Genomic DNA, 125922 nt, shown 5'->3' with positions numbered 1-125922 from the left:
TCTTGAAGTTTGGACCAAAGCGAAGCATGTCAGCATGTCTGAAAGGAGCCCATGTGCTCAGAATAAGGACTGTGGTGGTTGAGCTGGTCTGTGAAGGTCTTCGGAAGATTTCAACAAGCAAAACCCTGAAAAACACTCGAGACTGAATCCTTGAACTTTCTTAACCGCCTCGACAAGGCTCTGGATATGTACGTGTAAATGCATCTATTTATTTGTTCCAAAGGAATGCTGCAAATACCAATGTTGTATTAAGTTATTTCACGATGTATGTATTTATTTAAATAAATTTGCATAAAACCGAGCCTGTATTTGGACTTCATTTATAATGAATGAATTCATTATTTTTTTGTATAGAGTTATATTTGCACTGTAAAAATTATATGATCAATACGTTATGGCAACATGTGTTTTTACATTGCTTTATATTGCAATATTCAACTTATAAGTTATACAAAATTCAATTCTATGTCATTTTTAAGTTGTAATGACTTAAACATCCGAGTTGATTGAAGGCAGCATTTTTTTATAGTGATGGTATTAGTGTTAGTATTTATTAATCTTAGTTCATATTAATTTCAACATTTACTACATTGCTAAAATCAAAAGTTATATCTGTTAATATTATTTAATGGACCTTAACTAGTTGTATAAACTAACTAACTAACTAACTAACTAAACGAATTACACTGTAACAAAAATGATATGATCAATAAGTTATGAAAACATGTTTTTACATTGTTTTAACGCATCAATTTTGTAGCAAAAGCAATTTTCAACTTGTTGTATAAGTTGTACCAGATTCAACGCATTTTTAATGTCATTTAAGTTGAAATGACTTAAACATTCAAGTTAATTGTACTTTAAAAATTAAGCCAGAAATTTTTACAGTAGTATTTATTAATCTTATATTAATTTCAACATTTACTACATTGCTAAAATCAAAAGTTATATCTGTTAATATTTAATGGACCTTAACTAGTTGTATTTTTTACTAACTAATGAACTAACTAACTAATGAACTAACTAAACAAATTACACTGTAACAAAAATTATATGATCAATAAGTTATGAAAACATGTTTTTACATTGTTTTAACGCATCAATTTTGAAGCAAAAGCAATTTTCAACTTTTTTATAAGTTATTCCAGATTCAACGCATTTTTATGTAATTTAAGTTGTAATGACTTAAACATTCAAGTAATTGTACTTTAAAAATTAAACCAGCAATTTCTACAGTAGTATTTATTAATCTTATATTAATTTCAACATTTACTACATTACTAAAATCAAAAGTTATATCTTTTAATATTTAATGGACCTTAACTAGTTGTATTTTAACTAACTAATTAACTAACTAACTAACTAACACCATTGTAGCAAAAATTATAATATCGATAAGTTATGAAAGCATGCGTTTTTACATTGCTTTAAGCAATTTTCAACTTTTTTTCTAAGTTATACAAGATTCAACTAATTTAAGTAATTTTAACGTAATTTAAGTTGAAATGACTTAAACATCCAAGTTGATTGTACTTAAAAATTTAAGACAGCAATTTTTTATAGTTTGGTATTAATGTTAGTAATTATTAATCTTAGTCCATATTAATTTCAACATTTACTACTACTTTCATGTCAGTTTAAAGTAATTTAAGTTGTAATGACTTAAACATCCGCTAATTGCACTTAAAAAACTTAAGTTCAGTTATCACTTCACTAACACATTGACCTCATTGTAAAGTGTTACCAAAAATCACATTGTTTCATATCATAATGTGGTTGATGTAGTCATTACATCATCCTAATATGGCTTCCAGAAGATATTGTGTGGCGGCGTCTGAAAGAAAACCAGGCGTTTCTTGAGGGAGTGGAAAGTCCCTTATAGTGGAAGTGACTTGTTCATTCAAAAATGTGGCGTCACTGATTGTGCGTCAGATAAACAGCTCAATAGACCTGTTGTATAGCATAGCAATACGCTTGTGTTGTGCACCACACCCTCTGGAAACACTGAAAACGTTTATTTTACTGGAATCTTTGACTTTAAAAAATGATTCGAAACAAATAAGACAAGAGTCAGTCCCTTTGATGCTTTATTGTGGCTATAATCTTCACATTTGCCCTTCTGAACAGGTGTAGGCGTATAGATAAGATTATAAAATGTGTGATCCACCCAAAGTACAATAAACGCCGCCTTATCAAGCCAAGACTCGTCATGTGAGGACAGGAAACTGCTCATCACTGCATGTTATAAATGTGTCATTTCTTCAATCGGCATTAAAACTCCTATACAATACAGCCAAGATGATGTTTTCATGGTTTCCTGTTTGATATCACGCATTCAGGTGTCAACATGGGTTTGGTTAAACCGACTGGAGAGTCTCTGGCCCTTTGTTGAAGTCAGTGCATGTCAATATCGAGTGTGTGAGAAAAGCCGAGCTCTCGGTGGCATTACGCAGCTTTACAGATTATTGGCCGCTCGGCTTTGAAGTTGGATATGGATCAAAGGGACACACTGATCTAAGGAGCAGCGTCCAGTCAAGAAGTATGTCTCGCTCATTTGGCCCCTCAGCTATGGGCTCCGGACAGACTTGGCGGCTCAGTTTCACTTTGTATTCTCTTCTGGGGCCTGGAGGCCTGGATGTGTCCGGATATCAGGATGAAGACATTTATAACTCGCTACCATAAACCCAGCATATGCCATAACTATTTAAAGTGTCCTATCATCTCATTGACTTTTATGGTTTATGAGTCATTTTTGAAAACAGAGAATGAAAACTGTTTTTTTAATGACAGGTTTTTGAAGAAAACATTTACATTTTTGGCATTGATATCACATTTTCTTTATTGTAATATATGTTTTATGCTACTTTTTATACATTTAGATGAGGCTAAATCACTCATAAACTAGGCCTAAGCCACACTAACATTCACAGAGCTTGGCCTCAAGTCCATTATTGCTTTTATTATTATTTAGGGCACACATTTTCGTTTAGGCATTTCATTAAGTATATTTCATAAAACACATTTTTTTATACTAAGCATTTCATTCAGCATAAGATCCAATTTGTATGAGGTATTTCATTCATTACGAAAATTACTTTTCATTGATATGATTTTTTAAATTAATTTATTATAAGCATTTAGTTTAATAAAGCAAAATTGGAAACATTTTCAGTTAAAATGTTTTTATTAAACATTTAATTTAGCACATTTTTGGCAAATTAGGACACATTTTTGTGAAGTATTATTTTTTTAAATTTTATATTTTCTAAAACATATTTAGGACACAAATTTTCCTTTAAATGTTTTTATTGTTTATTAACCATTTTAGAGTATTTATTAAAAATACCCCTTTAAAAAAAATTGTATTCATATTTTTATAGATCGTTTTATTAAAAATTTGAGATTAAAAATCACATCTTTTTTTTAGAAAATAATTTATTAAGCATTTAGTTAATAAAACTTAAAATATTTAGTTAATATTTTAATTTAGATTTTAGGAAAAATTAGGACAGTATTTAATTATATTTTATATTCACTAAAACATATTTAGGACACACATTTTCCTTTTAATGTTTTAATTGTTTATTAAGCATTTTATAGTGTTTATTAAAAATACCCCTTTTTTGAAAATGTTTCATATTAATGTTTTTTTAGATTAATTTATCAAGAATTTTAGATAGAAAATTACATATTTTTTTATAAAATAATTTATTAAGCATTTAGTTTAATAAAACAAAATTGGACAGTGTATCTGTAAAAAAGTTCATGCTTTTAATTTATTTTAATTTAATTTATATTTTAGGAAAAATTAGGACACAAATTTTCATCAATGTTTTTATTATTTATTAAGCATTTTTTCAGCTTTTTTCATATTAATGTTTGTATTAAGAATTCTATTAAGGTTTTTGAAATTAAAAATATTCAGGACACAATTTTTCATTTACATGTGTTTTTCAATCATTTATTAAACATTTAGTTTAATAAAGCAAAATTAGAATTTTTTTCTGTTAAATATTTATATATATATATATATATATATATATATATATATATATATATATATATATATATATATATATATATATATATATATATATATATATATATATATATATATATATATATATATATATATATATATGCTATTATATATTTCATTTTGTATATTTTAGGATATTAAGGACACACATTTTTATAAAGTATGTAATTGTTTATTAAAACATATTTAGGACACACATTTTCATTTCATTTTTAAAGTTTTATTTATTAAGCTTTTTATGATGTGTATTTAATTTAAAATAAAATTTTACCAAAAATACCAATTTTATATAATTTTATTTATAATTTTTTGTATTAATAAATTTAGATAATTTAAATAAAATACAAATGATTTATTTATTATAAGAATATAAAAAACAGGACATAATTCATTAAAATATTTTTGAAGGATTTCATGAAGTGTAATCTTTCCGGTAAGACGTTATGGTCGTTATGGTTTACACAGAGACACAATGGAATCAACAGTATTTACTTTCTGTGTCTCAAACAAACACTAGAAGTAGAGAGAGCCCATCAAACTTCACAGTCATGGTGAAACCGGAGAGTGTTGTATACTTAGGGTTGGGTTTACAGCGGAAAGGTGTCTTTCGTCCCATATCTAAAAGATAAGCTGCACCCACCAAGTCACTTGTTTGATCTTAAAACTGACATACCCTTATGAATCATTACTGCTTATGAATCAATACTGTTCTAAGCAAAAAGATCAGCAGGCATTTTATAGCGCTCAATCATATGACAACCTTGAGATAACTTTACCTGCCATTAGTCTTGATAATATCATCATTTTCACTTTCAACATTTTAACACAAATGCACCATTTCATTTGAACTTCCATTCATTTTTACAAAACCTTACAACAGTCCTCACAGCATTAGTATAGACTTATACTCACTATTGAATTACACAATCAAATAACCAAATTACTCGCTAAAAGACATAGTTTTTCCTTGACGAATCCACTTTTTTTTGGAACTTTCCTTCACAGTCAGGTCAGGCCTCACCTGAGTCATACCTCACATTTTTTGCCTGTGACCGCACAAAGTAAAAAAAGAGCCAATCAGAGACCCCGTGAAAGAATGTGACTCCTAACGTGACATTCAAATGTGCTGACAAATGGAGTCAGACCTCTATTGTAGTTGTGAAATGTTTGTGTATAGAGGTAGCCTATTGTTTCCTTCAGTTATAATGCGCTATGTCCGGTTTTTTTTTTTAGCAGGGCTTCAATTCTTTGTGGGCCATGTCTGAGTGCGAATAACCTGAATGTTTGGCTTCAGGCATTTGAAACATTTAAAGACACTCAGAAGCCGCCTAATAATTTCATTCGGTTTGACAAAGAAGTGACAAGTTCCTTCCTGTGAGATCAAATTTCAAAGAAATCAGGATTTTTCAAGATCCTTAAACTCTGTGGACCCAGTACCGGGTCTGGAATGACATCATCAAGTATATACTTTACATTTTAAATGTCTGTGGAGGAGCTCTGACTTCATATGTGGTTCCACTTGAAAGCTTAGAGTCTCTACTTTCTGGAGACATGCATCACTTCGGCATTTGTTTTACACAAAGTAACTTATTTACACTAAATTACTCTGGGACCATTTCCGCCGGGATTTGGCCTACCCAAATTGAAAAGCTTCCCATACCCACATACAGTGGTCTAAATACAAAATTGTGGTGTAATTTTACAGGAAACCCTTTGAAGTTACATAAAACACTGGTAAACGTGATAAACATGTAAGTATATGTTGTCGCCCCCCCCCCCCCCATTATACGTTATACATTCCTATTTGAAAGTGTATATCTCAGGGCTTGTGTGCTCTAGCACCCTGCAGACAGTTTGGGCTGTTTCCACTAAATACCAGTAAATATGACCTTTTTTATGTACCCCCCCCCCCCCCCCCCATACCCATACCCATATACAGGGGTATAAATGCAATATCACAGTCTTTTTTTACAGAAAACCCTGAAATTACCCTGGTTGGCAACTATTAAAGTTTGGACAACATAAACTTACAATTTAGACCACTGAATGTGGGTATGGGAAGCTTTTCAATTTGGGTAGGCCAAATCCAGGCGGAAATCCCAAAAATGGTCCTTAACAAAACTTAATTATATATATATTAATATATTTGTGTGTGTGTGTATGTGTGTGTACACACCAATCAGGCATAACATTATGACAGGTAAAGTGAATAACACTGACTATCTCTTCATCACAGCACCTGTTAGTGGGTGGGATACATTAGGCAGCAAGGGAACATTTTGTCCTCAAAGTTGATTTGTTAAAGGGTTAGTTCACCCAAAAATGAAAATTCTGTCATTAATTACTTACCCTCATGTTGTTCGACACCTGTAAGACCTCCGTTCATCTTCGGAACACAAACAAAGACATTTTAGCTGAAATCCGATGGCTCGGAAAGGCCTCCATTGGCACAATGCAATTTACACTCTCAAGACCTATAAAAGGTACTAAAGACGTCATTACAATCCATCTCACTACAGTGCAGGTTCTACAATAACTTTATAAAGCGGCAAGAATAGTTTTTGTGCGCAAAAAAAACCTAAATAACGACTTATATAGTGATGACCGATTTCAAAACAATGCATCATGAAGCTTCGAAGCGTTATGAATCAGCGAGTCGATTCAGCGGTTTGGATCGCCAAAGTCATGTATTTCAGCAGTTTGGCGGTTTGACACGCGATCCGAATCATGATTCGACTCGCTGATTCATAACGCTTCGAAGCTTCATGAAATCGGTCATCAATATATAAGTCGTTATTTAGGTTTTTTTTGCGCACAAAAACTATTCTTGCTGCTTTATAAAGTTATTGTAGAACCACTGTAGTGAGATGGACTTTGTAATGACGTCTTTAGTACCTTTTAAGGGTCTTGAGAGTGAACCGTGCATTGAGCCAATGGAGGCCTTTCCAAGCCATTGGATTTCAGCTAAAATATCTTCATTTGTGTTCTGAAGATGAACGGAGGTCTTACAGGTGTCGAACAACATGAGGGTAAGTAATTAATGACAGAATTTTCATTTTTGGGTGAACTAACCCTTTAAGGTCCTTTCACACTGGACAAGATGTTAACGCGCAAATAATTTGCGTTGGTTTTATTTTTTGATCAGCTGTTTGTGTAATGAATGCTTCCACACCGAACGCGAATGTGCTGTGGCGAAAAAACAATGTTTATTTTTTTCGCTTCGATGTCGATTTTTCTCTCGCAGCAACAGAAAAGGCTTCAACCAATCACACACAAGGAAACAAAGGTGACGAAATGTCCAGTTGAGGTCATTAGCTATTCAATCAACATGAACCTTTGCCTGGTATCGCATTTTCATGAGACTACAGCTTTAGTTGTAGTTACAGGTGTACATCTGCAGCTGTGTTTGCCCACTGTAGGCTACAGACAACGATAACATAACTTTTGGAGTTAAAACTCGTTGATTATTTTTCTAAACCTAATTGTGTCCGCGACTATTGGAAAGTGACTGTGTTTCCGTGAGTATGTCTGTGGCACTTAAATGTTTACATTGTGACTCAACTGAAAACATAGCTGCTCCGGATCGATTGCTTTACTTTATTTTAACTTGGTTCCTGAAGTGTGTAGTTTGTCCCATCAGATGCGGTGCTACTGTCTCTGGAGGAGCTCCTCAAATTGTCCCACGAAAAGTAAGTGTGGAACCGGCCATGATAAAGTTTTAGCTCTTGTACAAGATTAGCATACTCTCCTTCAGACTCTCTGTTCTTTAAGACTGGGTGCACCCAAAACCTTCTTTTCGGTCTTTTAAATAAAATGAAAAGCTCGTCTTCACTGGATGAGGAAGTGTCCGTGTTTTCTCAGCTGTCGCCACGAATGTTTTGGAATGTTGGAGCTCTGAAACATCACAGGCGTCGCAAAGTCGTGTCGCAGCTGATGTGAATGGTTTTGCCGCAAACTATTCGCACACAAAATATTAGCTTTTTCGTTACGCGTCCGGTGTGAAAGGGCCTTTAGAAGCAGGAAAAATGGGCAAGCGTAAGGATTTGACCGAGTTTCAAAAGGGCCAAATTGTGATGGCTAGATGACTGGGTCAAAGCATCTCCAAAACTGCAGCTCTTGTGGGGTGTTCCCGGTCTGCAGTGGTCAGTGTCTATCAAAAGTGCTCCATGGAAGGAACAGTGGTGAACCGGCAACAGGGTCATGGGCGGCCAAGGCTCATTGATGCACATATATATATACAGTATATACTTAATAGAGCCAATCAGAGACCCAATGAAAGTATGTGACTCTACTATATGTTATGAAATATCTAGATAAAGATTATGTTATATGACATTAGAAATACATAAGACCCTGATGACAAAAATAAATCTGGTCTGACCATTCAAACTGAAATCAATTTTCACAAACCTGATTTTATATTGAATTCCAAACCCCAATTGTTCAAACTAAGTGTCCAGATCTTTGTGGGTGACGTCTGAAAATGTGGTAATTTTTAAAGACATCTGTTAGAAAACTACAGCATAAATGTATGATATTCTGCAGCTGCCTAGAAAGCCACAGAGAGAGAATGAGAACAAGTGAAAGTAAAGCGAAATCTCTCTGAGGTAAAGTTAAATACATTTACACTTTCACAGCCTAGCTCAAGTTCTTTGAGAAACGCATTACAGCTCTGGGTGGAAAGTCCCTGACACAAGCTTTTTTCAATATGTTTGACCTCTCATTACTCATTCACATCTCTCCACCACAGGTTCGGTGTCCTACTTTCTGTAAATTAAGCAAAGCAAACCTTCAACGGGGCTGTTACCTACTCACGGAAAACCTCTGATCAATTGCTTGGGACAGAATGACACAAATAATCATGGTTTTGATGACGGATGACTCTACTCTCGTTCCCCCCAGAGAAAAATGTAATGACATTGCGGAAAATGAGTCGGCTGTGCACAGATTTTAGTTTATGTATTATTACCTGGGGCAGTAATTGTCTATTTCGCACTCTAATGCACGTGGACTCACCCACACACGCAATCAGTAAGCAAGCCACTACCTCATTTCCTTTTCCGACACTTTGTCCTGTTCTGAGGTCGGGAATTTCATGCACCTGTGCTAGGAGCAGCTGTGCCTTTTCTTTTGAATCCATGATTTATGTTGCCAATGTTTAACTTGGGCTCGGCTGGGCTGTAACAGTGAAAGCGTAGGAGGAATTTGCACATTAGGGGTCCAGCCGCAGAGGATGTGCTCCATTGTGTCTGTGATACAATAGCCCGTCTATTTATCCCTATTCTTTGGCAGGATGGATCGAAAATGAATGAAGGTCTGGGCAGCTTGTTGAATTGAAATGTCAAGTGATCCTGGATCTGTAAATCAATCTATATGATCTCAAGATCTATTAAATACAGCTCAGATGGACGTATAGGATTATACGAGTATTTTCCACATGGCGATCTGTGAAACTCCCCAAAGAGGCTATAATGGGATTTTTGGCGCAGGTCGGTTGCTACAATCACTGGAGTTTGCAGACAATGAAATTCCTCCTATGGGAGAGTTTTCAAGAACAGACTGTTATTTGATATAAGAGTCTGCATGGGAAACAGAAACGGTATCCTTCCCATGGTCAATAGTAAAATCAAACCCGGAAAAAATCAAGCATTTAAAAGTTCAAATTCCACCCAGATTTAATGGAAACCAGGATGTACACCAACACAATTGGAAGGCCTTGCTGCACCTGAAGGTGACTGAAAGGAATGGAGGAAAAGCGAAAAAGAGTAGACCACTGTGAGGTCTGTATGGGCATTAAAACCAAATGACCTGACCAACTGTGGACAGTCATATTTTAAGGTTGAAGACAAAATCACTCTCTTATTTGCTCTCCATGCCTGTCAGACAGACGTGTTCTCACAACTCAAACTGAAAGACTATAACTGTTATAAATGTAATGCATATAATTATAATACTTGCACTCCAAATAATGTAAAATACTAAGTACACTTACCTCAAACCCTATGTACTATGTCTAGTGCAAAACTGGCCCTCAAAATAGTTTAACTTCAACCCTAATCAAGCTCACCTCACTGTAACTTCCCTGAAGACATTGGCTGAATCCGAAATCGTCAACTAAACCATCACTATTCCCTACGTTAGTCCACTAATATAGTTAACTTGAAGGAGTGAATGAAAACGAGTGAGTGAATTCGGACAGCCGTTGAGCGTACATCAGTTGTATGAGTGCACTCAACAACGTCCACTATGGTTTCAGACACCACTACAAATGGCTGTCCCCTCAAATTATGCCCTATTTGAGGGGTATAGGGGGCGATTTTGGATTCAGCCCTCGATTAGCTCGTTCAGGTGTGTTTGATTAGGGTTGGAGCTAAACTCTGCAGGACTGTGGACTTCGGGGCTCAAAGTAACCCAGAGAGACACTGGCCCAGTGGATTAATTTTAGAGAGGTAGTGTTGTATTAAATTGAACAACTAACATTATTTATCCAGTTGAAGGAAAGGATGTTCCAAACACAAGTGGTGTGTTGACATTAGGAAAAGCTATTTTTATACCCAAAGAAGAGCTGGTGGTTAGAGAGAGATGTAGGTTTGATTACCAGGTCTTATTCCCTTGATTTTTCGGCCTTTTTTTCTACTCCCCTTTCAACAACCAAAATGCCATGCATCTTGAAGGAACTTTGAGGGTTAAGGCCCCAATATATTTCAAGCGAAATCGAAGAACGAAATGACGTCATTTAAAAAAAAAAAAAACAGGCCAAAATGTTTGTCCTGTCCACACGAACACAGGTATTTTCAAAACTGCATCTTTTTCTATTCGGTTTGGCCGTTCATCCAAACGCGAACGCAGTATCCGGACACTGAAACCGAACTATTTGGAAAACTCCTGCCGGGGTGAACATTTTTAGAAACTCCGGTTGCAGTGGTGGAGATTTTGGCTTGTTGCGTCAGCACTGGAACCGGCAATAACCTTTTTTCCAGGCTTCTGATTGGCCAACATGGCTTTACGGTTAGGGTTATACTGCCACTTATTGGTTTGACGGGCTCTTGATGGCGCTTCATAGCGTGTTTTGCGTTTTCATGTGGACACGATTTGTTTTTAGGGACAAAATACCTGTGTACGTGTGGACTAGCCCTCAGTTTCGGGAGTTTGAAAATGTAAAAAATTTCACTCTGTTGGTAAACACCTTCGAACTACCATTGATCCATGGTGATGATGTAATAGGTAGGTGTGGCTCTGAGGCTCCGCCCTTTTTGAAGTGGCAATCTTCTCTGGTTCATTTCTTTTGTTGAGTCGAGCTCAGACAACCGTGAGTAACAACATGAACACTGGAGAGCTGCTTTATAGTAGAAAATGAAGTTGTAATTCTACTTGAAAGAGACACAATCCTTTTTTTTGTTTAATACTGTAAATCTGTTTGATTTTAAGCAGTTATTGTATCAAGTGCTATTTAAATAAACGTGACTTTACTGAAGTGCCGAATTGCAGAGCTTGTGCAAACATTCACATGGCTAAGATGCATTCTTAACTGCTGTTTTCTCACCGCTGTCATTTTTGTTGTGTGTTAATTTTGCATTGAGAGGGAAGTGCACAGCATATGTTTACATATTCATCTAAACAGTTCTCAGCAGTGTGGGCGGCGTTGGGATGTTTGCTAACAGTATACCGTTGTTTCAATCTTCTTTTTACACCTAAGCGAAGAACGAAAAAGATCTTCGCCGTGAGAAAATCAGTGTCTTTAGGTATATGTAACTGCTCCCACTCAAAGTGGGATCGAAGCCAGCTTCAATCCGCATGGGATATGGATGCGCTAACAAGGACGCTAAAAACTGCAGCTTTTAGTGTCAGTCACTAGTGCACCTCTTGAGGCCAGGGGAATGAGGATTTATCTCCACAGATCTTACAAGCTGGCATCCATTACATTCACCCCAATCTGGGTCATGGCACCAATTCAGCAGGTTCCACTCAAACCAGCGACAGCCGCTAAAATGGATGCAAAAGACTGCAGCCTTTAGTGTCAGTTGCTACTCTCTCAGAAAAAAGGTACAAAAGCTGGCACTAGGGTGGTACCCCTTCAAAAGGTATACCTTTGTACCTAAAGAGTGCACATTAGTACCTCAAAGGTATTGGTGATATTAGTACCGAAATGGTACAATTAGAACCTTTTTAAAGGGTACCGTCCCATTGACAGCTTTTGTACCAATTTTCTGAGAGTGTAGCGCACCTCTTGAGGCCATTGGAGAGAGGTTTCAACTGCACAGCTCTTTTAAGCTGGCCTCCTTTGCTTTCACACCCATCTGTGTCACAGAATCAGGGCAACAGTTTCTGCTCCAAATAGCGATAGCCAGCATGGGAAGCAGGCACTACCAAGGACGGTAAAGATCACAGTCTCTCGCATCAGTCACTAGTACACCTCTTTAGGCCAGGGGAGTATAATGTTTTACCTGCACAGCTCTTACCAGCGGCCTCCATTACATATACTTCAAGAATAACATCAAGGCGCACTTTCATCCTCAGATATGTTGATGGCCAATAGCAGTTCTAGATGAGTCTACCGTCTGGGGCCTACATTGGATATTTCACCAGTGGCATTTGCTGGCATGTTGACTCAAGTTGATCAAGTCAAATCCTCAACCTCATTCGAAAGACAGTGTTAATAAGCCAAGAGAAGCTCTGTGAGGATCCAGGAGAGGGTCGGGGATCAACTTCAACAGGCTGGGCAATGTCAGGGTCAGTCTTGCCTTTCTAACACCTCTCTGCTGCCATCCGCTCATGTCTCAGGTCTTGGAAAAAGCATAAGATTGTATTACAAACACATACAAGCTCAGTCCACCATCCCTGCCCCCAGCACATACATTTTTGTACATACTACACCCCCACAGCTGTGCCCGAGGCGGCAGGGTCTTGTTTATCGTACCCAATGCAGCTGTCCATGACGACAACTGCCAGCGGAGGATTAAACAGAAGACAAGAAGTATCAGGGAGGAAGAAATGTGACGGAAGCAAGATTAAAGGGTGAAATCTAGTTCCTTTATTCTCGCTAATGGATGCAAGCAATGTTCTCAGCTAAATGTTCATATTATTTCCATATAACATAACAGAACTAAGACAAAGTTTTTCCCCTGGTTATTCATACAGGAAATTACAGAGAGTGGAAAGGATCAGAAAGTACCACCAGGCAGGACTTGAACTTAGGTTGTTCAAAGTAGAGGTCTTCACAGGTCCAAAAATTCGTACCTGAACCCGAAGAGACCCGTAAATGTAAGTTGGACCTCAACCCAGCCAGGAAGACACAGACAAGACCGGACCCGATCGCCACATATTCCACAGCAAATTGCTATTTACAAGTCAATAAACAAAATGCAAAATAAAACTTTTTGTCTTACCTAATGTTAGTAGCCTTCTCCCTTGTACCTGACTGTGATGCATACAATCCTCCTTGTCAAGAAAGCTCCATCCAAAGTTTCATCCATCTTCAAAAGTCCACTTTCCATCGCGGTAATGAATGACAAATGCCACTTTTGCATCTCGATTCAACTCACATAATAACATAATTTTGACTGTTTGCCCTTTTGAACTATAATAACGATTGCCCATTCTGTGCCATGGCTGCTGACATTAGCATTACTTATTTGCTATCATCTCAGTGCTCTCTGAGCCGAGTCTGACCAAAATTTTTACATATAACAAAACGGTTCATTCATAATACCATTATAAAAACGGGAGAAAGAAAGTGCAATTCAGGGTAATAAATCCTGCCTAAAAGAGCCAATTGTCAATTGGTAAAGTAATTGTGTCAAAACACATGCACATCGCTGACTCACTCTGATCATGGTTAAGTGTTTTCCGATTGACTATTATCGATATATACACACAATGCCAGACCCGGGACCTGAAGTAATAGATTGGGACCATACGGGTCCCGGGTCCTTGGGTCCTCTGTGAAGACCTATAGTTCAAAGCACATTCACAGTATTACTCTGACAGAAGAAAAGTCTGAGATGGTGAACAAAGACCAAAGGTTAGCATATTTATTGATCTCAGGGGCAGCATTCAAAAGACAGTAGATGAAAAATACCCGGAAAACCAACTACATCCACCAAGATTCTGAAGTGCACATCCAGAGACGTTTCCCATGAAGCCATGGTAGAGGAGTCATCATATAATATTCATAAATGGCAGGGAACAGTGATGGCTAATTTTGTAGGTCACATGACAATGTCAACATGGCGGATGTAGTATGTCCACAAAGCAAGTTCATCGAAAGCAGCTCAATACGTGATTTTGTATGCTGAGTAGGGCCTATGTCACTGGAAATCTGCAATTTTTGCTTATGGAACCAAATCACTTTTTGAGTCAATCATATGAGCCATAAATGTCATGCGAGTAATCACTTGTAATCACGCCCCACAAAAACACATAAAAACTACTATCCTGAGCTGGACCAACTATAATGCCATTTCTTGATTTGGCCACCATGTTATTATATTCCTGTCTTATGTTGTATAACCTAATTTCACTTGACTGTTGAGTTCACAGGCCTGTCCTGACATGCTGAATCTTTGGATACACCCAGGAAATCATACCCACAGTCCCACAACATTATACTTTTGGGTGCAGTAGGTTCAGTTCTGGTCTGTCAACAAAGGGTTGAAGGTCCTCGCAAGATGCAATCCTTGAGCTATCACCACTGTGCCCTTGAGTAAGGCGCTCGGGTTACTCCAGTCGGATTGTCCCTAAAATAAGTGTGCTGTAAGTAGCTTTGAGGAAAGGTGTCTAGATGATAACTTCCTCTATTATCTCGTGGTAAAAATATGTGAAATTCCTCCACTGTACGATGGGATGTGTTTTTTCAGTTGGTATGCAAAGTGAAGTTTTTGCATCTAGCGGACATTTTTATCCAAACACAACTTAATTTGCATTAAATGTATACATTTTACTATCTCATGCTTTCCCTGGGAATCGAACCCGCAAACTTAGTGTTTCTAGCACCACATGCTACTGTTTGAGAAACAGGAACATGCTGAATAGGTTCCAGCCAAGATCCTTTTAACAGGCCTGACCTAGGCAGCAGAATACTTACAGAAGCTTGTGGTAAACTTATTTTTGAGGTAAATTCAAGAATCTGAACATTATCAAGTGAAAGAGATGCCAGCAGACCTTTAGATGCCCCCCAGGGCTCTGTCAACGGGCACTTCTTTGAAGACTCTGTGGCATGTTCTTGCATTGCTCTATGTAGAATACCTACGAGAGTAGTAACAGTATTGAATTTCGTCCATTTGTAAATCATACTGTCAACTTATCAAGGACCAAGTGCTAAGAAACTCTTTCAAGTCCTCCACGGCTTCTTCTGAGGTCCTTTGATATCTCTTTCAGTATGGCACATTGCACCTGAATAGGCATCTATTTTGAAAATAGGTAATGAAATTGCATGCTTTTTTCTATATATGACAGATATGTCGATAGACCACTGTTTTGGCATATTTGAGATAGTATAATAGACTTTCTAATTCGTTTTTATGTAAATTTTCGCAAAAGTTTGATTAATTTTCTCTCTATGTCTATGAAGTTTTTATTAATTCTAATTTCACTTTTGGGGGGAGTTTTTGCGCTTTTGACGTTAAAAAAACGTTTTACTAAATTTACTAAAGACGCGCAGTGAAAAATTAGCGCTGAAAGGCGTGGACATTGTTATTTTTGCAGATGAACTTATTGCATATGCATTTGTAGAAGTTTCCCTTTCAGATGCAAAATTTATGGGAGGATAGTAATTAAATGAATCACGCAAGGTGATTTGCTAAGGTTTGCCCTTGTCAATTCACTGGTGTTTGCGTAATTATTTATATATTAAGTCTATAAAGTTTTAAATATGGATATTTTTCTTACACAGATGCATCACTTCGCCCACGAAGGCCTTTATTAACTCCCCGGAGCCGTGTGGAGCGGTTATATAATGGATAGATGTACTTTTATGGACAAAAACAACATTACCATTCACTGCCGTTTTAAAGCTTTGAAGAGCCAGGACATTTGTAATATAATTCAGATTTTATTCGTCTGAAAGAAGAATGTCATATACACCTAGGATGGCTTGAGGGTGAGTAAATCATGGGCTAATTTTTCTTTTTGGGTGAACTATCCCTTTAAGTGCAACATGCGCAGCTGACTCAAAATTATTATTTTTTTTAAAAATGTGGATTTCGATGTACCTGTCAATATATTGGTTATCAGCTTTCAAATATAAAGAAACGGATATCGGCCAAAATGTTCATAGCGGTGCATCCCTAATTTTGGCCGTTCATTTACACAACAACAGAGGTTATTTGAAAGCGCAAACTTTTGAAAACGGGTTTCAAAGTGCACGTTTTTGAAAATGATACCGTTATCGTCTCCATGTAAACTGCAAAAACGCACATTTGCGAAAACGGTCACGTCATGTGCATCCGTATTACGTGTTCAGTCTATAGACGCGTAGTGTTTCTTCACAAAAGTGACATCGCCATCTACTGGCCCGGCATCATAAAACAGCGTCCTCTTTGCAGATCTGTGTGAACGAAGATCGTTTTGACAATGGTGTCATCTGTACACAAAAAAAAATGAAAATGTAAAACTTTTCCGTTGTCGTGAAAATAATAAATATTATAAATCTGCAACAGATTTTAAATGGATTACAACACTCCAAGGTATCCTTTATCTTCTTACATAAGATGTCATATTATAGAATCTTTATGAGCCATGCATTCACAAATCCTTCAAAAACACCACAAATGTTTTCTCAGGACTCTGTCAAATTGTCATTCATAACAGTTTTTGAAGTACTCTTTATCCTTACTCATCTAAGTACTCATCAAAACAATGAAGCACTGTCCTTTTTCGTTGTGGGTGTGTTAGCATGATTGTGTATCTTAGCACAAGCATGTATTTTCCCTTGCATGCACAGCAGGTCGCTTTACATTTGTTCTGCAACAAGACTTGACAAGCTCAATTCAGTCAGTCATGACCCACCCTGCTAATGGAAGCTCAATTTTTCTTTCGAAACAGGTCACAGGAGTCTGTCGAAAAAAGACAGGTAGGGCGTCATGGCAGAAGAACACAAATGGGGCTCTGTTTATCATGACTGCTTCTCATCTTCCGGTACTTTGAAATATGAGCAGCAGACAAATCGGTTTCCAACATGTTGCAATGAATTTGATCCGGAGGAACATTGAAAACATGTTTTGGGCATAAATAAATTTAACAAGACTAAGTCCCGTCCTCAGTTCGAATATTCCTTTTCTGATGACTAGTTTCATAAGACAATTCGATTTTAAAAATATGCTGTGAAAATCTTATGCAAATTAGCTTCTTAAGTAAATATGTGTTTTAAGAGTGTTTAGATATTTGTACAAGAAAGACCAAAACATTTTAACTGATAAATACTGATTAAGAAAACGCACTGACATCTTCATCATGTTTGCCAAAATATATTTAGAGTTTACAAGAAAAATCCCTGCTGTTTTATAAGTTTCAGGAACTATGTGACAGGTAGTTTTTATGGTAACACTTTACAATAAAATTCATTAGTTAACATTATTTAAGTGCATTAGTTAACATGAACTAATAATGAACTAGACTTATAAAGCATTTATTTATCTTTTTTGTTAAACTTTGCTGTTTGTGCTACCTCACACAGGCATTATATTTCTTTATTATCTGTGCTTTTACACTTAGGAAAACACTGAATCAACATTAAACCAACACTATACAAATCAAAGCTGAATCAATCAAAGTCAACAGTGAAACCAAACTGATTCACCGAATCACGCATAAAACACTGAATCAATGCAAATCAACACTCAATCAACATTAAACCAACACTATAGATACTAAATCAAAGCTAAATCAATGATTTGAATACATCCAATGCTGAATTAATACTAAATCAACACTGTGATAATAAACAACTAACACTAGGAATTTCAATTTGTATGTAAAAAGCAGAAGTTTGTCAAAATGACCTTGAAATTCTGGAATTTAACTGCTAACTATTATATCAGCAGTCTTGGGACGTTTCTTGACCGATCAAATTCAAGGACCAGAACTAACTGTTGTATAATTAAGAATTAGAGTGCAGTGTTCATAATTGACATTAGATTATACATTCTGATTTATTTTACCCTGAATGAAATATAGATTTTAGTATATTTATCTGAGGTAGTGTTATAAATTAATATGGTAACACTTATACAACAAGGTTGCATTAGTTAACATTATGCATTATTTAACAAGCACTAACCATGAACAACACATCTGTTCGGCATTAGTTAATCTTTGTTAAAGCTAGTTAATAAAAATACTGCTGTTCATGGTTTGTTCATGTAAGTTCACAGTGCATTAACTAATGTTAACAATATTTTAATAATGCATTAGTAAATGTTGAAATTAATATTAAAGGTCCCATAGCATGAAATTTTCATTTTATGAGGTTTTTCAACATTAATATGAGTTCCCCTAGCCTGAATATTGTCCCCAAGTGGATAGAAATGTTGATCGGTGTAAACCCGAGTTCTGGCTGTCTTTCTCTGCCTTTGAGAAAATGACAGGCCAGACGAGCCAATCCTGAAGTCTCCTGGTTTGACATCCAAGCAGGAACGGTTACCTCCCTTTCCTCCACCCAGAGCATCTGGCACACCCATGCAAACGCTCGAGAGATCATGGGTTGTGAACGAGTGAATGCTGGCAGTTTCTCAGTGTTTGGATGTACAAATGAAAACAGAAGTCTTTTTTCAGTTCCTTCTGATCTGTGATCAGTGATTTCTGATGTGTAGCTAATTATTTATTATTCGTGCACACGCTGCGGCTTCTCTCTCTCCAGACAGAACGGTGTTTTCGTGTTTTCTATCTTGTGAGTCAGTGTTTTTGTACGTCATCGGTTCTAAAATGTGCATACAGTCATGAGTTTCTGCTCAACATCAGCAGAGTAACATCTTTAGAGATAAACCTCACACACGCCGAAGCTCGGCCTTCAACATCCCCGACCCCCAGTAATGCATCTGGCCCACAGCGGAGGCACCAAACGCGGCGCGAGATTAAGCAGAAGGGGGGTAAGCGTGAGCTATCCGGGCTAGCCAGCCTAGCCCCACAATAAACTGAATTACATTCGATTAGTGCTGTTGTGTCTTTGTTTGCGCTGTGTACTCAACGCTGTACACTGACGCTTTTATTTATTTTTAAAAATAATGCTATTATCAACACTTACTTTTAACTCGTTCATCTCGACAGCTGTAATGGTACTTTGCATGTGTTACAAAGTTGGTAATAATGATGAAGACGGACTCGGTGTGACTGGGACTCGTGTTTATTCAGAACTCTCAAATACAAACACAATAAACTAGCGCTGACTGACAGCGCTCTCATAACTCAGTAGTTACTATAAATAACTTTGTTAGCAATCGCTGAGCTCCGTCTCTGGTACGTTAGTGATGTCCGGTTCGCGAACGATCTTTCTTTTGAACCGGTTCTTTTTAGTGAACCGAATCAGTTCACCAAATCGGACTGAATCGTTCTAAACGGTTCGCGTCTCCAGTCAGCGCTGATCCATAATTTACTAAAGTTACTAACTTTCTGACATGAGTGACAGTCCCTCCGACTAGAAATAGACTAATAACCTGAAGTATATGCTGTAACTACAACAGTTCAGACATGCTGAGAACTGATGTGAAGTGAACTCAGGTCCGTCCGTCTCTCTGGCAGCAGCTCGTGCCTGCTCGTGCCTCGTAGACCTTGTTAAACCACGCCCCCTCCGCTCATTTAAAATGCAAAGATGTCAGCCAATCACAACAGTGGCCGTTTTTACTGAAGTCTCACAGCAGACACGCCTCTTGAAGCAGGGCATTCAGCCACAGGGCAAACAGCAGTATAAAAAAAATGCCTTTTATTTCTAAATTATGACATTTTATGATGTAAAAGTCATACTAACAATATAAGTACACCTCAGGAAACATTATAAAATAATAGAAAAATGCCATGCCATGGGACCTTTAAGACTTAGGGTTAGGGATGTAGCAACCCTACTGGACATATGAGCAATAGTAATAATAATGTTTTTCTTATGCCTAATCATACTGCACAGAAACTTAAGTATTGCTTATTTTACACTGTGGTTAAATGCACCCCCCTCAAAACAATCGTTTTTGCTTCTAGACTGCAATATAATGAATGTGTCTGAAATTGGGATTCATAGGAGCTGAGCATGTCTGTATGAAAACGATCCTTGACCTAGTGAGCATGTCAAGGCATGACTCTGACGCCTCCCTGTGCTCTGTAATCTGAGATGGCTCAGGGGAAACACAGGAGAGTTAATTACTGGGCAAACATCCGCAAGAACAACCCAAACTAGTCAACACCTTGTCCTCCCAACACACCTAAGTCTACCAATAGTAGCCTGTCCTCTCACCTTAGTCATGGTGTGTCACACAATAGAATAGTTTTAAAGTTTTTATGACACTTTCTATTAAACGAAAGACTGGTGAGGGGGAAAAAGGAGGGGGGAAGGGTGTAATTTGGAAATTACAAAATCAGTTTCAAACTCACATAACTTGCATAAGCACCATGGCTCAACGTGTCAAAACGTGCACTAACTGCTACCGTAGGTCACTGCTCCAACAATGTAGAGGATGCTTTTATCCAGAGCAACGAACAGTGTGATTATTAAAAGTTCAGTCTAGTGATTCAGTAGTCAGTTGTCCAACAATCAGATAGGACCATCTATCTATCTTCCAAACTGCTTGTCCTGGGTCTTGGGTCACTTGGGCAGGAATACACCACTGACAGGTGACCAATCCATCACACATGAAACATACTCACCTATGGACAATTTACAGTCTCCGATTCACCCATCCTGCATGTCTTTGGGTTGAGAGCAAACCAGAGAATCCAGAGGAAAACCACAGCAACATGGGGAGAACATACAAACTCCACTCAGAAAGGCCTGCTGAATCAGCCAGGACTCAAACTGGGAATATCCTTGCTGTAAGGCAGCAGTGCTACCCAACCACTGAGTTGGACTAAGAGATCTAGACAATTGTAACTTTATCTCGCATATATGCACGCTAATTGGACTACAAGGCCTTGGCTTTGTGAGTTTCTTAAGACTAGTTGTCCAGAAAACTGAAAAGTTATTTTTGAAATTATGTTTCATGTTTGGAAATACTTGTGAAATACACAAATGGCTCACACAATGTGTAAAGTCAGCCAGATCTAGTTACCAGACTCATCAGATACTATGCAACAGTTCTTTTTCATAGCATTTACCAAAGCTAGCAACACTAAATATTGTCTTACTGACTGTCACGAGTAAGTCCCTTTACCAAAAATCTTTGAATGGGACACTGTGTACCTAATGTGTACATGGATAGCAACATGAAGGAGACAACACAGACCACCTTGTGGAAATTCACATTCCAAAGAAGCAAATCTCCAAATGTATGACTACACTGGGCATATTACAGCTAAACAAAGACTCTTTGCAGGCCTTGGAGGCACACCAAGAGCATCCAGAAACCGCTAACAAAGAAAGGTGTTACAGTTAGAACCCAAGAGGACCGTCATCCCTCAGAGGGTCTTGACTTACATACTGTAAGTACTGTCAGAACACCCACGCCCTCTCTACTGTCAATCATGTAGGGGTTGCTAGCTTCCACATTAAATGATCTATTGAGGTTTCACCATTTGATAGACGTATTGTCCTCTGGGCATCAAATCTTATGTTCATGTTTTATAGTCCCAGAAAGCACATTACACAGCTGTAGGAGGACGGAATTCTTTTGTGCAGAGTCCAGCACACATGTGACCTAATTAGGCCCTGCCCTTACGGAGCGCTTCCGTCTTCCCCCGCATGTATCCAAGCACAAAGGTCTAGTGTATGCGCCCACTCGCAGATATGTAGCCTGTAGGCCTTGGCATTGTTGCAACTACTGTTGTCCCCCATGAACTTGTCCATCAGTGCGATGGGTTGACATATGGCTTGATGAACTGAATGATCACCGTGAAGAAGTTAAACAAAGAGTTACCAAGTAAACATTTATCTCAATTGACTCAATGCAAAAAAAAAAAAAAAAGGCTAACAGTGACTTATCTATGTGTTTCTGTACTGGATACAGCTTAAACTTGAAAATAGGTGGGAAACAGTAAACATCCAACGTAAAGTTTTAGTCATAAAATAAACAAACATCAAAACAATAGTAAAGGTGACACTCAATAGCACTCACGGCACCAACCTCACTCCATTCCCACGGCTCTCGGCTTGACCCTGCTTGCCACATACACCCATCACCCCTCGCAGGCTGGGGGTACCCTCAAGACTGCGCTGTACTCAAGACGGCGTCATGGCGGCTGTAGCACCTGGGGGTAAGGACAGACGAGGCGAGAGAAAAAGAGACGGAAGGATGAGGATAATAATCTTGGTCTGGTTCCCAAATTGCACTGCTGCTCGGTCCTCAACCAGCTGGGAGAACTTCTTTGCGATGCCTAGCAGTAGCAAGAGATGTCCCAGGTGGACAGCTCTTCTTCATGGGCAGCGAGGCCCTGTTCCCGTGGCACCTGCTCCTCAACAAGCTGGCAACTGAATGCAGTCCCAGACGTCTGCAAATGGCGACATCTCCTCTGACCCGACGGATCAATAATATTGTTGAATTTTAAGTGTCCCCAACTAAGCAAGCCAGAGGTGGCAGTGGCAAGGAACCCAAATTCCATCAGGTGACAGAATGGGGAAAAAACCTTGGGAGAAACCAGGCTCAGTCAGGCGGGCAGTTCTCTTCTGGCCAACGAATGAACACTGTCATTATGTTTCAGGCTGCATCACAATTCAGAATTCAAGGTGGAGGCGAGTATATCTGTCCCCTTGCCAAACCCTCCAGCTACACTGCCTCAAAGTGCTTTAGGCAGCAGATTCTGCTCAATCCAGCTCGATGGCACCACGACTTCCCTACAGCAGCGAGGGCTCTATGACAGCCCATACCTCCTTCCTCCGGGGTTTTCGGCACCAATGTAACAATGTGTAGAGTTCAGGGAAGAAGGAGGCAGGAAACCGGTGAAGGTTCAAGAAACTTGAATCCAAAAATTTAAGAAACAGCCAAATGAAAGCAAAGCCCCTCACAGATGACTGCTGCATATAAACACAACATAAATAGTCCAGGCCTGGTCCCCTCTCATCTTGCACCGTTGTCACTCCTCCTTATGGAGCATCTCTGTGAGACTTGAGACTGGTGTGGCGCACAGGTGACTATCATTAGCACTTGCGCCACCGGCCTCGCTCCGTTCCCACCAGGGCCATGCACAGACCTTTTGAGGGGCATGTGCTTAAACTGAAAAACCCCAAGGGCAACTGCATGTCTGTTCACCTACCCCTCAATACACATTCCACTTGTTCCACTTTTTGAATATTTTCGTAATTTTTATTGAAAAGAAATGCTTTTCTGATCTTCTGTAATGGGAAAAGGGAGTAGAGCGATTTCTGCAAAAGGCGTATTCGAACCTCTGGTTGATTTGCGTCAAAACTTTGAACCATATGCTACTTTACCCCTACGCTATTATAGCTGTAAATAATCTGGTGTCTTCCATAAATTTGGCTGGCCCAACCTGACCTTTGGTGGAAAAAAAGCGGCCTATTTGCACTTAATGTAAACAACAACATTACTATGTGAAGACGAACAGAGAGTTTAGAATACAAGAATTAGCTAGCTAGCGAATACGTGAATATTTACAATGTAAACATGAATTAAACATGCAACCATAATATCATTAAAGGTGAACTATGTAAGATTTTTGCAGGATTTTTTTTAAAAACCACTAGGCCAGTGTTATATATTTTGTTCAGTTGAGTACTTAGAATATCCCAAATGTTTCCAACTATTTGTAAATCGTGAGAAATTGCTATTTTAAGCAAGGAACCGGGACGTGTGAGCTATGCATTTGAGGGAGTCGCCTGTCGATTGCGTCATATCTGCGTTACCCTCGGTTTCTGGTTTTATTCAGTGAAACACTTTACTCTTACTGCAGTGTGAACAAGTGTCATAGCAGCCGCTGAGCGAACATCATAACTTCCTTTTAAACACACTCAGATATATCTAATACGATAAACAGAGTTGCGTTACCTCATACTCATGACTGGAAAAGAGGAAGTGGCACCGGCGACCGTGTCATAATAAAAGTCCCGCCGCCGACTATGCCATAATAACAGTCCCACTCTTCAATCGTTCCTGCGGCCTTGCTCAGCTCCACAACACTCGGTCCTGCTCTGCTTCATACTACAGTAATGTTAATAATCGCATCCATGAACATGATTTCTGCCCGAGTCCTATCCTGAGGTGAGGTGAAGACCACATGTCCCAAGATTCTGCGCTCAAACGTGGCGTCATCAAACTATGCCTTTGTTTTGAACAGGCGACCTCTAGTGGATGGAAAAGTTACATAGTGTAGCTTTAAATGTTAATTAGGTAAGTGTATCGGCAATCATAAATCAAAGAACAAATTTCTTAGAAATATATTTTACCTAGGTTTTACCATTTATCTGTCATTAAGACGGTATCACATTAACGTTACATATTCATCAACAGTTACAAAGTTTGTTGTAGCTATATGGGCGCTCAGTTTTTCTTGTTGTAAAATACATTTGGCCAAAATCTCATTTTATAAAAGATGAAATGCTACTGTATGCATAGGCTATTTAAGTCTTAGCTCTTAGTTGGCTAGATGGCAAGTGCTAGCCCTCTCTCTCCGGTCCCACGAGTCTCAGACCTCGAATACATAAAATATGAGTTTTTCTTGCGTACAGAAAATGCTGTATTTTTTCAAACAACAATCTTTATTTACCCATGTAAGACTGCTGTAGACCTTCAGTTCATTCAGTCACGATAGAGGGGGTGGAGTTATAAGGGTTACTAACAGTTTAAGGATCCAACCAGATTTAGTCACAAGCTCTTTTTAATATCTTTCATTGGCTAAATATTTGTAAAACACACAGACAGACGTAAAGGGTGACCGATAGCATTGATTTATTGAAGAAGAAGAAAAAACACCACCACCAAAAAAGGCCACTTTGGAGTGTAAGGGCAAAAAGGGCATGTGCTCTGCACAGGTTGAGCCCTACCTGTGCACGTGCCTGGTTCCCACAGCTCTCGGCCTCGCCCTGCTTGCCACATTGATGTGCAATAACCTAAAACTAAGCAATCGTTATGAGATGTTGTACTAAAATAGAACGTTTCTCCTTACCTACAGCTTTATTTGATGGTGTATTGCTTAAAAGTAGATCACTGACTCATATGCTCCCAAAAAACCACACCCAACTTCTGCCTGGAGGCTTTTCCTCCTTCAGTTTCCATTAAAATTTTACCTACATACCCGCAGGTAGGTTGAGTCAGGTTGTCTCTTTTCTTTGACCAGATAAAACAGCAGACCGCAAATAATGCACTTGTATGCCACAGGCCTGCATTTACTCAGGGAAGTGGAGGAAGAAAGGGTTTTTTTCAGACATTAGCCTACACACTTTTACCTTGTCCCAACAAGCCCTGGCACTGCCTGCTGTGACAACAAAACGAAAACTCCAACTGCGAAGGCGTTTGAACCAGAAAATTAACTCTTATGCAAAAAACTCACCATCACAAAGCAAGAGTTTGTGGTTAATTGACATGTGATTGCTAGGGTGCTTTGGTGGGTGCCAGGGCATTGCAAAGCAGCTGCTAATGTGTGTTATTAGCATGTTGCTAAGATGTTCTGAGTGTTGTTAACATGTTTTTAAGGCCTTTGAATATGCCTACTTCCCTACTATGTTGTAGGTGAAAATGATGACGAGTAGCATGTACAAATTTATGTTCTACATAAAACAGTGGTGAAACCTACCTGGATGACTTACTACTTCCGGCGAGATTCTAACATACACTTTACTATGTGTATATAATCCAGATTTCATCATTAAATACACACATACACATACAATACACAAGTTTATTCCTCATCAAATGTAGTAAATAATAAAAAAAAAAAGCTGTTTCCACCGCAGGAACTTTCCTCAGGAACTAGGGACTTAGTGTGTTTCGACCGCAGGGACCAGGGTCTAAATGAAGTTCTGGGCAAAAAATACCCCTTCAGAAAGTCCCTGCTCGCGAAGTAGTACTTTTTTAAAGTTCAGGAACATTCGGTGGTGGGACTTGGGCGCTGAACATGCTGATTGGTTGAGTTCACCAGCATATTGATTGGTTGACTCCACGCAGCATTATATTTTAACCACCGTTTTAAAAGCCTGTTGTGTTGCGTGCAGTAAGAGTTGTTTGCCATTCAAATCAACAATGGAGTTTAAAAAAACATATGACAGATGGATCGACTATGAGGTTCAGGCTATATTAAGCTCATAAAATCCAGCAGGAACAGGAAAGGCACGTGCAGTCCTGTCACTGGACCAATTTGCCTAATTCTCACGGTAATTTAGACTGCGATGGAATTAGACTTCGGTGGATATTTGGCTAAAGAGTGTATGATTTTGGATGTACTTCAAGTGATCGCTACTGCTGTGTTGCAAATGTTTTTTGATTGTTTGTTAGCATGTTGCTAACGTGTTTTGAGTGGTTGTTAGCATGTTGCTAATGTGTTTTGAGTGATTGTTAGCATGTTGCTAAGGTGTTCTAAGTGGTTGCTACCATAGTTGCTTACACTGTGAAGCTGCTTTGAAACAATCTGCATTGTTAAAAGCGCTATATAAATAAAGTTGACTTGACTTGACATAGATAGCCTATAGGTGTTTCTCAATGTCAAGGATACTTCCTCTGCAGGACTGGTCCTTCCAAGTCACTTCCTTCAGAGGCTAGGCGAGGCTCCTCTTTAGCATTCGGAGAACACGTAAATGGAACAGGCTAGCAAGTGCACGTCATTGCGTCATTAAGTCAGTGAAAAGGTCCGTTAGCCATCAATAACGTAATTTGTTTAATATCAATACGGTAGTAATTTGTACTGGTATTTAAACGTTAAACTTTACTTATATTTACTTCGGTTATAACAAATGTTTGGTAACGTAAATACTTACACTTGAAAGCATATTGCCCCGTTAACGCTCCGACTCCACCAACGTCCGATATTTTGTATTTTTTTAACAAGATAGCAAAGCTGCGCGCTTAGGATTGTGGGTGATTTGAGAGCGCGAAGTCTACTCGTATGCATCCTTTCCTGTATATGACATATTTTTCGAACGAAGGACTCAGACCTTGGTTGAAATTCCGAGGATCCTCGACATTGGAACAGTCCTTCGACGGATGTCGATGACGTAGCATCCTCGGAATTCTGGCTTCCGAGGATCCTTCCTTGACATTGAGAAACGCCTTATGTATATGTAGTGTCACATTCGACTGCTCCAGACACGTCAACGCATCCGCCACTCAGTAAAAATCAATACGTTTTCCAAGATGCCGCATTATTAAGCAGCTTCTGGTTGTAAAAACCCCAGAGATTTCAGAAGAAGTGGGACCTTTCACAGGGGAGAAGTCTATTGCCGATATAGGTATTCATACTTGCTTTGTAGACGCACAGTCAACTTGCCCTGGGGTGTTCATGGACCGGCTTTGCCAATGATTCCAATGTGGCGGATGGCTTACACTTAACAGCCCACATGGTCGCAACTGCTAGCATGTTGCTTGGGTGTTGTTTCCATAGTATCGCAAAGCAGTTGTGGTTGTTGGACTGATCTGGCTGGTTGCCATGGCATTGCATAACAGATGCTAAGATGTTCCAAGAGTAACAGGGCAGGATTCAAGAAACATTCTTAAAGGGATTGTTCACCCAAAAATGAAAATTCTGTCATTTAAGTTGTTCCAAACCTGTATGAATTTCTTTCTTCGGCTGAACACAAAAGAAGATATTTTAAAGAATGTTGGTAACCAGACAGTTGATGGTAGCCATTGACTTCCATAGTATACTATAAGTCCTTTGCTACTGTCAACGGTTTGATTACCCACATTCTTTAAAATATCTTCTTTTGTGTTCAGCAGAAGAAAGTAACTCATACAGGTTTGGAACAACTTAAATGATGACAGACTTTTCATTTTTTGGGTGAACAATCCCTAAAAATGACAAAAGAGCAAAAACTCCTATTTTCTTAACCCTTAAACAGGCACGATTGGAAAATGATCAGCAAAAAATAATTTAATGTCACTTTTTATTTCATCTGGACTTAAGTAAAACATATCAAAAGGATTTTTTTTTAAATATTTGATGTAGTTTGGATTTTATGAGTTGTAACTGTTTAGAGTTTAAAAAAGGATTAGCCACAGTATTGACAATGAATGGTGTTTCAAGGTAAACTGCGCTCCCTGTACTGGTCATTGCATTATTGCGAATTCCGGTGTGATGGGGTCGGTTGTGGGTGGTGGGAGGGCCAGTAGAAACCTCGTTCCAGGACCGGGGCCCCTAGGGAAGACCCCTATACAAAACTGATATTATTACTTTTTGTTGACTGAATTTTTTTTGTTTTTTTACTGCTTGTTCAAATTGCTTAATTTAAATGAGCTAAAACAACACCATTGCTATACATTTTGTCCTAACTTAATTTGATTGTGTTCAATCCACTTAAATATAAGTCAAATTGAAGTTTACTTAATCTTTTTGTGTTGAGATTACATGAATGATTTGTGTTGCATTAACTGAAACTGGGCAGGGCTTGTTAGTTCCCAGCATGCTTTGCATATGGCTAAATCAAGAGAGAGTAAATGTGGTTATTTTATATGTAAAGTGTAATTTTATGTATTTTTGAGCTAGATGAGAAAGGGGGAGATTTGATTGTCTTGAATAGTGTTTAATATTCAATCATGTTGGAATTATTAGAATAATTTAAATTACAGTGGAGCATTTGCTTAGGCTGTGGACTAAAATAACAAATGTCATAATGGCTTTGCTGAAGGAGCTTTTAATGCTCAGCATTTAAGATGCTAATGTGTGCCATTACTAGCTAAAAGTTTGACAGCTAATGCAGCATTATAATTCAGTTGTGTAAAATAAAAATATATGAAATTGAAGTGGATGAATGAATATATGAAATTGAAGTGGATGAATGAATATATGAAATTGAATGCCTGAATCAAGTCAGGGAGCCAATTCTATGATGTTGAAGTTACGTGAACACATTATGTTTGTTTAACTTAATTGATTCTTGTACGACCAATCCAATGTACACAATTAAATCATGTAAATCCAACAGACTTTTTTTTTCAGTGTGCATCTTTGCATTTTTAACTACTTGCAGAGAATGTTTTTTCTTTCTTTTTTTCCCAGAGTTCTTTGCAACTCTAAAGGAAAGTAGCCCTCCAGGAGCAGGGTTGGACAGCCATGTTCAACCATAAAATGAGCTGTGTAAACTCTGCAAGAAAATATCTAGTTAAAAATGCAAAGATGTAGTGAACAAAAAGTAATAATATCAGTTTTACATGTGAATTTTAACATGTGCACTTTTTAAAAAATTTTTTTACTCAAACTACATAGATTGAGAAGGGGAACTGTGTACAGTGGGCCCAGAGGCCTGGAGGGCCTATAAGGGTCTTCCCTAAGGGCCCCGATCCTGGAACAAGGTTTCTCCATCTTTGCACCACCCACAACCGACCCCTCACTCGTCACCCCGGAATTCGCAAATTCTGCAATGACCAGTACAGGGAGCCCAGTTTACCTTGAAACACCATTCATTGTCAATAGTGTGTATAATCCTTTTTTTATACCCTAAACAGGCAATGTAACCTGGGAGTTACATACCTTTCAAAATGCGGTAAATAACAGCATAAGCACCATATAACTTAATTTTCTTTTTCAACATCTTAATGCTCACAATTAAAGGAACACGCTGACTTTTTGGGACTTTAGCTTATTCACCGTATCCCCCAGAGTTAGATAAGTCCATACATACCCTTCTCAACTCTGTGTGTGCCATAACTCTGTCTGACGCACCCACCGCTAGCCTAGCTTAGCACAAAGACTGGAAGTAAACGGCTCCAGCTAGCCTACTGCTCAATAAGTGACAAAATAACGCCAACATGTTCCTATTTACATGTTGTGATGTGTATTGTGTACTAAGACCGACGGAAAATTAAAAGTTGTGATTTTCTAGACTGATATGACTAGGAACTATACTCTCATTCCTGCGTAATGATCAAGGAATTTTACTACCGTACCATGAGTGCAGGCACAATGATATTACGCAGCGCCTGAAAATAGGCTAACTTCAGTCAACATAAACAAGGTGTAACAGACTTCATTGTGATTTATCTTCTAATTTGTATACACTTTTGACATTTCTGTGTGTTTAAATAGGTTTAGGGTCTGCATTATCTGTCTTAATAAGTAGGGACTTTTATTTTGACGGATGTTGAAGTCTACGGAAAGATCGGGGGCAGATTTAAAGTTTTCAGTTAGTTAAGCACCCCCCCGAAAAGTCATAAGGTGTGTATGTTCTTGTTTACTGTCATCTGTAATGAGTATTTTTTGTGTATTTTGCTGTATGTTAATGATAATGCTATGAAGAGAGAGAGTTTGTGTACGAGGTGTTAATGCGCACTTCTTTGCTTTATTTGTTCAGCTCTTATGGTGATTTTTTGGACATCAAACGGTTTCAATAAACTCCATGAAACATCAGTAAAGTCTGGCCATCACTTGGACAGGGTCCGCTACACAACGTGACAACCTGCTTGCAAAGAGAGCGCTGGGGACTATTTTTAGGCGCTGTGTAATATCATTGCGCCGCTGCACCCATGGTATGGCAGCAAAGTTCCTTGATTATTACGCAGGAATGAGAGAATAGTTCCTAGCAATATCGGTCTAGAAAAGCGCACCTTTTCATTTTCCGTCTGTCTTAGTAGTACACGATGTAACTATAAAAATCACAACATGTAAATAGGAAAATGTTGGCGTTATTTTGTCACTTATTGAGCAGTAGGCTAGCTGGAGCCATTCACCTCCAGTCTTTGTGCTAAGCTAGGCTAGCGGTGGGTGCGTCAGACAGAGTTATGGCACGCATGGAGATGAGAATGATATGTATGGACTTAACTAACTCTGGGGGATACGGTGAATAAGCTAAAGTCCCAAAAAGTCTGTGTGTTCCTTTAATATTAGCAGGTGTTTTGCATTTTTTTCTGCAAAAAATTAAGATTCATATATATTTATTTATCACAAAATCTGAATGTCCTGCACCAATGGCGCCCATGTTGGGTTTAGGACAGGCTGATTAATTGATCACAGAAAACTTGAAACAAATCATGTGACCAGCATACAAAAAAATCTTTCTTATGCCCCAAACCAGACACTTAAGAGTATGTAACTTGTGGGGTACGTTGCTTGTTTTAGGGTTGAAGTTAAAAATGTTTTGTATTCCCAAAAAATGTTTTGTAAAGGTTGAGGCAAAACTGAAAAAGAAATGATTGAAAACATGAATAATGTCCAACTTATCTTACATTCCCAAAGGTATTCGCTCATTTTTAGGGGGTTGTTTCAAATTGTTGAGCATTACAACATAACACAGCTATACATAAAATACATATTAATACTAGGGAGTGTTTGGCTTTCAAATAGTGGCAAAAAAATGTAACAATCTTTGTAAAACTACTCTAAATGTTTTCCTTGGTGTGTGAAATGTTTCAAAGACGACAAAGCAACATGTCGAAATGTAAAACTTTACTGTGGTGCTGTAATTGCAACAATCATTAACAAACAGTGAGCCATTCATTTCATTCAGGCAAGATAACATTGTACTGAGTGCTCTGTAAAAAAGGAAAACGTAAATGAAAAACTATTTTCAAATTTCGATGGGTTGAAAGAGCACAAGCATCATTCAAGCACAAATTTCCTATATGAATCCTGCATCGGAAGCTTTGTACTTTGACCTTAACGGTTCCCTACTAAGGGGTCACTCAAACTTTACAACACGAACCTTGAGTAGACAAAGCAGTTGGATGCTCGACCGGACTTGCTCCCAGAAAACCTGAATGAACGTGTTCTTAAAAACAGTACGAAACAAATCAAGTGAAATGATCAAATAAATACATTCTCAATTTCAAATGTTCCAAACAAATATATACACTTTTGATTAGCCTTCGCTATGGAGCGTGTCGCACTTCATCGGAGCAAACATCAATGAGCTGGAACTTCCCAGAAGGCCTCACGTGTCCCTATTGTGACTGAGCCGCCCAACGCCTAACAAACAGACATGAATATGAATGTCTCGGTCTTACGGCTGATTGTTTTCGTTGTGTTCTCATAGTGCCAATTCTGCTAACGTCATCTAAATCTACACTACGCATTTGGTGTCAGAGCATTGTTTTCCTTTGTGTCGTGTACAATCAAGTTTGTAAACATATACTCTTCTTTGTGTTGTTCTATACAGAAACACTGTTTTGGTAAAATAATAAATCGAGTGTGGTTGAAAGCATAAGAATCGCACTGGCGGACTTCACTGACTTTTCTGCGTTTTGTTTAGTTTTTTTTTCTACCCTTTTTGGCATCAGTATTAAGGCCCGGTGTATAAATGGAAGAGTATTTTGACGGCGACGCACACGCAAACCCATTCAACTGCATTCAAATATGACACAAATAGATGAGCAATATTGCAGAGAAACGGAAGTACGTAGGGAAGAGGGAACACATCGATTAACAAGAGTGGCAGTACAGCAGTTTGCATCCACTCGGAAATGATTATCTGTCGTATGAATTAAAACAAGAGTCTCTTTCTCTCTAGTTGAAGTGCTTAGTGCTTGATGGTGGGCTACGGTCGGTAGCAACATCACGGTGGGGCATTCAAGGGGCTGTGTGACGGTGATGGTTTGGCTGTGTTTATTGCTAGGCAACGATTGCTAGGCGATGGTCGCTAGGTGACGGCATCTCAAGTGAAGACGTAGTTGATGAGTAGCTGAAAGAGCAACAGCATGCAGAGGATGAGACAGTGGCGACCGCTCAAGGACTTGCTCTCCTCCGTCGCCGTCTTGTGTCGCGCTATCTGGCGACCCAGTGCACTCAGGTTCCTGAAGACGTGATTGAGAGACAGGGATCAGTGTGATCAATATACAGTGTAGCAGAACTGACACTGAGTAGAGTATTTTAAAGGGTGTACTTGCCTCTGTATGTCCTGCTGTGTTTTCTGTATAGCTGCTACCGAGGCCTCTATGAGGGCGATGTCCTTCACTTCTTTAGTGCATCTTGCACACTGACTCATAAAGCCTGATGAAGACAAAACGAGACAAGTCTTGAATTCATTTTTCAAGCATTTCATTTAATTTATAATAAATATTTTTAGTAAATATTTATTTTTGTTTAATTAGAAACATTTTCTTTGTTTTACGATAAATATTTTAGTTTAGTTTTCTATAAATATTTTTTGTTTTAGAATATTTATTTGTGTTTAATATAATAATTATATATTCATAATTAAATATTTGTATTTCAATATAGATTTGTATAATAAATATTTTTTGTTTTAAAATATTTTTGTTTAATATAATGATTATATATTCATAATTAAATATTTTTATTTCAATATAGATTTGTATAATTATTTATTTTTTATTTTATAATATTTATTTTTGTTTAATATAATAATTATATATTCATAAGTAAGTATCTGTATTTCTATATAGATTTGTATAATCATTTATTTTTGTTTTATTGGAAATATTTTCTTAGTTTTATAATAAATTATTTGTTTCATATATTTTTTGTTTTATACTATTTATTTTTGTTTGATAATAAATATGTTTTTTGTTTTAAAATAAATTATTTGTTTCATATATATATGTTTAATATATGTATACTGTATATATATATATATATATTTAATTTATTTATATAGCATTTATTTATTTATTTTATAATTTATTGTTATTTTTATTTGATTTTTTTCCATATATATTTTTTTATCTAATAATAAATATGTCTATTTTAATAAATATTTTAGTATTTTAAGAAATATTTAGTTTTGTTTTACAATAAATATTTATTTTAGATTTTAAATAAATATTTCTTGTTTTATTTTTGTCTAATACAAATATATAATTAAGTATTTTTTAATTTCATATATACTTGTATTTTATAATAAATGTTTGTTTTTGATTTAAAAAATGCTTTACAATAATAATTGATATGTTTCGTTAGTTGTTAATTATCTTTTTGTTTTGTAATATTTACTTTTGTTCATAATTATACAGTACAGTATATATATATATAATTAATTTAATAAAAACAATTTTTTTAATGCATTCTTTTTATATATTTTATTTCATAATACTTTTGCATTTCATAAACAATTTTCATAAAATTATTTTTATAATAAATATTTAATTGAATAATAATTTTGTTAACTTTATTTCTTTTTTAATAAAAATACATATTTATATTTAAATAGAATCTTATTTTTTATTTTCATTTTATTTTAAAACAGATTTTGACCTTCTGTAATCAGTCAACGATTACTTAATTCTTATAAAAGCTTTCCGAAGCTGTTTGGATTTAATCAGTTTGTTTTAACTTGTTCTTTTTATCTTTTTTTGTTTTATTCTTAAATGGTCACCAATGGTTATACAGGTATTTAAAAGTTGTGTCCAAATTATATTTGTAAAAACCCCCAAAATTTTTTTTTGTCTTTTATAGCCCAGTGGATCTGAGAAACGATATATAATCTGACTGGATTAGTTTTGTTTGAGTAATGGTCAATAGTCACGCTCACAAACTATTTTAATTGCTGGAAGAAGTGTTTATTCACCTCTTAACTATCAGAACACATACACTTCTATTTGCTTCTGGAGTGTGTAAGCGTAACGGGACGATGACTTGCCTTCATTGTCGGATGACTCATGGTTGGGCTCTGGTGTGGTGCTGCTGCTCTCCGTGTTCTGACTGCAGCTGGACGGCTGGCTGCTCGACTTCCTGTGTTTGCCATTCACCCGCAGCTGAGAAACACACATCTGTCAAGTCAAAAACACCCTAAAGGAGCCCGAGAAGAATACTTCTTTAGAAAATACTAGGAAGCTTTCATGTGTGACTCACCTTCTGCTGTCCAGCCCAGTTCTGGCTGTAGGAGAAACTGTTGTGTTGGCGCTGGGATTTCTCTTTTGTCTGGACGATGCCGTCTTTCTCAAACTGTACCAGACAACGGTCCGGATCCCACGGCTTAGTGCTGAGAAAGAGGAGATTATTAGTTATTGAGATGCTGCCAAATTTTGGGATTTGTATCCAATGGAAATTAGGGTATCAGTTCATTTAGCTTTAAATCACATTATTGGTCTGTAGCGTTCCTTTAATAAGTGTCTCATTGTGGCATTGTGCACATACTCGGCATATTTGTAGTGCCACTCATTAGTGTCGGCATTGAGGGTGAAGAGACGTGGGTTCCAGGGACGCTCGCCTCTCTCTCTGGCTTCCTGCCGCTGAGCCTCTTCCAGCACAAATTTCTCCTGCGTGGCACTGTTCTGGTCTTTATCGGTAATCGCTCTGGTCACATGTTGCCACAGCCTGCAGGAGAATACACCAACGGTTCTCCACTATGAGCTTAACATCTTATAAAAGTCTTATGTTTAGTCACAACACAGTTTCCACATGTTGTATAATTTAACCGGGAAGGTTAGATTATTTTAAATGACACATTCTTTGGTGATTTAGAGGTCAAGATTCAAGAGATCTAGAAGTGATTTGTAGTTTTCAATAACGGGTCAAGCCACGGTTTGGCTGGTCAGCAATAACTGTATGCCCCTGCTGGCAGATGCAGTAACTGCACCATCTGGGCCAAAAAAGCCAAAAAATGAAATATTAGCTATATATATAAATATAAATATAGCTAATATTTCATTTCATTATTGTACATGTTTTACCTGAGTTTGAGTTTGTGACATAGATTTATTGCCTTTATTTATTAACAAAAATCACTTAGAAAAAAAGTAATGCTTATATATATTTTAATATAGATTTTAATATTAAAATGTATGTCATCATGTGTATATATAATATCTATAAATTCTATAAAATTTATAAAATTTGTGTTTTATTGTTTTTATTTATTGTTGTGCATATGACATATGCACAACAATTTATATACACCGATCAGGCATTACATATGAAGGTGAAGTGAATATAACTGATTATCTCTTCATCACGGCACCTGTTAGTGGGTGGGGTATATTAGGCAGCAAGTGAACATTTTGTCCTCAAAGTTGATGTGTTAGAAGCAGGAAAAATGGGCAAGTGTAAGGATTTGAGCGAGTTTGACAAGGGACAAATTGTGATGGCTAGACGACTGGGTCAGAGCATCTCCAAAACTGCAGCTCTTGTGGGGTGTTCCCGGTCTGCAGTGGTCAGTGTCTATCAAAAGTGGCCCAAGGAAGGAACAGTGGTGAACCGGCGACAGGGTCATGGGCGGCCAAGGCTCATTGATGCACGTGGGGAGCGAAGGCTGGCCCGTGTGGTCTGATCAAACAGACGAGCTTCTGTAGGTCAAATTGCTCAAGAAGTTAATGCTGGTTCTGATAAAAATGTATCAGAATACACAGTGCATCACAGTTTGTTGTGTATGGGGCTGCATAGCCACAGTCCAGTCAGGGTGCCCATGCAGACCCCTGTCCACCGCTGAAAGCACCAGTGGATACATGAGCATCAGAACTGGACCACGGAGCAATGGAAAAATCAGGCCTGGTCTGATGGATCACGTTTTCTTTTACATGGATGGCCGGGTGCTTACCTGGGGAACACATGACACCTGGATGCACTATGGGAAGAAGGCAAGCCGGCGGAGGCAGTGTGATGTTTTGGGCAATGTTCTGCTGGGAAACCTTGGGTCCTGCCATCCATGTGGATGTTACTTTGACACGTACCACCTACCTAAGCATTGTTGCAGACCATGTACAGCCTTTCATGGAAACAGTATTCCCTGGTGGCTGTGGCCTCTTTAAGCAGGATAATGTGTCCTGCCACAAAGCAAACTGCTTCAGGAATGGTTTGAGAGGCGCAACAACGAGTTTGAGGTGTTGACTTCGCCTCCAAATTCCCCAGATCTCAATCCAATCGAGCATCTGTGGGATGTGCTGAACAAACAAGTCTAATCCTTAGAGGCCCCACCTCGCAACTTACAGGACTTAAAGGATCTGCTGCTAACATTTTGCTGATACCACAGCACACCTTCAGGGGTCTAGTGGAGTCCATGCCTCAATGGGTCAGGGCAGTTTTGGCAGCAAGGGGGACCAACACAATATTAGGAATGTGTTATGTTATTAGGTCATTATGTTATGCCTGATCAGTGTGTATATATATATATATATATATATATATATATATATATATGAATTAAAATAAAATAAATAATAATATATCATGTTATATAATAATTATTTACAATAATAATAATAATAATAGATTTATATACAAAGGATAATTATTAATATAAACTAATATACATTAAACATAAAATCAAATAAAACAGTTAAAATACATTTAAAAAGAAAATCACAATTAAAACTGCATATAGACAATCCATTTTGCAAAACTCTCTTTCCCTGTTGTCTAGACCAGTGGTTCTGAAAGTGTGGTACTCAGGCTGCCTCTAGTGGTACGCAGAGGAATCCCTAAATAAAGTCATGTTAAAACCTACAGTCTATGGTTAAAACGAAATACATTTTTTTTTACATTTAAGTACAGTACAGTTTTAATTGAATAATGATTTAATTATTTTATTTACCTGTATGTAAGCACAGTGCAGTGTTAATATACACACTGTGTATTTACAATGTTAAAGTGTTTAACAACCAAAAATATTCTTATTAGGAATAAACTGCCTCGTTTTTGAACTGTGCAAAGATATAACTGAATAGTTAGGCCTACTAAGCTACTGTATTTTAATGTTGGTCATTATGGTGGTTCTTGGAGAGCAAAATATTTTCTGAGGTGGTACTTGGTATAAAAAGTTTGAGAACCACTGGTCTAGACTTTTTGTTTCTGAATTTGCATTTCTGTACCTCTGAGACTCGAACGCCTCCTGCTGGTCCATCTGCACCACCTGTCTCTTCAGCCTCTGTCTGCGTATGTCTGGACCGGGGTCCCACAGCACCTCCTGGTGGCCCGTCTTCTTCTCAATCAGGTGCACTTTACTATCCTGGGGAAAGATTTGGGTTTTAAATACGCCTGTAAGCCACTGATGAAACAAGCCAAAAATATTTAATATTTAAAGGGGTCATGTTATTATAAATCAAATTTGCCAAATCTTTTGACATAAGCTCTTTGTAGCATTAAAACATGGAAGATTCATAGCTTTTAACAGTGGTTCCAAACCTGGGGTCCGCTTCACAGGGGTTCTCGAGGGGCGCGGGAGCTTATAGGCTTTGAGGACAAATATGGATCCGAAAAACGTTTTCATAGGTATAGTCTCTAGGAATGCTCCAGATAATCAGCCACTGATCGGAACCAGTTGATAATTACTTCCTTTTATTCTATACGTGGTCTCTCAGCTTGCGGATCATATATTAAACCCATTACATATTTACGACGCAAAAGACGCAAGCTTGCTCACACCAGCCATGAGAGGTGAGGCAAATATCTCTCTTCCGGACTTGCACACGAAATGCATTGCAATCATTTCCTAAAATGTCATTTGTGTGGAAAGATTAGGAAGTCTGTAGACAGGAAGTTAACAGAGGCCAGTGACGGGACACGCTGAAGACGGAGGAGGGCAGAGAGAATACTATAGCAAGCAGAGCAAGCCCACTTGCAATACTCAGAATATTGGTTCCCAACCTTTTGTCAATGAAGCCCCCCCTTTGTCTGGCTATCACCAGACCAAGCTCAATTTAAGATTGAACACTGGTCTGGGGAGTCTGCTATGTATTTTCTACTGCACAAGAGGCATGATCAACGTGCATAATTCAAATGTACGCAATTGGATAGTCCTTCAACCAATCAGACCACAAGAGGTGAAATTAATCAAAACAAAACAAAACATGCAACTTCACTCTTTGCCAGAAGGTGGCACTAATGGAACAACAGCAATATAATTTCCTCAGTAAACATACATTTTCTTCCGGTATTTTGAGCCAGTGGTCCCCGACCTGAGTCGGTTCTTCGTACCTCGCTTAATACATCTGAGATGATTTGACAGATGCCAGATCTTATAATCGTTATAACTTGGTTCTTCAAACAAATGTATGGATTGGATTAAAACATCTGGATTAAATTGTCTGAGATTACTGTGCGTTCTTGTGTTCCTTGAAAAGGGCAGACGTATCGATACTCGAAACCACGGTCAAAATGCAGCGATTGGCTGGCGGCAAGCCAGCAACGTGATGACATCATATAATTAAAAAAGATACCTGGCGAAAAACTTAGACACATTTCTGGACTTTTATAAGAAAACAGCCAAGCAACCAAAATTACAAGTTTTTTTTTTTAACATGATTCCCAATCATTTTTATTCACGATTTCTAGTATTTTACCTTTGACGCAGATTTGTTACGTGAAAGCATTAATATATTAAAAACACATCTATCTACTAAAGTTTCTTAAGGGTCAGGATCACGTTATCTGCATCTCATGCGCTGCATGAAGTCTGTCACCACTCAAATTGATGCACGACTCAGATTAACTGCACAGCATTGAAACACATGCGTGTAAATTAAATTATTAAATTATTAATTTTAAAGGGGTGGTAAAACACGATTTCACTTTTCTAACTTTAGCTAGTGTGTAATGTTGCTGTTTGAGCATAAACAACATCTGCAAAGTTACAACGTTCAAAGTTTAAAGCAAAGGGAGATATTTGCTTTTAAAGCAATCAATTTCTAAGAACTACAGCAAACGGCCGGTAGGGACTACAGACATTCTGCTGACATTACCAGTCCCAATATTTACATAAACCCCTCCTCCGAGAATAAGGGGGGTGAGGCCATTTTTTATTGCTGCGGAGAAGAGTTGTTGTGGTATCTTCTGTGAACAGCAAATCTGGTTAGTAGGCTGGAGTGTTGTTGCCGCAATGCCGTCGAAAACGTCTCGGTTACGTATGTAACCCTCGTTCCCTGAAGGAGGGAACGGAGACGTACGTCGGAACTGACCGACGAATTGGGATCTGTTTCAGAGACCAATCTACTTCGAGTGTATTAAAAACGAGCCAATGGACATTGGCATGCGGTGCACGCATTCCACGCGCCGCCCCGCATTGCGGGTATAAATACGGAAGTGGAAGTACCGCATATTGTTTTCAACTGAGGAGCCGAGAAGAGTGGCTCGGGCCTTCAGCTGAAGCACAGCACCTGGCGACGGGACGTACGTCTCCGTTCCCTCCTTCAGGGAACGAGGGTTACATACGTAACCGAGACGTTCCCTTTCAGTCGGTCACGTTCGACGTACGTCGGAACTGACCGACGAATTGGGATCCCTACCAAAACGCCAGGGATGCTGGCCCTTCCAGCGCCCTGCCTGAGCTCGCTGGACCACTCCTAAGTTGGAGTGGGAGTCAGGGCTCCCGGCAGGGAAGGACAGTCACTGCTGTTCCTGCAAGACCCACTCAGCGTGACTATAGGATAACGCTGGGAAAGCGTGCCCGTCTCGGGAGATGGCACGCTGCGGAGCCACATCCTTCAATGGAAGGAGAGGTGGAAATACGCATCAGGACTAACCTAACCTAGGGTAGTGCAACTATGGAAAATCTCTGGGGTGGACCCAACCTGATCCCAGGGGGGGAAGAACACATCCCAGAGATGACAGAGCGGGCTCTGTCGAGGGAAGACACGGGGCTAACCGAGCAGGGTAGCAGATACCGTGGAGAATACACATATGGGGTAGCCGTGAGGGGACCGCAACATATGGAACCCAGCCTACACACACGTTCCACAAGCATACGGGTGCAGGCCTGGCGCCAGACGGCCGCGACGTCTGGCACTGCAGGGGTGACGGAGGAGCTCGACAGGGTTAGCCGTTTCCGGGGAACACAACTGGAGAAGATAGACGCACGTATCCGGCCCAGAGGGCGGGAGTGGCGTTGCAAGCCGACACTTAGAACGGGCACTTAGCGCTACTGGCCACTGGGGGCGAGGATGCGGGAAGATACCGGCTCTACACGGAGGCTATAGAATCTAGCGAACGTGTTAGGTGTCGCCCAGCCCGCAGCTCTACAAATGTCTGTCAGCGAGGCACCTTGAGCCAGCGGCCAGGATGAAGCAACACTCCTTGTTGAGTGTGCTCGCACCCCGAACGGGCAAGGTACGTCTTGGGACTGGTAAGCCAAGACAATGGCATCCACTATCCAGTGGGCCAACCTCTGCTTGGAGACAGCCTTTCCCTTCTGCTGACCTCCGTAACAGACGAAGAGCTGCTGTGAGGATCTGAAGCTTTGAGTCCGGTCAACGTAAGCGCGAAGAGCGCGGACGGGACATAAAGCTAGGGCTGGGTCTGCCTCCTCCGAAGGCAGCGCTTGCAGGTTCACTACCTGGTCCCGGAAGGGAGTGGTAGGAACCTTGGGCACATATCCAGGCCGGGGTCTCAGGACAACGTGAGAGTTGGCCGGCCCGAATTCTAGGCACGATTCGTCGACCGAGAGTGCATGCAGGTCCCCTACCCTCTTGAAGCCAATGCAATCAGGAGAACTGTCTTCATGGACAGGATTTTTATCTCAACAGACTGCAAAGGCTCAAATGGGGGACCCTGAAGTGCTCTGAGCACCAGGGCTAAGTCCCAAGAGGGTATCGAGGTAGAACGAGGAGGATTTAGTCTCCTCGCACCTCTGAGGAACCTGACGATTAAGTCGTGCTTACCTAAGGATTTACCGTCTACTGCATCATGATACGCCGCTATTGCTGCGACGTACACTTTGAGGGTGGAGGGAGACAGCCTTCGATCCAACCCATCCTGCAGGAAGGAAAGCACAACGTTAATCGAACACTTTCGGGGGTCTTCCCGGCGGGAAGAGCACCACTCGACGAACAGGTTCCACTTCAGAGAGTAGAGGCGCCTCGTAGAGGGGGCTCTAGCTGAAGCGATGGTGTCTACCACTGCTTGTGGTAGGCCACCTAGAACCTCCGCGTCCCGTCCAGGGACCAGACATGGAGATTCCAGAGGTCTGGACGCGGGTGCCATAGAGTGCCCCGCCCCTGAGAAAGCAGGTCCTTCCTCAGGGGGATCGGCCAGGGAGGGGCTGTCGTGAGGAGTGTGAGTTCTGGGAAACAGGTCCGGTTGGGCCAGTAGGGCGCAACTAACAAGACCTGCTCCTCGTCCTCCCTGACCTTGCACAGTGTCTGTGCGAGAAGGCTCACTGGGGGGAACGCATACTTGCGTAGGTCCCGGGGCCAGCTGTGCGCCAGTGCATCTATGCCTAAGGTACCTCCGGTCAGGGAGTAGTACCACTGGCAATGGGTCGAGTCCGGAGAAGCGAACAGGTCTACCTGTGCAACTCCGAAGTGGTCCCATATCAGCTGGACGCTCCGGGGGTGGAGTCGCCATTCGCCCGGAGGTGTCGACTGGCGAGAGAGCTCGTCGGCTGTCTGGTTCAGCGCACCTGGGATGTGAATGGCACGAAGTGACCTCACAAACTTCTGACTCCACAGGAGGAGATGGCGGGCGAGCCGGAGCATGCAACGGGAGCGTAGACCACCCTGACGGTTGATGTACGCAACGGCCGCAGTGCTGTCCGAACGGACCAGTACGTGCTTGCCCCGAAGCGGTTTCTTGAACCGGGCCAGGGCAAGACGTACCGCCAGTAACTCTAGGCAATTGATATGCCAACGCAGTTGGGGCCCCGTCCACAGACCCGAAACTGCGTGCCCGTTGTACGTGGCCCCCCAGCCCGTGGATGAGGCATCCGTGAAGGCCACAGCATGCCTCGACACCTGTTCTAGGGACACTCCGGCCCGGAGAAACGAGGGGTCTGACCACGGACTGAAGGTTTGGCGACAGTAAGGAGTAACTAGGACCCGGTACTGACCGCTCTGCCACGCCCATCTCGGGACTCGGTCGTGCAACCAGCGTTGAAGCGGTCTCATATGAAGCAATCCGAGCGGCGTTACCGCGGCTGCAGATGCCATATGCCCCAGGAGCCTCTGAAATAATTTCAGTGGGACCGCTGTCCTGCCTTTGAACGTATTCAAGCAGTTCAACACTGACCGGACGCGCTCCGGAGTGAGGCGCGCCGTCCGGCTGACCGAATCCAGCTCCATACCGAGACAAGAGATCCTCTGCGTGGGACAGAGTTTGCTCTTCTCTCGGTTGACCCGAAGTCCCAACAGGCTGAGGTGACTGAGCACCATGTCCCTGTGTTCGCACAACTGCTCCCGAGACTGGGCGAGAATAAGCCAGTCGTCAAGATAGTTGAGTAAGCGAACTCCGCGTTCTCTGAGCGGAACAATGGCTGCCTCTACGCCTTTCGTGGAGACGCGAGGCGACAGGGACAGCCCGAAGGGCTTCAGGTCGATCGCTGCGAACCAATCTTGGGGACGGATGCACTGAAAATTGCGTTTCTGCATTAACATCTTGAACGGGAGCTTGTGCAGGGCCCGATTCAAAATGCGCAGGTCCAAGATTGGCCTTAACCCACCCCCTTTCTTGGGTACAATGAAGTAGGGGCTGTAGAACCCCGACCTCATATCGGCAGGAGGAACCGGCTCGACCGCGCCCTTCGCCAGCAGGACATCGATCTCGGACCGCAAGACATGGGCATCGCTGCTCCGCACGGAGGTGAAGAGGATGCCCCTGTACTTGGGAGGCCGGCGTGCGAATTGAATCGCATAGCCGAGTCTGATGGTACGGATGAGCCAGCGAGACGGCCTGGGGAGACCTAGCCAGGCCCCCAGAGACCGAACTAGCGGGATCAACGGCACCACAGACGTACCCGGGGTGAGGCAGCGAGGTGGAGTATTCAGACCCGACTCGGGAGGCCCGGAGGCGGCCCGGAGTGTTGCCTGAATACTCCAGGTGGGGCAGAGAGTGGGTGAGAAGGCCCGGGGGCGTCCTCGGTGCCCAATCTGCTGCCCCCTGGCGAGGGGTGAGAGGGGAGGAAAGGAGTGGCAAGGCCCGGGGGCGTCGCACACTGCCAACCTGTCCCTCTCTGGGCTCAGGGAGGGAAGAACTGCTCTGAGAATGTGGGTACCGCTGGACTCCGGGGAGCCAGCGGCAGGACCGAAACCAAAAAAAAAATATTCTCCCCCCCGGTCCTCCTCCGGGGGAGGGAGGGGTGCGGACACCGTCTCCCCGAGCAATTCCTCTCTCGCTGGGCTGCCCGTTTCAGGGTCGCTTGCCCTTGTGCTTGCTAGCAGGCTCGCGGGACCCTGGACGGGTTGGGCACCTCCCTTGCGCCCGGCCACCTGCTGCCTGGGTGGAGGCGGACGCAGGGTGGCGCCCTCGGCGACAAGCAGATGGAGGTGCTGCGGCCGACGACTGGGTGTAGGCAGCAGCTGGTCGTCGGGGCAGATTTTTTTTTTTTTTATTATTATTATTATTATTATTATTTTTTTTTTTTAGCCACCTCTGTCTGCTTCTGGGCCACCAAGAACTGCTGGGCGAAGTTCTCGTTGGCGTCGCCGAAGAGGCCAGCCTGACAGACAGGGGCAATGAGGAACCGAACTTCGTCGGGCTCACGCATATCTGCCAGGTTTAGCCCCAGCTTCCTGGACCACTGGTGTGGACATCGCCTGACCCAGGGAGCGTGCAGTGACTTTCGTCACTCCGGAGAGCGAGGTCCATCACCGCACGCAGTTCCTGCATAACCCCTGGGTCGGGACTACCCTCATGCATGCAGGACAGAGGGCAGTGAGAGAGGGAAAAACTTATACAGGTTATGGCCCTTTTGGTGTTCCATATTTTGACACCAAATAGTTCCATGCTGTTAAATTTTTCCAATGCACATCCGGGCAGCCACCCCGGAAAGCATTGCTGTCAACTCTGAATCTGATTCAGCATGAGCACACACCATTATAGTGGGAAACTCAGCATTATCATTTCCAGCGCATAACAGCCCTCTCTCCGATGCAGCAATTGACATCTGTCCTCCGCCAGAGCGCCAAATGAAACGCTAGATCCCCTTTTTTTTTTTTTTTTTTTTTGTCTTTTTTTTTTTTTTTTAAAGGACCAGCAATCCCATCTGTAAGCTACCAGCAGGCATGCGAGACAATGAGCGTGGCCGTCAGACTTGACGGCACACGGCGCGCTGAACAATCCAGCCCATATGAAAGAGCAAGGTGAACAACGCGCCGACGTGGTCATGTTCTCGTGAGAGAACATGAACCACCCACAAACAAAGTCTCAGCACGCTCGTGATGCGATAGAGGAGTGGGGGCCCGAAGAGATGTACTCGGCGGGGAAGCCCCACTGTAATCCTCAGGTCACCAGCGCTTATTAGCCAAAGTAATCCTTTTCTGGAGCCCCAGAAAAGAAACTAGATCGGGGAATAAGTGAAGGGACTCAACCCCGTTTGAGGTTTCATAGTCTCGACCGCGCATCAGAGCGCCGAGTGACGCGCTGGGTTGCCGTGACAACCCCCGCTATCAGCCGGCGCGAGACGGCACACGGCGCGCTGAACGCTCAACCCTTACGAGAAAGGTGAGACGAACAACGCGCCGACGTGACCATGCTCTCCTGAGAGAGCATGGATCACCCACGAACGCAATCACACATGTTTATATGTGAGAGAGATCGTGGCCGTCAAATGAGGACAGGAAACAACCGCATCCAGAAACACACGGTTTGAATGAAATCTTGAAAAAGACGCAGGGTCAAACCGCGTTGCTCTTTTAGTGACAGAGAGAAGAGAAAACCGCTCCGAACGTGCCGAGGCACACAGGGGAATAGCCGCGGCTTACAGCGGTTTAAAGGTGCAAGCCCGCTGTAAGCACTCAGAGGGAAACGCCCAGCGAACCAACAGTTTCACTTCTGGTCGCGACCACCGCTGTACAGCACCGTCACACCGACACAGGAACAGGTAAGCTGATCTTCTCTCGTAATGTCTTGAAACTCGTTCGTAGAACACACTCTTCGCAGGAAGCATGAAAGCTCGGCTCCGAAGTTGAAAGCAATATGCGGTACTTCCACTTCCGTATTTATACCCGCAATGCGGGGCGGCGCGTGGAATGCGTGCACCGCATGCCAATGTCCATTGGCTCGTTTTTAATACACTCGAAGTAGATTGGTCTCTGAAACAGATCCCAATTCGTCGGTCAGTTCCGACGTACGTCGAACGTGACCGACTGAAAGGGAACGCTGTTATTTTCATCCGGATTGCACGTCCACTTTGTTCAGCCTTCCTAGGGACGGGGGAGTTAGGGATCAATGGTTATCTCGCTCTCTGTGCTGCACATTTTACGTAGGAAAGCTTCCACAACCTTCACGAGTTCAATGCAGGATTCGCACAATGGCTTGTCCTGAAAGATGGAGCAGTTCCAACTTTAAAAACAGAAGCTGTTTACGGGCCACAACCTGTAAGTGTAATTTATTTTTGATCGATGTGTTTTCCTGTAATAGTTCGTATTGTTAATTGTACGTTGTAGCAAGGAAGTAAACAAATGACAACGCTGTTTGGCTCTGGAAACCAGTTTGTTAAATTCTAATTCATACTTAACGTTATCCGACAAACACCTAACGTTACAAACTTTTTTAAAATCTCAACAGCGAACTTGGAATTAGTGTAAATTATTCTTTGATTAGAGCTTTTATGTATTGTTTATCTACATGCTTGTTTATCTACAGGCATGCTAAACATGGTTCTGTGTGTGATTTGGCTACTAGTAAAGCCAGTGTTTAGTGTTCGTTTTGGGTTAATAGTTCTTGCGACAGATATTTGGCTATAATTGTTCTAAAAATACAAAAGTAGCGGTGACATTCAGTAGCGATCACTGTAGATCCGCAGTCTTTACTCAAAAAAATCCCTTTGAGGACTGTAGTAGGCTATACAACAACAACTAAAAACTAACCATTCTGAAACGTCGTTTAACAGCCGTTCTTGAACAGGTTCTGCTCGATCATCTTCACTAAAATGTTCTGGGTCTGATTCGGGCTCAAATTGGTATGGTTTTATTGACGCCATTGTTTCTAATACTACCAAAGCACAGTCTACCCGTAAAGGTAAGGGGCGTGACGTTTCCGAAAAACGTGCACTAGGCGGTTAGCGAATCACAACACACTGGGCCAGAGTTTTTACAAGGAGGGACAGAGCAGTGTAGAATAAAGGTCAAATATATGAAAAATAAGGCAATTTTTTTTTAAATGAAGCATGAACACATGTTACAGTGCACCCCACAAACACAATCAAGCCTTCAAAACAATGTGTTTTACCACCCCTTTAACAATAAAATTATAATTTAATTATTCCATCATAAATAAATCTCTCAATCAAGATTGGCTGTGTCTATAGTATTATAGACTACACAACATTATAATATTATTTTCAAATATTTAAAATTATTATTGCCCCTGGTTGAGTAAGGAACACTTCTAATAAAGTAGCAGTGGTTGGGACAGATTTTACAATCCAAACAATCCAAGATCATGCCATATCATCAACAATCAAATCCCTGAGTTAGTGACTTACGAAAACGGACCCCGGGGTGGTTCCCAACCTGGGGTTCCCAACTATATTGCTGCTGTTCCATAAGCGCCACCTTCTGGCAGAGAGTGAAAATGGGGCTCAGGTTCTCTTATATGCAAGGAGGGGGGGCTTCATGGACAAAATGTTGGGAACCACTGGCTTAAAAGGTCCTCATTATTATAAACAAAGCATTTATTTAAATCAAGCTCAAAAAACATCTCCAAAAACATCTTGTTTTGATATCGCAGGATCTGTGACATCACACGGGATAATACATTTGCATATGACCAGGGGCCGCCGCTAAGGGGGGACAATAGGACGGGCCCACGCACTTTTGGGGCTCCCAGAGATCAGTTTTCTTAGTAGTAAAAGTACTAGTAGTAATGTAATAGAAATTATAAATGTATAATCTACCAAAGAGTTACAAATAAAACAAAAGTACGGCTTATTGCTGCATTTCCAGCAAATTATCTGTCATTATATAGGTCAGTATTATTAAATTGCAGACAAAGATTTTGGATAGCTAGGTTGGCTTGTATGTTTGTTTTGGAATGGGTACGGTAGGGGGTCCAACCTCGTATTCTTAAATAGGGCCCAAAATTGCTAGTGGCGGCCCTTCATATGACGGCCTCCTGAGCAAGACATTGACAAATTGTTACATCATCGCATCATAGGCCCCTCCCACCGGCATTCAGTAGCTTAACCGCTGGCATTTGCTTACACTGGATGTGAGCGTTGTGTCAAAAGCAAAAAGAAACCATTATAATCACCGACACTGTCTGCTCTGGATACAGTATACAGATGTGTGTTCAGTTTCTGACATGCTTTACACACGCGAGTCTACCGACAACAGGTCAAAGGGAAGAGTGAAAGAACGTTCGCTTTGACACATCCAGTTTAAACAGCTCATACAGACTTCAGACGGATCCCAGTGTCGGAAACAAGTGGATTGTTTATTTTAATACTGTCCTGGATCGCGTCGGAGGATTATGGTTTGTCAGCAAGGTACAGTTTAATGGAGAGTTGGCAAAGAAACTTTTGTTGACTGATGAAGCAGCCGACTGTGTAGGATCTGACAGCAGCTGCAGCACAAACTATAAGCAAACGATTTCATATTGCTTTGTCTTAAAGGGATATTTCACCCAAAAATGAAAAATACCCAGTGATTTACTCACCCTCAAGCCATCCTAGGTGTATATGACATTCTTCTTTCAGACGAATACAATCAGAGTTATATAAAAAATGTCCTAATCCAAGCTTTATAATGGCAGCCCAAAATTTGAAGCCTAAAAAAGTGCATCCATCCATTATAAAAGTACTCCACACGGCTCCAGGGGGTTAATAAAGGCCTTATGAAGCGAAGCGATGAAAAAATATCCACATTTAACACGTTATGAAGTAAAATATCCAGCTCTCCGCGGACCGCCTTCCGTATTCAACTAATGGAAAGGCGGTCCGCCGGGTTAAATGTGGATATTTTTCTAACAAAAACCCATTGATTCACTTCAGAAGGCCTTTATGAACCCCCCGGAACCGTGTGGAGTACTTTTATATTGGATGGATGCACTTTTTCGGCTTCAAATTTTGTGCTGCCATTCACTGCCATTTGTCAGGACATTTATTAATATAACTCGGATTATATTCGTCTGAAAGAAGAAAGTCATATACACCTAGGATTTGATGCTCTGGGACCATTTTTGGGATTTCCGCGTGGATTTGGCCTACCCAAATTGAAAAGCTTCCCATAATCACATACAGTGGTCTAAATACATGGTTATAAATTCAGTTTTGAAAGTGTGTGACCCTGTGTGCTCTAGCACCCTGCAGACAGTTTGGACTGTCTCCAGTCTAGAAAATACTGGAAAAAATTATTTTGTCTGTATCATGTTGTATTCAAGATTTATTAAAATGGAAATGGATCTGAAGGGAGGAATATTGCATTTTTATGTAATTTCCGCCTACCCCCAACCATACACATATACTTTTTTTCCAGTATTTGCTGACATATGCTGGAAACAACCAAAACTGTCTGCAGGGTGCTAGAGCACACAGGGCCTCAGATATACACTTTAAAAAATGAATTTATAATCAAAAAAATCAAAAAGCGCATCTTTTTTGGGGGGGTTTTATGTCAGCTAAGACAACATATACTTACATGTTTATCACTTTTATCAATTTTCCTGTAAAATGACATGAAATTTCGGCATTTAGACCACTGTATGTGGGTATGGGATGCTTTTCAATTTGGGTAGGCCAAATCCAGGCGGAAATGGTCCCAGAGTAATTTAGTGTAAATAAGTTACTTTGTGTAAAACAAATGCCGAAGTGATGCATGTGTCAAATGGTACCACATATGAGGTCAGAGCTCCTCCACAGACATTTACAATTTAAAGTATATACTTGATGTCATTCCGGACCCGGTACTGAGTCTGCAGAGTTTAAGAGTTGAAAATAATTGTTAAAAATCCATGCCATGACCCCTTTAAAATGTATCATTAAAAAAAAATATATTATAAATTTAAAATATTTAAGTATATATTAAATATTTTCGGTTTCCTTTAGAATAAAATGTAATTATTTATTTAATTATAAAATGCATTTTGGAATTTTTTAGAAAATGTCGGCGGTGTGGACTGTTCTTTTATGTATCTGAAAATACTCTTACCCAGTGGCCGTCTACTGTAGCCAGAACGTCTTCCCCCATACGTATCTTTCCAGAAATCTGATTAACGTTGCAAGAGCTGCCAAGAAATGGCTGGGACAGAGAAAAAGACAATAGTTATAATAAAAAAAATACATAAATGAAGTGTCATTGGTTAGGTTTGGAACTTCAGAAGAATACCTTCAATTTGAATTCAAGTTCTGTATAACATTGTGTTTTTTCACACTCAATTGTGATTTTCCCACCAAGCTCCAAAGTCATTGTACCATACAGAATACCTGTAAGAAAGTCACAATTTCTGTTTATTAATGTTTCACGAAAACATTATCAGTTTTCTCATTATTTACTCACCTTAATATCATCAGAAATAATATTAAAATAGGGTTTTGAAATAAAATGATGGTGAGTAAATAATGATAAAATAAGTTTTTTAGTGATGATAACAAATATTTGTTTTTTAATTGAATTATTCATGGGTGTACTATTCCTTTAAGCCATAATTCAAAATGCAGTATGGTTTAATTATGAAATTTAGACTCTGATTGAAGTCCATCACCTTTACAGTGAGCGTACGGCATTGTGATGATGTACTCTTCATCTCGGGGCAAAAACAAAAGCCTGGCCTTTCCATCCAGTATTGCAGACAGTGAGTTCCCTTTAAGAAATCACACTGGGGTTATAACCAGCATCGCACAAGAAAAGCTCAAAGGTTGTGTATTAAAATCTCTGTATTTGAACTTCAGCATGAAAGTTGCATACCATAAAATTTGGATTTGGCCAGAATGCTTCCACTAATGCAGAATCCATCTTTCTTATTGCTGATGTAGAAGGCTGAAACAGGAGGGTGATGAGAAACCTGAAAGTACAAAAGTGAACTGCTTATCAGATGAGCTTATCGGTTTCCATAGCAAACAGAGATTGTAGTGATGTTTACAATATATGCACAGCAAGACAAACGTCCTAGCAGAGTAACACCGCTCATTGCATTAAGATTCACTAACAGAAACCAGATCCTTGTTTTGATTTTGATTCAATTCTGTGATTATTTACACCTCATGCTGTTCCAAACCTTTAAGGCTTTTGTTCATCTTTGAAACACAAATTAATATGGTTCTAATCAAATTAAAGATTTATATCCACACTGACTCTTCAGAAAGTTCATATAGAGATCATAAAACCCCATCCATAATCCATATGAAACATAATCCATATGAATCTAGTGGTTTACTCCAAATTTTCTGAGGGGGCACAATCGCTTTATATGATGAACAGATTGAATTTAGACTTTTATTCACATTAACATTCATCCACTCGTGTATCAGTTGTGGTAAACGAAAGCTCAAGCATGTTCGTTTGACATGTGAGAACCAATGAGGTTCATTCTCGTGTTACTCAGCATGTTTGAGCTTAAGCAAGAACCAATGAGGTTCATTTTCGAGTTACGCATCACATTTGAGCTTCAGCAAGAACCAATGAGGTTCATTTTCGAGTTACGCATCACATTTGAGCTTCAGCAAGAACCAATGAGGTTAATTCTCGTGTTACGTAGCACGTTTGAGCTTAAGCAAGAACCAATGAGGTTCATTCTCGTGTTACGCATCACATTTGAGCTTCAGCAAGAACCAATGAGGTTCATTCTCGAGTTACGCATCACATTTGAGCTTCAGCAAGAACCAATGAGGTTCATTCTCGTGTTACTCAGCATGTTTGAGCTTAAGCAAGAACCAATGAGGTTCATTCTCGAGTTACGCATCACAATTGAGCTTCAGCAAGAACCAATGAGGTTCATTCTCGTGTTACTCAGCATGTTTGAGCTTAAGCAAGAACCAATGAGGTTCATTCTCGTGTTACACAGCATGTTTGAGCTTAAGCAAGAACCAATGAGGTTCATTCTCGAGTTACGCATCACATTTGAGCTTCAGCAAGAACCAATGAGGTTCATTCTCGAGTTACGCATCACAATTGAGCTTCAGCAAGAACCAATGAGGTTCATTCTCGAGTTACGCATCACGTTTGAGCTTCAGCAAGAACCAATGAGGTTCATTCTCGAGTTATGTAGCACGTTTGAGCTTCAGCAAGAACCAATGAGGTTCATTCTTGTGTTACGCAGCATGTTTGAGCTTCAGCAAGAACCAATGAGGTTCATTCTCGAGTTATGTAGCACGTTTGAGCTTCAGCAAGAACCAATGAGGTTCATTCTTGTGTTACGCAGCATGTTTGAGCTTCAGCAAGAACCAATGAGGTTCATTCTCGAGTTATGTAGCACGTTTGAGCTTCAGCAAGAACCAATGAGGTTCATTCTTGTGTTACGCAGCATGTTTGGGCTTCAGCAAGAACCAATGAGGTTCATTCTCGAGTTACGCAGCACGTTTGAGCTTCAGCAAGAACCAATGAGATTCATTCTCGTGTTACGCAGCACGTTTGAGCTTCTCCAAGAACCAATGAGGTTCATTCTTGTGTTACTCAGCACGTTTGAGCTTCAGCAAGAACCAATGAGGTTCATTCTCGAGTTACGCAGCACGTTTGAGCTTCTCCAAGAACCAATGAGGTTCATTCTTGTGTTACGCAGCATGTTTGAGCTTCAGCAAGAACCAATGAGGTTCATTCTCGAGTTACGCAGCACGTTTGAGCTTCTCCAAGAACCAATGAGGTTCATTCTTGTGTTACTCAGCACGTTTGAGCTTCAGCAAGAACCAATGAGGTTCATTCTCGAGTTACGCAGCACGTTTGAGCTTCTCCAAGAACCAATGAGGTTCATTCTTGTGTTACACAGCATGTTTGAGCTTCAGCAAGAACCAATGAGGTTCATTCTCGAGTTACGCAGCACGTTTGAGCTTCTCCAAGAACCAATGAGGTTCATTCTCGAGTTACGCAGCACGTTTGAGCTTCTCCAAGAACCAATGAGGTTCATTCTTGTGTTACGCAGCATGTTTGAGCTTCAGCAAGAACCAATGAGGTTCATTCTTGTGTTACGCAGCATGTTTGAGCTTCAGCAAGAACCAATGAGGTTCATTCTTGTGTTACGCAGCATGTTTGAGCTTCAGCAAGAACCAATGAGGTTCATTCTTGTGTTACGCAGCATGTTTGAGCTTCAGCAAGAACCAATGAGGTTCATTCTTGTGTTACGCAGCACGTTTGAGCTTCTCCAAGAACCAATGAGGTTCATTCTTGTGTTACGCAGCATGTTTGAGCTTCAGCAAGAACCAATGAGGTTCATTCTTGTGTTACTCAGCACGTTTGAGCTTCAGCAAGAACCAATGAGGTTCATTCTTGTGTTACTCAGCACGTTTGAGCTTCTCCAAGAACCAATGAGGTTCATTCTCGAGTTACGCAGCACGTTTGAGCTTCTCCAAGAACCAATGAGGTTCATTCTTGTGTTACTCAGCACATTTGAGCTTCTCCAAGAACCAATGAGGTTCATTCTCGAGTTACGCAGCACGTTTGAGCTTCTGCAAGAACCAATGAGGTTCATTCTTGGTTTACGCAGCACGTTTGAGCTTCTCCAAGAACCAATGAGGTTTGTTCTTACACGTTTGTTCTCAAGTATGGCTGAGCTTATGTTTATGTTTGCTGATCAATGGTAATGTGTGAATAAAAGCTTAAATTCAATCTGTTCATCATATAAAGAGATTGAGTCTCTTCAGAAAATTTGGACTAAACCGCTCCTACATTTTCATAAAAAATGGTTTGAGGGTTTGAGATTATTTCATTAAAAAGATCTTCGTGTTCCGAAGATGTACGAAAGTCTTACAGATTTGGAACAACATAAGGGTGAGTAATTGATGACAATTATTTAATTTTTGGGTGAACTAACCCTTTAATACAATGTCAAATATTTTTAAGTGTGTCCAAACACTTTTTAAAACCACTTCATTATAAAGTCTCACCTGCTCTGCTATGTAAAATGTACAGCTGTCTGTTTGTGGATTTAGCCAACAGCATCGAAACATTTCTCCTAGAATAGGGTTGTATGGTTTCTTCAGACCCTGAAAGACAAATGAACAACCGTAAGAAAAAAATATAAATATATTTTTAAAATAATATATACATATATATAATGACAGTAGGGACATTTATAATGTTACAAAAGATTTCTATTTCAATTTTTTTTTTTTAAGTATCACGGTTTCCACAAAAATATTAAGCAACGTTTCAGGATTGATAATAATAATAATAATAATAATAATAATAATAATAATTCTTGTTCAGCAAATCAGCATGTTAGAAGGTTTTCTGAAGGATCATGTGACACTCAAGACTGGAGTAATGATGCTGAATATTCTGCTCATCCATCACAGGAATAAATAACATATTTAAATACATTCAAATAGAAAACATAAAACATATGTAAAACATACAATTTTAATTCTTATAATATTTAAATGTTACTGTTTTTAGTTTTTTTTCTTTTTTTTTATCAAATTAATGCAGCCTTGGTAAGGCACTTATGACTTTTTTGTGATCCTTCATACCACCCCGAACTTGGTGGAAACCCTATACTTTTGAATGATATATTGAGTATATTTTGGCGTTTTCATCCAGTTATTTTTATGAGATATCCCAAAATATGCATAAAATTACAAAACTATGGAAGCCTGGTTACTGTGTTATGCTTTATGATTCTTAAATCTCAATCCAAAAATGAGCACTTCACCCAACTTGCCTTTGGTTTCTTGTAGAATCCTGACAGATACCAGCGCAAGACCTGCTTCATCCTGCAGTATGGGCTCTCCTCCGTCACAGCCCTGAAACAAAAATATATAGGATGATTATTTCTTCTCCAACAAACCCAGTGATACCTTAAAATGCTAGTTTTTAGTGGGTCTGGCTGCTGTAGTGATGCTAATGAGGTACTTACTGGGACAGCAGGTCAGCATGGTAATAGTAATCTGACAGCTTGTCCAGAAAAGAACGCGGTTCCAGGATAAACGTTGGCAAAACCACTTTAGACAGGTCCATCCCTGGCCTCAGCTGCTTCAGGAGAGTCCAAATTAAACCCTTATTCTCATCTGAGACCGTCTCGACCTGGGACGCCTCGCCAGCCTGTGATGACAACAGAATATAAGTCGTTGTGGATAAAAGCATCTGCTAAATGCAAAAAGGTAAAATGTTAATGCAAATGTAAAAAAAAGACCCATTGTCATTAGTAGCGGCCTTTGCTATGTTTCAGCCGTTTCACTTGCTTTGCAACAGAAGGGCCCTCCGCTTGCACACGAAAAAGAGCCCCACCATCACACCGCACACACACCAGGGTCGGAAATTAACGGGGGCTTGGGGCAAAAATGCAACCAAATTTTATAAAAATGAGGGCAAATATGGGGCAAAATTGTCTCTGTATGACTTGATTTTAATATTTATAAGCAAAAGGCAACCACAGTGCTGTCTCCCAATTATAAGCATGGGTGCAAACGTGATATTGATTTTATTACAACACTTCAATAAACAAGAGGTTAATATTAGCGGACTAACATTTTAGAGTTTTTGCTCTATTTAAAAATTAAAATAGTTCCAAACACATCCACAGAAAAGCTGCTGTGCATATCAGAGCAACACAGTGATGTTTCGTATACTGAATGAATCCACGGCTGTGTCTGAAATAGTCCCCTATACCCTCATTCACTATTCCCTACATTAGTCCACTAATACAGTTCACTTGAAGGAGTGAATTAAAACGAGTGAGTGAATTCGGACACAGAGTCACCGCTGTTTTTGCATAGTTTATGCTTGCTGTTTAACAATCATTTAAAACTTAGCAAACTGGCAGCTCCAGTAATAATGAAAATATTTATCTTGAACTCAGTCATGGAACCTAGCATGTATAAAGCTTAATTAAACAATTTGATAATCAATTAAAAAGGAATTTATACCTGTATGATATTACGCTGTAGCCACATTGGACCAGCGGTTTGGAAAATAAATGGATGGATGATTCAGCTGCAGGCGCCATCTTCTAATCAGACGTGGGAATTCATTTGACTCACACTCTATGCATTATGGGTATTCTCTAGCTGTTGAGCGTACGTTATTGTGGTGCATTGTGGGATTGAATGAGTACACTCGATAACGTCCACTATGGTTTCAGACACCACTACAAATGGATGTTCCCTCAAATAGTGATCTATATAAGGGTATTTTATTGGTTAACAAACAATTTCTCTTTGTTTTAGCTTGTCTTCACTGAACAATGTCTAATTAATTTACTGCATAACCGAAACACAAATAACTCTGTGCTGGTTAGACAAATCAGTTCATTCAGACCAAACAGAGACTGTGATAAAGCCATATTAAGTTATCACCTCTCCCATTTCTTCATGGGCTTCTTCAACAAATGCTGTTGCCTGGAGGCACACGTCATCCGATTGGTCCATATCGCTCTCCTCAGTCAATCTGCCTCCATTCTCATTGGCCGCATTGTCAGAGTCTTCATGCATCTCCCTCTCAGATTTGTCTGAGTTGGCATCATTCTCCATATGGTTTTCCAACATGGAGTCATTCAACCTTTAAAACACACAAACAAATGACCATGTGAGATTTGTTTCAGGTGCAATTTGCGCAATTAATATGATATTAATTAAAAGTTTGCTTTTGAACAAATAATTTCCTCCGATGTCTGTTCTGCTTTAATAGAACTAGTTGTGAATAAATCGCCGGGTCCTGACCATATTGCTCCGTTGTTTTTAAAATTAGCGGCTGATTTTATTTCTCCTTCGCAAGCGTATTTATTTAATCTTTCTTTGTTAACTAACACAATTTCTCAGATATGGAAGTCAGCATTTGTCAAAAGGAGGCGATCCTTCTTTAATGTATTTAAGCTTTGTATTTTCTCAAAACTGCTGGATAAAAGTAGTTAGTGAACAATTGACACGGTACCGAAATAGCCATCATATTTTGTCTATTAACCAATTTGGATACAGTACCACTACGGCTGTTTTAAAAGTCTTAAATTAAATAGTGGAGTCCTTAGATGACAAGAAGCATTATGAAAAATGCAATTTTGTGGTTCACTGCTTACTTAAAGGGAAGAACCCAATGTGTACAGGTGGAAGGTATTCAGTCAGATACTTTGGATGTTTTTACGGGAGTTCCTCAAGGATCAGTGTTGGGGCCACTATTATTTAGTATATATATAAATTGTCTTAATATTGATAATGAAAGGTTTCATTTTTATGCGGATGACTATTATTTACTGTTCAGCTCCCTCTAAGCAGCAATCTGTGGCTTTACTACAATCTGTTTTTGATATCATGCAAAATAGGGTGTGTGCTTTAAAGCTGGTCTTAAACGATAAAAAACGAAATGCTTGTTATTCTCAAACTCTAAAACTTCCTCAGAAAATTCCCTTGCTCGAAGGACTTCTCAAGGGAGTTTGATAACATCAGTGACGGTGTATCAATACCGTGGTATTATTATCGATAACACATTACGTTTTAGTTAACATATGACCTATCTGAGACAAAAACAAGACAAAATTTGGATTTTATTTTAGAAACAAGTTATTCTTCTCATTCGATGTGAGGAAGAAATTAGTGTCTGCTACTTTTTTACCAGTTATTGATTATGGGGATGTAGTTTACCAGCATGCTCCTTCTTATCTTCTTGGCTCTGAGATTTATCACTGATTGTACATTTTCAACACACCACTGTGATTTATACAAAAGAGTTGCTTGACCATCGTTGAATATCCGAAGAAAGATCCACTGGTATTTGCTGATCTATAAAGCCATATTGGGTTATCTAACAACTTATCTTTGTTGTTTTATTCAACGGAAACTTCATGGCAATTATTCATCACGTGCTAATTATAATCTTTATGTGCCCTTTGTCAGAACTGAGCTTGGTAAAACGTCCTTCAAATATGCCGCCACCTCAGATTGGAATTTTCTCCAGACTGAGATGAAGCTAAAAGAATTGGTGACTTGTAGTTATTTTAAAATGTTACTACATAACTCCGAGAGTCAATTAATGGTGTGTAATTGTTTTTAAATGGTTGTATGTTTTATGTTTATATGTAACTTTGATGTATAATATGCAAACTCAGCTGTCTATCTTGGCCAGCACACTCCTGCAAAAGAGGAGTGTTTATTCTCCTGGTTAAATAAAGGTAATACAGATATTTATTCTTTCATTCACTATTTCATTTATTCTTTAATATTAATTGTTTATTCTGCTTCTCCCTTTTGAAATAGATTTTTTATGTTCACGTTTAAAGCATGTCAAGATCAGTTGCCAAAGCAACAAATCACATGACGATCATCTTCATGAGTAATTTGAAGGACAAGGCCGTCACCATGGCCACAAGAGGTTTATTACATGAGCATGAATGTTTTTCTCAAAATTCCTTTGTCCCATTTAATGCTTCAGGCAAAAAAATCTCTAACGAAAAATATGAAGCATCTGACTAGTAAAAAAGGTCTTGCATTAGTAATCTGACCATAAGCAAAAAGCATGACATTAAATAATCTCTTTGTGTCCAACACTCACACACACACAGATAAGAGCATATGTCCTGCGTCGCTGGCTGTCAGCAGACCAAACAAGAAATGTGTCCTTACCTTGCCAAGAATATTTTATTCCTGAAACTCCAAAGATTGATAAAAAAAGAACAAAAACACAGAAACGTCTTTGTTAACAGTCAAAACACAATGATTTCCCCTTATATTTCCTGTTTCGACTGGTGTTTGCACAAGAAAGCTCCGCAGTAATGTGTTTTCCGAAGCTGTTTTTCCAGCTTAACAGCTTCTCTGACGTGTGCACACGCTTGTACGAGCGTGTTTGTTTGTGCTGATGGTGGTGTTGGGTTTACATTCCCCTCATCTCTTCCTGCTCCCCTGCCTTTCACGTAAACCTTTAGGGCACAGTTGATTGGACGAGAGCTTCAAAGTGGCTAGAAAGAGGTTGGGTTTAGAATACATAAATGATTGCCAGCTCAAGGATGTCACTGGCAAACAACGTCTATTCCTCTTCCTCTCAGGTATGCAAACACTATGTAATTTAAATACACTTTGAATCTTATTTGATTATTTTGCAGTGAATGTAAATGAATTATTAATGTTGGTTGATATAATGTCATTGTTATGGGCCTGCATTTCAGATATTGATATCTAATTTATGACACATCAACATTTGTTTATGATCACATCATTACAAGTGATGTTTGCTAAACCACACAGACTTTTCAAATGCATAGCAACATGCTATAAACCAAATCAAAAATAGACCAGAAAACACAAAAAAAAAATTATATAATTATTTTAGCAAACAGACACCTATCACAGGCTGGTCTGCAAAGGATGACGAAGAGTAAGGTTTAGAATAAATAGTATCATTAGCTTTTAATTCAATAATATAACGAAAAGGAAAAAAGCAACAGTGTGTACTGAAACACATGCAACACTAGACAATGAACACAGAACTGAAGGTTTTAAATACACAAAATAATGAACTCAATGCAAAACAGGTGTGCTCTAATTAGTAACCTAATGAGTAACCATGACAACTGATGAATAATGTGCAAACAGACACCTAGGCAGATGGCAACAATGAGAAACATAAGAGTCCATGATATTTAAACTAAAACTAACTAAACGTGACAGAAACGTGATGGAGCCAAAGGGGTGGAGGGATGAAGCACAGCAAAAGGCCCAGAAATCTGTTGCGCAGGCCGAGTGATGTCTGACCAAGGTGGAGCTGGAGGGATGAAGGAGCGTGGTGGAGTTGTGAGGAAGACGATCACTGGTGGAGCCAAGGGAGCGAGGAGCCAAGTCGACCGGTCGATGGGCCGAGGTAGAGACACAAAGGTGGCGGCCCAAAGCGAAGTGGAGATGGTGCCTAGCAGATCCTAGGCAGAGCAGATCTTAGGTGGAGATGACTTAAAGTATAGTTTCAACAGTGGAGCCAAGGGACTGATGGTCGCCAGTGAAGGCGGTGCCGAAGGACTGACTGATCTAGGCAGAGGAGGTGGGAGATGGAGGCAGGAAAGGGGTCTTCAACAATACTGAAATATTAAAACTCATCTTCATCACCGGTAGTGAGATTTTTAGGTTCGGTAGAACCGGTGGTGATACAGTTTTTACACAGGGCAGGATCAGTTGTGTAACGGTCTTTGAGCTGGACAGGACCAGTGGTGAAACATTTGAGCTGGACAGGACCAGCGGTGAAACATTTGAGCTGGACAGGACCAGCGGTGAAACATTTGAGCTGGACAGGACCAGCGGTGAAACATTTGAGCTGGACAGGACCAGCTTTGAAACAGTCTTTGAGCTGGACAGGACCAGTGGTGAAACATTTGAGCTGGACAGGACCAGCGGTGAAACAGTCTTTGAGCTGGACAGGACCAGCTTTGAAACAGTCTTTGAGCTGGACAGGACCAGTGGTGAAACATTTGAGCTGGACAGGACCAGCGGTGAAACATTTGAGCTGGACAGGACCAGCGGTGAAACATTTGAGCTGGACAGGACCAGCGGTGAAACATTTGAGCTGGACAGGACCAGCGGTGAAACAGTCTTTGAGCTGGACAGGACCAGCTTTGAAACAGTCTTTGAGCTGGACAGGACCAGTGGTGAAACATTTGAGCTGGACAGGACCAGCGGTGAAACATTTGAGCTGGACAGGACCAGCGGTGAAACATTTGAGCTGGACAGGACCAGCGGTGAAACATTTGAGCTGGACAGGACCAGCGGTGAAACAGTCTTTGAGCTGGACAGGACCAGCTTTGAAACAGTCTTTGAGCTGGACAGGACCAGTGGTGAAACATTTGAGCTGGACAGGACCAGCGGTGAAACATTTGAGCTGGACAGGACCAGCGGTGAAACAGTCTTTGAGCCCGACAGGACCAGCGTTGAAACAGTCTTTGAGCTGGACAGGACCAGCGGTGAAACATTTGAGCTGGACAGGACCAGCGGTGAAACATTTGAGCTGGACAGGACCAGCGGTGAAACATTTGAGCTGGACAGGACCAGCGGTGAAACAGTCTTTGAGCCCGACAGGACCAGCGTTGAAACAGTCTTTGAGCTGGACAGGACCAGCGGTGAAACATTTGAGCTGGACAGGACCAGCGGTGAAACATTTGAGCTGGACAGGACCAGCGGTGAAACATTTGAGCTGGACAGGACCAGCGGTGAAACAGTCTTTGAGCCCGACAGGACCAGCATTGAAACAGTCTTTGAGCCCGACAGGACCAGCATTGAAACAGTCTTTGAGCTGGACAGGACCAGCAGTGAAACAGTCTTTGAGCTGGACAGGACCAGCGGTGAAACATTTGAGCTGGACAGGACCAGCGTTGAAACAGTCTTTGCAGGGCTCCAGACTAACTTTTTTCACTTGGAGCACAATGGCCCCCTACTGAAAATTTTAGGGGCACAACCAGAAATTTTAGGGGCGCACACCGTAAATCAACATGCTAACCAAATCTACTAATGTCCACTGTATTACTAATAGGGATCGGTATCATTAAGGTTTAAATGGTATTACTACTCTTACCGATACTGCTTATCGATCCGGTACTTTAACAGTATTCTTATCGGTTCTTTTTATTATACTTTAAATATCTTTTTTTTTTTTTATAAAAAAAAAAAAACACAATTAACAACATAATTAACATGGCTTTACAATCTGAAAAGTAAAATATCTATAGCAAAAGAAACCGCAAAGTTTGAACAAAAATATAAAACATCTATTTGTAAATGGACCAGTGTGCAGGCATTCGGAAGGTCTGCTAACATTAATATTACAGTAAAGAACAAACCTACAAAGAAATCTAATAAAGTAATGAAATGTAAAATAACACTGCATAGTTTTCACTGTATAAATTGATAGATTAATGCTTATAAAGTTATTAATTCAAGAGATGTGAATATTTTCTATTTGCCTTTTGTTCGATTCGAATGAATGGCTCAATCGTCAGCAGGTTTATTAGACGCTGCCCCTTTAAGACCGATCAATGTAGAACTAATAATATCATATTCTCCTATTTCTTCAAACTATTTACGCCCATTTAAGATATAAACTGTTAAAATAACTACTCTCCAATCCGGTCATTTTGACACCGGCTATTTGTTGTTTATTTGATGGTTTAGACGCGCACACGAAGCCTAAAATATTAAGTGCAAGTCGGTCCATTTCGCAGCACACACATATAAGCCGCCTTGAAGTTGGAAACAGCGTCTCTTGCGCGGATTTTTGTGCATTTAATAGCTCTTTATTATCAAACACATCCCGCAGTTTAGCAACAGTAGAGACTGCAGTTTACAACAATCACTGATTCTGAGTTAAGTTTAGGTTTAGGGAGAAATGACAGCGGAGCTGTGAAGGGAAGGATGAGCTCGACGAACACTGCTATAGGAATAGTTTTACCTCATACCGTCTTTTTATAATTCTTAGAAGCCAAAATCGAAAATAAAATTAGATTAATATCACAGCACATCCCTAAAGTTTAAGCAGACTAAACTTTTGTGTAGTTCTCTTGGCCATCGTCACTCATTAAGCTGACTGTGGTGTTGTGTTCGCTGTAGCTCCACATGAGAGAGCTCACTCGCTTTCTCTCTCGCTTTCTCTCTCTTTCTCTCTCTCTCTCTCTTCTGGATTGCGAATGGCAAAAATGCATCACGGACAAATGGTTTAATATGATCTCATATAGAAACGGCTGGCAAAGATAGAATTTGCCAGACATAACGTCTATCAATTATAATTAGTAAGTGCATTTTCTTAATTTCTCCAGTACCGACAGCAGGCAAATTTACTGGTCGCACATGTGCGACTGGATGTAAAATTCAGTCGCACACTCTCAAATTTTAGTCGCAAAATGCGACCATTTAGTCGCACTCTGGAGCCCTGAGTCTTTGAGCTGGACAGGACCAGCAGTGAAACCGTCTTTGAGCTGGACATGACCAGCAGTGAAACAGTCTTTGAGCCCGACAGGACCAGTGTTGAAACAGTCTTTGAGCTGGACAGGACCAGTGGTGAAACATTTGAGCTGGACAGGACCAGCAGTGAAACAGTCTTTGAGCCCAACAGGACCAGCATTGAAACAGTCTTTGAGCCCGACAGGACCAGCATTGAAACAGTCTTTGAGCTGGACAGGACCAGCGTTGAAACAGTCTTTGAGCCTGACAGGACCAGCGTTGAAACAGTCTTTGAGCCTGACAGGACAGGCGTTGAAACAGTCTTTGAGCTGGAAAGGAACAGCGTTGAAACGGTCTTTGAGCCCGACAGGACCAGCATTGAAACAGTCTTTGAGCTGGACAGGACCAGCAGTGAAACAGTCCTTGAGCCCGACAGGACCAGCGTTGAAACAGTCTTTGAGCCTGACAGGACCAGCGTTGAAACAGTCTTTGAGCCTGACAGGACCAGCGTTGAAACAGTCTTTGAGCTGGAAAGGAACAGCGTTGAAACAGTCTTTGAGCCCGACAGGACCAGCATTGAAACAGTCTTTGAGCCCGACAGGACCAGCATTGAAACAGTCTTTGAGCTGGACAGGACCAGCAGTGAAACAGTCTTTGAGCCCGACAGGACCAGCGTTGAAACAGTCTTTGAGCTGGACAGGACCAGTGATGAAACATTTGAGCTGGACAGGACCAGCATTGAAACAGTCTTTGAGCTGGACAGGACCAGTGGTGAAACATTTGAGCTGGACAGGACCAGCATTGAAACAGTCTTTGAGCCCGACAGGACCAGCGGTGAAACAGTCTTTGAGCCTGACAGGACCAGCGTTGAAACAGTGTTTGAGCTGGAAAGGACCAGCGTTGAAACAGTCTTTGAGCCCGACAGGACCAGCATTGAAACAGTCTTTGAGCTGGAGAGGACCAGCGTTGAAACAGTCTTTGAGCCGGACAGGACCAGCAGTGAAACAGTCTTTGAGCCTGACAGGACCAGCGTTGAAACAGTCTTTGAGCTGGACAGGACCAGCGGTGAAACATTTGAGCTGGACAGGACCAGCTATGAAACAGTCTTTGAGCTGGACAGGACCAGTGTTGAAACAGTCTTTGAGCTGGACAGGACCAGTGTTGAAACCGTCTTTGAGCTGGAAAGGACCAGCGATGAAACCGTCTTTGAGCTGGAAAGGACCAGCGATGAAACAGTCTTTGAGCTGGACAGGACCAGCAGTGAAACAGTCTTTGAGCCCGACAGGACCAGCGATGAAACAGTCTTTGAGCTGGACAGGACCAGTGTTGAAACAGTCTTTGAGCTGGACAGGACCAGTGGTGAAACATTTGAGCTGGACAGGACCAGCAGTGAAACAGTCTTTGAGCCCAACAGGACCAGCATTGAAACAGTCTTTGAGCCCGACAGGACCAGCATTGAAACAGTCTTTGAGCTGGACAGGACCAGCGTTGAAACAGGCTTTGAGCCTGACAGTACCAGCGATGAAACAGGCTTTGAGCCCAACAGGACCAGCATTGAAACAGTCTTTGAGCCTGACAGGACCAGCGTTGAAACAGTCTTTGAGCTGGACAGGACCAGCGTTGAAACAGTCTTTGAGCTGGACAGGACCAGCGTTGAAACAGTCTTTGAGCTGGACAGGACCAGCGATGAAACAGTCTTTGAGCTGGACAGGACCATCATTGAAACAGTCTTTGAGCTGGACAGGACCAGCGATGAAACAGTCTTTGAGCTGGACAGGACCAGCAGTGAAACCGTCTTTGAGCTGGACAGGACCAGCGATGAAACAGTCTTTGAGCTGGACAGGACCAGCAGTGAAACAGTTTTTGAGCTGGACAGGAACAGCGATGAAACAGTCTTTGAGCTGGACAGGACCAGCAGTGAAACAGTCTTTGAGCTGGACAGGACCAGTGTTGAAACAGTCTTTGAGCTGGACAGGACCAGTGGTGAAACATTTGAGCTGGACAGGACCAGCATTGAAACAGTCTTTGAGCCCGACAGGACCAGTGTTGAAACAGTCTTTGAGCTGGACAGGACCAGTGGTGAAACATTTGAGCTGGACAGGACCAGCAGTGAAACATTTGAGCCCAACAGGACCAGCGTTGAAACAGTCTTTGAGCTGGACAGGACCAGCGGTGAAACAGTCTTTGAGCCCGACAGGACCAGCGTTGAAACAGTCTTTGAGCCCGACAGGACCAGCGTTGAAACAGTCTTTGAGGCCAACAGGACCAGCGGTGAAACAGTCTTTGAGCTGGACAGGACCAGCGTTGAAACAGTCTTTGAGCTGGACAGGACCAGCGGTGAAACATTTGTGCTGGACAGGACCAGCATTGAAACAGTCTTTGAGCCTGACAGGACCAGCGGTGAAACAGTCTTTGAGCAGACCATAATCGACAGTGATGAGGGCTTTAAGCTGGGCAGGTACAGTGGTATTGAAGGCTTTGGGCTGGGCGGAATCAGCGGAGAAAGTCTGTCATCATCTTCAAGCTCTCCATTTCCCATCAGCTCATATGTAGAAGTCGCCACACAAACCTGTGGATCGGGCGGCGACACTCGGCTCCAGGACAGATGTGGCTTCAAGCTATAGCTCCGTTGGGAGCATTGACATTGCCTCAGGGTCCGTGGTGGGCATCAGCATGGTCTCCAGCTCTGCGGTGGCCTTTTCTGCCGTGGGGTAGTGCTCAGGCTCTGCAGTGGCCGTATGCGCACTACAGACAACAGAGGATCACCTCTCTCCAGGTTCCTTTTCCCAGGAACCTGGAGAACTCAAGTCTGTTAACTCAAGGGGGCTTTAATAGGTTGCCCCCATCCAGTAAAGATATTTTATTGTCTCATCATCAAAGTTGGATCTTGCAGCCAGTTGACTAAAGTGGGCAGAGTACTCCAAGATAGAGAAATTCTCACGGGCTAAGTCGATGAGTTTTGTTGCAAAATCCATTTTCTTCTTTTAGTGGTTTAATGTTCTGTCACAGACTGGTCCGTAAAGGATGACGAATAAATAGTAGCATTAGCTTTTCATTCCACAATATAACAAAAAGGAACAAAACAACAGCGTGTACTGAAACACGTTCAACACTAGACAATGAACACAGAGAAATTAAGGTCTTAAATACACAAGATAACAAACTCAATGCAAAATAGGTGTGCTCTAATTAGTAACCTAAATAGGAACATAGACAGATGGCAAAAAAGAGAAACATACGTGCCAGCAACTAACTTGACTTGACAACGTCGTCATTGTCAGCTTATCAAAGAAAATAAAAATACAGCTTCTGCTGTAGATGTTAGCGAAGAAATGTAGAGATTGGAGAGATGAGATTAAGAGATTACTAAGAGATATTTGGTATGGTATATTTGCTGTAACCAAGTGTACTGATTAATTAGTGTCACGTCTGATCTGTGTTTGTGTTTTGCTTCAGTTGGACTTTGAGTTTTGCACTGTTCTCAGTTCAGTTTCCGGTTTTCTTTGTTCATGCTCATCTGTTGCGATGGTTTTTGATTTACCCTAATGTGTCTCACCTGTGTCTAGCTAATTATCTCGTTTAGTCCCTAGTGTTTCTCTAGCTGTATACTAGATATACAGGTGCTGGTCATATAATTAGAATATCATCAAAAAGTCGATTTTTTTCACTAATTCCATTAAAAAAGTGAAACTTGTATATTATATTCATTCATTCATTACACACAGACTGATATATTTTAAATGTTTATTTCTTTTAATTTTCATGATTATAACTGACAACAAAGGAAAATCCCAAATTCAGTATCTCGTAAAATTAGAATATTACTTAAGACCAATACAAAGAAAGGATTTTTAGAAATCTTGGCCAACTGAAAAGTATGAACATGAAAAGTATGAGCATGTACAGCACTCAATACTTAGTTGGGTCTCCTTTTGCCTGAATTACTGCAGCAATGCGGCGTGGCATGGAGTCGATCAGTCTGTGGCACTGCTCAGGTGTTATGAGAGCCCAGGTTGCTCTGATAGTGGCCTTCAGCTCTTCTGCATTGTTGGGTCTGGCATATCGCATCTTCCTCTTCACAATACCACATAGATTTTCTATGGGGTTGAGGTAAGGCGAGTTTGCTGGCCAATTAAGAACAGGGATACCATGGTCCTTAAACCAGGTACTGGTTGCTTTGGCACTGTGTGCAGGTGCCAAGTCCTGTTGGAAAATGAATTCTGCATCTCCATAAAGTTGGTCAGCAGTAGGAAGCATGAAGTGCTCTAAAACTTCCTGGTATACGGCTGTGTTGACCTTGGACCTCAGAAAACACAGTGGACCAACACCAGCAGATGACATGGCACCCCAAACCATCACTGACTGTGGAAACTTTACACTGCACCTCAAGCAACGGGGATTGTGTGCCTCTCATCTCTTCCTCCAGACTCTGGGACCCTGATCTCCAAAAGAAATGCAAAATTTACTTTCATCAGAGAACATAACTTTGGACCACTTTTTTTCCTTTTTGTCTTTAGCCGAGGCGAGACGCTTCTGACGCTGTCTGAGGTTCAAGAGTGGCTTGACACAAGGAATGCGACAGCTGAAACTCATGTCTTGCATACGTCTGTTCGTAGTCGTTCTTGATGCACTGACTCCAGCTGCAGTCCACTCTTTGTGAATCTCCCCCACATTTTTGAATGGGTTTTGATTCATAATCCTCTCCAGGGTGCGGTTATCCCTATTGCTTGTAGTGTACACTTTTTTCTACCACATCTTTTCCTTCCCTTCGCCTCTCTATTAATGTGCTTGGACACAGAGCTCTGTGAACAGTCAGCCTCTTTTCCAATGACCTTTTGTGTCTTGCCCTCCTTGTGCAATTTAAAGGCCTTTGCAGGTGTTTTGAGTTAATCAGCTGATTAGAGTGTGGCACCAGGTGTCTTCAATATTGAACCTTTTCACAATATTCAAATTTTCTGAGATACTGAATTTGGGATTTTCCTTAGTTGTCTGTTATAATCATCAAAATTAAAATAAATAAATGTTTGAAATATATCAGTCTGTGTGAAATTAATGAATATAATATACAAGTTTCACTTTTTGAACGGAATTAGTGAAATAAATAAACTTTTTGATGATATTCTAATTATATGACCAGCACCTGGACACCTAATTTTCAGTTGTTCTTTGTCAGTTCTTGTTGTTACTTGATTGTTCTGTATATTGTTTTTTATTTCCTAGAGCCAAAGAGGTGTAATATTGAGTTGATTTTAATTAAAAAACTGCTTGCAAATAGATCCATAATTTCTTTGTGCATTTTGCAACACCTGGGTGATAGAAGAAGTGACCAGAAAAAAAATGGATCTAGCAGCAGTTTAAATCCTCCTCTCCCAAGGGGATATGTCCCACGTGGAGCATGTGCAGATCTGGTCCCTCTTATCCATTACGATGACAACAGCCCCAGCATGTTTTTCCGACGAAAGCACACCTGCCCTGAGATGGACCTCAAGGGACCTTCCAGGATTATTTGGACTGGGTATTTTTCCAATGAGGATCCCCTTACATCCCTGAGAGTGAGGAGGATCTCAAATCGCCAGAGGCCACCGACCATGACCATCATGTGCTGTAAGCCTGAGCCCACGACATGAACCCCATGGCAGACCCGAAGCCTGAGCCTATCTTTGCCCCAGAGCCCAATGGGAGGTCTGACCAGGTGCATGAGCCGGCAACACCGTCCATCCAAGTGGGCATCCTTGTGGAGTACAAAGGCATAATGCGGAGCCCCGCCCATACTCCCGCCACTGAGGGTAAGCTGAGCACCAAGTCTGTATCTTCGCCAAGCACTATATCAGTATGGTTTATGATGCTCCCACCATGTCTCCCACTTCCACCTCCTCTCCCTGTCTCGTATCGGCCAAGGAGACCATTTTTAACTCTTAGCCTGTACTGTATCGGCCAAGGAGGATGTTTTTGAATTCCCTTCCTGCCCTGTCACGGCCAAGGAGGCAGTCTCGTAACCCTCTGCCTGTGTTACCTAGAGTGTTTTGGCCCTGTCTCCGCTGGCTCCATTCAGACCTTGGACTTCTTCACAGGCTCCACTCATCAGCTTGGATCCACCTTGGGTTTCCTGTTCACAGGTTCCCCCCCTGGTGTGTCGGCTCTCTGGCTCCACCTTAAACATCTAAGCACCTCACTCCACCTAGGTTTGTTGACCAATCGACTCCACCTTGGCTCCTCGCTCACTCAGCTCCACCTGGGATTATCATCCTTAGGCTACACAGGGCTTCCTCGTCCCTTCGGCTCTATCTTGACTTCCGGGCCTTTGTCTGCACCTCAGCCCTCCACACCTTCAGCTCCATTGTGCTCCTCTTTCCTTCTGGCTTCACCTCAGTCCTCCAGCACTTTGGCTACACCTCAACTGCTCCTCACAACGGCTTGAATATTCAGTGTCACCCGGTCTCTTTGGCTCACCGGCTCCACCTCTGTCAGTTGTCCATCTGGTTACGCCTGGCATTTCTACCATGGCTCCACCATGGCTCCTCCCTCAATCAGCTCCACCAAGGTTCTTCATCCTGGAAGTACTGTTTGGGGTCACTTCCTGGCTCCCACTGTCATCTCCTCCCTGGATCCTCCCATAGTCATCTCCTCCCTGGCTTTTCACTCTTCTTGGGTTGTAACGTTTACCAGTTTGCATGCTCATCCTAAGCCCCTACCCGCCCTCCTCTGTTGGACTGTTGTTTAAAGACATGTGGACACCCCTTTTTGATTGGGGGAGGAGGGGGGGTGCTGTAATCTCATGTCTGATCTGTGTTTTGGTTCAGTTGGACTTCGAGTTTTGCACTCTTCTCAGTTCAGTTTCCTGTGTTTATTTTGTCCGTGCTCTTCTGTTTCCATTTTGATTTGCCCTATGTGTCTCACCTGTGTCTAGTTAATTATCTTGTTTAGTCCCTGGTGTTTGATTATCCTCATTTTCAGTTGTTCTTTGTCAGTTCTTGCCTTTATTTTGGTTGTTCTGTGTATTAGGGCTGCTCGATTATGGAAAAAATCATAATCACGATTATTTTGGTCAATATTGAAATCACGATTATGTAACACGATTATTTCACATGACTTTGGGAATGTGTTGTATTTATTAAAAATACACCTTTCAACGATTCAATTGAAATTGTAACATTTGTTGTACTTTTTGAACTATTAAAATAAATAATATAACATATATTCAAATCAAAGTATAAAAGTATTCACGTAAAAATGATAATCACAAATAAATAAGATCAACAATATGGTTCGGCTAGATATGCTTTTCAGGTACGTCTAACATTAGTTTTCAGGTACAGAAATGTCTCAAATGTAAAATAACTGCATATTTGAGTGCATAAATTAAAGATGAATCCTATTAAACTTACAAAAGCTATTCAATCCGGATCGGATATGCGTCGTCTTTCTCGACTGTATAAAGTTCACTTAAGGCATATACAGACTATGTCTGCTAGGATACTCATCAAGATGGACATGTTGACATACGTTTTGTGTGAGTTTGTCCGTTCAAGAGCAAGACTTGAAAGAGAACTCATATTTGCGCGCTGAGAGACGTGTGCGCGCTCTCGGATGAGCACAGAGATACATTTCCTCACAGCGCGCGCGGCTTCTCATTCGCGTCTTCTGTCACTAAACCCGGGTGATGACGGTGAAAACGACTGGTCATATTCAAACATACGACAGCACTCGCATGCATTGAACAAAGTTTACAAAGAGAGAATTATTTGAAAAATATGAGGGGAAAAAAGGACGTTTACACGGCACCCCTGCTCTCGTCAGTTTTTGTTTCTTTATTAGATTGTCATAGGTCACTCTGTGTTTAATTTTCAAGTGGTTAAACAAATTCGTGGTGTTCCCTTGCGTTGCAGCCACTACCATGTAGCAAATCTTGCACGTAACATGTTTCTGCTCGTCATCTGATTCCTCGAAGCCAAACTGTTCCCAGACAACGGAGTTGGTTTTGCCTTTTTTGCTCACCAAACGCTGCTGTAACTGCCCTCCTTCTGCCATCTTTACTCGCGCCGAGTTTTTAAATTCCAGCGGATGATATGCACACGAGACTCCCGATCTGAGAAAGTTTGTGGCTTCGGGAGGGGCGGATGAGCGCATGCGCGTTTCATTCAGAACGCAAGGCAAAATAATCGTTTTTTCTCGATTGTACTATTTTGGTGATCGTTGGGAGGCAAAATCGAAATCGAAATCGAAATTCGATTAATTGCACAGCCCTACTGTGTATTGTATTTTATTTCCTAGAGCCTAAGAGGTGTAATCCTGAGTTTATTTTGATTAAAACACTGTTTGCAAATAGATCCACCACTTTTATTTCCGTAGCCCCTGGCTGACATAGAGAAAGAACAAAGGATTTAATATTGACTTTGGAGGTTATCTAATGTCCATAAAGTGTGCATTAAAGGTTTCAAAAGAGCAGTAGTAGATAACTGTTGCAGTAACACACTCTGAAGGTGGCTGATTATAACATAGGTTTAAAATGTACAAAAGCTATTCCATAATTGTTAGCATTTTATAGATAGACAAAAACTATTGGGAGATGAAAGAGACGTATATCCTGCATGGTGTCACAGAAAATGGGGATCCTAAAAAAAAATGTAATGGTGACTAAGTAATGAGCCCAACATACAAGAGAAGATTTGTGAACGCCTTTAAATGGCAAATCCAAAATATTCTCCTGCAATAATTGTTCATTTATTTCCTTAAATTACTTTTTGAAACTCCTTGACCCTTTGTCTAATTTCCACTAAATTCGAGTCAGATAATCTTCAGACTATAACAAAAAGTTATGGATTTTGTGTTGATAGATAACATTTTAATACGCCACATACTTGATTTGAAGGCATAATGCCGAACTATCTGAGGCTGTATCTCTGGAAAGATATGACATATCGACTCCACACACTAACCACATCAGACCAATTTTATGTCAGTGCCACCTTTTGGTCAAAAGTAATAAGCAATTTTGTCACATTACAAGTGATTGTATTGATGGGCTTTCAACCATTTTGCTTAAAATCATCTCCATTTTTAATTTTTTTTGCATTTGGTCTAATGTTCACTGCCTTGATTTTTAGCTCCTCATTCTGCCTGTGGTGCTTGGCCCCTTAATTGCTGCTTGCAGCTATTTCTTTCTTTCATGGTTAATTGCAGAATCCAATTTTTTAAAGAAACAAAAATGTGGCCAAAAATGAAAATTCTGTCATTAATTACTTACCCTCATGTCGTTCGACACCCGTAAGACCTTAAATGAAGAAATGAAGATATTTTAGTTGAAATCTGATGGCTCTGACAGTCCTCCATTGGCTCAATGGCACGGTTCACTCTCAAGACCCTTAAAAGGTACTAAAGACGTCGTTACAAAGTCCATCTCACTACAGTGGTTCTACAATAACTTTATGAATCGGCGACAATAGTTTTTGTGCGCAAAAAAACCCTAAATAACGACTTACATAGTGATGACGATTTCAAAACAAGGCATCATGAAGCTTCCAAGCGTTATGAATCAGCAAGCCGAATCATGATTCGGATCGTGTGTCAAACCGCCAAACTGCTGAAATTTGGCGATTCAAACTGCTGAATCGACTCGCTGATTCATACCGCTTTGTAGCTTCATGATGCCTTGTTTTGAAATCGTCATCACTATGTAAGTCGTTATTTAGGGTTTTTTTGCGCACAAAAACTATTGTCGCCGATTCATAAAGTTATTGTAGAACCACTGTAGTGAGATGGACTTTGTAACGACGTCTTTAGTACCTTTTAAGGGTCTTGAGAGTGAACCGTGCCATTGTGTCAATGGAGGCCTTTCAGAGCCATCAGATTTCAACTAAAATATCTTCATTTCTGTTCCGAAGATGAACGGAGGTCTGACGGGTGTCGAACGACATGAGGGTAAGTAATTAATGACAGAATTTTCATTTTTGGGTGAACTAACCCTTTAAGAATATTTCATATTTTTTGTCAATGTAGTCATATTGTAGTAGTTTTGGTGTATTTCATATTTGTATCATTTAGCAATAATTGGGCATTTTATTTGGAGGGTACATTATTATTGTTTTTTTGTTTCCTTTTATAAAATAATAAATATTTGCCTCAAAATTGTTGCAGAATTACTTTAGTCATATGTAGGTTGCGCAAATATTTTTGGTACTAATAACTATTCTCCAAAAATCTGAAAAACCTCCAAAAATGTCACTGTACAAGTTGATATTGTGGCTTTATATATTGTCAGACACTTGCATGTGTCATTATATTACTGACATTTGATCAAAATTAAGCTCAAATGGAGTTTGACCAGTGAATTTGAATGCGAATACTTTAGGTGGCAGAAATTGATTGAGAATAATGACTACATCGATTTCATAGTTCATGCTATTAGCTTTGGTGCCGAAAAATATGACTGTATCTAATATGAATAGTTTTGGAGCCAAAAATGATCTTTGAATATTACATTCTTTTTTAAGTCACTTGTCAAGTGACACGCTGAAAACAGTTTGGTGATGTAGAGATCAGACAGCTGGGAAATACTCACTGCAGGACGTCCTGGTCTGTGAGAGGCGAGCACTGCAGCAGCTGTAGTATGTGTGAGGACTCAGAGGAGCTGCTCAGATCTCCATCCCTGCAGCTCTTCCCCGTCATCTTGGACAGGCTGGAGCAGCTGAGAGCCAGTTCCAGAGCGTCCATCCAACAGCGTCCTGGAGCAAACGACATTAGGCTGTATAGCCCTCAGGTGGTCTCCATATTGAGAAGGCAGATTTACAGAAGAGAAACTCCTATGCTCACCATCAGATTCAGATGCTGCCCTGAAGATCAGGTAATTACTAGGCAAGGGTTGTGTGATGGAACCAACGGTTTCTCCTTTAGGACCCTGAAAATAAAAACAAAGACAATCAATCCCAACAATAAGATAAAAAAAAACATGTTCTTAAAGATGTTCCTGTCTAACCTTCATGGCCCATATGGACTTATCCAGCGGATGGTAGAGTTTGAAGCAGAATCCGTCCTTCTTTGAGGGTCTTTCGATGAGTTTGCATGCATTGAGAAGAATCGTTCCCACCCAGTGATCCGAACCGGGCGTCTTGTATATCAGGAGAATGCCAGGCTTCAGGATGCACCATAATTTCGTCCAGCTCTTCAATGTTCCTCGAATCTGATACACCCAAGAACTTACATCTTAAAGCTATTGCGAAATGATTCATTGTTAGAATGAAAACAAAAGAGGTTTACTAACCTTTAGCCAGTTGGACATAATAACCACACTTGGATCCTTAAATGCACTGAACAGTTCATTGGCAACCCTCTTCTTTTCCTGTCGATAGTTCTTTTTCTGAACCTACAATATAAAAGGTTATGGTTTAATGCATTGCTCAAACATCAGCTAGGGGGCGCAAGTGGGCGGCATTTCAAATGTCTAAAAGCCTTGTTGGACACTAGAGTGCACCATACACAATACTAAAGAGCTACAAACCAACAAAAGATACAGCTGTAAGCAGAAATGAGTGGAACCTAATTTGGAGCTACTAATAAGAAATAGGTAAAATGGACTTTAGAAGTTTTGCTTTGTGTTCTGGAAAATCTCTCCGTTGAACAATTTGTTGATTTCTTATAAGCCTGATAGAGTTTGGGTATTTTGTGTGGTTGATTTTTATAGCATTGCAGATTGATTGTGTTTACAAAATACTCTATTTTAATGTTTTTATTTTAGATTGTGAAAAATGCAAACATCACTCATTTTTTGTTTTTGTAAAATAATAACCCAAAATTAACATTGGAGTCTATGGAGCTGCACTGACGGTCTTACATTTTAATTTCTAGATTCATGAAAACTAAACAAATCTATTATATTTTTTACAAAAGCTATTGCCAAAGATGAAAACATAATAAAAAATCAAATCAAATAAATAGTTTCACTGGACCATTGTTATTTCAGTAATAACATCGACAAGACTGATAATAATATACTTTATGTGCTCTTTTTATTAGTTTTAGATTTTTTATTTAGCTTTATTTTTGTTTCAGCTTTAGTAATTTTACAATTTAGTTGCAACATTTCCAATTTTTTTTTAATGTTTTTTTTTTAGTTTCATCATCAAATACTTATCATTTATTTTATTTAAATGAACAAAAATGGGTATGATATTTGTAGTTAACAGTAACAACACTGCACTGAATGGTTCATTAAAGGTTCAATATTTTTAAAGGTTTCACCAAAAATAAAAAATACCAAAAACATTTCCATAACAGAACATATGAGTCCTTAATTGATGCAAATGTGTTCCTAGTGAGATGTTTCTGTGAAATTTGAATTTTCTAGCTCAAACGGTAGTCAGGCTGATGTTTTGAATATTTAAACGCTAGTTGTTAGCAACCAAATATCCATCCCAAAATGACACGAAACGCCCTAACCCTAGCCACATGCAAAGTTTTCATAACATTTGAAGCTGTTCAAACTTCAAAGTAACAAGATGAAAAACAGGCCAGATGAAAAGGTGGATTCGATATTTTAATAAATATTTTAGTATTTCCTCTGCTTATAGAGGAAGCGCCTGTACGCAGGTTCTGTGCCGTCCACCTGTTGACACCGCAAACAAGCTGTCGTTTGGAGAAACTGGGTCAGGAACTCTGCCTTGAGTGGGAAGCACATCATACCTTAAGCGATTCTTTTCTTGCCAGCTTCTCCGTGGGCGAGGAAGACTCCTTCTCCAAACCAATAAACATCCTAGATTCCGACTGAGGCAAAAAAAGAGATTGCAAAATTCATTTAAAATTCATGTAGTCAACATGAGATCAAAATTGAGCTTAATATGAACAATTCAACACTGCACATTATTCCAAAGAAAAAAAAGATTTGTAGTCATTTTGCTCCACATGTAAAGTGACTTAATTTGACATTTTTTCTCTTTGTATATCCTTACATTACGGAAACAAAATGGGCTGCGAATGCCGAATGTTCACTTTCCCACTACAATAATAAAGTCCCACCATAATAAGCAAGTTATATTAATATTATTAATTTAGACATTTTAATGCAAATGAAGCAACTTCCAGCTACAACTCTTTCATACTAACTGCAAAAGGCGCAAGGCTAAATGCAGCAGGTCTGTTTGGTCAGCTGTGGGTGTCAGTTGAACCAAGGTATGGAGAAGACAGCTTCCCTCTTAGGCCCAAATTAGCTTGTAAACCAGATGATTGAGTGTGGAATCCAGAATAAGAGCAGTAATGTTGTTTCACTATTTCACATGTTATTGGTTTTATATTCAGCGTTTCCTCCGAGGAGGCAAGGGAAGCAGGTTTTCACGTATCTGTACTTTACTTAAGTACAATCAATAGTGCATACTTTTTACTTTTACTTCGTTACATTTTGCAGCAATTATTATACTTTCTACTCTACTACATTTCAACATCGTTTCGTGACATTTTCTGATCAGTTTCAGGGCTTGACATTAACGCTTGTCCTCTTACTGACGGTAAGGTGGCGCTGTTGAGGAATGAAAACAAATGAGCGCCGCTCACACAGAGAACACTCACTCAGTCACATACTGCAGTAATGATTCAAAATGTGGAGTTTTTATATTTAAAACGTATAATACAGTTAAAAACATCAAACGACCAGGAGTGCTGTTTTCCTGAATACATTCACGACTAAAAATGTGTCACTGATTTCATATGACACTGACAGTTCCATCAACAATTTATTAACAAAAAGTTACTTACATTTTAGATGCAATATATTGACTGTTTTTGTTCTATTTCATCAGCGAAAATAGTTCCAAACAAAGCAGCAACAGAGCGTTACTGAATGATTCAGTGTTTTGAATGAATCGGTTGAATCAAAGATTCAATGACCTGTTCATTAACGACTGCCTCATTTTTGAACGAATCAGCCGTTTGAACAAATCGACTCAATGATTCACTCATTAATACCTGCCGCCACCTAGTGGCAGTTTAGTTTCATGTTAAAACATTCTTTCCAACATTTCTTATTCGTATTCAAAAAAATATTTAAAACAATCTCATAACATTATTTAATTAAGTTGTAATTTTTCAGTGTAAATTATTTCATTTGATTGGAAACAGCCCTATAGTGTCTTATTCTAATTTAATGTATTGATCAAATTTAAGAATGTAAAAGGAAAGCTGAAGCATATCCTATATTTAATAAGATTAGGGGGAAAATGCCCTTTATAAAAGTTAAAAATATCATAAATATGCAGATTTAAATACGTCAAAGAAAGTATGTGAAGTTTGCGGCTCCATTGTTGCAGTAAACTTGCACAACGTTCTTGAATGAATAATTTATTCGGTCTGTTATTGCAGTGACTCTACATTTTCACGGACCTAAACATGAAGCAGAACAAAACGAACTGTGATTGGTTGTGTTACATGTCAGTCAAACGTCCTCTTGGGCGGTCCTTGACCAATGAATGCTGCGAAAGAGTCCAGACCTTCTGCCGTCTGAATGATGGGGGGGGTTATTGAGATGATGAATGCAGGAAAAATGCAAGTGTTGTGGGGTGTTCCCGGTCTGGAGTGGTCAATATCTATCAAAAGTGGTCTAAGGAAGTAACAGTGGTGAACCGGCGACAGGGTCATGGGCATCCTGCCACAAAGCAAAAATGGTTCAGGAATGGTTTGAGGAGCACAACGGGTTTGAGGCGTTGACTTGGCCTCCAAATTCCCCAGATCTCAATCCAATTGAGCATCTGTGGGATGTGCTGAACAAACAAGTCCGACCCATGGAGGCCCCACCTCGCAACTTACAGGACATAAAGGATCTGCTGCTAACATCTTGGTGGCAGATGCCACAATATTAGGAAGGTGGTCATAATGTTATGACTGATCGGTGTATATATGACTAGTTGTCAGTAATCAAAGTATTATCAGAATATCCAATTACAAGTTACAGTAGTGCAATGCTAAATGCTTTTTTCAGGCATTAATGCTGCATTAGATCCGTGTGCATTATAGTTTAATGCCTCACATGGGTGAATGAATGACAGGCTTTTACTGTATATTCGCCCATTAAAAACACATGATACAGACAGATGCGTTTATTTGAGTTCTGATTTACTAAAAGCTTTTACTGCATGTAAAGCGGTTAGGAGAGTGAATAAGGGAGACTGTGATTGGTTGAGTCTTGACATGTGCTAATTGCAGGTCACTTCGCTTTGCATTTGCAGAGGTCTAGTGAATCCGTTAATCTTTTCATTTAACTAGTAAGCGGGTTGAAATGTGTTATGGAAATGATCTTCAACCAGCAAGTACAGTGTATTTTCTTTCCCATCTGCATTATTGCGTCGTCATATTCCATGCAGGCAGTCAACAAACAGATTAACGCACCACGCTGCTGGGCGATCGGGCCGGGCTGACCTCGTCCCTCATTAAGGGCAAACCGTTCCGCTCCGTTTCATTACCTGGAGAACACACGCATGCACACACACGCACACACACACCCGCACCAGCACACAAACGCCTAATTAATATCAAGGGCAATAAATGATAAACACCAGGGCTATGAATACACATTTAACGCTACAGTAAATAACATTTTAGCCATATATCAGGGGATATCAAAACAGCTCAGTTAAAGATTAAATGAAATGCATTTTTTCTTACACTTTCTATTTGTAATACGTGTCCTTTATTGTGCACAGTTTATTCATTCTGAGCAATGTGGTTTCTAGGATATTCTAAGTGGTTGCCAGGGCATTGCTATGCATGTTTCTATAGTGTTCTGAGTGGGCGATGGTGTGTTGTTAGGGTGGATAAATACGCTGTAATGATGTCCTGAGTGTTTTTCAGTGCATTTCTATAGGGTTTTTAAAGTGTTGTAGGAGGTTGCCAGGGTGTTGCTATGTCTTTTGTAGCACACTACTACATGGTTGGTAAGGTGGTTCTGAGTGGTTTGCAGCACAGTGCAATGTATTTGCTCTGGTGTTCTGCATCAGGGTATTGCTATGGTGTTTTGAGTAGTTGTTAGGGCATTCTGACATGGTTGCTAGGGTGTTCTAGGTGGTTGCTAATGCATTGCTATGTGGTTGCTATGGTGTTTTAATTAGTTGCCATGATGTAGCTATGTTGTTGCTAAAGTATTCTGAGTCATTAGTATAAAACTACTAGGGTTGTTGTTCATTTGCTATGGTGTTCTGCATCAGGGATCTGCTAGGGCGTTCTAGGTGGTTGCCAGGGTGTTGCTATGTGGTTGCAAAGGTGCTTTTTTGGTGGTTTGTAGCATAGTGCTATGAAACTCCTAGAGTGTTCTAGGTGGTTGCCAGGGTGATGGTATGTGGCTAGGGTTTTCTGTGTGATTGTTAGTACATTGCTATGTGGTTGCTATGGTGTTCAAGTAGTTGCCAGGATGTTGCCATGTTGTTGCTAAGGTATTCTGAGTCATTAGTGTAAAACTACTAGGGTTGTCGTTCATTTGCTATGGTGTTCTGCATCGGGGATCTGCTAGGGTGTTCTAGGTGGTTGCCAGGGTGTTGCTAAAGTGTTTTTTGGTGGTTTGTAGCATAGTGCTATGAAATTCCTAGAGTGTTCTACGTGGTTGCCAGGGTGTTGCTATGTGGTTTGTAGCATAGTGCTATGAAATTCCTAGAGCGTTCTAGGTGGTTGCCAGGGAATTGCTATATTGTTGCTAAGGTGTTCTGAGTAGTTTGTAGGATGTTCCTATGCTATTCCTGGCATGTTCTATGTGGTTCCTATGCAATTACTCAAGGGCATTTTTGTTTGTTGTTAGGGTGTTGTGTAGTTGCCAGGGCATTTTTATGCGGCTTAGCTGTCTTGAATGTTTGTTAGTGCATTTCTACCAGTTTTTAAAAGTGTTCTATAGGTTGCCAGAGTGTTGCAATTTTCATTACAAAGGTTTTCTGAGTCATTTCTAGCAAGTTGCTTTGCAATTCCTAGAGTGTTTTAGGTGGTTGCCAGGGTGTTGCTATGTGGAATATTAAAGGGATAGTTCACCCAAAAATTCTGTCATCATTTACTCACCCTCAAGTTGTTCCTGTATGAATTTCTTTCTTCTGCTGAACACAAAATATAACATTTTGAAGAATATGGGTAACTAAACAGGCCCAGGGCCCATTGGCTTCCATAGTATGGAATTTTTTTTTTACTATGGAAGTTAGTTGGGTCCATCAACTTTTTGGTTACTGACATTCTTCAAAATATTTTCTTTTGTGTTGAGCAGATGAGATAAATTCATACAGGTTTTGAACAACTTGTGGGAAGCCAGATGAACTACAGTATGAATGTGGTTTTGTGACGATAAACATGGTGCTCTTGAATTCTTTAACATAACTATTTACCATAACTGTAGTGACTCACTGCAGTGAGCTCCTGCATGTCTCTTGTGCTGGAAGGATGTAGTGCTTCCGCACATTTAGGAATAGAATGGATACCTGGGCTGAGGGGGTACAGTTCATGGTCTCCTCCATAGGACAGGTTGCGGGTCAGTGCACGTGGGTCGATCTTGGGAGGTGACGTGGCTGTTGGACAGAGAGAGAACCGTCTGCGGAACAAGTTCTCCTCCTTCATTGTGTCAGCCAGTCTGTCCACCTGGAGGAGAAAGGAGGAATATCATTATAGTTTGTAGCAGCATAATGCACCGAAATACTAATGGATCATCACACACATACACACGCAGATTAATGTTAATGCTGCAGTGTTATGCAGGCCTTGTCCTTAACTGAAGTAATGGATGAAACTTGGATGGAAATGGTTCCATAAAGCATAAAAATAGATGTTAAATGAGAAGAGCAGCTGACAGAATATGAAGTCTAAAATGTGAGAACTGAACTGATTGTAATGAGAGAGTGCAATCTACAAGAAAATAATGGCAAGAAAACACCACTTTCTAATGTGTTGTCCTAGCAAATTACTCTTATGAGCTTAATCATATAATAAATCATTCAAAAAACTCAAACTCAATGAATCTGTACTGAATCTAGAGCAGTGAAGACGTGTTCTCTGGAGAGACGAATCACGCTTCTCTGTCAGGCAATCCGATGGGCGAGTCTACGTTTGGCGGTTGCCAGGAGAACGGTACTTGCCTGACTGCATTGTGCCAAGTGTAAAGTTTGGTGGAGGGGGATTATGTTGTTGGGGTTGTTTTCCAGGGGTTGGGCTTGGCCCCTTATACCCCTTTTCCACCAAGGCAGTGCTAGAGCTAATTCAGAGCCAGAGCTAGTCCCTGTTCATAGTTGGTTCGACTGAGGAGCCTTCTAAGAATCGTTTGCTTTTCCACAAGCTGAGAGCCACAACAGAGCCAGGTCTTACGTCACTGTATACGTCTCATCTCTCTCAGCAACGCTAGCGAGGCAGCGGCAATGTTGCCAAGTATGTGGTTTTGCCGCGGGCTGTTTTTTCATGTCCGCGGGTTGAAGCGACCCCAATTATGTGATATTTAGCCCCGGGAATGCGAATTTTAGTAGGCAACCATGCCAAAAAACACATATTTTACCCCCAAATGTAATTTTTACTGGGGAATCCCCCCCTGGAACGCGATTGGGCTTGTTTTGAGAAGCAATTGGGCGGGTTTGTTGTGAAAACCTGGCAACCCTGGGCAGCGGGAAACACAAACACACCAGGCTTGTTCGAGATGCATCGTCACTGCGCAGACCAATCCACGTATGATATAAAAAAAACGCATGAGTGAATCAAAAGCATAAGGAGTCATATGCTCTCGCTGGACTCGTTATCATACTGCGATCGGTCTCTGCACAGCACCGCTGCGAACAAGCCTTCCATCAACAATGCAACCGTTGCGTTACTATTCATTCACATGGCTTTACGATCTGACATCGGCATCAAAACACAACGCAAACACAGCGAATCCAACGCATTCATGCAGTCCGCCGTAATTTGTATAGACGGAGATTACAAACGAACAGCAGCTGTTAGCTCCATTAGCTGCTATTTCAAACATGGTGGATCTCAAGTTTGTGTTGGTCTTGTTGACCCCGCCCCCAGCGCCTGACGTAATCAGTTCTTACTTCTAGCCCAGCAATGTTTTGGTGCTACTTAAGAACCACTTTTCCTGGCTCGGAGCTGGAGCTTTGGGTGTGGAAACACAAAGAACCGATTTGAAACTAGGCTCTGGCTCCGATCTAGCTCTGGCTCTGCTTTGGTGGAAAAGGGGTATTAGTTCCAGTGAAAGGAACTCTTAAAGGGTAACTAAACCCCTGCTCAGAGCTTAACTCCACCCACTGGCAATTTTCAAAAAATGCTGGAAAAGTGGGCAGAGCCCGGCGGACACAGAGGGGATGAACCGAGGGCGGGGCTGAGCGGAGGGCGTGCACCTGAGACCCGCAGTGACGGATTGATTGACAGCTGTCAGACTCGCGAGTCGCAAAGATGGAGAATGACTGGAGTGACGCCAGCTTTGCAACAGAGCGGCCATTCTCCTACCTTCACCTGAAGTGGAGGAGGGTGGATTGTCTGTAACAGACACAAACCCGGAGCCTTATCAATGCGAGCCGCAGCTCAAACTGCGTTAAATCCCGATGTAGACGATGAAGCAGCCGCGCAAGAGAACTGACCTAATCTATCTGCGTCCGCGGCAACCACTTGCGTGTCAGGGTTTGAAAGCACGTCTCATGTATGAAAATTATCTGTACACATGACGGGCGGCAATAATATCGCAAGAAAAGCCTGACGTGTACTGACAACTGCATTATTTAACCGTATTTTCTTCAATACAATGTTAAAGCAAGTGTCAAGTGAGTTTCATTCATAATGTTTCTACTTCATGTAACATGACAGTTCATACGGGAGTGAAGCCGTTCTCATCATGTGATTGGGGGAAACATTTCTGAGGGCGTGGTGAGCTCGTGCTAGGGGCGCGGAAAGTGAGCCGTTGGAGGTACCATCCTACGTCACGATGTACCACAACGTCCAATAGGAAAATTCAACTGCAGTAGCCACCGTTCAACCTTAAGAGGGCAGCACTTTGGCGGTTTTACACCATATTTTATAGAAATAAAACACTTTATACTCAAATGTCAAAACATTTACTCGAATCAATGAACAGCATTAATAAAGCCCCAGTATTACATATCATTAACTAAAAAAAGTTGGTTTAGGGTTTAGTTACCCTTTAATGCTTCAGCATACCAAGACATTTTTGACAATTTCATGCTCCCAACTTTGTGGGAACAGTTCGGGGATGACTGCACAGTTGAAGCACATTCCTTAACATTGTAGAAAGCCTTCCCAGAAGAGTTGAAGCTGTTATAACTGCAAAGGGAGGAGAGGGAGGAGGGGGAGGAGGGGGGGGCAACTCCATATTAAACCTTACGGATTAAGAATGGAATGTCATTATCTCAGCTTTTTGCTCAAAATGTTGCTTTTTTAATTAAACTTACCCACATTAATTTGTTGTTTCAAAAAAAGAATGCATAAAGCTAAAATTATTATTTGTTTTGTTTGTTTAAAAGCAGAGGGTCTCTTCTATATATATATATAGCATGTTGATATATTCACCAAAATATTCTGGGGGCCATGAAATTTGTTAAGAAAATGATCAAATATACTGGCAGTGCCTGGCAACTTTTTAAAAACACGCTGACGGGGAAATAGTTAAGTCTTTAAGCCTTAAAAAACTTACACACCTTACCTTTAAATATTCACTAAATCACTACATTGCCCAAATGCATTCTTTAGATAATTAGGTTCGAAATCTAGGGTTGCAAGATGAATGGTTTTAGGTTACATAAGATGGCACTAATCAAGGGAGGAAGTCTTAACAGCATGGGCTTTTAGTTGCAGAGCATCTGAATCAAGTTCCCAGCATCATTCCTTCTCATAAAAAGGAGCTAAAAATAGTCTTTCTGCTGCAGTGTGGGCCTGACGGGGGTGTGGGAGCCGCCGTCTTTAAGGTGCACGGTTACAAACCCTGCTCTACCTCTCTTTCTCTCACTCGAGCTCTGCAGGGTAATGGACCCCACCCTGCATGTGGTCAGGCAGTCAGATGAACCAATCACAGTTCAGAGCCACAGCTGGAGGGCAGGATGGGATGGATTCAATTGGCCGTGCATCTGGCTGCTGTTCAGTTTTACACTGTTTACAAGACAAGTGACAGAGACGAAAACGCATCCTGAATAGACTCAACAAACATTACACCTGCAAAAAGAATGTAAAAGCCCTTTTATATTCAAGAAAATGACAAGGGAAATCTCCTTAAAGGGGAAGTGTGCAATTTTTTCAATGTTAAAGGAACAGTTCAATCACAAATTAAAATCATTTACTTTCTGGAACACAAAACAAAATGCATAGAAAATATCAAAAAAGTCCCTATAAAGTGATATCTGTCCTTATATCATAAAAAACCTTTTTAAATTATTATTTTATTTAATCTTCCCTATATGTCATCATGGCTTTACAAACAGACTTTTACGATATGGATTGGACAACACCGCCACAAACCGCGAGTAACAGTGTTCATTAATGCCTGATCTGTGATCAGTGATTTCTGATGTGTAGCTAATCATTCAAGTTCACACAGACTTTCTTTCTAAATCGTTTAATACTGTTTATGCATCAGTGAATCAAGCCAGTGACTAAATGATTATCTTAGTAGCATTAAACAAATCTGTTATTTAAATTGTGATTAGACTACAGAGAGCGATCATAGAACACTCTCTTTATAATCTGCACACTTGCCCAAACTGCCGTTATAATGCATGACGCTGTTATGCTGCACAGCGAAGCTCTTACTGTATTCATATCGATGTCGTGTTTGCTGTTAGTTGTGGTGAAAGCATTTTGTGAGAGATATAGCGTTGCAATGTCGAGATCACTGCATTCACGGGGTCTGTCTACTCAATGCTCATCACTGCAGCCTTTCATGTGATTCATGATTTCATGTTTCTATTGAACGCTAACTGTTGTCCCGGTCCCTGTGTGAGAACGCGGTGCGCGTCTGGCTGCCGCTTCATACTGTGAACGCTAACTGTTGTTCTGCCCGTCTGTTTATGCTTGTGTTCATCTGTTTTGAGTTTTTCCCGCTGGTTCTCTTCTGGATTACTTTATACCTGGCTGTGATTATCCGGTTTCCCTCCCATCGGGATTCTCTGGCTACTTTGTCACATCCAGCCCTCGCTGTCTGCTGGATTATGGTCTCCCTGTCGGCTGCCTCGTCACTGTTGTTGAGTGAGTCTCCACTCTCTCTCTGGCTGTCACGTTAATGCGCGGCCTTTCCTGCTGACCCTCTGATCGAGATATCTTGGTTCATATCATATCTCACCGATAGGCAATTTTTTATCACCATTCATAACTTCAAATCTTCTCCGTGCTCTCTCTCTCTCTCAGGGTGTTCCTCAAGGCTCTGTTCTTGGACCACTTCTGTTCAATATTTATCTGTTACCATTAGGTCACATTATCCGTAGTCATGGTCTCAGCTATCATTGTTATGCGGATGACTTGCAGACTTGCAAATTTACATTTCAGCCCGCTCCGTCGCCACTCTCCCGCTGGACTCATTGAATACCTGTATTGCCGACATCAAAACCTGGTTACATAGAAACTTCCTTAAATTTAACAACAATAAAACTGAGGTTACTGTTTTCAGTCCACCATCCCTCTTGAAAAAGTCTGAATTGAGTTTATTAATTGACGGGGCCTTATTAATTCCATCTCACACTGTTAAAAATCTGGGTGTAACATTTGACTCTTCACTTACATTTCAAGCTCTTAGAAGTTCTATTACCAAGACTGCATTCTACCACCTGCGTAACATTGCCCGACTGCGACCTGCTCTCAGCACTAAATATACCGAAACTCTAATCAATTCTTTAAAAACCTCCCGTCTCGACTACTGTAAATCACTGCTTATTGGGCTTCCCGCTAAAACAATCGCTAGACTTCAATATTTACAAAATTCAGCTGCCAGAGTCATCCATCAAGTCAAGAAATCTGATCACATTACCCCTTTGCTCTATAATCTACATTGGCTTCCTGTTTCTGTCCGCATCCAGTATAAAATTCTATAGACCCTTTTCACAGACTGTGATGACGCGTTTTAACAGTCATCAATATCGTAAAAACTTCTTTTTTTATTATTATTATTTTTTTTTAAATATGTACATTTATAACACTAATACTTTGTATTTGATTACTTTTGCATCAAATTACGATAAAAAAGTTACCGCTTCTGTGAGGGTGTTTAGATATAGCGTCTATGGGAGTGATGGTAAAAATTTACATATTTCTCTCTTTTCACTGCCGTTATCAATCTCACTCTATTTTTTCCCTCTTTTTGAAAGTTGTGAAATCACTACTGTGGCGTTTTTCTTTTGCTATGTGAGCAAATGGGCACGCAAAAAAAAAAAATTTAATGTATTCTCTCATTCACAGCTATAATATTTAACCCAACTATGACGACTTCGGCTCTGATAAACCCGGAAATGTGAAAAGGGTCCATTGTTAGCTTTTAAATGTCTCCATGGACTTGCTCCCCTTTATTTATCTGAACTTCTACACGGTTATTCTCCTCCTCGTTCTCTCCGGTCATCTGACTCTAGACTACTTACTGTACCTCGTTTCAGTCTATCTACTATGGTGCTGTGGCCCCGAACCTCTTGAATTCCCTCCCTCTATCTCTGTGCGACACTGCTACTATTTCCTCTCAACTAAAAACATATCTCTTCTTAGAGTATTTTCAACCCACCTCTGCCTAGAGTTCTATTGTATGTCATTTGTCATTGTATGTCTATGTTCTACATTGTTCTTCCTTGATACTATGTATATGTTTGTTTTTTCTGCCAATCAGATTTGTCAGATTTTGATTTGTCAGCCAATTTGGATTTTGATTTGTCAGCCAATCACAACAGTGGGCGTTTACACTGAAGTCTCACAGCATCGGGTTAAAATCAGGATAGAAAAATGCCTTTTATTTCTAAATTATGACATTTTATGATGTAAATATGTAACAATATAAGTACACCTCAGGAAACATTATAAAAATAATTTAAAAAATCCACATCATGGGCCCTTTAAGACTTTTCGTTTGATGTTTACACCACACAATATTTTTAGAGTATGTAGACTTTTGTTGAAAATGGTATAAAAGTTTTTTCTCTACCAAAAAGAACATGTTTTGTGTGTGGTATAAAGGCCTGGCTGATGAGCGAGGGGTGTTTCATGGTCTTATTAAGTGTTTCAAAAGCTCATTTATTGATATGACACTTCCTACACCGAAACGGGCACGGCTAATAATGATTGCAATTCTAAATTTAACAAAGTGCCACATTCAATTTTAGATTGAGGCGAGCAAGCGCATTATTAAGAGCTGGCGTATGAGAGATCTAGCGGTGGTTTGCAATAAAAGTGCCAGGAAAATAATACGCTGCCATTATTCATACAAAAACAGCCTAAAGTTTTACAGACGAGCTATTCATTTCTTGTGACACTCTGAGAAACTGTAAAAAGGCTCCCTCTGTGTGCGCCTGATTCGTGCAAACAGCATATAGCCATTGTTTAGATGTTTCCATTCATAACTGGCAGCCATCGTAATTTGATGAGGGTTTTGACCCTGCATGCCTGCACTATGATCCACTCTTGTAATGTTTAAACAGAGCCGAGTAAATGAATGGTAAAAGAAATGAGCAGGACAACGTGAGCGGTGCCAAGCCACCGTCGGCACAGCCTACCCAGCGTCCGTCCTCCTGTGAACTCTGATTTAAGGTCTGGCACTCCACAGCAGCTTCAAAACACTCCCTACTGAGACTTCAGAAGAAAACAAGCCTTTATCCTGGCAGCTGACATCTTTAATCGCTTCTAAACAAAGCCCGCAAAGAGACAAAGAGCTAGCGCGGAGCTATAACAACTCAGTGGATCTCAGTGTAAAAGTACCAGAGTGAAGTTCGACACCACACTTTTTAGTTCAGATTCTTTGAGCAAAGTTCATATGCATTAAACGCAAACATGCATATGTAGCATCTATTTATGGGCCTGTATAAAAGGTGTTTATTGTGTTTGAATTGTTTTTTGAGGATGATAATCTTGCTGCAAGCTCTTCTTTAGAGGGCATCTTATGCTTGCCTTTAATGACAGGTTGTGCGTAAAAGCCCTCATATAGAGCTGGTTTGGTCATTTTGCTCATTTATTCATTTGTTTTATGTAAATGACTAACCTTGGGCTTGCAGTTGCTCATTTGTAACACACCAAATTCATTAACATTAGAACGAGTTTGAGAACAAATTCATGTGTGTACACATTTGTTGTGAATTACAGCAGGCGGAAATCTTACGTGAGAAGTGTTCCTGTGTGTATAAATAAATGATTAGTGAAAAAAATCTAGACAAAAATAAATCAAAGCCTGTGTTCAACACAGTTTCACTAAATAACAATAAAATATTTCATAAGATATTTATTAATTTGTATTTATCTGCACCAATAAAAATGTAGTCTACTAAACAACCATGCTCATCTTCATATACACTATACTGCCAAAAGTATTGGGACACCCCTCCAAATCATTGAATTCAGGTGTTCCAATCACTTCCATGGCCAAATGTGTATAAAATCAAGCACCTAGGCATGCAGACGCCTCTACAAACATTTATAAAAGAATGGGTCGCTCAGGAGCTCAGTGAATTCAAGCGTGGTACCGTGGTCCAAAATTCCACGGTCGACTGTTAGTGGTGTTATAACAAAGTGGAAGCAATTGGGAACAACAGCAGCAACTCAGCCATGAAGTGGTAGGCCGTGTAAAATCACAGAGCAGGGTCAGCGCATGCTGAGGCGCACAGTGTGCAGAAGTCGCCAACTTTCTGCAGAGACAATAGCTACAGACATCCAAACTCCATGTGTCCTTCAGATTAGCTCAAGAACAGTGTGTAGAGCTTCATGGAATGGGTTTCCATGGCTGAGCAGCTGCATCCAATCCTTACATCACCAAGTGAAATGCAAAGCATCGGATGCAGTGGTGTAAAGCACACCGTCACTGGACTCTAGAGCAGTGAAGACGTGTTCTCTGGAGTGACCAATCACACTTCTCTGTCAGGCAATCCGATGGACGAGTCTGGTTTTGGCGGTTGCCAGGAGAACAGTACTTGCCTGACTGCATTGTGCCAAGTGTAATGTTTGGTGGAGGGGGAATTATGGTGTGGGGTTGTTTTTCGGGGGTTGGGCTTGGCCCCTTAGTTCCAGTGAAAGGACAAAGGATGTATTTGAAGGAGCCTTCGAATTGGGACAGCTTTTGTTGCCCTGAAGCCTTCGAAGCCTTAGAAGTAGGGATGTACATTAACTTTTTTTCCACATAGCACTGGTGCTACAGAGGTTGGAAGTTTTGTAGCACATGCCAAACAATTGTAGCACGTCTGTTACCATGTCTGAAAAATGCAAAAACAAAATGCCATAAAATACAAAACAGTGTATTTAAGAATAAATATAATAACAATTATTATTATTCTATTTTACCGAAAACAAATCGTTAGAAAGGTCTAAGGTTTTATTATAAACTATTAAATTATGATAAAAAAACTGTGACTTTAATGTCTTCATTTTTGTCAGGAAATCTTATGGATCCAATGAGAGAGAAAAAAAAAGGTACTGTACACTTCTCTACACAGCGAATCACTTTACAGAATATAATAAAATAATATAATGTCTGCCTCATTCTGTGATGTGAAGCACATCCGATCTCAAAAGTAAGTTATTTCAAACACTCGATTAAATGCTCTCTTTTGTTGGACAACACGTTTGTAAACGCTTCTCATTACAAGTTTAGAAAGATGTTTGGCACAATGTTGCTTTTCGCAGCGTTGGTCTGGTTTCACACTCAACTTGATTCTATCGACCCTGGTGCATTTGCATTCATCTCATCACAAACGTGTACGGCGCATGATAGAAAACGGGGTAAACATATTGTGTTTTTTATTCATTTGGTGCTATTATGCGAAGCTGAGTGAACGACACTTGGGTTTACTGCACGTGCATCGCATGAAGTTGGCTTTCTGCTGCTTGCAGACGGACTCTTTAGAGGAAACAGTGGATTGCCATTTGCTGCCCTGATTGCACTCGCTATGCGTGAATACACTGTAGGCTCGCTCGTATCTAAGGTAAATCATCAACACTATCATCCCTTACATGTGTTTTATTGAACTAAATACATCGCAATCGGCTAAAACGCATGCACTGGTTATTTTTCGTCCTGAAGAAGTGCGCAACCGAGTCCGTTGCTTTCACATTCACACGAATCGTGGCACAGTTGGAGTGCCACCGAGCTCAGACCACCTCCTCCAGGTAGTGTCGGGTCCGGTACCTCAGTGCGCACCGAGCTCCGCATGACCGTTTCGAACTAAACTGCCAATGACTCACAGCGCAGCATGTACTGTGAACCGATCGATCCGCCCTGAACAGTGCTGCACTTCACCTGCACATATATTTATTTAAAAATTGAAGCCTTTGCGATTTCATAATCCATGAAGTCAAATCATGATTTTGGTATAATTTCAGTCAAGCGTGCAGCCCTAGATAACCACACACAAGCACAAAACAAATTCTCACATCACACAAACGACGAGCTCTGTCTCACATGAAAAACTGTATTGCACACACATATATGTCGCACTGTACAGATCTGCTTAGAAGGATGCAGCCTCTGAATCAGGGGTCGGGAACCTTTTTTTGACCAAAGAGCCATTTTTCAATTTTTGGTTAATGCATTTTTCCAAAAGAGCCACAGTAAAAAAATAATATTAAATTATTATAAAAAAAACGTGTTTTTTTTCCCAATAAAATTTCAACAATAGTAATTATTAGGTCCATAACTAAAAACAAACACATATGCAGCAAACAATAAATAAGTTGCAATATGGAATCAATTGTGCAGGGCTTTGTGAGGTTGAGTTATAAATCCTCTTTGTGTGTGTGAACATCTACTGTGTTTACGTGAATACTCGACTTGGCATTTTGATATATTTCTGTAGCCTATTCATTTGACGTGCAGCCGAGGACAAAGCTGTGCTTGTCCGTGTTACGCTCGGAGCGCGTGCACAACATCCTGTCAGTAATTCAGTTGTCTTTCGCGACTTGCCGCGTTTTTATCATTTATTTTCGTCAACTGAAATCTGCGTGGATTATCATAAATACACATTTATCACAAGGGTCTCTGCGGCAAAAGCGAAAGTACCCGCGGGTGAAATGTTTCAAAATGTCTTTTTCCACAGCAGACCACCAGTTTCAATAAAACGATATGTTAACGTTTATATAGCCTACTTTTAAATTTTCGCTGCTGTTCTAAAAATGGTTCTCAGTTACCTTTAACAAGCAACAGTTGCTTGAATCCCAGAGCAGAAGCTGTTACCACAGAAACGTAAGTGGGTATTGATTGCTTTCGCGACTCGTGACACTCGCAAACAGCACTGAACACGCGCGGCCAATACTTGAATATTAGCTATTATCATACGTTTCATTAACTTCGGTAGGCTGTACAACAAGGGAATTGTAATTGGCTGTTTTTTTCTGCAGAGAGCGGATCTCTGTTGATGTGTCTGATTTTTTTGAATCAATAATTTGTTGGTAAAGTGTGAGAGACCTGAGCCACATTATTTTTGTCAAAGAGCCAGGTGTGGCTCGCGAGCCATAGGTTCCCGACCACTGCTCTAAATTGAGACGCAGCTTATGGGTGCTTCTCAATGCTCAAATTGATGCTTCCTCGTTTCCTCGCTCCTACATCCTTGAGGTAAGCGTAGAGGTAAGGAATGAGGAAGCTTACTGAGGAGTCATGAGTGAGGACAAACAGGTGTATCCTTCCCTCGTATCCTAAGGGGGTGGAGCTAAGACGCAAGGAAAGGAAGCAAGGGAAGGAAACGAGGATGCACAAATAAGAAATGAGAATCACCCTATGAGTCGATCGGTAGTGACTAAATTTGGCAGATTTTCACGAACAGATCCCAATTTTGATGACGTAAAACCATACAAAAACGCTGTCAACAGACATGTAAATAGTATACAGATGAGGCTTTTGCACCATGCTTTGAAACAATATTAAACCATAGTAAATCGCACATGTCTCGATTCAAAGGATCCCACACACGACAACATGACGTATAGATCTTGAGAAAATCCACATGGAGTGACATGACATGCTGCTAAGCTAAATCTATAGGATTTACGGGACCCAAACACGTTGCGATCATGACAAGAGCGTTTTTCAACATCATTTGAAAGTTCAACCAGTGGAAACTGGATCTTGGGTACGGTGGATAGGCACGATGTGTCGAGAACAGTCAGACACTGTTTTACAGCTAGATCACACTTGGATCGATTGCTCAGATTGACAGGTCTGGATTTACTGCGCGCCACAGAATAGGAGCTCACAACTGAAACAGCGCAGGAAGATCATCACTCATCAACCAGGATCTTAATACTTGTTACTTATTCTGTGTAATTATAAGTATTTTTATGCTTTGTGGTGTTTACACATGTAATTATTTCTTATGTTAAAGGGTTAGTTCACCCAAAAATGAAAATTCTGTCATTAATTACTTACCCTCATGTCGTTCGACACCCGTCAGACCTCCGTTCATCTTCGGAACACAAATGAAGATATTTTAGTTGAAATCTGATGGCTCTGAAAGGCCTCCATTGGCACAATGGCACTTTACACTCTCAAGACCCTTAAAAGGCACTAAAGACGTCGTTACAAAGTCCATCTCACTACAGTGGTTCTAAAATAACTTTATGAATCAGCGAGAATAGTTTTTGTGCGCAAAAAACCCCTAAATAACGACTTATAGTGATGACAATTTCAAAACACGGCCTCATGAAGCTTCGAAGCGTTATGAATCAGTGAGTCGAATCATGATTCGGATCGTGTGTCAAACCGCCAAACTGCTGAAATTTGGCGATCCAAACTGCTGAATCGACTCACTGATTCATAACGTTTCGAAGCTTCATGAGGCCGTGTTTTGAAATCGTCATCACTATATAAGTCGTTATTTAGGGGTTTTTTTGCGCACAAAAACTATTCTCGCCGATTCATAAAGTTATTTTAGAACCACTGTAGTGAGATGGACTTTGTAACGACGTCTTTAGTACCTTTTAAGGGTCTTGAGAGTGTAAAGTGCCATTGAGCCAATGGAGGCCTTTCAGAGCCATCAGATTTCAACTAAAAAATCTTCATTTCTGTTACGAAGACGAACGGAGGTCTTACGGGTGTCGAACGACATGAGGGTAAGTAATTAATGACAGAATTTTCATTTTTGGGTGAACTAACCCTTTAAGTAATACACTCAGATCCCTTGTTTGGAGAGGTTTTTAGACTTAAGCTGTAAACCATAACTTTTGATTTCTTTGAGATGTCAACACAAAATTTGGTCCAGATGCAGTTGACATGACTGTGAACAAGTCCAAACTTGATTACTTTTGTAATAGTCATCAAGTCAAGAATGAATATTAATTTGCATCATTTGCATCACCTTTTCTGTGGTTTTCTCAGCAGTGTTGTAACATAAGAACCTCAAAACATCAAAATCTATTTTCTTTGACATTTGAAAGGTTTTCTATGAAATGAGACCATGTACTTGATTATAACTTTTTATAAAATCAATTACTTTTACGTATGCCACTTAGATGTGAAATCCTAAAAATGCTTTCAGGGTGTAAGGGGTTAATCAACCCCATTTTAGCCCCAAGCTTTCACCCATCCAATATCCATTAGCTTTGTGACGTGATCCTGTTTGACAACTGAGTGAATGTCTGTCTGTGGATCACTGGACCACCCAGTGTACAGACGGACTTCACGCCTGCTGGGTTCAGCTAATCTCTACCCTTACTGGGCTTTTAATCCAACTCCTAGCACTGGATTTAAGGCCTGGCCAAATGACCTATTTACTACTGTTGGCACCACAGCAGCAGACAGAGCATGGCGTATCTCACGACACAAGGTCTCTGACATATATCGCATGGTGACCTCATTTCTACCAACCGAAGCAGAAACAAACACATGGGAAGAATGAAACATAAATAAAGAATGGAGACTTTGAGATGAACAAACAGATTTAGTTAAATGGTGAATGGATGTAATCACACTAATCCTATTTATTTCCTTAATACACGTTCCTGGTCTTATTGTGCATGATTAAAATAAATAAAATGCCTTCATGATTGTTTATCAAAATGTAATGGCTTGCTCCGCCTCTTAAAGGGATAGTTCAACCAAAAATGTACTCACCCTCATGCCATCCTAGGTGTATATGACATGCTTCTTTCAGACGAATGCAATCAGAGTTATATTGTCCTGGCTAATCCAAGCTTTATAATGGCAGTGAATGGCAGCCCAAAATTTGAAGCCCAAAAAAGTGCATCCATCCGTTATAAAAGTACTCCACACGGCTCCGGGGGTTTAATAAAGGCCTTCTGAAGCGAATCAATGTAAGTTGTAAGTTGAATACGGAAGCTAGATATTTGACTTTATAAAGTTTTAAATATGGATATTTTTCTTACACAAATCCATCGATTCACTTTAGGAGGCCTTTATTAACCCCCCGGAGGGGTCCATCAATTTTATTATTTAAAAAGATAATAATTATATAACTCTGATTGTATTTGTCTGTAAGAAGAATATCATATACACCTAGGATACATTTTTTGAATAATTTTTGGGTGAACTATCCCTTTAATGAATTTCCTTTTCCAAAATTGTTTTTGCCAAATATCATGAATTATTATGCTTTTGGGGAGTCCTACACATAATTTAATGTTAGTTGCGATTAATTACAGAAAAAAATTGCGATTAATTATTTAATAGTAATATAAGTACAGTATATATATCTTTTTTATTATTATTAATACGCAGTATAGTAGTTTTGATAAAATATCTCTTTTTCTAATACATAATAATTGGATATTTCATTTTCAAGAGTTTCATTCTTTTAATGAGCTGCACTATGAATTACATTTTGAATATTCTTTGTTTTGTATTAATTGATAATGATAGCATAAATTTACTGACCAATGTAACATCCAATTTTCACAATCCAGTAAATTCCTGACGTTCTATATCATTGAATATTCTGTCACTCACATTACAAAAATAATATACAAACGCAAATGGTATTTCATGTTGATTTTAATTTGGTCAAAAATAACATTGCCTTTTTGTTTGGTTAGCATGAGAGGAAACTATTCCAACCCTTGTTACGAACTCATTCTTCTCCCTTTTCCCATTGCATATCAGTTTACTTTAATAAATGTTAAGAAAATATTTGAAAAGTGGAAGTAAAGTACCTAACGAGAAGGGTTAGGGGAAGGTGTAGGGGAGCTTTAGCGACAGGAACAAGTAATGTTCCAATAAAGCAACATTTTATAAATTTCCTCTTGGTGCAAAGAAAATATTGCTATTTGCATTTAGTGTAAAGAAAATACGTTTTGTTGCTATTCGTGTAAATAGCTGTTTAAAATGTATCTATTTAAAAAAAAAATTGTAAACTGGTTAAACTTGCGAAAGACATAGGCGATACCTTCATATTAGAGTTAAGTCTGACTGAAGTTTGAATCTGAAGATCCTCAAGTGTGCTAAATGGAGATCAGGGTGGTATTTTTGGGCTCTCACATGGGGAAAGTCTAAAAAACACTGGCTTCCCACTGAGCAGTCTCTTTAAATAGACTGACAGCATGGCCCCTGCGCTCTCGGCTCCATTAATGATGTGTTCTGCCTCGTGGGTGACCATGACCAATAACAAGGTCACTCCGAACTAGCTTGTACCTTCATCCTGCGGGCTGACAGTGCTCAGTCTGACTTTCTTGTCTGAAAAGCAGCAATTACGGTTCCTTGAGAGGCTTGATTAGGTGCTATTCCGGGACACAGCCACTAAAGAAACTGAGCAAATGCTGTTCTTGAAGGCCAGAGTAACCCCTGAATGCTGTGACTACACTGCCACAAAAAAAAAAAAAAAAAAAAAAAAAATTCTTAAAGGGACAGTTCACCTAAAAATAAAAGTTCTGTCATCATTTGCTCACCCTCAAGTTATTCCAAACCGGTAAGAGTTTCTTTCTTCTGCTGAACACAAAAGAAGATATTTTGAAGAATGTCCGTAACCAAACAATTCATGAGCCCCATTGGCTTCCATTGTATTTGTATTCCATACAATGGAAGTTAATAGCCGCGTTTCCACTGTGGGGCCAGTGCGAGCCAGGGCTTTCAACGGGCCGGGCTGGGTTAATAGCCTCAGACCTGTAGAACCAAGCCCAAAACCACACTGCGCTTCCACTGTCACATCACTAAAACCAGCCCATAACACGCCTCTCTGGAACAACATCACAGAAACCCATAATTTCACCAACAAATGGAAGTTTTATCAGAAAACTGAACAACAAAATGAACATGATAAAAGCGGCATTTTTGTTGTTAACCCAAGCATTTACCACAGTTTTACAATAATAAGTGATACATTGGTCATAATAAATACATTTATCGCGATTACACATTAGTCACACGCATTAATAAAGTGGTATTTACTGTTATTTCACACAAAAAAGAGGACACGCATAGCCTACTTATTCAGTCTCGTCTGTTTCGGTTTATTTGTATAGCCTACAGGGAGTATGTTTACATCACATTTAGAAAGAACAATCACTTCTACATATTTTCCAACAAAAATATGACCTGAGGAGCTTTAGCACTCTCTCCAGTGACAGTCCCAATATAGTTAGGCTATATTTTCAGTCATAGAAACAGCGAGGAAGATCCCGAAAACTGGAGTTACTTTAATTTATATGCGAAGCTAAATATGGATCAGACAGTCTGGTATAAAGAGACGAGACCTACTGACAGATGAATACACGATTGTGATCGCCTATATGGTTTGTCTGATTTCTTCAAGTGGTCGTATTTACCATGTTTACTATAGTAGCTAATGGTTAGCGCAAATAGTCTTTTGCATGGCATATAAAATCGAAATGTCGTCTTTTGTGTTCAGCAGAAGAAAGAAATTCATACAGGTTTGGAAGAACTTGAGGGTGAGTAAATGATGACAGAATTTTTATTTTTGGGTGAACTATGCCTTTAACAGGCCTTGAAACAATGCCAGCTTTGAAAATTATTAACGGAACGGTTCACTTAAAAATGTCTGATTCTCAGAACCTGTCATTATTTACTCATCCTCATGTTATTCCAAACCAGTATTAGTTTCTTTCTTCTGCTGAACACAAAAGAAGATATTTTGAAGAATGTCAGTAACCAAACAGTTGATGAGCCCCATTGGCTTCCATTGTATTTTTTCCCCTACTATGGAAGTCAATGGGACCCATCAACTGTTCCTCAAAATATCTTCTTTTTGTTCAGCAGAAGAAAGAAATTCATAAAGGTTTGGAACAACTTGAGGGTGAGTAAATTACATACATTTCATTTTTGTGTGAACTATCCCTTTAAGAAGCCTTGAAACAATGCCAGCTTTGAAAATTATTAAAGGAATGGTTCACTTAAAAATTTCTGATTCTCAGAATCTGTCATTATTTACTCACCCTCATGCTGTTCCAAACCAGTAGGATTCTTTTTTTTGTCAACCCCCTCGATTCTGGTAACTGTCAACCATATCAACCAAATAATTAACAGAAATGACTCCAAAAATCATACTTTTATGTCTTTTCTTACACAAACTTATCATAACATATCATGTTATAATTTTCAGCTTATGAAGACTAGAAATATAGTCATATGAAATGATACTTTTATGTATTTTTGAAGCTTGAAAGCTCTAGTCCTGATTTATTGTATTTGCATGGATCAGTACATTCCTCAAAATTTCTCATTTTGTGATCCACAGAATGATGTTTAGGGAAACAGGTTTGGATTGACATGAGGGAGAGTAAATAATGGCAAAATGCTCACTAGTCTTTTGAAATATTGAGAAAAACCGCACAACACAAGCTCTAAAGTCTATATTGAATGCAGGCTGTGTTTTGAAACTAGGACTAGGTGTTTTAGCCTATGAGTTTTATTTATTCATTGGCGTGCGATGCATTAGAGCCCAGCTAATGGTGCCATGTCTGTACCTCAGCACTATTTTGAGCAGGTTGTGTTATTCCATCATAACCCTACATCACATAACACACTCCATTTAACACAGACTTTAATGTGTCTTATGTAGGTCAAAGCAAATGAACGAGAATTCAAAGACTTTGGTTAAAGAAGTCCCCCTCCCTCTCCAACGCCGCACTTAGCCTAATTTCTGAAGTTATTTGAGGTTTCCGAAATTACACCTTGTTTCTTATCCTTCACGTTTACCTTCCCATCAGCACTAATTGCAATCAAGGGCAGCAGCACTAAACATAACGTCTAATTACAAACGTCTGGATTACGAAAGCCGAATACCCTTCAAATATCCAGTACAATTGCAGAGTGTTTTAGGGTATATTTACACAACAACCATGTAGGGGTGTGCAATATATATAGTAGAGCTGCAACTAACGATTATTTTTTCTGTCGACTAATCTAACGATTATTTTTTCGATTAGTCGACTAATCTAACGATTATTTTCCCAGATTAATCTTATTATTCTTTTTTACTGATTATTGTATTTCAAAGAGGGTAGTGAATTTGTATATTATTTTAACATGAAATCAATGAATGATGACAATATTAATTGTATTTCAGGAAGGGTAGTGTACATAGTATGCCATTTTATAATGAAATATATGAACGCAAGAAGCTTTTTAAACATAATATATAATGATACTATTCATCATAAAATGTATACAGAGCGGGCCTAATAAGGAAAAGTTGTTTACTATAGTAGTTGAGTATGATTTACTTATTGATTTGTGTCAAAAGTAAACGAAAATGCACTTGTATTTATCTGCAAAAGGTTCACATACAGGAGCTTTCAGCATAGTTTTAATGTATAACTAGTCGTCTATTTTGAAGATACATGTGCATAAACAACGACTAAAGCTGCCAGAAGTTTTTGCCCAAACTTCAAAGACACATTTAAATGATTAAAGCTAGAGGCATATCTTAACTTTAATGTTACTTTAAATCATGCAAAGTACCTATACACAGCATGTTATTATGCATATGTGTTTGGGACAGAGGGGAACCGGGTCGCATTAACAGGAGATATATGCAGCCCATAATAAATAAAAGCACGAGACGTACTGGGGTCGGAGAAGAACACCGGAAAATGTGACCGTCTGTTGCAATACACGCGCCACGGTTCAGCTGCGCGAGAGAACACTGGCAGCAGGGTTGCCAGGTTTACACAACAAAACCCACCCATTCGTTACTCAAAACTAGCCCAAAACAAGCCCAATCGCGTTTCGGGGAGGTTCTCTGGTAAACATCGCGTTCGGGGGGTTAAATATGTGTGTTTTTTTGCTTCAACCCGCGGACATGAGACACAGCCCGCGGCAACAGTGTAGAAGTAGCCCAATTCCGCGGAAAAAAAGGGACTTGGCAACACTGACTGGCAGTGTGAAAGCTCTCGCTCTCCACGCGCACAACTTCTGCTCTGCCACCGAGTGCAGTGTGAAACCGGCGTTACAGAGCGAACAAAGCACAGTTTTACTCTGCTTCTGTTTAAAGTAGTCCCACACTTTTGAATGTCGCGGTCTGGCTTTATATGATAAATGATCATTTTCACTATGCCCGGGAGCAGGAGCTGCCATTATTCTAGATCTTCTGTTCCATTCTAGAACGTAAATAATGTGCCGCCGACGCGTCGACGCATTTCACGCACGTCGACGTATTTTCGTAGTCGACGTCATCGACGACGTCGACGCGTCGTTGCAGCCCTAATATATAGTCTGCGATCATATCGTAATTGTTGTTTTAACGATGTGCGATCTGACATTGTCGAGTAGCCTGTCCCTCACACCCAGAGAGTGCCCTGAAAAGTCAAGCCAAAGTATCTCGATGGCCCCCCAGGAGGCTGGTCCCAGTATAGCTCATAAACCCCGCCCTCTCCATGTAATCTAATGGGACGTGAGAAAAAACGAAACAATCAAATTACGCTTCCAATAATTTTAAATTCTTCCTGTAATTTTAGGTAGTTTTTATCACGCTGATGTAAGTTCAAGTGTTCATTTTTTAAAATAAGTAGTTAACTACTTTTAAAATAACTACTTTTAGTTAGTTATTTGATGCTATAAAAACTGGGTGTGACGTCATGATTAACAGCTGTCAATCATGAAGCACCAATGGATTTTTCCCCCAGGATTTTCAGGAGGAGATTGGAAAAGGAACACGCCACTATTTTTGAAAATGGGCTCATTTCCCAACTCCCCTATCTTCGGGTCTGGCGGTAGCACTTTTAGCATAGCTTAGCATAGATCATTGAATCTGATTGGACCATTAGCATTTCGCAAAAAAAAAAAAAAAATGACCAAAGAGTTTCAATATTTTTCCCATTTAAAACTTGACTCTTCTGTAGTTACATCGTGTACTAAGGCCGACGAAAAATGAAAAGTCGAGATTTATATAAAATAGAGATCCTGCGTAATAATCAAGGAACTTTACTGCCGTACCATGAGTGCAGCGGTGCAATGATATTACGCAGCACCTGAAAATAGGCTAACTTCCTTCAACATAACCAACGTGACAACCTCATCTTCAGTGTATTCTGGTTCAAATAGATAAAGTGCAGGATCTACACCAAAGTAAATATCTTCTGAATCATCTCTCAGAAATGTCTCCATGGTTACAAGGCACGTTGGTTATGTTGACGGAAGTTAGCCTATTTTCAGGCGCTCCGTAATATCATTGCTTAGAAATGATTGCATAATTATTATATGGATAAATTATTACATTGTTACAGTTACAAGCTGCATTATTGGTGAACATACAGCCGAGTGGTGATTTGTGAAAACATGCCCCTAAAACTAAAAGGAAAAATATTTATGTAAACATATTTTGTGTAAAGAAAATATGTTTCCTCCATAGTGACATTATTTTTATGATAATTAAATGCATTTATTAAAATGTATAACAGCATAAATAAAAAGTATGTTTTATAAATACTTATAAACACTTTACATAAAAAAACATGACTTTTTCACATTAATATGATGTTTCTTTTTTCATATTACAGTAATGGGAATTGTGCCTAATCGTGATCAATTAAAGTAATAAAATACTGCCTCAAACACACATAAAATAAACTGTCCTATTTCTTTCTATTGGTCTTGGGATGAAATGTGACCTGGACATGCGCTTGCATATTTCAAACAGAATTCAAATATGAATTTCTAGCAGAGAATCTTTCAACGACGTCTGTTTCTTAACATTTTGGTGACACTAATAGGCTCACTCTGAAAGCGCCAAAAGACAGATAAAATGTTCTGCACTTTTAATGGAGTCCGAGGGAGTACGTGCACATTCAGTACTGGGACACAAAAATTCCAGTATTTCTAGAGAAAAAGAACAGTCTTTCGCAGCATTAGATTAATATGATTTTTCACATGTGAAAGTGCTGATAGAATAATCCAACAAATACCAGCTCAACTGTTAAAGTAGAGGTTGGATTACCAAAAATGAGATGATTTATAATCTGACCGGAAAGAGGACAAATGCTAACGGACGTGATGACTGATGGCTTTAACATGATGGAAAAAGCATCAAGATTTTGACCTTTAGTGCCCTTTTCCCAGAGAGGCATATGTCTATTTCTGTCCTGATGTCCTCTGAGGTTATTGACTGAATGATGGTCAATAGAGCCCAGCTCTGGACTGCAATAATTAACACATGGTTTGGTTTGAGAGAATGCTAATGTAGCTTGAAGTGTGGACAAAACCAAATGAATGTATTGTGGGCGAACACTCAATTAAAATGGGGATGGGGGTGGAATTATGAGCTGTACACATTTAATAATCTGCTCTGGTCACCATTGCGTGGTTTGACATTGTTTGAATCTGATCTGATCTCCCACGGGGTGGGAGTCCATCTAAAGCGATCATTACGAATAACGATTTTTGAAGGAACATTTTGTCATTTACTCAGCCTCATGTCATTCCAAACCTATAATTTTCTTCCTTCTGTGGAACACTAAATATTCGAAAGAATTTCCAAGCTGCTTTTTTCTTTACAATACAAGTAGTAAACAATGGCTCTCAAGTAAAAAAAAAAAAAATGATAAACTTGTACTTGTACTTGTACCTCCGCTCAATTTTCATTTTCCTTCAGTACTCCGTCTGGGATTGCGGTATACTCTTAGGTTTTCTCCGAACAAATTTTTACCGGTCCAATCAGCGAACAGAGGGAGTGGCTGAGAACGATGACGTTGATGTCGTGCGCTAGTTTGAGTTGTAGTTCAGTAATGGCGGCGGAGAAAGATGCGAGCGAAGCCATTCATTCCGTTGTGGCACCGCTGCCGAATATCCAGAAGTTAAAGCCGGTGGAAGAACAAACTTTGCAGAGTTTTGTTGGTGGCAATGATGTTGTGTCCCGGGAAAAGCTTGATTTTCCAGCTCGCTCCATTAGTGGTTAAGGAGTTGGCTGAAGCCCCGGTAATTGTTTCTCGTGCGGTCGGAAGGGATTGTCATCATTTACAGGGGCTAGTCAGTGATTGCCGTCCGTCTCCCACCACCCGCGTAAAAATCCCTGGCCGAATGACCTACTGTTTTAGACAAACACCAAGGTCGTGTGGTAATTTAATTGTTTTTAAGAGTTTTTAAGAATATATCACTTCAAAATGTACTGTTTATATCCTTTTTGACCACTGCAGAGCACCGTGCGGTTGCGCTTCACTGTAATTTGGATGCATTTCTAGACTTGTATTTCTTTAAATGCTGGCAAGTATTTTCAAGAACAATATATTTCATCACCGCTCAAAAAATAAAAGGAAGAAAAGCATGTAAACATTTGAATTGGGCCGTTATTTACGACAGCATTTATTCTTATCATACCAAGCATATTATATTTTGCACGTGAGCAGCGCGTTCCCGATCACAAAACTCTCCCCTCCACTGTGAATAAATCACAATCCGAATGCACTGAGGTGGCTGCACATTTATTTTTACAGACTTCCATGTGAGAAATAAAGGCGAACGGTGCATGACATACGTCACGACCAAACGTTAGCGATTGGTTATGGCAGATCCAGAGTGGCTCTTGGCAGATCCAAATAGTTTTAAACTTCAACAGAGTACCCGCCTTCAAGGAAGTAAACGCTTGTCAATGGAGAGTGGCCAGACTCTCTGTACAAATGAAATGTACGAGAGTCTGGTAGGACCAGGCTACCTCAGAATCACAACCTGTAAGTATTATTAATAATTGAAGTATACATATTTTCTACCGGGTGTTCAAAATACATAGTTTTGTGATTTATATTGTGTATGTTTCCGGCTAACCAGCTAAATCACGTTATTACTGTCTTACTGAAATACTTCTACTCATCAGCTGTGAGCCACTATTACCTAAAACTGAGTCTATTAATGCAGTTTGTCTGTCGTTCTTACTACTTTGAGTAAAGATAAAGGATGGAGCAAGATTTGTTTTGCAAACTTTAATGTTACATCAGTCATTCACGTTAGTGGTCGGCTAACCTATGCATTGTCATTGATACAGTTCCCGCATGTGCACTGCAATAAATTAGAAACATACATGGGTTTGTTGATGGACACACACTTGTTAATGCTCATGAGGAATTACAGTTGCAACATCTCATAATGTACCTCAAAATGAGTAGTTTCCGGGTAAATAACTAGTTATTTTAATGTTTCATCATCGGACTTGCGCTCCGATTTATATGGTAAAAACTGACGTCATTGTTACGGTCTTTACAGTGTCTTTACAGTGCTTTAGGAAGCCTCCGCAGCTGAAGTTCAGTTATGGTAATGGACTGTAAGTGGTAGACCAATCACAACAGACTGGGCCATCTGGCCAATCGAGAGCAGAGTAGCTCATAGAAAGGAGGGATTTAGAGAGACAGATTCATCCGTTGAGTCGTTTGAGAATCATTGAAAAATGTGATGTGCAATGTATGTTATGAGAAAATGAAAGTGTTTTTTGACCTCTGATGCATGTAAACCTGTTGTGGGAGCCTTTACAATAACATAATAGGGGAATTTTACAATTTATATGGATTTTATATTATTATATAGATTATATACCAGATTATATACTACTTTTTATGTACTTCTATGGTTTTATTTTGTTCTTTTTAGAACTTAACAGCAATTTGTCACTGTTCTACTTTGTTTTATGGAAAAGGAGCAGCTTGAGCATTCAACTAAATATCACATTTTGTATCCCACAGAAGAAAGACATTCATATGGGATTGAAACGGTATGTGGGTGAGTAAATTTATTTTATTTTTGATTGAACTATTACTTTAATTCAAACTCAAACAGATAGTCCCACTAAGGGGTTTAATGATTTAACCAATGAGTTGCTTCAGTCATTGTTGGCTTGGAAACTAAGGAGAAAGTCAGAATCCAGAACGGCTTCATAGCAACAATGCTGATAATGACATAGGGGTGTTTCCCCACATTTCCTACTATAAAAAACATCACCAAAGCACGGTCATTAAAGCATTACAAAGTGATAGTTAGCTCAAATAATAGCTCACTATACCATCATTAACCGAGTCAACCCTGCAAAGGCCTTTTTGGTGAGCTGCTAGTTGTAATGATTTGATTTGAGATTCTTACAATGCAAAGTTTGCTTAAAAAAAGAATATCTAAGAATATCAGTTTGGAAATCTGGGACATTAAAAGTGACCTACAGACCTTGTATTAATTAAAGGGTCATTCCAAACCCTGGCCTTCTTTCTTCTGCGGAAGACGAAAGAAAATATTTTAAACAATGTTAACAGAAAATGTCCATATGATAAAAGTAAATGAGGTCCAATCAGTGTTTTTTTTGGACCCCATTGACTTTCATAGTGTGGATATTCTTAAAGAATAAAGAATAAATCTGTGTTCCACAGAAGAAAGTCAAAAAGGTTTGGAATGACATGAGGGTGACTAAATGACAGAATAGTAATGTTTAGATGAGCTATTCTTTTAAATACAATATACCTGGAAGGGTCACCGCTAAAATTCACAAGGCCAAAACAGCCCAACCTATCACACATTTATTTTAGGTATATTAAAGTCAAATCCATGAAACCTTGACCACGTCCTATAAAACTTTGTAAACATAACACAAATCATGCTTGCTCTGTCAATGATTAGATGCCCCATTTACACACACACACCTACAACCACAACATACAGTCTCGGTTGACAGTAAATTCTAGAGGAATCGTTTTGGTTTCAAAATGTGTTCAAGTCTTAACTACGCTGGTATTGATTCAGCTTGTTCATTGTTCCCGACATTGTTTCCCCTCCTGAATTGCTTAAAAATGTGCTCATGAGCAAACAATAGCAGCAAAAACCGAGGAGTGCGATAAGCTTCATTTTGAAATGTGTCTAGATAAAATAAGCTGCAGAGAAAATCAGAAGCATTTCTCATTCCTGTGAGCTTTATACAAAAACACTGAGGGGAAATGCAGCTGCCGGCCCCCTCTTATTCCTCTGATAGGCTGAAATGCCGTCTGGTGATATTTCCTCATTCAGCCAGCTTAAAAGCAGAATTGACCTCATGTCTCTCAGCACCTTTAAAAAAAAGTTCCCTGCTGCACAAACGCAAGCGTGAAAACTGACTTAAGAACAGAATTCATATTATTCAAGAGGGGGGGGGGGGGGGCTTCTTAAGGCCTGTTCATACTAACAATAACTATAAAGATACACACCAGCGGACAATATCATTCTGTTTATTCGAAGCGTGTGCATGTCTGTCACTTTAAATGCTTGAGCTTGTTACACCAGGATGGATTCTGATTTGCTGTCAATGCTGCTGGATAAAATCGTTCTAAAAGTGATTGCAATGATATCGTTTCTCTGTGCCTTTATCGTTATAGCTGTGGTTTGAACTCTGCTATTCTTTAATACTGAAAACGATTTTTAAAACTATATTTATCATTCTTGGTATGAACGGGCCTTTACTCTTCACTTTTGTTGAACTGGTTATTCCACCATGAAATAAACTAAATATCACCATACCAAAAGAGACTAAAAAGGTTTATAGATTGATTTTGCAGGACAACATGTTTTTAGTAGGGATGCTCATATTGACTGTTTAACCGTTAACCGAAAGTAAGAATTTTGACCGATTAATACTATCAGTTAAACGGTTTAAATGTTTTTTTTTTTTGCTGCATGGTTAAATAAAAATATGCTGTCTTTGTTAACTCACGAGTCGCGTCGACACGTGCAACCACACGTGTCTACACAGACGTATTTCGCAAAATGAAGCAATGGAAAAAAAGTAAGCCTCTATGTGGGACCATTTTGACTTGCAAAATATGCTACACGGTATTAAAATACAGCAGTAGTAACTTTACAAGCTCTAGACTGGTGGAAAGCAACTGAAAGGTGCTTCCCAAGGCTGGCCGCTCTAGCCATAGATATCCATAATAAAGGCTAGATGTCTTACGGCGGAGTCTCTTACGTCATCACCGGCGGCCATCTTGTCACAGGCAGGGCTCTGTGGTACCTGATGTAAGGCGAGTGATCTGCATGAACACAAATACTCTTATCTCACTGAAATCTTGACGGATTTACAAATGGTTTGATTTCTTACAAAACTTATTAAGGTTGGCTATAATTATGGATGCTTGAACAAATTATGAAAACATTTTCATAAGTATGCAGTGTCATAACTACATCTCTGACGTTTATAACAAACCAAACAGTTTGGAAATCGGTGGAAAATTGAGCAAGTTATGGTTATTTAAAATGAAAACAATGTTACGAGTGAGCGAGCTGCCTGTGACAAGATGGCCGCCTGGTGCGGATGTCGACCTCCATTGGCCAGCAGTGCGGACGAGACATCTAGCCTTTATTATGAAAATCTATGGCTCTAGCGAGACGTTATCTCTGTATTCCCGGGGCATCAGTGCCATCAGAAGCCTTGTTTAAAGCTTTTCGTAGTGTGGTTTTGGTAAAGTTTACTAAAGTAAACATTGCCACGCATGTTCTTCTTGTCGTTGTTTCCTGATGGTTTATAGAACAATTACTGCGAGTCGCCCTCGGTCGTTTTAAAGAATAGCACAACGGCGAGCACGTCGAGTAAACACGTCCCCAAAAAGACAAGGCGCGAGTACAGTCAGCGGAGGCTCGCGCTGCGGAGCCAGACAAAAGTATAAACAAGGCTTGAGAGGATGTTTTCTGTCAACAGGCTGCCCTCAAGACTAACCCCACATGAAAAAAACTATTCTGGTTCTTCAAAGCTTCAAGTGTGTTTTCGTTTTGTCATTTTAATTAGTTAATTATTGAGGTGAAAAATATTTAGTGTAGGCCTATTTATTTTATGCTTTTTATTTATATATTATTCGTTTTTTCTCTGTTGTCAGAAACGCTGCAGGTGCGTGAGCATTTGATAATGTGTGAATCCAGGTTCTGTTCTGTATGCTGCTGTTTGCACGGTAAAATAAACTTCGTATAAATAAAGTCTTTATAACTGGTCACAGCCATTTATTTAATGCCAATTCAATACTATAATCTTATCAGTTAGCGGTTAATAATCGGATAATGAGCGGCTCATTATCAAGTCAGGTGACAAGGTTCGGCCCAAAACTGACCACAATGGAAATCGCCAAAGCGCTGTACTGTTGCTATGATTACCTCATAGATAATATACACCGATCAGGCATAACATTATGACAGGTGAAGTGTATAACACTGATTATCTCTTCATCACAGCACCTGTTAGTGGGTGGGATATATTAGGCAGCAAGTGAACATTTTGTGTAAGGCGTAAGGATTTGAGCGAGTTTGACAAGGACTGGGTCAGAGCATCTCCAAAACTGCAGCTCTTGTGGGGTGTTCCCGGTCTGCAGTGGTCAGTGTCTATCAAAAGTGGACCAAGGAAGGAACAGTGGTGAACCGGCGACAGGGTCATGGGCGGTAAAGGCTCATTAATGCACGTGGGGAGTGAAGGCTGACCCGTGTGGTGCGATCAAACAGACGAGCTACTGTAGCTCAAATTGCTCAAGAAGTTAATGCTCTGATAGAAAGGTGTCAGAATGCACAGTGCATCGCAGTTTGTTTCGTATTGGGCTGCATAGCCATAAACAAGTCAGGGTGCCCGTGCTGACCCCTGTCCACTGCCGAAATGCACCAGGATGCACAATGGGTATTACATTTGATTTGCATTGTAATAACGAATATGATAATTTTGCATTAGAGCAATTAACATGCATGGCAAATGTGCTTAATTGTCAATCTTAAGAGTCCTAAAATAATAATTTTCGCCATAATGTTCTCATGTTCTCATGCAAAATATACATTTTGTACTCCACTTTATCTCCAAAGAGTCATTTAACAACTCAAGACGTCCATGCAATCAACCATAGTTCTTTAGGGTTTTTTGCAAAGCTTGTATTTTTAATAGAGACAAAATATAATAATGTAATGCAAACAATAAGTCTGATTTTTAAATTTTACAAACAACTACAAGAACTGAAACATTGCAGACTAGTTTAAGCCAGGTTGCCCATAACAGTAATGAACGTTTTCTGCTGAAATGGTTTGTGGGAAATCACAGCTGACCTCTCTCTGTACATCAACTCCCCATGGGCCGTTACTATACTCAGCCCCTACCAACCACCCACACCCACACACATCAGCGCTGTATGGTGGCGTGTTTGTTTACACTCTGCATCGGTTGCCAAGGTAAACATGAGCGGGGAGGGCTGGTAAGCAGCAGCGCCTCTGGCACAGGGGTGTGTGAAATCTGTCCCTTGCCATCCTGCATGTGCTCAATGCCACATGAGATCACTGTATGGAGTGCCGTTACTGTCAATGAAAAGACTTTGACTGTAAGCTCTTTTTCAAACCTCAAAACGGAACATGGTACAGCGATGGCTTCAGATGGTGATACTAAAATACTAAAATAAAATGAAAATTATACTGCTTCAAAAATGTACCCTCATTTAATTCCAAACCATCTGTTATTATACATTTCTGGGTTCCACAGAAAGAAAGAAAAAATCATAGGCATATGGTTTGGAATGACATGAGGGCGAGTAAATGATGACAAAATGTACATTTTCGGGTGAACTATTTCCTCATCTCTGGATATGAGCTGGGCAAAACTTGGCACAACCCTGCCTAGATTTCTTCCTCCTCACAATTCACCTCTTGTATGTTTATATTTCCATTCTTCCCTTAGCGTTCTTCCGACATACGGAGGAGAGAACAGACTTGTTTACTCTTCATGAAGCACAGTCAGGCGTTAAGTACAGACTTGATTGGAGTGTTTATGTACCTTCGAATATCTAGTGGGGCCAATTACGGCTCAGGACAGCCCAATCTCTGAGGATGCGTTCTCCGCCGCTGCACAAAGATCTCAGTTTCCAAATGGCATAACATGAAGGGAACACTGTGATCCGTTTAGTTTCTTCGAATCTGTGACCAATTTTGGATCACGCTCATGCTCATTGTTCACTTCTTTGAATCCTTTTTAACTAGGTTGTATTTTAGACTGCTAGCTAGCATAAAACACTAGCATGAAACATTTGTGTTTACATTTCCACTTGCTTAACCCTTAACCTTCCTCAGGCAACCTTAATTTAACTTGAAATAATTATTTATTATTCATTTATTATTTACTGATAATCTAGTAATTTAAAAAAAATGCATTAAAAATAGAAAAAAATATAATTAAATAAGCTTTCTGGACAAACAAAATTATATTATTAAGTATAATTTTAGGGCTTGTCGCAGCTCATGGATGATCTGAATCAGGTTTATTACAGAGAGACTATTTTATACGGTTAATGCAGCTGTGGACAGAATTATTGTCCCCCTTGGTAAATTTTAACAAAGAAGCCTGTAAAATAAATCTGCATTGTTAATCCTTTATTTAAAAAAAAAATATATATATATATATATATATAATAATAATAATAATAATAATAATATTATATATATATATATATATATATATATATATATATATATATATATATATATATATATATATATATATATATATATATATATATATATATATATATATATATATATATATATATATATATATATATATATATATATATATATATATATATTCACAAAAACCTAACCTTTCATTGAAGTAAAAGATTTGGACATGTGGGGAAAATGTTTTTCTCCAAAACACGTTGGACATAATTATTAGTATCCAAGATAACAGATCTGAGTCTTCTTCTCTAATGCCTGATGAGTTTGGAGAACACCTGACAAGAGATCAGAGACCATTCCTTCATACAGAATCTCTCCAGGTCCTTCAGATTCCCATTTACCATTTATTGGGTCTAATTTAGCAATGTCCCTTTACTCTTTCCCCGCCAAACACAGAATTTTCTGTAATTTTGTGAGAAAACTCGTACATTTCATTTGTACAGAGAGTCTGGCCACTCTCCATAGACAAGTGTTAAATTCCTTGAAGGCAGGTACTCTCTGTTGAAGTTTAAAACTATTGGATCTGCCCAGAGACACTCTATATCTGCCATAACCAATCGCCATCGTTTGGACGCGAGTCGTGGCGCATGTCATCTCAAACTAGCGCACAACATCAACATCATCGTTCTCAGACACTCCTTCTGTTCGCTGATTGGATCAGTTAAAATTGTGTGCTGAGTGCTGAAGGAAAAGGAGAATTGAGCGGACGTAGGAGGCCGGAGCCAGGCTAAAAACACTTCCCCACCATAAACGGAATTTTCTGTGTTTTCAAATGTTATACGGTAGGGGGTGCTTTTACACATCTTCTGAAAGAGTACAGAATCTCCTGATCAAAACACACCACCTGCTCGCGTGTAACTAAAGAGTGTGCGCTACCAGCACAGTATAACGGCTGACAGGACAGGAAAGCAGTTTTCTGAAGTGAGAGAGATTTTTTATTTCATAACAAGCTACGAAAATGACGATGTTGCCCTAACCCGACCTGGCTAAATGGGGAAACTGGCTCTCTTTGTCCTTCCACCATGCAACTTGAGCGATCACGCAAGTCACATGACATGCACTTGGAAGACAAAAGTTTGTGTATATTTAGTAAATAATAGGGGTGTAACGGTACACGTATTCGTATTGAACCGTTTCGGTCCAGGGCTTTCGGTACGGTGCGCGCGTGTACCGAGCGGTTATGAATGCAATCTTTAACAGTTAACAGTCGGCTTGTTTAAAACGCGGAACACACTTCAATCCGAGTCCCCATATGAACATATTGAGTATTCAGTCCATTTTATCACGAAATTCAAACGATAAATGCCGTTTTAACGCTCTATAATGTGACATGACTGATAGACGCGTATCAGTTCAACTTCAAGCGGCAGCGCGCGGCGCGCTTGAGTAAACGCGATCATCTCTTCTAAAGAATAAACATAAATTAATATCTTAAGGTACACCATTTTTTTCATTAAACCACTGTTGAATAAAAATGAATAAAAAGCAATTTTGTAAAACTGCTGTACCGAATCCGTACCGAACCGTGACTTCAAAACCGAGGTACGTACCGAACCGTCAGTTTTGTGTACCGTTACACCCCTAGTAAATAATATTATTATAAGAATATTTAGTAAAAAATAGAGCTCTTATTAGTTGTTAAAAGTGTACTAATTAATTACTATTTAATCGAATGTTAAGGAAGAATTAACATTCTATTAACACCCCTATTAAAGAGCATATAAATCAAAACGGCCTAACGTTACTGAATGAGATGTCGACCCAGGACAAGCTATTAGAGGTGTTGATGGACTCCATCACTCCATCTGTGTTTTAATCATCGTTCTGAATCCGATCTGGATGTAGTCTTTGACAAAAAGGTGAACATTTTCTCAGCTCTTTGCTCAAAATGTAGCTTTTTTTAATGAAACTTAGCCACGTGCAAATGTTGATAAAAAAGGAAGGCATGAACCCAGCAATGAACCCAGCAACCCTCTCAGTTAACCATATACCTGATATAGTCACTTCTAGCCAAAATAACCTTGAATTTGGTTACATGTCATTTTTGCCAAAGCAACTTGCGAGATGTATGATATTCCATCACGTAAGCAAAGTCAACAGTGATCACAAGGAGTTTGATTTCATTTCTTTGGCATGTTTATGTTCTAGATGACTAGTCTATTCTTAGGCTATGGTTAGACGTCTTAAATTTTCACTGACAGCCCAAACTTTGCCTTGTTTTAGCCTAGACCTCATGACTGTTTGGACGGCTATTAGATGTCTTTTATACAACAAAATATTCTGGGGGCCATGAAACTTTTCTGAAAATTATCAAAAATGCTGGCGGTGGCTGGAAACTTTTTTCTAAAATACTGACAGGGAAAGAGTTCAATTAATTTTTCAATTTTTGTGACTATAGGTTGTACATGCAGCTACAGAAGCTAAAAGAGCTAGCTATTGAACACTAGCATTGAAGCATTTGTTTACATAGCGTCAATTATGTTGTGGACATTACTGTAGTGGACAAAGTAGCACACACACTCTGAAATGTTGAGTTGCAGTGCTCATGGGCAGTCCCATTAAATTGTGCTTTTGCTATATTCGGTTTCCTTTTCCATTTCCACCTGTCATGTCCTGTTCTCTTTCCACTATATCTAAAATGTCCTACAAATGTTCCCCATCTTTCTGAGCACTTTGCTGTGTCATTCTGTTAGCCCCCCGTGAGTGTGTGCAGAATAGCACACACTCTTTTAACATAGTCACACCGCAGCCTCAGAGGAGGGAAAGTAGGGCAGGATGTCTTCCACTGCTCCAAACGCTAAGGCTAGGAGAACTTGAACAGCAGCCTGGAGCATCTGATGCCATATAGACTTGATGAGGGAGGGGGGGATAATCTAGAATCTTCCACTGTAAATTACAGAGTGTGTCAATCATGGCTTTTTAAAGGTAAAATTAATAAATTAAGAGATTATGAAACTACAGGCCAGAGAAATTAAACCCTCCAGCCAGACCATTGTTATTGGCAACATTGTGCTAGATGATGTAGGTGAATGCTAGATGTCTACAAATGTAGCATTAACAATAATAACCTACATCAGCAGATACTATATTCAATTTTGACAGGCATAAAAAATGTACAATGGGGTACACAACATATCGTGTATCCATATTATTTACCATAATCATTCACCAAGGAGCCAATGTTTGGCTGGTTAGCATTAGCAGTTAGCACCTGCTGGTAAATGCCACAAACATACCATTCTAGGCCTAAAAGTATCTTTCTCCATTGTTAAACATTTCTGTGGTCCCATGAGCAAAGATGGCAAATTTCAAACTTTGACTTCTGGGGCTAAAATACATTGTAAAAGTCAAATCATGGTTCATAAAGGAAGGAAAAGAGGGAAGTTTAGTTCTGTGTACACACATACACTTAGCTGAGCAAACATGCCATGAGCTACTTTACTCAATGGAAAACAAATACAGCATGACTGATATTAGACTCCCAAAGCCAGAGATTAGCACACTATTAAAGTTCACAACTTAGATCTGTTTATTACATTTAGTTTCTGTACAAATGCCTTTCGGAAATGCATACAACATTGAGAAAATTAGCCTACTGCCCTCGGACAGAAAAAAAACTGCTGCACTTATATATATATATATCAGGCTGGTATTGAGCTGATTTTTTTTCTAAAGGGAAGCAGAAAAACTGCGCCATATCTACAGAATTAGTAAGAGATGAATGAAGGATGACAGAGGCAGGAAACTATCATGTTTGGAATCTAAGGGTGGGAGAAAGTCGTGTTCCCATCTGCCCACATACAATACATAACACAGTAGGGTGACCTATGGCTTCTTCACAAACTTCCTCCAGAGTAATGCAACATCTAGAGTAATGAACATTCAATATGAATCCGAACAGGCTACTTCTTGTGTTGGATGCTAGACAGTAGATGACTATATAGCCTCAGTAGTGTACTTTCAGTGGCCTGTAAATATTGGATCACTGATACACTTTGTAAACCATTGGTATTATTCCCAAGCAATAGTCTTTTGCCTAACAACGCAGGCAGTGAGATCTTAGCATATTGGATTAGGTGTAAAGGTATTAAGCAGGATGCTTTTAATAATGCCGGCGGTTCCGCAAATAAACATCTTTGCAGATCTTCAGACATCTAGATGCTGTCAAACACCAGAACAGAGAACTAAAAGGACATTCTATAATGCTCCAATAACAACACACCAGTCCAAACAAAGCTAAACCATGAGATAATCCTTTAGCATTAGCATTTTCCTAACATTTAAAAACTTTGAAGTAGGGATGCATGGCATTGGAATCGGCCGATAAAGGCTTAAAATGTAATCATCAGCATCGGCCTGATATGAAAAAAATATGCTGATATGCCTTGCCTATAAGATAACTGGATTGTATTGCTGGATTTTGGATTGCCACTTTGAACTTGAGCATACCAGAACAGAATGGCACGTCCGGTTTGCGATACCCGTCAACAGTCACTAGCGTGTGCAGCAGCCTCCCCCAGGTATTTGTGACCATCCCGTAAGAAATTTTATTTTTTATTTAGGGGGATGCTGTAGGCCTACTTGTTAGACTGATAAAATGGAAAGTCAAAAACACAAGTTTTTGCTCCAACTAAAATGTATAATTAATGTATAATTCCTGCACAGGAGAGACTTAAGGCTTGTTCACACCAAGAGCAATAATTATAAAGATAACAATATTAGTGTCCACACCACCAAACGGGTTTGGCAAGTTTGATCTCTTTTCAAAGACGACACATGGCAGATTATTGCTGAAGTGAAAACTGTTTAAAAAAGTGAACTTGAAAAAAGTTACAGAATTTTACGTTTATTGTTATGAAAAATGCACAAAAATACTATTTTCAATTTTTATCTGAAATATATACTTTCGAAAACAAATTTTACTCTAAAACTGCAAGAAAAATCAAAGCCATAAATCTAAACAAGTTGTGTTTCAAATGTGAGCTTGATATCTCAAAAACAATTAGCTTGTTTGGGCGCAGTACCAAACATTTCCACTAGATTAAATTATTATCCTATTCATTTTCAATGCGGCCATTTTTGACCACGAGGAGTACAAGTTTGACTATTTTTTCAGGACCATTTAAAGGGTTAGTTCACCCAAAAATTAAAAAGCCTTTCATGAAACTCATCCCTCATGTCGTTCCAAACCCGTAATGTTCATCTTCGGAACACAAATGAAGATATTTTTGATGAAATCTGAGAGCTCTCTGATCCCCCATAGACAGCCATTTAATTAACAATTTCAAGGTCCAGAAAGGTAGGAAAGACTCTGTTAAAATAGTCTCATCATGTGACTCCAGTGGTTCAACCTTAATTTTATGAAGCGACGAGAATTCTTTTTGTACGCAAAAAACAAACAAAAATAACTACTTTATTCAACAATCTCTTCTCGTCTGTGCCAGTCTCCTACGCTGTTTACGTTGTAAATACTTTCAAGCTCGATGGCAGAATGGCGTAACCGTTTCCCACGTTTCTGGATCTTGAAAGTGTGAATTACATTGCTGTCGGATTTCATCAAAAATATCTTACTTTGTGTTCTGAAGATGAACGAAGGTCTTACAGGTTGGGAACGACATGAGGGTGAGTAATCAATGACAATTTTCATTTTTGGGTGAACTAACCTTTTAACCTTTCGAATCATGTCCATGATTTTTTTTGTGTGTTCACATAGAAAGTGTCAAAACCTTTACCAAGTTTCGTACCATTCTGATGAAGTAAAAACTACTAAAAAAACAAAACGTTTGGTAAAAAATGACCAAAGAACACCAGAGGGTTAAATAATGAAGACATCACTAACAAATTAAGTAAAAGTGTAATTAATATTTAATATAGTGCATATAGTATTTAGCAAAATGCTGTTCCCTAGAGTTATTCTTTCTAGCGAACTAATGAGTTTATGGACACTGAATAGCTTTTTTGAGGAAAATGTAACATTAAGTGAACACTGATTGAGCAATTACATGAGACATACATTTTGGTAAGTCATTCAATATCTTTCAAAATGCCTTTTGATGAGGAGATTAGATGATTGGTTCATGTGCGCTTGATACGTGCTGCCACTTAAACGGAAGCAACTACAGTGATCCGTCATAATGAGTGCATTAATGAGCGCCAAAACAGACAAAAAAAATGACAGATTATTGGATAACAGGCGCACCGCAACTGTATATGATGATAAATGTGTTCGCACGCACAGTCTTACACCAACTGTCTTGGGGAAAGGTCTTAAACGATTTAAGCAATGCCTGATTGGCACACCTAAAATCAATTTGCATGTACAACAACCCAGATAGGCCCGATCAGGGCTACGTTTCTCAAAGTAGATCAAAGAGACCATTGGTGCCTTTGGGAAACTCCATCCCGTTCAGCAGAAAAACTAGCTTTCAAAGTCACCATGAAACCAAACTGGACCATTCTTATTTTTTGTTCATGGAACATTGCAAGTATTTATAAATGATTTAACAATGCCCATCATTATTCATTTGAATTCATGTGTATAGTAATCTTTAATCAAAGTAAATTCCCCTCCCTCTTGCAGCTCATCTCTTCTCTTCTCTTCTCCTGGTGCCATGTGTTCCCCAGGTAAGAGACGCACACACACACGGCCATCCACATGATGTAAAAGAAAACGTGATTCATCAGACCAGACCACCTTCTTCCATTGCTCCGTGGTCCAGTTCTGATCCTCACGTGCCCACTGTTGGTGCTTTCGGCGGTGGACAGGGGTCAGCATGGGCACCCTGACTGGACTATGCACTCCTTTACACAACAAACTGTGATGCACAGTGTATTCTGACACCTTTCTATCAGAACCAGCATTAACTTCTTGAGCAATTTGAGCTACAGTAGCTCGTCTGTTTGATCGCACCACACGGGCCAGCCTTCTCTCCCCACGTGCATCAATGAGCCTCCGCTGCCCATGACCCTGTCGCAGGTTTACCACTGTTCCTTCCTTGGACTAGCCTCAAGATGTTGGGTCTGGGAACTCACCATTGGCAGGGCTCAATCCGAGGGACGGGGTAAACGGTTGTCTTTCAAATTCCCTCTGCACGCAATAGGATAGCGCTACATCCAAACAGAGCAACGTGAGAAGGTGAAGCGGAGCTAGTTGATAGATTAAACTTTCGCCGTATCCGGTCGGCAAAACTCCGAACACATCTTCCTTTCTTAAGAATGACTTCAGTGCCGTTCTTTGTTCTTTTCTCAAAGAAAATCTTAACTTCAAGTCTTCCAGAGTCACAGCCAAAGCCGGTTCGAAAGACCGCTGTTCGCCAGCTTCTTTGTTTACAAGTAGCCTGGCACGCGGAACCGCCGCAACTCTGCCACCATTATGTTAAGCCCGCCCACCGACTCTATACACGATGTGATTGGCCTGACCAGAGTTTGGTTTTTCCAGCTCGCAAGCCAACGGAGAGTTGCTAGACGACCCTGACTGCAAATAAAATTTGCTGCGGCTAAAGTGCGTCTAGATTTCTAGGCTATCCTTGGACCACTTTTGATAGATACTGACCACTGCAGACCGGGAACACCCCACAAGAGCTGCATTTTTAGAGATCCTTACACTTGCCCATTTTTCCTGCTTCGAACACATCAACTTTGAGGACAAAATGTTCACTTGCTGCCTAATATATCCCACCCACTAACAGGTGCCGTGATGAAGAGATAATCAGTGTCACTTCACCTGTCAGTGGTCATAATATTATGCCTTATCAGTGTACATCACAATAGGGAAGAAAAGAACTTCCGTTTCATGCCGACTTAAGCTTTTACATGCCCATTAATAAATAGACAATGCAACGTTTTCTTTGCACTTGATGTTAAAACATAACACAGCTTTTGTTACCTGAGAAAGGAACACAGTTTTACACAACCTTGCAAGTTAGAGTTAGACGCATAATCAGAGTTAGACTGTGCATGTTAATGCACTCATTATTAACAATTTTCAATGTTTGGAAGATGAACACATGGTCTAATGCTGTATTTTTTAAAACAGTTTAGGCTAGTTTTCATTCATATCAGATGGCAAAAGATGTTTTTCATGTTGTACATTGTGGATTAGCTTTATTGTGTGTTCTTATAAGAGTATAGATATATAATAGCGGCCGTGAAAATGAAAATAAGCATCCAGTAATCATTATCAGCCTGAAGTTCTACATCAATGCATCCCTAAGTGCAACAACAAGAGTTTATAAACCGTTAACAACATAAAAAAAAATAATGAAAATCAAGCCCACTCACATGTAAATGCACTTCTAGAAACAACTTGGCCATATTTCAAGCTTCCAAGCATGAGCCAAGCATGAGTAATCAGCAGTTCCTATTGGACGGCGGTGCTTGTGGATGAGAGGCTAAATATGAAGAGTTTGGCACTACAGGAATGTAGCAGCTCCAAGCAAATTAACACGGAGCTCTGTTAAAAATGTTGTCAAGATGCTAAAACCAAAAAAGCGACAATCTTGTAACCTCGAAGTCAATCTGAAACAGCATTTCCAAACCGTTTTATCTTCACAACATGGCATATTTCCAAGGGAAACAGGATATCCAACAAAGAAACCATCTAGGTTGGGAGTTTTTACTTATTTCGATTTTGTTTGTTCATTTATCCAGTGAGAATTGAAGTGTTCTTGGAGTACACCTTCCAACTTCCATTGGTCGAAAAAACTAATAGTCCCACCCCAAACTGACGCTATTGGCTGAGCCAATGTTGCGCTTCAAAACACAAAGAAATGTGATAGTACTACAAAGCCACAGTGTTTACTGTTTTCAAGGGGATTGACATGACATTAAAATCCAACCACAGCTCTACAGCATTAGGTATCAGAACCCGTTGTAAAAAGCTCAGCTGAACATACAGGAAGTGCAGACTGACCAGCCAATGACCCCTTAAAAAAAGAATTCAGCTGTCTGGAGTTCTCACAGAGAGCAATCAGCGAGAAAATCCACACAGTTGGAACAGGAGGGTACGAATAAATTAAAGAACAAACACTGGGCTGTTAGGGCAGCTTGATTCTTCTTTGCTCTTCCCAACATGTCACTGGAGACTTCTGTTCTAGCAATCTGGTTCTGAATGTCAACTAGTGGTCGGCCGCTTCAATGAGCAGGGTTTAAATGCAATGTGCTATATCCTATATCTAGATATATTTATCCCAATGAAAGAGAAACATATTAGGCCGCCACACTATTCACACCCTACTGCTGGTGGGAATGGAATGACTTTGGCTGATGTCAGCATTAGGGTCTGAGGTACAAACAAACAGCACTTCGAAAGAACAAAGACAGCGATGCTATTTGTAGCATCAAATACTAAAACAAAAATAATATTAATATAATATATTGTTAATAATAATAAGGAGAATATATATCATCAGTATAATATGTGACCCTGGAGCACAAAACCAGTCATAAGTCTCACGGGTATATTTGTGGCAATAGCCAATAATACATTGTGTGTGTCAAAATTATCGATTATTCTTTTATGCCAAAAATCTTTAGGATATTTAAGTAAAGATCATGTTCCATGAAGATATTTTGTAAATGCCCTACCGTAAATATATCAAAAATGTATTATTAGTAGTAATATGCATTGCTAAGGACTTCATGTGGACAACTTTAAAGGAGATTTTTTTCAATATTTATCAGATTCCAGATTTTCAAATAGTTGTATCTCGACCAAATATTGTCCTATCCTAACAAACCATAAATCAATGGAACGCTTATCTAATGTACACATCGCAATTTAAAAAAATTTACCCTTATGACTGGTTTTAGGATCACATATAATAATATTATATATTATATTATTTTTCCCATTATTGTTTATTTATTATTATTAAACTGATGGATGGTCAGTAAAGCATTCACCCTTCAGCAGTGCCTATTATAATTGTATTAAAAATAAATATAATAATAAATAGTATTGTATAATATAATATAAAACTATATCAAACATTGTTGGTTTAACAAAAAAAAGTAAGTTAAATGGTTGCCTTAAACATTTGAGTTCATTGAGATAAAAAATTTGAGTTAATACAATGAAGGAGATTGGTTTCATAAACAGAAACTCTAAATATTATGTTATCTAAACCGCATTAATTGCATTAAGTTGATTTGACATAAGAAAAAAAACTGTGATAACAAATCATGAATATTACATGTATTTACAATATGAAACTATCGCCGTTAAAGCAAAAAGGCGCCATAAACAAGTTAAAATATGAAAATATCATTTTAAAATGTGATTATATTGTTAAACAATATTGATATTCAAATGTGAATATTTAATGTCCTAATACAACAGTGCATTCGGCTATTTGGACTTGTATGGATGTCTGACAGCTGTGAAGGTTTTTGCCAAAATAATTCTGTTCAATCATGTCTAAATAAGGGAGGGGACGGGTGGACAGTAAGCGACTTTACAGTATGAAATGTCACATCATGAAGAAAAATATAACGGAATAATGCAGCGTTTTAAAGGAATCGTGCTGGTTAGGGAGGGATGGATGGATGCCGGAGAAAATTCAATAATCATATTCACATCCAAATGCAAATAATCAGCTATGCTCGTTGTGGTTATTTATGCTAAACAGCCCATCATTGTACCCTGATTCAAACCACAACAGCTGTAATCCAATCATAGGCTATCATATTGTATCGCAGATTTGTCTTACCTCTGTTGCAGTCGCAACTTCAGCCCTCGAAGATAGAAACGTGGCAGGGGATCTAGACGTATCCGAACGACTTCATATCGGTTCGAGAACGGGTCGATTTGGCTTTGCTAGGGTCCAGATCACTTCAACAGACGTCAATCATGTGGGCTTTTACATGGGATGGAACTGTGAGTGAGCCGCTCGCGTTTGTCCCGAAACAAAGTAACGCTCGCGCCTTATGCCGTCTCAAAATGTGGAAAGGCCGCTCGAAACGCTGTTTTCCAAACGCGATACAGTTGGAAGTTGAAAGTTAACCGCGCACACCTGCATCCTCAAGAGGTGGAAGATGGTGGAGAGATAAAATAGCGGTCCATAGCATGCCATAACCGCTGGCGTACAGCTGTATTCTGGGAGCGCGGACGGCAGGAAATGCCTTTGGAGGAAAGGAGGCGCTTAACCAGCCGGAGTGGTGGAACAAACGCGGGCGCTGGATTTAACCCTCATGCAGCCTGACGTCATTCTAGACAGCAGAACTTTTCACCTTCATCATGGTCTGTTTCAGCTATTTAAGTTTGAAAGAAAATCATATTCAGGTTATGAATGAACAGTGCTACAGTATCTGAATGAATACGTCCTATTATATAACACAATACAATATATATTTCATTCATTTGTATTCAGTCATTTTCCCTTTGTTTGTTAGTTAAATAGTAAACTAACTATGGGCACAGATAGATAGATAGATAGATAGATAGATAGATAGATAGATAGATAGATAGATAGATAGATAGATAGATAGATAGATAGATAGACAGACAGACAGACAGACAGACAGACAGACAGACAGACAGACAGACAGACAGACAGACAGACAGATAGATAGATAGATAGATAGATAGATAGATAGATAGATAGATAGATAGATAGATAGATAGATAGATAGATGGTGAGAGGTGTAATGACAGGAAAGGTGCTAGGCTGCCCTCTAGTGAAACAAGAAAACATTTTTTTTTACCATGATGTGCAAGAACAACGCAGAGCACTTTGTTAAAGGACCAGTTGAACCAACTGTTTTGTGGCCATTTTAGTCAGATTAGATCTTGTGTCTTTGTGACTAAGTGCAAATAGCAATAGATGCTATTTACACTAAGTGAAAATAGTGATGTATGCTATTTAGGGAGAGTGGGGATATTTGCAACATGGCTTATTCCTTCAATCAGGAATGAACTAGAGCAAAGATACTCCGACTACACATGTTCATTTAGCCCCTCCTCCTTTCTGGAAGAAAGCCACATGTGACCATCCCTTCTGTAAAAAAAAAAAAAAAACGTTTTAAAGTAAAAAAGTAATTTGTCGTACTGTCTAAACTGTTTGCGTGAAGCATTATAAACTTACATCATTTTAATCAGTGTTTTCTTAGCTTAAAGCCACAATATGTATTTTTTTTGCCGCTAGAGGTCGCTTATTCAAAACAAAGGCGTAGCTTGATGATGCTTTGATTTCACTGAGCTTTTATTATGCCGCAGACGAACACTTCCGCTTCTTCTGCTCATGCGTATGTGCGGTAACGCAGAGCTGTTTTATCATATTAGATACATTTGAGTGTGTTGAAAGTTATGTTATAACTAGGGCTGGGCAAATTAACGCAGTGATTAATTTTTTCAGCTTAACGCATTAAAAATATTTAACGCAAATAACGCAGCGTCCGTTTTCATATCCGTTTTTGCCTAGCGTTACATGATCACGCTCCTATTCATGTAAATGCTTCCAAGCGCGACAAGACACAAGAGAACGCGCTGTATGTCAATGTCCTGTCTGTGTGGCTGCGTCTCATGTCAGCAAATCGAGGGACACTCTGACACACACACACACTCGACGCACAGACAGACTCGCGTCAGTCTCCTGCTCACATCGAGTTCTCTTTTGCTTTTGATCTACCCCTCGAATATTCTGATCTATTATGACCTCCGAGCTGTAAAACTGCCAGAATAATAATAATAATACGCTGTTTGTTAATTGGCCAGAGGAGAACTGCCCCCCCGACTGAGCCTGGTTTCTCCCAAGGTTTATTTTTCTCCATTAGGTCACCTGATGGGGTTTTGGTTTCCTTGCCACTGTTGCCTCTGGCTTGGCGTGCTCAGTTGGGGACATTACATTTTTCAACTAAACATCGAAATACATCTAAATAATAAATTAAATTAACCATTTAAACTAAATTACTGATCAAATTATTGATCTAAAGCCCACACTGTCACTGTATGATACTTGAAATTTTTCCAGAATGGCTATACAGCTGAATAAAATTATGCTGCATTATTTTCCTGTTTAACACTGTAAAGCTGCTTTGAAACAATCTACATTGTTAAAAGCGCTATATAAATAAAGTTGACTTGACTTGACTTGACTTGCTCTTGAACAAACAATAACAACAACACAGAGAATTTTGAGTATTCTCATATTAGAGTCAAATTAGTTAAATAACGTCTTAAATGAACTTAAAGAGTTGTGAGGAAATGAGATGCGCGGGGCAGCGCGTGAGATCCGCGTCATGTTCGTCAGCGGCCGTTCTTAAAGTGACAGGAGCACTGATGATGCCTGTCATTAGTGTTCATCAAAGAACAACGGGAACAGAGAAAATTGTAGCTTTAATGATGATTAATCTATATTTAATTTATTATTTATGCAGTTAAGAAAGGTGTTTGATAACTATTTCATTTCTGTGTTTGTCTAACAGGGAAGGCCACAGGTAAAAATAACATTTATTATAATGGGTTTATGTAAAGATTGTTTTAAGTTCACTTAAATTAAAAGTTGTTTTTTTAAAGCCTAATAAATGTTGAAATTGGGAGCTTTCAGTCATACTGTAATGTAACGTCATTAATGTTTCATAGAGACATTAGTATCAGTGATGCAGCCCATTCATAAAAAGATGCCATTACAACACATATTTAAAATATGCTGTCTTTAAATTGTTTCTACATTAATTTGGAGAGTAACTGAAATTATTACAATATCAAAATATTAAAAACTTGCGATTAATCGCGATTAATTACAGAAAAAATGCAATTAATTTGATACATTTTTTTTATCGATTCCCAGCATTAGTTATAACACTACTCTGTACGTTCACTGGGCAGCTACTATGAAACACTTGTTCACACTGCAGTGAGCTAGATCGATATTAGGCATGGTAAAATATGGTACTCGCTGTCAGGCCCATCGCAAGGGGGGTACGAGGCCCTGTGCGAACGGGATGTGCGAGGCCCGGGGGTATAGCCTATTAACGGTGGTCTACTGTTGCTATAGTGACGAACAATTTGTTGTTTATGTTGATATTTAAGGGGGAAAAAATTGTATATTCAGTTTAACAGCATTAGGTTCAAGAAGTTAAACTGCGTAAGTGAACTGGGCACATTTCGACACTAAATTATTTTTATAAATTATGAATGGGTCAAACGCGTTTGCAAAACGGCCTGAATCGACTTGAATGAGTTTGGACTGCTCTCACTGAATCATCAGACGTGATTTCTCAGTAAAATAAACAGACAGTACTGAGAGGACCAGCGCTGTTTTTCAGTATTTCCTCTGTGAACATGCGCTAAATGTCTGTCAATTTTGTTGCTTTTTGCAGTTTTCAGATTTAAAAACATTCAAAACGTCTTGAGACAGAGTAGGCTGTACTCGTTCTGCGGTGCCATTGCTCTCACTGATGCTCCGAAAGGTGAGTAATAGTTAGGCTAGGCGCTTATTTAACTTTAATAGTGTTAAATAAAAAACCTTTTGTGCGTACCGTCAGATGAAATGCAGGCGTCCGCTTTCTCCGTTCCATGCAATAAATGCACATCCTTTAATGAGCGCGCATTTCTAGCGCATTTACTTCAACTTCTTGGGTAATATCTATGGTTTGACCCATTTCACAGGCGGCCAAAATCAGAATTTGAATTGACTCTGATAAAGCTCTACGAGCCTGACGTGCGATGCCCGCTGACTGATATGTATGCGCATGAATCACTGTCACATGCACAGAGAAATAGGGTATTGCAAGTTACTGCATAACAATTTTTAACAAGCAGAATAATAAAGCATCACGATACACATTTGCAGCTATGTTTTTTAACTATGAACTATTTTGAAGGACAAAAACATGAACTTTAACTATTGGCTTTACATCATCAAGTCAGCTGTCACTTTACTTTTGTGCGAGGCCCTTGGCACAGCCCTTGCGACGGTACTGCTCGCGGTAAATCAAGAAAACCATATTTAAAAACTGTGTTGAGCTAAATAACAATGATTCGTTTTCTAACAATGATTCGTTTTCTGTTGATGAATGTATCTAACAGTTGCTCACCTGTCTAATAAAACACATAATATATTAAAACGTCTTTGGTGTTTCCATAGTTTCTACAAAATAAAACCGGCAATCGAGGGTAACGCCGGTATGATGTCATTGATAGGCGACGTCCGGACGTTCTCTGGGCTTGAACATTCTTGGAAACATCTGGGATGATTTAAGTTCACAAGTCAACAAAATATATAACATTGTTCTAGTGGTTTTGGGATATTTTAATCCAAAAATCTTACATATTGTGCCTTTAATTCTAAAAGACATAGCAACCATGTGTCAAGGCTTTTGTGTCATGCTAGCAAGTTATATCATGGCTGTCAGTGTAGGGATTGCTGTTGCATTTTGGCAGATACACAGGCTACTATTTGCACCTCAGTGTTGTTGTACATTAACAGGATGCAATAATAACACAGAGTGTAAATTATTATATTTATTAAAATCATTAAATGGATGCAGCCTTAATGGAAAGCCTTCCTTACACCTACACGTACCCCTACCCTGAACATTCCACTTTTAAAAGGCAGATTTGAACCGTGTCAACCTAGTTCAATGAACCTTATGCTCTACTGACTACGCCTACGAAGACATTGAAGTACATGTATCTTTTTTAATCTTGTGTGGCCCAACCAGGCATTGTTAGGTGGAGCTAGTGTAAATAGTGTTTGCCAACAAGGCGCGCTATTTGCACTTGGTGTAAATTGACACTCCGTTATTGAAAACCCTGCGCTTGGATCCCTCTCTCACTTTCTGAGTCTCCATTTACGTAAACTATATTTTGTTCAACATGAAATATGAGTATTTTTATTTCAATTTGTTTATTAATTTTGCATTCATTGTTTCCAGCATGCATCAGAATTTCCTTAAAGC

The 125922-nt window shown here is 39.8% G+C and overlaps 2 protein-coding genes across 5 annotated transcripts in view; one reads left to right on the top strand and one right to left on the bottom strand.

The window, feature by feature from the left end:
* Nucleotides 1–300, top strand: part of phlda2 (pleckstrin homology-like domain, family A, member 2) — a 1154-nt gene extending 854 nt beyond the window's left edge. The window contains exon 2 of the mRNA XM_079809202.1: nt 1–300. This exon is cut by the window's left edge and continues 17 nt beyond it. The gene's annotated coding sequence lies outside the window, so the exon portion shown is untranslated.
* Nucleotides 301–31695: 31395 nt separating this feature from the next.
* osbpl5 (oxysterol binding protein-like 5) lies at nt 31696–121178 on the bottom strand. 4 transcript variants are annotated; one of them, XM_079809870.1, is made up of 22 exons: nt 120732–121178; nt 80492–80648; nt 78432–78505; nt 75741–75821; nt 74323–74424; nt 74038–74241; nt 73875–73959; nt 73624–73786; nt 56523–56724; nt 55085–55269; nt 54890–54971; nt 54114–54212; nt 50986–51082; nt 50783–50881; nt 50407–50504; nt 50230–50319; nt 38026–38162; nt 35357–35536; nt 35072–35201; nt 34860–34974; nt 33148–33250; nt 31696–33054 (listed from the first exon to the last, which is right to left on the bottom strand). In XM_079809870.1, the coding sequence occupies exons 2-22, from the start codon at nt 80625–80627 to the stop codon at nt 32916–32918; spliced, it is 2601 nt and encodes an 866-aa protein (XP_079665996.1). In that variant the 5' UTR covers nt 80628–80648; nt 120732–121178; the 3' UTR covers nt 31696–32915. The 4 variants fall into 4 exon arrangements, with proteins under 4 accessions (XP_079665996.1, XP_079665994.1, XP_079665995.1 ...); XM_079809868.1 differs by having other exon boundaries at nt 80399–80648; nt 120732–121119; XM_079809869.1 differs by having other exon boundaries at nt 31702–33054; nt 34860–34989.
* Nucleotides 121179–125922: the final 4744 nt, after the last annotated feature.

Source organism: Gobio gobio (genome assembly GCF_949357685.1).
Source record: "Gobio gobio genome assembly, chromosome: 25".
Lineage (NCBI taxonomy): Eukaryota > Metazoa > Chordata > Actinopteri > Cypriniformes > Gobionidae > Gobio > Gobio gobio.
Note: the sequence above shows the minus strand (reverse complement) of the source record. Positions and strands in the feature narration are given on the sequence as shown.

Bases quoted from the DNA above. Each gene is read 5' to 3' on its own strand.
- osbpl5 (XM_079809867.1), bottom strand. From the start codon at position 80,627: ATGAAGGAGGAGAACTTGTTCCGCAGACGGTTCTCTCTCTGTCCAACA. The intron at 34,990-35,071 runs GTGAGTCACACA...TTGACTTGACAG, and splicing joins ACTGGGCTGGACAGCAGAAG to ATGTGTGTTTCTCAGCTGCG. The intron at 33,055-33,147 runs GCAAGTACACCC...TCACGTCTTCAG, and splicing joins ACACAGCAGGACATACAGAG to GAACCTGAGTGCACTGGGTC.